This window comes from Crinia signifera, chromosome 4 (genome assembly GCF_055691185.1).
Source record: "Crinia signifera chromosome 4, ASM5569118v1, whole genome shotgun sequence".
Lineage (NCBI taxonomy): Eukaryota > Metazoa > Chordata > Amphibia > Anura > Myobatrachidae > Crinia > Crinia signifera.
The window spans coordinates 40101235-40245413 of record NC_139220.1 but is presented as its reverse complement, the minus strand read 5'-3'; the positions used below and the strand labels follow the sequence as shown (position 1 = coordinate 40245413).

At 45.9% G+C, this 144179-nt stretch overlaps 6 protein-coding genes across 11 annotated transcripts; 4 read left to right on the top strand and 2 right to left on the bottom strand.

Annotated features, from left to right (window-relative positions):
- Positions 1–306: 306 nt before the first annotated feature.
- Positions 307–3206, top strand: LOC146072288 (uncharacterized). Its single transcript, XM_083179598.1, has 2 exons — positions 307–954; positions 1871–3206. Exons 1-2 carry the CDS (start codon positions 535–537, stop codon positions 2414–2416), a joined length of 966 nt encoding a protein of 321 aa, XP_083035724.1. The 5' UTR covers positions 307–534; the 3' UTR covers positions 2417–3206.
- A 32399-nt stretch (positions 3207–35605) lies between these two features.
- Positions 35606–50367, bottom strand: RAD51AP1 (RAD51 associated protein 1). 3 transcript variants are annotated; one of them, XM_083181618.1, is made up of 9 exons: positions 50226–50367; positions 47173–47222; positions 45277–45409; positions 44192–44301; positions 43438–43518; positions 40958–41113; positions 39498–39647; positions 38595–38735; positions 35606–37372 (listed from the first exon to the last, which is right to left on the bottom strand). In XM_083181618.1, the coding sequence occupies exons 1-9, from the start codon at positions 50351–50353 to the stop codon at positions 37245–37247; spliced, it is 1077 nt and encodes a 358-aa protein (XP_083037744.1). In that variant the 5' UTR covers positions 50354–50367; the 3' UTR covers positions 35606–37244. The 3 variants fall into 3 exon arrangements, with proteins under 3 accessions (XP_083037744.1, XP_083037743.1, XP_083037745.1); XM_083181617.1 differs by having other exon boundaries at positions 38595–38738; positions 50226–50364; XM_083181619.1 differs by lacking the exon at positions 50226–50367 and adding an exon at positions 49969–50114 and having other exon boundaries at positions 38595–38738.
- A 6153-nt stretch (positions 50368–56520) lies between these two features.
- Positions 56521–75227, bottom strand: RMND1 (required for meiotic nuclear division 1 homolog). Of its 2 annotated transcripts, XM_083181615.1 has the most exons (12): positions 75075–75227; positions 72336–72793; positions 71883–71991; positions 71179–71254; positions 68629–68668; positions 66620–66720; positions 64646–64752; positions 63096–63160; positions 60302–60378; positions 59944–60064; positions 58065–58181; positions 56521–57101 (listed from the first exon to the last, which is right to left on the bottom strand). In XM_083181615.1, exons 1-12 carry the CDS (start codon positions 75172–75174, stop codon positions 57069–57071), a joined length of 1404 nt encoding a protein of 467 aa, XP_083037741.1. In that variant the 5' UTR covers positions 75175–75227; the 3' UTR covers positions 56521–57068. The 2 variants fall into 2 exon arrangements, with proteins under 2 accessions (XP_083037741.1, XP_083037742.1); XM_083181616.1 differs by lacking the exon at positions 75075–75227 and having other exon boundaries at positions 72362–72499.
- A 147-nt stretch (positions 75228–75374) lies between these two features.
- Positions 75375–97541, top strand: DCPH1 (damage control phosphatase 1). 3 transcript variants are annotated; one of them, XM_083181612.1, is made up of 6 exons: positions 75375–75503; positions 77960–78032; positions 88863–88968; positions 90371–90612; positions 91450–91615; positions 92302–97541. In XM_083181612.1, exons 2-6 carry the CDS (start codon positions 77995–77997, stop codon positions 93070–93072), a joined length of 1323 nt encoding a protein of 440 aa, XP_083037738.1. In that variant the 5' UTR covers positions 75375–75503; positions 77960–77994; the 3' UTR covers positions 93073–97541. The 3 variants fall into 3 exon arrangements, with proteins under 3 accessions (XP_083037738.1, XP_083037740.1, XP_083037739.1); XM_083181613.1 differs by having other exon boundaries at positions 75411–75467; XM_083181614.1 differs by lacking the exon at positions 88863–88968 and having other exon boundaries at positions 75399–75503.
- An 18467-nt stretch (positions 97542–116008) lies between these two features.
- LOC146072933 (uncharacterized) lies at positions 116009–121286 on the top strand. The gene is made up of 4 exons (XM_083180103.1): positions 116009–116459; positions 116958–117026; positions 117322–117941; positions 121275–121286. Exons 1-4 carry the CDS (start codon positions 116009–116011, stop codon positions 121284–121286), a joined length of 1152 nt encoding a protein of 383 aa, XP_083036229.1.
- A 243-nt stretch (positions 121287–121529) lies between these two features.
- Positions 121530–139738, top strand: NDUFA9 (NADH:ubiquinone oxidoreductase subunit A9). Its single transcript, XM_083181611.1, has 11 exons — positions 121530–121673; positions 125904–126074; positions 126602–126699; positions 126798–126889; positions 128981–129122; positions 129751–129853; positions 131727–131794; positions 132036–132112; positions 134065–134160; positions 137880–137946; positions 139471–139738. Exons 1-11 carry the CDS (start codon positions 121625–121627, stop codon positions 139639–139641), a joined length of 1134 nt encoding a protein of 377 aa, XP_083037737.1. The 5' UTR covers positions 121530–121624; the 3' UTR covers positions 139642–139738.
- The last annotated feature ends 4441 nt before the right edge of the window (positions 139739–144179 follow it).

Here is a 144179-nt window from a genome sequence, read left to right as displayed (position 1 = left end):
ATGCATTAGCTGCCCACCGCTGCCCACCAATGCATTAGCTGCCCACCGCTGGCCACCAATGCATTAGCTGCCCACCAATGCATTAGCTGCCCACCGCTGCCCACCAATGCATTAGCTGCCCACCGCTGGCCACCAATGCATTAGCTACCCACCAATGCATTAGCTGCCCACCGCTGCCCACCAATGCATTAGCTGTGCACCAATTACCCCCAGTGCATTTGATGCCCACCAATGCAGTGCAGTGATATATCTGTGTGTGTAAATGGTAAATGGTAAATAGCAAAACCACAGCAGGTCATGCTGGAATGTGTAGTTCAACTAAAGCAGGAGTGTCAAGGTTGCCCAACACTGGTATAGATGAAGCTGTGTACACTCACCTTGTTTACAATAAAAAGGAAACTGGTTGGTGAAACTTTAAACTTTATTGTGATATTAACAAAAGTGAACCTGAAATAAAAGAAGTGTCTTAACAATATATAAACTATAATATAGAATTTTGAAAAAATATTTTTTTTTATCTATTTTCTTATAGACATGTCTCAGGTTCTGGCAAAGGAGCGTGACTTCGTCGAAGCATCTATCGACAAATACAGGGAGTACGAATGTCTTTGGAAGACGAAGTCCAAAGACTACAGTAACAAAATTAAAAGAGCAAATGCCCTGGATGAGTTGGCCAATTTCAGCCGTTCGTATCACCCTGAAGCCAATGCGGAGTGGGTGCGGAAAAAAATCCAAAATCTCCGCACTGTGTTCCTAAAAGAGCATAAGAAAATGCAGACCACCAAGAGATCTGGTGCCGGAGCCGGCGATGTGTATGAGACCTCCTTGTGGTACTACAATCTCTTAACCTTCACCCTGAGTCAGGAGGCACAGAGGACCGGGCTGTACCTCATGGTGGAGAGCGAGGGGGATGAGGTGTTGCAGACTGTGGCTGAAAGTTCCCAACCACTGTCGGTAAGTACAGACCCGGTATTGACACATGTCCTGCCTCATTATTTTTTTGGGCCCGGAGAATAGGTTCAGTCCACACATGTCTTAAATGTGGTTCTCCTGCCAATGGACAGCACCCACTCCATTAAAATAGTCCTTGTACTGGTCTCTAACTTGCATGGCGCGTGTAGTCCCCCTATACTGTTGCGCCGGCGTTTCCACAGAGGATATGTGCACTACCTCCTTTGGCTCCTCTTGGACATCTGGTGGTGCTGGTCCTGTAGGCCTTTGTGGTCTTTCCTTGCGGCGCAGTAAATTGTGCAGGACACAGCACGCCATGACGACCCAGTCTATTTTGTCCACCCTCAGGTTGATGGCAGTATGGAAAATGCGGAAACGGCTTGCCAGGATACCAAACGCACTCTCCACAAGCCGCCGTGCCCTGGAAAGCCTGTAGTTGAAAATTCTTATGTCGTGGTCCAGGCCCCTTTTGGCATATGGCTTCATGATGTGCTCATGAAGGGCAAATGCCTCGTCTGCCACGAACACAAAATTGAGCCCATGTTTGGTTTCCTGGACCGACGGCAAGTGAAGAGTGTTGGAGGTGAGCCTCTGGTAGAACTTGGTATCCTTCAAAGTTCCACCATCCGAAGCACGCCCATTCCTGCCAACATCCAGGAAGATGAACTCGTAGTTCGCATTAACCACAGCCATTAGAACGATACTAAAGTATCCCTTGTAATTGAAGTAGTAGGAACCACTATGTGCAGGCTGGTTGATGCGGACGTGTTTGCCATCAATGGCTCCTCCACAATTTGGGAAATTCCATGTCTCTTCAAACTCTGCAGCGATGTTTTGCCAATCCTTCACGCTGGTAGGGAACTGTAAAAATAATAAATAAACTTGATAAATAAATTGAACTTTGTATTTGTTTCCACAGCAACACAGTGCAGAGACAGAACATTCACCGACCCTGGACCTGTCTGGATTGTCGGAGTCTCCAGGAACATCACAAGGAATAGCCACTACACCCACACCGCCACAACAGGCCTGTAAAAAATCGCGCCGCAAGAAAAAGAAAATAGCCAACCCAGAGGAGGAATTACTGATACGGGCCGAACAGGTTCTACGTAGGCCTCCCGACCGATTTGATGCTTTTGGGAAATATTTGTCAGACGGCTTACGCCAGCTAAGTCCTACCCAGCAAATGGCCTTTGAACGCATAAGCAGCGAGCTATTGTTTTTTGGCTGTTTAGACCGCCTTACATTTGAATGCAACATAGCTGGCCTTCTTCCTTGCCAACAACCACCAGGGCCTACTCCCCCAGCACCCTTACCAGTCCCTTCCTGTTTGCCAAATCACTCTCCACCTGTCCAAGCATCCTCCTCACAACCTTCAACTCCAGCCCGCTATACCCACCTGTACACCTCATTATTGCCTGAGTTCACAGGAGAGCAGGACCCTCCGGTTTTACGCGAATTGTAAAACCAATTCTTGCCCTGTTGGTATGGAGCAGTATGACACATGATGCTTGTGGCGCAGATAAAGCCCATGCTCACGTGGTGCATGGTGCGGAGCAATGGGGCCGGGACCACTGCTTCTGCACTATGCACCGCGTGTGCATGAAGGTACTTTGATTATCTGCGCCACAAGCACCGTGTGTTCTACTGCTCCGTACCTCAAGTGAGTGCGGCAGTAGGTTTTAAAGTTCAGTTTGTTAAATTTTTTGACTTGATATAGCACTTTGGTCTATTTTTATATTATGCGTACCTAATGTTTCTAAAATGACACTTTTGCCATTTGCACATGCATGGAGCAGTATGACACATGATGCTTGTGGTGCAGATAAAGCCCATGCTCACGTGGTACATGGTGCGGAGCAATGGGGCCGGGACCACTGCTTCTGCACTATGCACCGCGTGTGCATGAAGGTACTTTGATTATCTGCGCCACAAGCACCGTGTGTTCTACTGCTCCGTACCTCAAGTGAGTGCGGCAGTAGGTTTTAAAGTTCAGTTTGTTAAATTTTTTGACTTGATATAGCACTTTGGTTTATTTTTATATTATGCGTACCTAATGTTTCTAAAATGACACTTTTGCCATTTGCACATGCATGGAGCAGTATGACACATGATGCTTGTGGCGCAGATAAATCCCATGCTCACGTGGTGCATGGTGCGGAGCAATGGGGCCGGGACCACTGCTTCTGCACTATGCACCGCGTGTGCATGAAGGTACTTTGATTATCTGCGCCACAAGCACCGTGTGTTCTACTGCTCCGTACCGCAGAAAAGTGAAATGTTTTATATATTTTTGGACATGTTATTGCACTTTGGAACAGTTTGCAGTTATGCGTTTGATTTATTTTAATAAAACATTATATGTTTTCACTACAAGTGTGTGGTGTATTTTTCCTTACCTTGCAATACTCGTGCTGCAGTACCTTCACGATTGCTTTGCAGGTCTCGGGGATGATGAGGCCGAAAGCTTGCGGGGAGATGAGGGATCCAAACTTCAGGTCAGCCAGAGACCGTCCTGTAGCCAGAAACCTCAGGGTCACCAACCAGCCGCTCCTCAGCAGGGATAGCCATGCGATACTTGGTATCTTGCTTCTGGATGTGGGGGGTGACGAGACGCAGCAACTCATGGAAGGTGGCATCATCCAAACGTAAGAAATTCCTATAATCATTGGGATTATTCTCACGAATTTCCAGGAGCAGTGGCATGTGAGAACGAGCCTGACGGCTCAGCAGCCACTGCTTGGTCCAGCATGACCTAGCTTTTCTCCGCTGGGCCCTCAGCTGCCTCACCCTGAGCACAGCATAGGAAAGCAGAAAATCTTGCTGGTAAGAATCCATCACTGCAGACTGCATAATGGACACAGGAAAAGCACACTTTGTAATGCCAGGCAAAAACAAAGCAGAGCAAACAGCTATGTACAGCGTTCAGCAGGTATACACCAAGCCTCACTAGTCACAAAGCACAAATGCACAGATCTAAAATGGCTGCTGTTATTTGTCCCCCACAACTAGTCCTGCCCATTATTTAAATTTCAAAAACGACAGTCACTGTGCACACACGATGCACCAAAACGACAGTCGGACGACCATCGCAAACGACTCGCGATCGTTTGACGATCGTAAGTAAAAAAAATACACCATCTTATGCAAATCGTGAGTCTGGGCCCGGGGGAGCGCTCCCGAGAAGTTCACAGCAAATCGGTTCACGATCGACGCACGATCGTGATCGTTCTGGTGTGTACGAGGCCTTAGTTTGGCACACTGGTTCGAGCAGGTGGGTCTCCTGCAACATTACAATATCAATTGCGTTCTTATTAAGATACATCAGTAGCTTTTTTCTTTTTAACTGGAGAATGTATACCTCCCACATTCCATGAAGCAAACTTAACTACGGATATACTTTACAAGTAGAGTAGTAAACCACAGAAGACCATGAGCACATTACACTAGACAGGGGAGGGGGGTGGAGGGGGAGAGGTAAGAGGTGAAAAAACAAACCATAATATTTAGGGTGTTTAACCAGTAAACTCCCATGACATCTATCTTCAAATTGACTTCCCATTGTGCTGAGACACAATTTGAAACAATATCTACTGTATAACCAGTGGCGGTGGCCCCTAACCAGGCCCGCCAAGTCCTTATGCAAAACAAGATAAGAGCAACCATTGATATTCACTGCCTGGAACATGTAGAACAGAAAATGTAAAATAAAAGCATCCCCATACCGCTAAAAATAAAAGAGGCCAGCAGATATATAGCTTCATATCTATATCTATCGCCAGAGGCCTCAGCACTGTAAATCAATTAACTGCCTTGAACCTTCTCTCCTCATTCCACATATTCAGAAGACAATGTTAAAATAAAAAGTAAGGAGCAAGAGAAAAATATATATTACTTCGGCCATCCTGGGGCTGAAATAAAGAGTGAAAAGGAACCAAAAATACAATAGTCAGTATCGGCCCTTTTAGAACCAATCTAGACGACTTCAGGCCACAAACATAAAGCAGCGAAGAAAGAGGCAATCCCTCCTGTGTCTAGCTGTACGTCATAACCTCATTCCACAGTATCTTCATGGCGGCGGGAAGATTGTTCCTGCAGGTAAGCATTAGCATCATTAGCATTTGTAAAATCAGTATAGGAGGATCCATCAAATATGCGCAACCGAGCCGGATACAAAAGGGCAAATTTTCTCCCGGACTGTGCCAGAGTGGAGCATGCAGGTTGAAATGCTTTTTCTTGCACGTGTAAGCTCAGGAGAGCAGTCTTGAAATAGTAACAACTTAGCGTCATTCCACGTCAACTCCCTGTTACGGCGTGACGCTCCCCAAATCGCCTCTTTATGAACATAGTTAAGGCACCACTCGGTCTAGTGTTAGTGGGTGTGGGCATCTGTCCTGTTCTATGTGCTCTCTCGATGACAAGATCTCCACAGACGTCTGCTATACCAAGTAATTCTGGGAGAGTCTGTTTTAGAAAAACATATAACGCAGGTCCTTTTTAATGATTCAGGAAGACCCACTATACGCAGGTTGTTCCTGCGTGATCTGTTTTCTAGGTCGTCCAATTTAGCCCAGACCGGCACTTCTGATTTTTGTAGTGCTGCTGTGGAATCCTGTAACTCAGACAAAACTTAAAAATTTTCTCCAGCTGTATGTTCTACATTAGTTACCCGTTTAGCCAACGGTTTGTACTGACTTTTAATGTCAGCCACTGCCTGCTGTAAGGCTGCAGAACTAATCTGTGCCTGCTCTGCAAATAGGGGCTGTACAGTCTCTCTGACAGCCTGTACAATGTCCCCATATGTGAGGGGGCGTGTGGGTGCATCCAAGTGTTCTGCCTGTGGGGTTTTGTGCCCCCCTTGCGGCTGTAGAGCAGGGAGATGTACCTGTGGGAGCGTGATGGTCGCATCCCTGGGGTCTGTGTATGGTTCGGTGGCCATCTTGGAGGGCTCCTTCTTTCACGCTGCGCTGCTGTTTGCCCGGCATGTTGGAGGACAGGAACCTGTCCATATGCTGCAGAAGCGAGCGGGATTGCTGGGGAGCCTGATCGGCGGGCGGCAGGGTGAGTCTAGAGACTCTAGCAGGGTAAGGACTGCGGGCTGGTCACGGAGCTGCGGGGGGAGACGTCCTACATCCGCCGCACCAGAACCGGAAGTCCGGGCGCTACCCCTATTAAGCAATTTGCTGTGCCCGTTAGCACAAAGTGGCTACACATGCGCATAAAAGTTTATGTGCATGCGCAGTTGCTAAACATCGCTCCCCTGTGCGAACGGAACGCAGGGCCAATATACAGTAACTGTAATAATAGTCTGTGGGGGGAGGGGGGGCAGATCAGCACCCAGAGAGACTGTTCTCAATGAAGGGAGAAAGAAAGAAAAAGCATGAAAGCAAGGATAGAAAGCGGAGGATGAACAAGAGGACGGAGGGCCCTGCCCCTGAGAGCTTACATGTTAAAGATATGGTTCTGTACAGCTCTAATGATTGATCTAATACCTGAGTCTACATTTCCTTAGGGGGTGCACCATTGGAGGGGCGTGTCCATCACCGCCTACTGGGCGTGTCCATCACAGCCTACTGAGCATCAATGCAAACTGAATAGAATAGCAAACTAATTATGTTTATGCACTTCACAATGAATCATTCCCCCCAAACATACTAGAAACAGGGACTGCGTGGTGCAATTGTTTACACTGCAATGCCCATTACACATAGGGGGTGAATATGATTGGTTTGCAATGGACAAATCCATGTGCACTGCAGGTGGGGCAGATGTAAGATGTGCAGAGAGTTACATTTGGTTGAGTTATTTTGTTTCTGTGAAGGGTAAATACTGGCTGTATTTAGATTTCAGTGTGAACACGCCCCACCCAAATGTAACTCTCTATGCACCTGTAGTGCACATGGTTTTGTCCATTAAAGAAAGAATTTGCTTTTGCAAACCAACTAGAATCACCCCTATAATGCCACACACTGTAATTCCCATTCCACATAATTCCACCCAACATAATGCTACACACCATAATGCCACACACCATAATGCCCATTACACATGCCAGGGCTTGACAAATTCTAGTAAAACAGCGACAGCAGAAGGCACGCGCCAAAAGTTTACAACATAATGCCTATTACACATCACACACCCATTACATAGTATACCACATGCCATATTGCCCATTACATGTTATGCAACACACCATAATGCCCAAAACACGTTATACCAAACACTGTAATGCTCATTACACATTATACCACACACTGTAATGGCCATTACACATTACGCCACACACCACAATGCCCATTACGCCACACACCATAATGCTCATTACACGCTGTGCATCATACTGTGATTCCCATTACACATTATAACAAGGGTATGGTGGACACCGTGTGGGGGTTTTCTCCAAAGGGCACAGAATATGTGTTGTTTTAATAGCAGCAGCTGCACTGGTGGGCTAGTTAGACCCGATGGAAAGAACAATGGAAAAAAAGGGGGTAGGAGCACAAGGCCCCGTAGCAGCGCTTGAATGGTTAAAAAGAATTTGGATTTGAAAGATTGGGTGATCTTTACAAATCATTTAATGAATAAACAATAAAACAAATGGTATATACATGAAATTCCACATAAAGTAATGATAATAAAATTTAAAACCACTCTGCATGCTTGTCATATGAAGTTAATTGACTGTTGTGGTGGACAATTAAATCTTTTAGTATAATTACCACTCCATGCACGTTGATGTAGGGTGCTGGTGGTTCTGCCAACACTCCGGTTGGGATGAGCAATGTCCACAGAATTTCCCAAGAAATCAGGAAGGTGATGATGTGCCTTATAGGATAGGTTGTTTTCTTGTAAAACAAACAATGTACGGGTGGGTCCTCTCTAGTAGGTGACTGGGAAAAGATGGAATATTCCGTAGTCACTTGAGGTGATCTCCCGTGGTGTTACCCCCTGAAGGATGAAAGTGATGGGCTGGTGGTCTGTCCAATGTTATGGGGCGGACAATTCACCAAATGTAAGAGCTGTCAATGATGAACCCCAATATGCATTGGGGTGAATGGCTCCTGATTGGTGTGGGAGAAGGGGTCCTCTCTAGCGAATGGCCCGGATTGGATGGCTTGGATCCACGACCACTGGAGGTTTTGTTCTCCCCAAAATTTGGTGGATGGCAGGGAGCAGGGCCGGTGCAAGGCACCGGAGCGCCCCAGGCGAGTCGGGGTGGGGGCGCCCCGGTGCCGGGGGGGGGTATCTGTCCTGCGGCGCTGTGTATTTAAATCTGGCGGCAGAGGCAGCGGGGGTCCCTGCAGTCCATTAGAAATCATGAGCGCTATCCGCCGGGCTATGCAGAAGCGCTTCTAGTGTGAAAACACTGGCAGCACGCTGATTGGCTGAGATCAGCCTGCGCCGTGCTGCCAGAGTTTTCACACTAGAAGCGCTTCCACATAGCCCGGCGGATAGCGCTCGTGATTTCTAATGGACTGCAGGGACCCCCGCTGCCTCCGCCGCCAGATTTAAATACACAGCGCCGTAGGACAGGTAACCGGGCGGCACAAAGAGACTTAACCGAATGTGAGACACAGATTCTCCAAAAGGGTTTAAAGTTTGCCCCATCCTGCAAGCCCAATTCATTTGAACTATTCCTAGATGTTCAAAAATACATCCGCAGGTTAACGATTAAACGTTTTTTTGCCAATAAAGAAAATAATACTGATGATACTATACCATCTACCCAATCAAATTTTAAACCAGCTTCTACCTTTTACCCCACCCACTGCAGGGGAAGTTTTTTAGAATGTTTTAATAAAGTAGTATGTGAAGAAATAGATAAGGTGATTTTAAAAGAAAATCAAAAAACATATAAAAGAAATGTTAACCTCACTAAAAAAGAGTTCGAAACTTTAAAAACGCTCAAAGATGACAGTGATGTCATTGTAAAACCTGCAGATAAGGGGGGGGTAGTTTTAATGAAAAAAGACACATATATGAAGGAAATAGAAAAACAATTAAAAACAGGAAATACATATAAAAAATTAAAAGCAGATCCGACTGCAAGAATTGCTAAAGCACTGCTCACTTTAACCACTGATGCTAGAGATTTGAATGTAATCACAAAAAATGAATATGAATTTCTGAACATAAAGGAACCGTCAATCCCTACCATCTATGTACTTCCTAAAGTACACAAGGACCCGGTAAATCCTCCAGGTAGGCCTATTATTTCAGGCTGCAATAGCCTAACTAGTAATCTTTCGGCCATAATAGATCACTATTTGCAGCCCATGGTGGTTAAAACAAAAGCGTACCTGAAAGACACCGGTGATGTGTTACGCAAAATATCTAGTTATAAGTGGTCTGAAAATGATTTTATTTGTAGTGCCGATGTTAGCACTTTATATACCATTATTGACAAAGAAAAAGGTATAGAGGCAGTCACATATTTTTTATCATTATCTTCTTATAGTGTTGATCTGCAAAAATTCATTTTAGATGGTATCGATTTTATCTTATCAAATAATTATTTTTATTTTGATGGCTCCTTTTATATACAGTGTATAGGGACAGCAATGGGCACCAGATTTGCCCCCAGTTACGCAAATTTATATATGGCATACTGGGAGGATCTCACAATCTGGCCGGGTGGCCAAATGGGGGAAAATCTGGTGTCCTGGGTACGTTACATAGATGACGTGTTTTTTATATGGCGTGGTAGTGAAGAAAGTCTTACCACATTCTGTCAACATCTTAACACAAATTCTTTTAACATTCACTTTAGTTTTAATATTAGTAAAAGTGAAGTTTCGTTTTTAGATCTGATGTTTTTTATAGAGGATGGTACTATGATAACGAAAACATTCAGGAAGCCAACAGATTCGAATAGTTTCATAGATATAAATAGTGCTCACCATAGGAATTGGCTAAGCGGCATTCCATACAGCCAATTTATACGCATCAAGAGAAACTGTTCTAACAAAATTATCTGTGAAGAACAACTTGAAGAGGTCACTGAACGTTTTTTAGCTAAAGGATATGTGTCACGATCCGAGCTGTCAGACAGACTTTCTTACCGGCTAAGTGCATCCGCAGGTTCAGCTTGAGGTCCAGACATCATCTCTGCCGGCGTCGGTCTCCCAGTGACAGTACCCAGTGCACGGCAATCCACCTGTCCGCCGCCATTGCTCCCAGTATCCAGCATGGTGTGCACAAACACACTTTCCCGCCATAGCAGACATGGGGGCTGCCATGTTCTTCCCAGTCACATGTCTGTACTGTCCAATCCTGTTGGTTCTGATCTCCCTGTCATACTTCCTCAGCCAATCCTGGCCACCCAGTTGGGATAAGTATGCTGGGAGCTCTCAGAACCATTGCTAGTGCTTCAGTTGTCTCCAGTGTATGGTCAGCTGTCCTTGTCTCCGTGCAAGTGTATTTCTCTGCTGGTGTTGTCTTCCATGCTGCAGTGTGTTCCAGGTTGTTCCATCTCCTGTGAAGTCCAGGTTATTCCATTGCCTGTGATCCTGCCTCTTCAGCCCAGCGACCAAGCCTAGCTCCGGGACTCTGGTCCTTCCGATGCTCCAGCATCATCCACCATCGATGTTCCATCGTTAGTCCGATATTCCGGATCTCCTGCTTCCGTCCGTCATTCCGGACCCACAGTCTCATCTCCCGTCCGTCATTCCGGACCCACAGTCTTCTTCCATATCCGATACCCGGATCCGATGTTCCCACATCATCATCGATAGTCCGATATTCCGGATCTCCAATCCAAGCTTCCGTCCGTCATTCCGGACCCACAGTCAAGCTCAAGTCTTCAGTCCGTCATTCCGGACCCACAGTCTTCACATCCGATGTTCCACCATCGATCCCACATATCATCACATCTGTAAAGTATTGCAATCTGCATGAACTGTCATTTCTCCTGCATACTTTACTGTCTGTTAATATTACAACCATCTGCAAATAAACTCCGGTTGTATTTTATCTCTGACTGCTTATTGGCTCTGGGTGCACTGTCGCGCACTCCATGCGCAAGGGTCCTCTCCAACCTCCCCGGTTCAGGTACCGGTCCAGATCCCCACCAGAGGTCTCAGTCTCGTCGGCTGAGCCCCCTGGTGTGACAGTAAGCACTAGCAAAATGGATCCAGCCGCAAACCAAGCATCTCCACCCAGCCCTGTACAGCAACTGGCTGTTCGCTTGGATCAGCAAGAGGCTGCGCAGAGCCAAGTGATTCATTGTCTGCAAGATCTGTCTTCCCGGCTGGATAAGCTACAGACCACTCTCAGTGGCCCCGAGCCTGTCAGAGAACTTCCAAGTCCAGTTCATCCTCCTGTAATGGCTGCTGCACCTCGCCTTCATCTGTCTGTCCCCACCAAGTATGATGGGAACCCCAAGACCTGTCGAGGTTTTCTCAATCAGTGTGAGATTCACTTCGAGCTGCAACCCAGCAACTTCCCCACTGAAAGGGTCAAGATCGCCTACATCATCTCCCTCCTGTGTGGAGCAGCGTTAGAATGGGCGTCTCCCTTATGGGAAAGATCTGATGCCATCCTGTCCAACTACAAGGACTTCGTGTCAACATTCCGGCGTATCTTCGATGAGCCTGGGCGATCAGCATCTGCCTCCACTGAACTCCTCCGTCTCAGACAGGGATCCCGCTCTGGTCCAGTTCCAGATTCTGGCGTCTGAACTCTCCTGGTGTGATGGGTCCTTATACGCAGCTTTCTGGCATGGCCTATCCGATCGTATTAAGGATGAACTCGCTACCAGAGACTTACCCTCAGGTCTAAGTGACCTTATATCATTGTGTATCAAAGTAGACCTACGCTTCCGAGAAAGGGCTATAGAACGTCACAAGAGCGCTCCAGTTAAAGTGCCAACTCCTCCGCCTTCTTTACCCACTGCTCCTGCGGTCCATTCCAAAGAAGAACCAATGGAGATAAACCGTTTCCGTTTGTCTCCAGGAGAACGTCGACGTCGACGGTTGGCACAGCTCTGCCTGTATTGTGCCGATCCTGCACATCAAAGTTACTGCAGAACTGGTCCGCAAGTGGGGGTTACCCACTGAAAGTCTTTCCAAGACTGTCTTCCTTACTGCTGTGGATGGCAGTAGGATTCCTGATGCGACAGTCTCCCGCAGAACTTTGCCACTTACAGTAAAAGTGGGAGTCCTGCACACTGAACTTTTGTCCTTCCTGGTTTTACCCTGAGCCACTCATGCTCTGGTTCTAGGTTTACCCTGGCTCCGTCTTCACAATCCTCGTCTTGATTGGAAGACATCGGAAATCCTTTCCTGGGATCCTTCCTGCTCCGGTACCTGTCTCCAAAAGGTACTCCCAGCTCGTCATTCTTCAGCCGATGCAGCAGACCTTCCACCTCTTCCCTACCAAGAGTACTCAGATGTATTCAGCAAGTCTGGCGCTGATGTCCTACCTCCTCACAGACCGTGGGATTGCCCTATCGACCTTATCCCAGGCAAAGAACCACCCAGAGGTAGAACTTATCCTCTCTCTCTTCCAGAGACTCAAGCCATGACCAATTACATCAAGGAAAATCTGGCAAAGGGATTCATCCGTCCTTCGACTTCTCCTGCTGGCGCAGGGTTCTTCTTCGTGAAGAAGAAGGATGGAGGCCTACGTCCCTGCATTGATTATCGCGGCCTCAATGACATTACAGTAAAGAACCGATATCCGTTGCCCCTCATCACCGAGCTGTTTGACCGTGTCAGCGGTGCAACCATCTTCACGAAACTCGACCTGAGAGGTGCATATAATCTCATCCGCATACGAGAGGGCGACGAGTGGAAGACGGCGTTTAACACCAGAGACGGCCACTATGAGTACCTCGTCATGCCCTTCGGGCTCAGCAATGCCCCAGCCGTGTTCCAGCACTATGTCAATGAGATTTTTCGGGACATTCTGTATCGTCATGTAGTTGTATTTCTCGATGACATTTTAATCTACGCCAATAACATCACAGAACATCGTTATTGGGTCAAAGAGGTTCTGTCCCGGCTGCGAGCTAATCATCTCTACTGTAAACTGGAGAAGTGTGTCTTCGAGGTGAAGTCTATACCCTTCCTAGGGTACATTGTCTCCAGTTCTGGTCTTCAAATGGATCCAGGAAAACTGAGGGGTATTCAACGTTTCCTGGGTTTTGCCAATTATTACAGAAAATTCATTCGTAACTTCTCTTCTATTGTGGCTCCCATCACTGCCTTGACTAAAAAGGGGTCTAATCCAGCGAAGTGGCCGGCAGAAGCCATCGAAGCCTTCCATCTGTTGAAACAGAGGTTCACTTCCGCTCCTGTTCTAAGACAACCTGATACCACCTTGCCCTTTATTCTCGAGGTTGATGCCTCTTCCTTGGTTGTTGGTTCAGTCCTCTCGCAGAAAGCGCCCGATGGACGTCTTCATCCCTGTGGGTTCTACTCCCGTAAGTTCCTACCTGCAGAGCGTAATTATGCCATCGGTGACCAAGAGCTCCTCGCCATCAAGTTGGCATTAGAAGAATGGAGATATCTTCTAGAGGGCGCTGTTCATGAGATCACAATTATCACAGACCACAAGAATCTTCTGTATCTCAAGTCTGCTCAATGATTAAATCCCCGTCAAGCCAGATGGACACTTTTCTTTTCCAGGTTTCGTTTCAAGCTGTCGTTCTGTCCAGGGACACAAAACCGAAAAGCTGATGCCCTTTCCCGCTCATGGGAGCAAGAAAGTGAGTCTAAGTCCACACATCAACATTTTATTATTGATCCAGTGGCCTTCTCCGCAACGAGAGTTTCAAATCTCACGCCCCCTACAGGGAAAAGATTTGTAAAGCCAGCTCTAAGAAAGAAGTTGCTCTGTTGGGCGCATTCTTCAAAATTCGCTGGCCATGCAGGCATTCAGAAAACTTACGAGTTTATCACCAGGTCCTACTGGTGGCCGTCCCTCAAACAGGATGTACAGGACTTTGTCTCCTCTTGTGCTAAATGTGCTCAGCACAAGACCAGTCGTCAGTCTCCTCCTGGGCAATTGATGCCACTGTCAGTGCCACATCGTCCTTGGACGCATATCTCTATGGACTTTGTAACTGATCTTCAAGAGTCTGACAAGTTCACCACCATCTGGGTGATTGTTGACCGGTTCACCAAGATGGCTCACTTCGTTCCCCTCACCGGTCTTCCGTCAGCTTCCAAGCTGTCCCAGCTCTTCATCAAAGAGATATTCAAGCTTCATGGGCTGCCTCTTGAAATCATCTCCGATAGAGGAGTCCAATTCGTAGCCAAGTTCTGTCGAAGCCTGTGCTCCCTGCTTCAAATCAAGTTAAAGTTTTCCACAGCCTACCACCCTCAAACCAATGGCCAAACGGAGAGGGTGAATCAGGACCTTGAAGCATTTCTCCGCACATATGTCTCTTCTTCCCAAGATGACTGGGCTCAACTCCTTCCATGGGCAGAGTTCTGCCATAATAACCAATATCATTCTTCATCAAATGTCACTCCATTCCTTGCCAATTATGGGTTTCATCCTCGAGTTCCTGACTTCACTCTGCAACCTGTGTCCTCTGTTCCAGCGGTCGACACGACCATCCGGCAATTCGGCAAATCCTGGAAGCTCATTCGTTCTTCACTTCTGAAGGCTTCAAGCAGGTACAAAAAATTTGCCGACAGGAAACGCAGAGCTGTGCCAGCCCTCCGTCCAGGAGATCGTGTCTGGTTGTCAACCAAGAATCTTCGATTGAGAGTGCCATCGATGAAGTTCGCTCCCCGATATATATTGGTCCTTTCCCAGTTGAGCGAGTCGTCAATCCAGTAGCTTACAAGCTCAAGTTGCCGCCCTATTTGAAAGTGCCAGCTACATTCCACATTTCGCTGCTCAAGCCGCTGGTTCTGAATCGCTTTCATTCCAAGCTCCCCAAGGCTCCTAAGGTTTGCACCCAGCGTGGAACAGAATATGAGGTCAGTAAAATCTTGGACTCTTGCATCCGATATGGTCGTCTGCAATATCTGATCGATTGGAAGGGCTACGGCCCCGAAGAGCGATCATGGACCAATGCCATCGATGTCCATGCTCCCAGACTCATCCCAGTTTCCCCGCAAGCCTAAAAGGTGTCCTGGGGCCACCCTTAAAGGGGGGGGGGGGGTGCTGTCACGATCTGAGCTGTCAGACAGACTTTCTTACCGGCTAAGTGCCTCCGCAGGTTCAGCTTGCGGTCCAGACGTCATCTCTGCCGGCGTCCTGTTTCCCAGTGACAGTCCCCAGTGCACGGCAATCCACCTGTCCGCCGCCATTGCTCCCAGTATTCAGCATGGTGTGCACAAACACACTTTCCCGCCATAGCAGACATGGGGGCTGCCATGTTCTTCCCAGTCACATGTCTGTACTGTCCAATCCTGTTGGTTCTGATCTCCCTGTCGTACTTCCTCGGCCAATCCTGGCCACCCAGTGGGGATAAGTATGCTGGGAGCTCTCAGAACCATTGCTAGTGCTTCAGTTGTCTCCAGTGTATGGTCAGCTGTCCTTGTCTCCGTGCAAGTGTATTTCTCTGCTGGTGTTGTCTTCCATGCTGCAGTGTGTTCCAGGTTGTTCCATCTCCTGTGAAGTCCAGGTTATTCCATTGCCTGTGATCCTGCCTCTTCAGCCTAGCGACCAAGCCTAGCTCCGGGACTCTGGTCCTTCCGATGCTCCAGCATCATCCACCATCGATGTTCCATCGTTAGTCCGATATTCCGGATCTCCTGCTTCCGTCCGTCATTCCGGACCCACAGTCTCATCTCCCGTCCGTCATTCCGGACCCACAGTCTTCTTCCATATCCGATACCCGGATCTGATGTTCCCACATCATCATCGATAGTCCGATATTCCGGATCTCCAATCCAAGCTTCCGTCCGTCATTCCGGACCCACAGTCAAGCTCAAGTCTTCAGTCCGTCATTCCGGACCCACAGTCTTCACATCCGATGTTCCACCATCGATCCCACATATCATCACATCTGTAAAGTATTGCAATCTGCATGAACTGTCATTTCTCCTGCATACTTTACTGTCTGTTAATATTACAACCATCTGCAAATAAACTCCGGTTGTATTTTATCTCTGACTGCTTATTGGCTCTGGGTGCACTGTCGCGCACTCCATGCGCAAGGGTCCTCTCCAACCTCCCCGGTTCAGGTACCGGTCCAGATCCCCACCAGAGGTCTCAGTCTCGTCGGCTGAGCCCCCTGGTGTGACAATATGCACAAGACACTTTAATTAAAGTAAGAGAAAAAGTAAGTGAAATAGATAGAGACAAACTTTTAAAAGAAAAAAGCCCAAATGAGAAAAAAGAAAGTATGCAACACCAATGGGCCTTTATCTCAAAATATAATGATTCACACAAAAAAATAGAACAAGTGTTTAAACGTAACTGGCACCTTCTAAAACAGGATCCAATACTAGGGACCCTATTACCATCTAAACCCTCTTTCGTTTATCGAAAAGCAAAATCATTAAAGGACCACTTGGTTAGAAGTTCTATAGATGTGAACAAAAGACAAAGTGAGAGAACTAGAGGGTTCCACCGTTGTGGAAGCTGCCTTATGTGCAAATCTGTAAAATCCTCTGAAAGAAAAATGGTGAATTTTAGAGTTAATGACAATGAATATAAAATTGAAGACTTCATAACATGTCATTCAAAAAATATTATTTATGTTTTAGAGTGTGCCTGCGGATTATTTTATGTGGGCAAAACCTCGCGCCAATTAAAGGTCCGCCTAGCGGAACACATCTATAATATTAGAAAAGGTCTTTTGACGCATAATGTTTCAGCTCATTTTAAAACACATTATAATAGTAGTGAGTGTTTTTTAATCAACTTTTGGGGGATCCAAGCAGTAACCCCAAGATGGCGGACCAAAGATATTGATAAAAGATTAGCACAGACAGAGATGCGTTGGATTCATCGCCTTAATACCATTGTGCCCAATGGTCTAAATATAGATTTTGAGCTAAAACATTTTTTAACATGAATTATTCTTAAAACTCACCATTTTTCTACACTTTTTTATACTCTTTTTAATACCTTTTTAATTATCCTGTTTTTATTAAATTTACTGTTTGGGTGTTTTCCTTTTTTTATATATGGTGAATCTCCTTTTTGTATTTGGTGAATCTGTTTTTTGTAGACACTATGCACTTTTGTGATATATAGCGTTTTTTGCACATTAATGCATGAATTTGCACAATGACTCTGTGCACTTTAAGAATGGATAATCACCATCATATGGAGGGCTAAAAAGCTCTGTAATATATCCAATTCTGTATTCTGTATGATTATATCTCTCTTTTTTTGTATCTGCAGATCGTTTGGCTGGCTCCGATGGGTTGTGGCTGTGACTGTGCGTGTCACACAGCGTAGTGGAACGCACAGCCATTTAAATCTGCCCCCCTCCGCGCTGTGTCCGGGCTGTGTGGAACGCACAGCCATTAGCGATGACACATCGCGCGGTCATGTGATCGGAAATCTACACCCAATTTGTCTAACATATGGTCTGCAAGCTTTTCCAGCTGCGTGGAACGCACGGCCATGTCGGATGACGCAGGCAGTGCGACCACATGACCGGATTCTACCCTATCAGGTTCTTTGCTTATGTGAAAGTTCATCTTACAACTTCCGGCCACGGAGACCTGGCCAGGAAGTTAACGCTAATTGCACACAGATGTATTTTAGCTATATATATATACGTTTAGGAGGCTTATCCAGCACACTTCTGATGAAGGAACTGAAGTTCAGAAACGCGTTGTGTGCCTCCGTTTTTTATTTGTTGGACTCCTTGGTGACTCTGCTGCTTCCTGGTGATAGCAACCCCTTGGTCCGGACCAAGAACTGCTGCCCTAATTTCATCTGGGACTCACTGGATTGTTGCTGCTATGCCTTGGAGAAACCTTTTGAATGCTTTATTTGTGTCCATGTTTGTAAGTGCAAAATCCCATTAAATTGTTATATGTTTAAGACATGCTGCACTATTTTTGCTCTCTTTTATATTTATAGAGCTATTGGACAAGCAAATATTATTTGAAAATTAACCCCTCAAGGTGGTAACTGTATTACTCCATTTGTGTATCACCTTTAGGTGTAACATTTGTCTGACAAACACCATTTAGCGCTTAGAGCCATATTTTTTCCTCTATCTGTATGCATTCTAAGTGAAAGTGGGAGTTCACTTTATATGTTGCACTGAGCTGCTTATGGTTATATAATTTGCGCACTAAACCCTAAGATACCTTTTGTCTCCAGCTTTAGGCAGCTGCCTATGGCGCTGACCGATGGAGGGTGCCCTTTATTTATCATTTAAATGAAGCTGCACCGTGCGTCCCACGAGCGGCTGCCAATTATCTCCCGACACCTCTTTGAAAAAAAACCCCATGATTTCCGGAAGGCAGGCGCATCAATCAGACAGCAGCCGCCTACTCAGCCTTCCCTCACCACACCGACCGTGCCCGCCCCTCAGTAGAGTCAGCGTCAAACAACACTGTCACTGTGCACTGCAGCCGGGAGAACCAACATGGAGCAGCGCCTCCCTGCCAACATATACTGTATGTGTATACAGCGCACCTCTCGCTACCCATGCTTAAGCACCCATGCCCGGTAGCAGTGCCTGAGACCCCCCCAGCATCAGATACTCATTGCGTCTTGTGTGTGCAGTCACCCCCCACCCCCTCTCAAGCACCCAGCCACTAATGTGTGTGCTGTCCCTGCACATCCCCAGCCCCGCTGGTGTGTGCGTTCCAACTCAGGCACCCGGCGGCTAATGTGTGTGGAGCACCCGGAGGCTAATATGTGCGGTCCCCTCACCCCTCCCCCAAGCACCCAGCGGCTAATATGTGCGGTCCCCTCACCACCACCCCCCCCCCCCAAGCACCCAGCGGCTAATATGTGCGGTCCCCTAACCCCCCCCAAGCACCTTGCTGTGCCTCTATACACGGGTCCTGCCCGCTGTTGCCATGCACAGTGGTGAGTACCACGTATATGTATATTGGGGGGATCAAGATGTGTCTCACATTTTGTGGGTACATGTGTACTGTTTCTAATGATGAGCATCTTCTACATCCTCTCCCACACCAGCGTGACCTGACAGATACCATTACCGCCCCTTGTGCCCTTGTGACTCCCTCCTCCCCTTACAATTTCCTTGTACCCATTCTCCCCTCTATGTGCCCACCTCACCCCAGCTGGTGCCCCCCAACAACTCACAATCCCCTGTGTGTGTGTGTGTGTGTGTGGTGGGGGGGGTGACAGTTGGCAGATGTATTGCCTAGGGTGCCAAGAACCCTTGCACCGGCCCTGCTAATACCATCTGAAAGCAGGTGTCTAGATTGATCTTGGGCACTGGGCTCTGCTGTTCCCTCCTGCAGAGTATGTGCTTCCAATCCAGACTCCATTACGTGATTTACTTCCAGCCTGCCTGCGTTTTTTTTGCCACAACAGTCATAGTTTAAACTCGCTCCGGTATCGTATGGTGGATCATGTTCCCCCTAACATACCAGGTGGTGATAGATCCACTATATTGATGCAGTTGGAATCTCGTTAGACCTTTAAATTGGGCACCCTGACACCCAGAGGTCTTAACGACCATATGAGCCTAAGTTATTTCCTTTAAGCTTGGTATCCCCCAGGTCGACAATGAACTTTTATCCATTGCTAATAACCTAGCCCCTAGGCCTATGTGCCATTCTTCTTACTTTTCTTCTCTGCTAAATATCTCTCTCTTCCTTATAGGTTTAGCATTTTTCCCACTTTGCTTCTCCGCTAAATTTTTCTGTGCTTTTATGGTTATATTAACCCTATATGCAATTTCACTGGTAAATATATTATATATGACTGCACATGCTTGTAGCATAATAGGGCAGCACCCATGGGCCCACTGCAGTGGGTATATGCCAATACCTGGCAGACTGCTTTTACAGCACTGTACCTTTACTTAACATCCGTCTAGGAGATTGTCCTATATAGACGGCTTTTCATCCTCCCCAGTGTATCTATGAAGGGATTGACACTGCTCCTTTTCTAACTATTCTTCTCTGCTAAAGTTTCTTCACTGAGATGAATGGTTTCCCACTATTACTTAGTGTAGTGCGGGACATTTATATATGTCCATGCCCCCAGTACACAGGTGGCCAGTGATCTTCCCTGTAATAGTGTATTCATAAGTCTAGGAAGGTACTGCCAGTGCTTCTTGTCTTTTCTAACTATTCTTCTCTGCTAAAGTTTCTTTACTGTGATATGAATGGTTTCCTACTATTCTTCTCTGCTAAATATTCTTATCTTTCGTATGGGTGTGTCTTGTAACAATGCGTTTCCACACTAACACCTTCTCTGCTAAATATATCTTTCTTACTACAGTCTTATTCGGCACATACATAGTGTGCCCGGGTGCCGCACCTAGCACAGTGCGGGACATTGATCCATGCCTAATGTCTCTTAGGCCCTTATTCTGATCGGTGCGGCCGGAACCCGAATATGCGGCCAGCACCGTGCGTCCTAAACCCCGCCTTCCATACGGATCGCCAACTCCGTCCGTACGCGGTCAGAAGCTGTCCGAACGGACCGCACGTGTATTTCTCATGAATACACCTCCTCCATCTCAGGGAACCTCCCCCATCATTCGATGGTCGCAGAACATCGAATGCAGGCCCGAGTGGTCCGCCAGCTCCCGCAACCTCAGACCACACAGGCATTTCTCCATGCAAAAGCAGGGATCTGGGCGCGCAGCTGACATCTGGCAATGTCATATGTCCGCCCCCTACACGTGCGTCACAGCTGCATTACCATACGTACGCCCAGCGTTTGCATGGGAACGCCCATGAAACGTGGGGTGTAAACATATGGTAATGAGCCCAAACAGCCCTCACAACCCTCTCCACCCCCTGTTCGTAGTGTACACATTTCATGCGGAATGTGGCCATGCGTCCCACTCGCACATGCGCAGAGACGCCTCTGCACATGCGCAGACACAAAACATCGGCGGCACGAACTCACGCGGATATTACCGCACCAACCAGAATAAGGGCCTTAGTGTGTGGTGTACTTCAGGCAGGATTACACTGCTAGTACATTATTGTAACCACTGATTTACTTGTAACATTGTATGGTGATGGGAGCACTTTCATGACTTACACTGGTGTGACGTCATACAACAGCACCGTCCGGCCGGACATGCGGTCCCGTTCCCGGAAGCTGCTGACACACGGGGGATATAAGGCAAGACACATGTTGTTCTGTTTTTTATGCCATGACCTGAAGAAATTGCTGAATAAAAGCAATGAAACGTTGTCCAATAGGTCGGCGGTACGCGTCCTCCGACCTTTTCATACCCCCACTATCCACGTCGGCGTGGAGTTGAGAATAGAAAGTGTGGAGAGCGCAGCGAGCCACCGAGCCCGAAGCGTGGCGAGGGGCCGCGGATACCTTCACAGGTATCGGAGTCCCCTTGCCGGCTTCACAGGTATCCGGGTCCGCTCGCCACACTTCGGGCTCGGTGGCTCGCTGCGCTCGCCACACTTTCTATTCTCAACTCCACGCCAACGTGGATAGTGGGGGTATGAAAAGGTCGGAGGACGCGTACCGCCGCCCCTCGCGGGCTCCCTGCACGCTTCGGGTTCACGTTTATAGTGGGGGGGGGGGGGGTGGCGTGGGGGTGCATTTCACATTGTAAGCACCCACTAGGGTGCTTATACAATGTTTAATCGCATCGCATCCCATCGCATTGTATGGCATTGTATGCCATGTACAATGTCATACAATTTTAAAATTGTATGACATTGTACAGTATCGCACAATATCGCGTCGCATCCTATACCATCGTATGCCTAATGGTATGCGATGCGATGGGCGCCGCCAAAATACACAAGTACCCAGGTCTGAATCAGGCCCTCAGGTGACCAAGGTGTCTTGAAAAAGTCATGGAGACTCAAAGGGTGCCTTGGACTGAAAATGTTGTACAGATGCTGGTATATTGCTGTTTTGGCTGAGTCAGTGGACAGTTTCAGGGCATCTGTTATTACGACATTAAATCCTTCATGCCATACCTGGTGTTCACTAGGGGTCACCCACCTGGATACCAGGGTCGTGCGGTGGGGTAAATGGCTGAGGAGTCTCTGGCAAGTATCAGAGCCAGATTTGCACCCAATATATGAGCCATTGGGTACATGCTGGCATTATACACAAGTGCAGAAGTATATACTGCTGGAGATACGCTGAGGTTTAATAAGAGATGTGCAGAACAGGCAGCCAGGTGAGGCACTGCCTCACCTGCCATAGACTTTTTACTCCTCACCTCAGCATATACGTTAGTATGACAGGAAAGGCTGTGCCTCACCTGCCTCACCCCACCACACACCACTGCTGGATACTATCCTGGCCCTTCACTGCTTGGCTTCCAAGTTCTGAAGGTATTGGGCAGCCCAGTGAGGTATGATGTTATATATGGATTGTGCTCCAAAACAGAATGCACGTTACACTGCCGATGGGGCCATGTACCCCTGACAGATGAATTTAGACTGTATAGTCACTTATAGGCAAATATGTCGGCTATCAGCGGGTGATAATACGCATATTGGGCACTTATAAGTTATATGATACGCTGTTTAGGGGTCTAAGCGTAATGGAGAGCCCTATATTATGAAGTAGTATACCATCGATTTAACAATTTACCAATTAATTATCTTAGTCTAAATAGACTGAATTAATGTCCTCTATACCTTGACAATCTAACTCACATTTTTGCAAGTACAGTTGTTACAGCTGTAACCTGTAGATGCTGCGCTCTGCAGACAATCTGAGTGAGAACTATTTTTATCAGTATAGATTGCCGCCTATGTGCAATTTGGTAGGTGCAATGTTCTGCAGCGCTGTTGAGTAGTGTAGCTGCCTGTGTGCTATTTTATACAGTGCTAGTCTGCAGCAGAGTTAAATGGGGCAGTAAAGATAGAGGTTATTGCCAGTATGTATTTTCCACTGATGATCCCAATGTATACTGCATAGATAGTGGTTACTGTTATCATGCTCAGGAGCAATGTTCTGCAGACAAAGTACTGTTCTGCAGCAGAGTTAAATGGGGCATTAGAGATATATATTTAATGTCAGTAAGCTTTTTCCACTAATAATCCCAATTTATACTGCATAGAGTAGACAGTGGTTATAGTTCTCACACTCTGGAGCAATATTCTGCAGACAGGCAGTATACCTTTGATGTTAGTTAAGGTGCTGCCTGTAGTTAATGTCACAGTCTCTTTCCAGTTGGGGGAACACTTACAGTAGGTACAGGAGGTCACGAAAATAGACCATATATAGGAATTAGACACCTTTCTGAATCCCAGAACGTCACTTCCGGTCCCTTAATTAAACAAAACTTGATTTTTATACGGTTTCCAATACTCGTTTTTATTGACAATTATGATTTATTGTGTCTCTTTCTCCTGCTCATGCGATTAATATAACTTATATGTCATTTTTTTAAACAACTTGACTTAATTGTGTACTAACACAGGTGCCAATTAGGATGTCAATTAACATAGATATATAGGTATATAAACCCCCCAATGTTGTTTACACCTTGATAAAGCTGCGATACCGGTGAAACGTGTTGGTGAACAGGAGGGAACTTGCCACCCAGCCATACCTACCTACCTACCGCTACATGCACAAGAATCTAGACCAGCCTCTAGTGTTTTGAACTTTGTGCTTAATACCCAGCAAACTCCTTCCCACTCTTTCCTACAAGGGACGCCTATCAATACCTAGCGCTGTGTACCTTCTTTTTTTTCTGGTAGTGAACACAGTCTGAGCGTCCCTCTGCTGCCACTTGCAGCCAGGGACCCTGTTACCTCTGAGCCGTCTCCAGGCGCACAATTATTTTGGCATTTTGTAGCGTAATCTTTAAAAAAAATCGCTTAGTGTGTATGCTCTATATCGTTAACGATGCAGGGTCCCACACATCGCTAAGAACCCCTTCTCCCCTTTTCCTACGTTTGTGCTGCATGGTCGATGTTGACTATATCATAAACAAGTCACCGATGATATTGTTTAGGCACAATATAATTTGATATTGGCGGCAAAGCCTGTTGTCTAGTGTGTATAGGGTTTTAAAACTTTTTGGGGGCAAATATACGAGCCCACCTACCACTTCAGGTGTTTCCCTAACCTCCCTAATACGGACATTTATACATGTACTGTATCTAGGTAAATGCAGGTGAATAACAAAGTCGAGATTGCAGTGAATAAAAAGGTCTGTAAAAACTGATGATTGCAAATAACACAGGATATTTATTAATAGTGCCCTCAGATTACATTATGCAAGGTGCCCTTCCAAGGAGATCATACATTATATATATATATATATATATATATATATATATATATATATATATATATATATATATATTAGAGATGTGCAGGTTCTGATTTACTCTGATTTACTCTGATCTCAAAGCAGGATCTTAATGGCTATCAACTATCAACAACTGTCATGTGATTTGAGATAGCCAATAAGATCCTGCTTTGAAATCAGAGTAGATCAGAGTAAATCAGAACCTGCAGTCTCTAATATATATATATATATATATATAAATATATATATATATATATATATATATATGAAGGGTGGGGCTTGGTTGTTGTTGGTGGTGGTGTTTCTGGGTCATCTGGCTACCAGTGACCCACATAATGACCTGTTCTTCCTGTCACTGTTGATAGAAACTTCCACTTCTGTCCAAGATCCTGTGATATCCTTCTGGCGGCCTCTGGTCTATCATGGTCATTTGAGAGCTGTGCTCTCTGTAGTCCGCGCCACAAGTCTCTGCAGTTTGTTGGGGTAAGCTCCTCATAGGATATATAATCCTTCATAGCAATAATATGCCTGACTGTGGGCCAAACATCCAAAGATCTGACCAGATGTTTTACTGCATGTAGCAGCATTGGCTTAAGAAGATGTTTCTTCGCCAGCTTACGATAAATCGCCTGTATGTATCTGGAGTCCTGCCAGTTGCTGCCCTCTTCCAGCCTCATGGTCTTGCAGCCCAGGTGAGGAAGGCATTGATTGATGCAAACCACTGCAGCAGACACAACGTCCGTGTCCTGGCTCTGAAGTTGGATCATTAGTGAGGGGAGCTGTTCTGTAATCAGCCTCTTGATGGGACTCCATGGGAACACACTGTATCTGTCAACTATCTCCCCAAACAGTATAGTTGAATACAGCTTGATGTCACGGTGGCGAAAGTCCATAAGTCTTATGATGTGGGGGAGGACTTCGTCATATGTCTTCCGTGTCTTATGATGACTCAGCCGTACTACTGCCAGTAATGTGTTTAGCAGCATGGGGAGCAGTTTCATGTTCCCCAATTTGATTTTTTGCAGAATAGCTGTTATGAATATATCTCTGTATCTGCGGGCTTGGTCTGGCGATCCTTTGGTGGAATTTGTGATGCCTTCAAGTACTTTCAAGCAAATGTTGGTGTCGATATCAATCAACTTGTTTAGCATCTCCTTAATGACCACATCATAAACATGTCCAGTGACACAATCTGGACAGGCCAGGAGGGCTGCACAAATACTGGCGATGGTCATTTTATTGTGGATGCTGTTAGATTTCCACAAAGGCATAAGATGATCTAACATGTCCTTCCAGTGCCCGGTCTGCACAAGCCTTTTAACATAGTCATCAGCAGACTGGCATTGTGCGTCAGTAAGAGCTGGCGGATGGATTTTGCCTGGTCCATAAGGAAGAAGTGGTGGTCCTCCTTTCTCTATACCCATAGATGTACTGCATGGGTCCTTCAGCATAGACTCTAATTGGACTATGGCGGCCAGTATTATATCCTGATAATAAGGGTTATTCCTGCTTTGTGTTTCCCAGGTGTTCAGTAGGACACAGGCTCTGGTGAATTGTTCCTTTACTCCTGGTTCTAACACAGCAATACACTCCATGGTCAGTGCAGCATTGTGAATTATTATAGCCAAAATTCTCTGGGTGCGGAGATCAGTTGCAGATTCCATGAACGTGGATATCTCCGGCAACATATAACCCAGGAATCCGAGCGGCACGCTTGTATATGATAGTATAGCGGCCAGTGTGGTAAGTGCTGAAATTGGAGGGAAGCATGAGGACTTCTGTATACAGGTCTGCACTTCCCAGATGGTAATCAGCGTGTAATTATTGGCTAAACGGTAGAGGACCTTACTTGCTGTAATCCAAGTGTCATCTCTGCCTGTCTGGTCAGCCTCCAGCATGGTGCTTAGGACGATGGGCACTGTATGTTCTGTAAACAGCTGGGCTGTGTCCTTCCTTGTTTCCAAAATGTGGCAGAAAAAGTCCAAGATTATGTGTGTCTCATAACTGGACAGGTCCTTGTAACGCAGGGCGTCACTTAGCTGATCGATGTTGTAGATCAGTTTCTCAGATGCCATCTTGTCAATGATCTCAGGCAAACTTTCCCTTAGCAGTGGGGAATAGAAGATCCTAAGCAACTGAAGATCATTCTCCATCTTTTGGGTAATTTCCCCGAAGGGTGACCCGATGGGTAAGTTATTTGTTTGTTTAATATAAGGGTAAGATAGACTTACCAGATGTAATGCAACAATATAGTCACTAAATACTCAGAGAGTAGCGCTGTGGTTCAAAATATCACCACAAATGACTAGCCACTGACTAGCCAGCCTGTATATAGGGCAGTGTGCCATTGTGACATCACAATAGCCTCCTGATTGTGACATCACAATAATAGCCTGCTGAGTGGCACTGGGCTGGGCTGGGGCCCCTGCCCCCCTTACAGTCTGCCTTAAGGTGGCCATACACATGAAGATTTATCTTCAGATCTGGCTGGTTGGAACAAAAACATGGTTATGGCTGAGAGCAAATGACAGTTGACCATGTGCTTGGAAATGCTGTAAAACTGACAAACTGTCACTCATCCATAACCATGATTTTGTTCCAACCAGTCAGATCTGAAGATAAATCTTACTAGTGTATGGGCACCTTAATACTATGTGATGTTAGTGGAACATGCTGATTGGAGCATCTATTTTACCAGCACTGGTTAGAACACAAGTTTGTGATTGAGCATAAACATAACAGAGCACCGTTCAGGTTTGCAGCACATATAAGAAAACACACCTAAAATAGGAATCCTTTATTGCAGTGATAGGCATCCTGATGCAATTCAGTGACTGGATGGATGGGTGGCTCTCTAATCTCCACAAGGCCGCACATTGCTTTTTATATCAGTAAAATGTTTAATAAACTCATCAGACTTTTTTTGATTTTGAGTGGTAGAGTTTCAGCAGTTTTCATAAATGTTAGATCATATACAGTATAAGAAGCCTTAATACAATATGAAAGCTATAGAATGAAATATCTTATTTCCCATGATGCGTTACCGTTAATTAAAGCCTTCTTATTTGGTTTACATTGTAATATGTTGTGCACAGAACAAGCAGAGGTGTGTGCACTGGGGGTGCACAGGCACCTCCTAATGACCAGCACCCCCTGCACGATTGCAGCACCCTCCCCCCCTCAGCAAATCCTGAGAGAGATGCCGTTGTTTTAGCAGCACATGGTAAGGTGTAGGGCAACCAGACCATACCACAGAGAAGAGCGCCAGAGCCTAGCATCTCGACAGATCAGAGAGCAGCGCTAGCAGAACCCGGAAAGCCTTGCAGAGCTTTCCTTTGCTGGCTATTCCTCGTGCCAGAATATGTCACGGGAGCAGTGTATGCCCGCCGGAACCTGCTCTGCCTCTGGCTGTGGAAAGCAGAGGGCTGGGAGTGCGGCTGGTGCTCTCCTCTGTGTTCAGTGTCACCTGCTCCTGTACTCTCTCGGCTGCCGTGTATAGGGGGCTCTGCACAGGGGCACATCTGCCCAGATAAACGGGGTAAGAGGAAATGTTGGGGGTGTGTGTGTGTGGGGGGGGGGGGCTAACGTGGATGCAGGGCTGTGAGGTGTGCATTGGAGTTGGGGGAGAGTAAACCTTAATTCAAGGCAGTCAGGTGCGGAGCAAAAGAGGAGTTGTAATAATGAGCTCAGCGATGAGGTGCATGGGAGGTGAGATTGGGAAGTACTGAGTACTTGAGATGCTTATACTATAAACGTCCTTCTGTCCTTGTGGCAATATCTGTGTGTCAACATCTGTCTGTGTGTTAATGTCTGTGTATCAGCTTTTTAGCATCTGTCTGTCCTAGTGTCATTGTCTGTGTATCAGCGGCTGTCTGTCTATGTGTCAGCGATAGTCTGTCCATGTAACAGTACAGTATGTGTGTGTCAGTGTCTGCATCAGCAGCTGCCTGTGTGCAGAGCTGGTGGAACTCAGTAAGCTGTATAAGCACGGCGGGAGGAGCAATCCAGAGAGGCATTCAACTCTGCTACCAATCTCCCACTGAATCCCGCACCTGCTGTTCAATTAAAAATAAATACAGGAGCCAGGATAAGCGGGTGGGGGAGTGGAGGCTCAGAGATCTTGCACCACTCAAAAAATGGCCACTACCTTACAGGAAACAGACACTAAAGGTCCTCCTGCACCTCTAGCGTCTGTCAGGACGCCCCCCACTACCCAGAAAGGCAGATTCTGGGAGTACTGATGCGCTGTGAGCCTGCAGCCATGAGTAACGAACATGTACCCCATCCTCAGCACAGGGCAGGGAGCATGAAACTCCTGGCAATGAGCATGTAAACCCATGACATCAAGCAAGAAAGCGCTGCCTATAAATATGACCACACCAGATGCCGACAGTAGCGATGCCTATATATATATATGCCCACACCAGTTGCCGACACTAGTAGCGCTGCCTATACAGATGTAGCGCTGCTCATCTATTGCCGGCGCACGCCAGATCCCTTTCACTGGTGAGCACCAGCGATAGGGATTGGGACGCATGTGCATCGCACGCGCATCCCAGTATTACGGCGGCTGGGCAGCGTCTCACTGCCAGGCTCCGCTTCAGGGAGACGCTGCCCAGTTCAGGGGGGGGGCAGGGCGGTGATGGGGGAGGCAAGCTCCGTTGCCACGCGGGGGGGAGGGGGATAAAATTGCCAGCCCCTGCAAAGATGAGCCAGGCTACATCTGTACATATGCCCACACATACAGCCTATACAAAACCCTCACCAGTTACCAACAGTAGTAGCACTGCGTATATATATATGCCCACACCAGTTCCCGACACTAGTAGTGCTACCTGTACATATGCCCACACCAGTTTCCGATACTAGTAGCGCTGCCTATACACTTCCCTTGAAGATGGGTGCAGCCATCATTTTTATATAAGGCTCTGTCTTGCCAGGTAGCCTGACTTTGACCTAAATATCCAAATCTCTCATCATTGCACCAATTCCTCAGCCAAACATTGAAGTTTCTGATTCTCAGAGTTCTATCTTCCCCTTGGTGTACTGGCAATACTTCTGAAAAAGTTACAGTGGTTGCCACCTGTTTTAGAGCAGTTCCTAACTTCCTAAATTTATCTTTTACTGCCATGACTTCAGTATTAACCAGGTCATTTGTGCCTAGGTGGACGATGACATCCTCCTCCCCATCTTTTCTTGCTGCCTTTACAATTCTTAGCATGTGTTCTTTATCTCTTGGAACTGTGGCTCCAGGTAAGCACCGTACTTGTTTCTCTACTCTAGTAGCATTTTCCAGATTTACTCCTCTAATAATGGAATCTCCCAAGAGAAGTGCAGTCCGTTTTTGGAGGTGAAATTTTCCTGGTCCTACAGTTAGTAGAAGTTCCCATATCTTCCTGTTCTTTATTGCCTATGTTGGTCATACATTCCAGCCCTGCAAGAGCAGCATATGAGTTTTGCAGTGTGACCACTTGGGCAGGGGCGGGCTGGGCCGGGGGGCAGGGTGCCATGTGCCCCCCGGGCCGCTCTAGCAGGTACTGTTGCAGGCCGCCCAGGGCCGGATTTGCAGCGGATTAGAGGTGGCAGGCAGCCAGTGTGACAGAGTGGATGGCTGAGCGTGCCGCAGCTCCAGCATGGCCGATCGAGCAGTGACGGGCAGCACCGCCGCCCACATGATTCAAGTGAGCGGCTGTGCCGCTTGTCACTCACCGCTGCATGCTCGGCCATGCAAGCCTGACAGTGTCGGAGGGTCCCGGCCGGGAATGAAGGATACCTACAGGGAGTCCGGCGGCTGCACCATCATCCCCCCTCTCCCCTTACTGACTTGGTTCAGTCCCTTCCAGCGGCCGTTATGACGTCATGCCGCCCTACGTTTCACTTGCCGCCGAGGATCTTCAATGAGCACGGGAGCAGCCCAGTCTCCCGCCTGCGCCGGGCAGAAGTGTAAAGGCAGTGGCAGCAGCTGCTTTAAATGCCCACAGCCCCACCGTTGAATTATCCCTACAAGAGAGAGACATCTGACAGTACCGACAGTGAGTTACTCCTGGGTCCTAGAGCCCCTTTCTCACTATCTTGACAATCTTTGCCTGGTTCACATGTATATGTCTGTGTATGTATATTCCTGTAAGAATATTTATGTGTTTAGGTATGTATGCGTGTGTAGGTATATATGTATCAGTATATACAGTATGCATATGTACTGTAGGTATATATGTGTGTAGGTATATATGTATGTTTATATGTGTGTAAGTACCGTATAGGTCACATCTGTATGACCCGTGGTTGGAATGCCAGGGGTCAGTACTGATACAAGCGTCCTAATAGAGAGAATTCTTCCCCTGCACCCCTAACACTCCCTTCCCACAGCCTAAAGGTGCGTTTTGTACCGTGTGAGGCGATGCACCTGTGGTGTCCTGTTGTTTTTATATAGTAGGAGCAGCTTGTGGTGTCCTGGTATTGTGCAGGGGGAGCAGCCTGCGGTGTCCTGGTATTATTATGCAGGAGGATAGGCCTGCGGTGTCCTGGTATTATTATACATGGGGAGTAGCCTGTGGTGTCCTGTTATTCTTATAAGACAGGGGGAGCAGCCTGTGATGGCCTGTTATTATTCAGGGGGAGCAGCCTGTGGTGTCCAGTTATCTTTTTTTTTTATTGATACAGTACTTATTTATTTATTTTTTAAACCTCCATTTAACGATGCGCTGTTACTTATGGGCCAATGCTCTGGACTTGCCCCCCAGGCTAAAAGTTGCCAGCCAGCCCCTGCACTTGGGGGATGTGTCTGAGGCCCTCTGTAAGTCTCTGCCTTTCATAGCCCACAGCAGTCCATGCAGAATGTCTTCTGGGGGGATGCAGTTTAAATGTCGGCGGTCGGGATCTCGGTGTTCAGAATCCCGACCGCCGTAATCCCGACACTTTCTCCCTCTGTGGGTGTCCACGACACCCCTGGAGGGAGAATAAATTAGCGTGGCGAGCGCAGCGAGGCACCGAGCCCGCTGCGTGGCGAGCGCAGCGAGCCCACAAGGGGGGGCGATCCACGTCCCCCCCTTGTCGGGATTCCGGCGTCGGGATTTTGAACGCCGGGATCCCGACCGCCGGGATTTCATACTGAATCCCTTCTGGGGGCTCTCTGAGCCAGTGGTGGTCCCAAGGACACAGACATTCTACGTAGCTCAGCATGCAGTTTAGCTATTTCCTCCTGCAGCAAAGAAAATTGTTTGCAGATTGAACAGTTAGGAGATGATTGGTTGGTGATATAGTACCAGCCACTTTATCACTTCACTAGGCTTAATAAATCTACCCCATAACAGACCACCTAACTGTCCTGAATATAGCGGGACAGTCGTGCTATTTGGAGACTGTCCCTCCTGCAGGTCGCAGTGTCCCATGGGGAGCTGGAGATCACAGCTGCTCTGCAGAGTAGTTTGCTGTAGAGCAGTGGTGGGGAACCTCAGGCCCGGGGGCCGTATGCGAGTTTCCTCTTAATTAACAGCAACCGGAGACTGTCAGTCCTATTCAGCGGCAGCCGCGGGAGCGTGCGACGGCTGCAGCAGGACAATTTGTAAGAGAAATTTTCACATATGGCCCCCGAAGGATTTTTCCACCATACAATTGGCCCTTGGCAAAAAAAAGGTTTCCCACCCCTGCTGTAGACGTTGACACTGGCGTTTTGGGGGTACCATTTAATGAAGCTGCCAGTTGAGGACATGTGAGACGTCTATTTCTCAAACAAAAGACTCGGGCATTGCATGCTAGTGCGGGTGCGACCAACGCGATGCCCGCGATTTCCCATAGGGAACAATGTTAAAGGTCTCAATTGAACCGATTTTTCCATAGGAAACCATGTTAAATGGCCCACAGAGGCCAAATAGGCACCCTGAAGTGTGAAATGGCCCCCACAATTGTTAACGCCACTCCACGATCAACGTGAACCCGAAGCGTGGCGAGCGGCGACGGTACGCGTCCTCCGACCTTTTCATATCCCCACTATCCACGTCGGCGTGGAGTTGAGAATAGAATAGTGTGGCGAGCCACCGAGCCCGAAGCGTGGCGAGCGGACGCGGATACCTTCACAGGTAAACGCGTCCCTTCGCGGGCTTCATAGGTATCCGCGTCCGCTCGCCACGCTGCGGGCTCGGTGGCTCGCCACACTATTCTATTCTCAACTCCACGCCGACGTGGATAGTGGGGGTATGAAAAGGTCGGAGGACGTGTACCGCTGCGCTCGCCACGCTTCGGGTTCACGTTGATCGTGGGGTGGCGTTAACAATTGTGGGGGCCATTTCACACTTCAGGGTGCCTATTTGGGCTCTGTGGCCCATTTAACATTGTTTCCTATGGAAAAATCGGGACCATTGAGGCATTGAACAGTAAAAACGGGTCAATAGAGACATTTAACATTGTTACCTATGGGAAATCGCAGGCATCGCGTCGGTCGCATCGCACCCGTTTTTTTAGTGCATGCGATGCCCGCGATTTTTTACCCGCGATGACCACGATCAGAATCGTGGGCGCCGTTATAAGTAAAGAGTACCAAAGACTCTAATGTACTTGTACTCTTGCTCAGTTGTGCATCAGGGCCTCCCACTTCTCTTTCTGGTTAGAAGCGGTTTGTGCTGTTCTCTGTAGGGAGTAGTACAGACCATTGTAGGAAATGTTCAGTTTCTTGGCAATTTCTCGAACGGAATATCCATCATTTCGAAGAACAAGAATAGACTGTAGAGTTTCACATGGAAGTTCTCTTATTTTCTGGCCATCAAACCCACAAATGTGATGGTCCAGAAACTCAACTAGCTCAAAGGAAGGCCAGTTTTATAGCTCTCTAATAAGCAAGCCCATTTTCAGCTGTGCCAACATAATTACACAAGGGTTTTCTAATCATCCATTAATCTTGTAATGCGATTAGCAAACACAATGTACCATAAGAACACTGGAGTGATGGTTGCTGGAAATGGGCCTTTATACACCTATGTAGATATTTCTTTAAAAACCAGACGTTTGCAACTAGTATAGTCATTTACCACATTAACAATGTATAGAGTGATGTATAGAGTATATTTCTGATTAATGTTATCTTCATTGAAAAAAAACAGAAATTTCTAAATGACCCCCAAACTTTTGAACGGTAGTTTAAGTCCACAATTCCCAACACAGACTGTCACTCAACTCTCCTGGCTTTCTGTGAAACCACCAACTTACATCTCAAGTCAAATCATCTCCCCTCTTCCATTGCTGGGCTTAGTTGTGTAGTAATGTAACAGAGTTTCCTATTGACCTGTCCATGGGCGGTTTTATTACCCAGTTCATCCTCTTTGAAGCTTGGAGTCAAGTGTATCAATTATACGAAGACAGCTTCACAGCTAGCACAGGGAACAGATTAAACACCCTCACAGCCCAATCGGCTCCTGTGGTTACAGTAATCAGACCTCCAGGCAGATCTTTGATAAGATTTCTCTGCTCATTGGTCCTAGATTACTACTTATATCACAGAGGAATTGGTATAAAAGGCATACAAAGCTGCAGACGGAACATAATCATACATTCACGACATCATGACACAACTGCGGGTATAAGAACTACATGTAATGCCAGCCCGTCGTCCGCGCTCCATAGCAATGTAGTGTTATTGCATCAGCGCTGCAACTAAGACGCATTTACTTCATATGTAAAGTGGTGCAATACCTGCGGCAGCCACATGGGGTTCCCTAGTGCAGTTTAAGCAAAAGGTGGACACATCTATAGGTCACCGTAACCCTGAAAAAGACAGCATCACACCCAGCAATTGGAGTACTCCCTGTCACTCATATACACGCAGCCATAAAGAGTCAATGGATGGTCCCAAAATGACAGAATCTATATAGGTTATTTGGATATAGTATGAGCAGTGGTAGTAAATAAACCACGTCAGCCACACAGAACTGTACTAACTTACCCCCAAGTTCATGTGTTCTGGTAAGCCCCTAATACTCGTCATGTATACTAGGAAGGGTATATAAATATCTCATATGATTTTATTTTAAGAACTCATAGAAACCAGCGCGACATCTCTCCCCCCATTCATACAGTATGTGAGCAGCCAGAGTTCTCCTATAACTGCATTGGGGACACTACAAGACCAAGCATGCAACTCCACGCCTACTGGAACTATAGTGTGTGTATATAATATACCACAAGAAGTTAGTGCGCAGTACAGTAGAGGCAGCCGGCAGCACTGTGGGCCTTATTCTAGTTCACTCTTAGAGGAAAATTCCTTCTCAAATCGACAAAACCATGTGCACTGCAGGTGGGGCAGATATTACTTGTGAAGAGAGTATTATATTTGGGTGGGGTTTGTCTTCAAAGTGAGATCTATATTGCAGTGTAAACATAAAGCAGTCAGTATTTACCCTGCACAGAAACAAAATAACTCACCCAAATCTAATTCTCTAAGCACATGTTACATCTGCCCCACCTGCAGTGCACATGAGTTTGTCCATTTGAGAAGGAATTTGCCTCTAAGAGTGAACTAGAATAAGACCCTGTGCCATGCAGTACCAGGTCGCTACTCTGTGCTGGAATCCGGGCAGCAGATCAATGTGTGGGACAAGCAAGGAAATGTCATTCAAATATTAAAGAAATAGTGATAGTGAGAAAAAAGGGTTGGGATCATTTGGTCTACAGCATTATGGTCGACAGTCATTAGGTCGACACCATGAGGTCGAGATGGGAAAAGGTCAACATGGGTCTAGGTCGAAAGGTCATTAATTCGACATGCCGTTAGTGCGACAGGTCATTAGTTCGACATTGTATAGGTCGACAGTCGAAAGGTCGACATGGTGTTTTTCACCGTTTTTTTACCTGAATGTCAACACAGTTGACATGGACACAGTCTAAGATGCACCGCATCCCCTTGCTATGCTTCGGGCACGGTGCCTCGCTACGCTCGGCACACTATTTTATTCTCCCACCACGCCATAGTGGATGGTAGGGCATGAAATACCTCCTGTCGGCACATGTTGGCTCAAAAAGCAGTGAAAAGCCCCATATCGACCTTTTGACTGTCGACCTAATGACCTTTGGACCTAGAACCATGTCAATCTAGACCCATGTCGACCTAATGACTGTCTACCATAATGCTGTAGACCAAATGTCCGCATCCCGAATAAAATACATTGTGTTAAGTGTTAATAGAATGCAAAGGTGTTCTGCATTAGAGCCATCCAGCCCAACCAATCCAGGGGCACCGCGCCCCACCAGACATTATAGTGTCTAGTTCAGTGGCAACAATATAATCACTACCTCGAAAAACAAAAACTCAACAAAAAATCCTTTACATTTACTTTTATTACACAGAACAAATATTTTACAAACACTCATCAATCTCTCCATTTAAAAGTACATATAATGGACTTACAGCAGAAAGATGCATAAAAATAGCAGGTCACGCACAAGTAAAATACAAAATGTACATATAAAAGACTATCGTAAATGATAATTAGGTGACAACATGAAGCAGTGGTTTTCCACTCCGATGCTCTCAACAGGCCATGTTTTCAGGATTTCTTTATCCATGCACGAGTCATTCTATTTATGCTTGGTTAGTAACTAAGCCACCTATACACCTTTACAGGCAGAAATCCTGAAAAAATGGCTGAAGATACTTGAGAATTGGGAAAAAACTACTACATGAAGGACAGAAGAATCATCACCATAACAGGTAATAAACATTGATAAAGTTTAAAAACATTACAATGGTAGTAATATGAAACAAATATCAGGAATACAATTTACAGGACAGCAATAAAATAAAGTTACAGAAGATGGACCCAAATGTTTATATGCACCACATCGCAATTTGTTATGATGGATCGCATGCATCCCTGCTCGGCTCGCCGCCGGGAGGGAGTTCCCAGGTCAGGGGTCAGACAGCCAGCAGATCCGACCAGCGACTCAGGACCGATGCACATGGGACCGCGTATTGGACCTGAGGAGACACCAAACTGGCCCGATTTATCAGGATCAGATCAGTGTATGGGCTCCTTAAGTGAGAGCACAAATAGGCTGCCCAATGACTTCAACACCACAGTGGAAAATGCAAAGCAATATCTGAATATGTTCTATACACATTTTTTTTTTAAACAATAAATGTCCTATCCTTGCTTTTTAGGACTACACATCGCAGAATAGTTATACCTCCTCACAAAAACATAAATAGGTTTAACATTAATTCATCCACTTGTCCTTTTGTGAAGATACTGACGGCTGGAGACGCCCATTATTTATGCTCCTTTATAGCCGAAGACGTAACATTTTGAAAATTAAAATCTCTGCCGCTGTGAAAGAAAATGTTGGTAGCCTGGAGACTCCGGCGATACTATGGCCACGAGAGCACTGTTACCCCTTTCACATCGCAATCCCAGGTCCCACCCAGTCCAGACTAAACCTGGGTTGCTCATTATACAGAGGAAGACCAGGGCTTAACCCTTCTGAAAACTTGAGTTGAAATGCCAGGTTGGTTGACAAGTGTTATTTGGAGTGGATTTCACACCGCACCTTGACCCAGGTCGACACATCACCAACCCAGGTCCGACATGGGTTATATGTGCAATGTGAAAGGGGTATCTGTGGCCATAACCAGGAACTGAAACTTCCATCAGTGGTCTGTCCACAGAGGTCATCAAAGATAAAAGAAGTACACTGCAAAAAAAAAAATTCTGGTGTCTGAGCGAAGGCGGCTGAAATAGTCGTTTCCGAAATGCGGGTAAGGGCATCCATTAGCAATCTTCATATCCATATTTACCATCACGTACGACCGCCATAAATCCTACACCAGCGGTGTTTAAGGTTTACCAATGACAAATAAGGACTTTCAAACCTCCAGTAAAAGTTCCTCGTGCATCGGAATTGCTTTGCAGCGGTCATCGGTGCAGGTTATTATACATTAGACTTGTCACCTTATTAGAAAAGCCCAGTTTCAATGGCTGATGGCATCTGGATGTAAAGGCTTCACCCTGGCTAACCTGGACAGGCCGAGGCGCAGCCCCTGATTGGGAGACCGCACAGCTCCTCCTCCCAGTAGGCTGCTTACCGATCCCGATGAAGCTGTAGATTAAGAAACAAAGCAAGGATGATTTTAGAACTCAGAAGAGAAAGCATTAGCATCATACAGATCGCTGCATATTGGAATGGCAGAAGCTGTCTGTAAACTGACTAGAAGCCAGTGAAAACACAGGGGCATGAGGCTCCTCGTGCCTCGGTAATGTCATTAGTTCCTTCTTAGTTGGCTGATCGACTGATCATGAATTCTGGCTAGACCTAGGAAATGCATTATGTATGGGTGGTGCTTAATAAAGCAATATGAAGTCTCATGTATATCAGTGCAACATTTTTTCTACATCAGAGACCATATAAAGCACAGTAGGATGACGGGAGTAGTTTTAGCTTAAATTTGAGAAACAATTGAACAGCAGCACAGTATCCATGAGGATCACATTGTTTAATAACCAGTGGGCCACGTAACAAGGTGGCGCTTCCTAAAACCCTAATCTAGGGGGATCCCTGGGGCCACCTTCCTTTATCCTCTGGGATAATAGCAGTGATCCATCCAGGACCAGGGCAGGGCACTCTGAATGCGGCGGCCTGGGCCCATGGCCGTCACTAAAGTGGGCTGCCCTGCCCGCTGAGGTCTCTGTTAGGTGCATGCCCGGCACCTAAGTAGGTGCTGTGCTACACCTGAGTACTCCAGCAGGGACGGATGGGCCAGGCCGTTTTAGCACGATGCCGCTAAATGGCTAGAGTGAACTCTACAATGGTATGACTTGTTTCCATAATAGGAAACCCACCCTACCATGCCCCCTTCAGGGAAGAAAAAAAAGCTAAAATTCTATGCGTGCTGCAAAAGGGGAGGGGGGCATTTGTTCTCCTTAGCCACTGGATCCCCACAAGCCCCTGCAACAGGCCGGGCCACATGTAGTTAGTAACTACTCCCTTCGGCACCCCCGTTTAGGCCACAACATGACAATACATCCAGCCTGACATCCCATTTCTGCGTGGTAACCTTATGACAAGCAAATAACCCAGAGGAATTGTGTCATAGGCACGTACAGCTAGTAAACAATCACAAACGGAATTGTCCTTTAGGTGGAAAGTCTAAAACATTTTCTTTATAAGTAAGAGTAGATTAAATGTATATATTTCTGTCAGACGTAAGTATGGAAGCACACATGCAGTCAGGTTGCATTAAAAGTACAACTCCGCTGTTACACTTGTCATGTGGTATTTATTGGTGACATTTGGTTGCTGTTACTCAGGGCATGTTGCTTACCTGGAGGAGTCCATGCTGGTTTGGTCGTCCTTACTGGCTTGCTACAGAGTACAGTTTGCTTCGGGGGTGCAGGTGAAATGACCAGTGCTGCCTTGGCTTGTATTGGTTTCATTTTAATGGGCACAGTGGTAGTGGTTACAACTGCTGCAGAGCACAAATATAACATTAGGATCATAATATAAAATGATCCATCAACTGCTGTTTGAAACAATCCAAGAATGACTATGTCTAACAAAACTATTTTTAACAGCTTCTAAAACCACTGCGCATTATAGAGGTGAGGGGCCCCTCTTCCAGGGGATGGACATTTTCGGTGAAATCTACAGATAGGAAACCGCCCTTCTACAATGTGACAGAAGAGCCATCAGCACTGGGAAAAGTCAGTGTTACAGAAGTGTTAATTCTACAGAGCACCCCTATTCTATATTAGTGGTATGCCCGGAAAATCTCCGGGACAGTCCGCTGTGGCAGCGCAGCTGAGCCCGGAAAATTCCGGGCATACCACCCAAGGGTTAAATCCCATATCCCTCCTAGCTCTGACATGTGACTATGGGGGTTATTATGGTTCACACTTTCTGACAAATTCCTTCGCAAATGGACAAAACAATGTGCACTGCGGGAAGGGGGGGGGGGGGGGGGGCAGGCAGAGAGTTAGATTTGGGTGAGTTATATTGTTTCTGTGCAGGAAAAATACTGACTGCTTTATTTTTACACTGCAATATAGATCTCACTTTGAAGACAAACCCCACCCAAATCTAACTCTCTCTGCACATGTTACATCTGCCCCACCTGCAGTGCACATGGTTTTGCCCAGCTAAGAAGGAATTTGCCAGAAGGAGTGAACCAGAATAACCCCCTATATCAGCAGATATGTATAGAACGGTAGATAAACACTGATCTTACCGGCAGTCTTGGGCTTTGGGGCATTTTTTTCCTTTTCCCCACCCTTAACTTTTTGCTTAGAAACTTTCTTTGTTGATATTTTTTTAGGTTTCTTCACTTCAAACTCTTCATCCTCACCACTAAAGCTCGAGTCGCTCTCGCAGTCCGTATCTGAATGAAAAATAGATGACGCACACTTCACAAGCCATCAGGACTGCTCCGACATTATAATTATATATATATATATATACACATATATACACACACACATATACATACATACATACATATACACACACACATTATTATTTATATACGAACACACACGGATTAAACCAGAAATGGTTCATTTTTCAAGATTCTACCAGATGAATATATAATTAGCTTTCAATTTCCTTATGCAAAATTCAACTACAGATACAAAACAGGGTCAGGTATACAGGTCTACAATAACCATGTTAAAATTGATCTGCAGCTACTTGATCTTACAATCCCATGGAGATCATAGAATTTATCAGGCCACTAGTAGCTTACTACCATCAAGCCTTCAGCTGCAGTAAAGGGTCTCACAAAAATGCTGTGACAATAAAGGTTTTGGATATGTCCCAAGTGAATAAGTGCGTGAAGACTAGATATGTGACGTGGAGGGCACATTCAATGATGACACAATGCACAGAGCATGGCCGAAAGGTAATCATACTGTCTACCACCAGGAATGCGCAGAAGTGGCACTAGTAGGGGTAAAGATTAGCTTATTTTGGGCACTGAGCTTGAGGCAGCCTTGCAGTCTTTACATTAGTCTGTTTCAGCAACCTGAAATTTTTAAAGGGCAAAAGGCTCCCTGCTAAAACAGCTTGCCCATGCCCACACATGAATGAATGCATCTATTCACACTAAATAAAGAGCTTGGGGAAAGCCCAGAAACCTCCGTAGGTGCTGCGTAGCCCCCCCCCCCCCCCCATTAGGGATGTTGATGTCTGTACATGCCCCCATGTGCAAAGCTGACTGGGCCGCCCCAATCCCAATAGGGCAGGCACACGCCCGCATTCCGGCCCCATCCTAGCAGGATCACTAGTCTTCTAGGAGATCTAGGTGTATATTACACAGAGGTACTTGGCAACAATAACATGCAAACTCTCTGTTACACACATGATGACTTCAAGACAATGATTTGTAATATTGGCCCAGGGAGAGAGAGAGTTCAGGGCCACAGTTTAGTAACAAATTTGACTAAGCAGCTCAGTGGTGGGGGTGGCATATGGTGTAGGTAGTCAAGCCAAGTTCTTTCCATTACCTTTGGTCTTCAGGTATGGGGTAAGACAGAGGCAGGGTGTGCGAGTAGAGAACATAGGCGGAGAGGCTGGACAGAGTGGAGGCGGGCTGAGACTGAGGTGAACCAATATATGCCAGATCAAATTCATATAAATATACTACTGGTTTATGCACCTAACATCTGTAGGACACTAGAGTCTATCACTTACAAATGCCAGTATCTGGCTTAAAGTCGTCTGCCTCCTCTTCATCTCCGCTGTCATCAGCCAGGAGTTTCCGCTGTTCAGTGATGGCCTTAGACGCAGCTTGTCTGCGACCTCTGCAAATAACCAGTTCTTCATTACCATCCGTGATCTCATCCAATCCTGTGGAGGACAGTAGAGGGTGAATCACCCAGCTGGAGATTATTTCAGTAAAGACCCAGAACTACCTGCACTTTATGGTTAGAAGGTTCTTAGCGACTTATACATCTGGTAAACATCTCTTTGGTAGGGGGTATCAAAGAGATAAAATGGAGACGTTACTTACAGCCACCAATCAGCTACTGTCATTTATCTATTAATCTATAAAATGACATACGCTGATCGATTTCTAAAGTAACTTCAATTTGTCTCACTAAGGTTGGATACATCTCCCTTTCTTTATAATATAATCAATTAAATCCGTACTTTAAAATAAGTATAATAATCTCCACCAAGGATGGCATTGTGACTTATCCTTTAATATCACTATATGGGTAGAGCAAAATAAAAGATGAAACACGTCAAAGTTACCGGGAGCTGCTATACAGAGTTATAGATGATGTGTATTGCCTGGTTGTGGTAAATCAGATGCTGGAAGATGATTAGTTTATTAGCGGTCAAGCTTCAGAATATGAAAAGTGTGACGTATAGGATCACTCACTGTCAGGAAACGGTCATCAAAGTGAAATCTATCCTCATCTGTAACAACTAGTGAGGTTATCACAGTAAAAGAGATAAGAAGCTATCCTACATCTACTCAAACAACTGATTATACCTCTCATGTATTATACATCAGTAAAGCGGCCTACACACAGGGAGAATTTGCTGAGAGATCTGAACAATGTAGATCGCTCAGCATACAGCACTGCACAGGGATGTGCCAGCGCTGTGTGCTGAGGGATCTGTCAGAGAACTGCATACACACTGAGCGATTTTCACACAGCCCAGCAATTTTCACAGAGGGTGAACCACTGCGGTTGCCCAGCCATACATACTAGCAGATTTTGAGCTGAAAGTATCTGAAAATAGAAAAAATTTGGGTATTTGTTTCCTAGCACGGCGCCCACTACGGCATTTGCGTAGTGGGCTATTCAGGGTAGTGAAATCGCATTGCATGCCATTATTGTATGTTTTCCTATGTAATGTATTCACTGCCCTCTGTCAGTGAATACATTACAAAAATCGGGTCCGATAAAAAAATCGCATCGCATGCCATTATTGTATGGCATGCGATGCGATCAGATATCGGATCCGATTTTACATGTAAAAATGACATTTTATGTACTATATAATTAAATGACATAATTCGGCGAGCGCAGCGAGCCCCGATCGCCATGCTTCCGGCTCGGTGGCTTGCTCCACTCGCCGAATTATATGTCATTTAATTATAGTATATATAGTACATTAAATGCCATTATAACAGGTAAAATCGGATCAGATATCGGATGCGATCGCATCCCAATTTATATCGGACCCGATTTTTGTAATGTATTCACTGACCGAGAGCAGTGAATAAATCACATAGGAAAATCGCATCTCATCGCATGCCTTCCGATAAGAGCTGCCCTTTGAGATTCCTGCTGCTGCCTGGCCTTCCAAGTCTGTGAAACGGGAGTCCCTCTGTACATGTGCACAGACTCTGGAGGCCTCAGAGCATGTTGGAAGGGATCAGTGTTGGATCCCTCACACAGCAGCGCTGCGGAGAGCAGCCATAGCCAACCTTCCGCAGCAAAGCCCCACCAGGAGGGGATTTCCTACATTTAAAAATGCAGTAAAAATCTTGGAATCATTTTTCAAGGGTCTTGACCCGGGATTTCAAATGTTCCAGGTTGAACCCAGATCGTGGCGTACTGTATATGGGTAAACCCAGGTTGCATCCCGTTCACTGCAATGGAAAAGCTGACAATGGGAGATGCTTTCATGGAAAAAGCCCTGGCGAGACCTGGCTTTTAGGTGTAAAAGGGGTATAACCAGCCTGACCCTTTCCTTGTATAAATCACCTATTATAGCATGCCCCCCAACCACCCCTATAACTCCCTACTATGCAGCACCTATAGAGATCATGCACCAGGAACCCCCCCTCTTACATACCAGCTTGATCCTTGTCAAATCACCTGTAGAACGCACCCTCCCACACCCCTGTAGCTCCCTATTATACAACGCCTCTCTAGAACTAGATTGCCTGCCATCCAGCACCGAGCAATCAGTTCTGCTATAGCCGCCACACTGCTAAGTAGCGGTGTACACTCCAGCATCCCCCCCCCCCCCCCCTCCACCCGGCAGCAGACTCTGCTCTCATCACTGCCAGCCCCCTCCCGGCGCTAACTAGCGCACCCCCAGCAGCTGACTCCACTCTCTGCACCTCTGTCGCAGCGCTGCAGCTCCACAGGGAACCGTGGCGCACCGTTTGGGAACCACGGGCCTAGTGTGTATGGGCCTTAAATTACCTAGTGTACTGCTGTCCACACTGCAATTTGAGAAAGACACTTCGGCATCTGTAGGATTATCAACGACATATGGCGTAGCTTCTGTAAAACAAATATATTAATCATTAAATAAAGCCAATCCAGATTATTGTAATGAATTTGAACAAATAACACAAATACCAAGTACAATAGTTGCGCTAACATAAAAATAACAAAGTATTTATTGCTTCCCTGTGTTAGCCATCAGCAAAAAAGACCAGAAGGAACACTATGACACTAAAAGGTAATCAGAACAACTTCATGCTACATTGTCACTAAATCTCATTTCTATATAGAATAGTAAATATAACTGGAAAGTTTATAATTGTCTTTTAAAAAACAATGTGGATACTACGGGTTGAGTATCCCTTATCCGAAATGCTCGGGACCATTTTGGATAAGGGATTTTTTCGGTTTTTGGAATAATTTTTTTCCATACTTGTCCCCCCGACATCCATGGTGTCCCAGGAGCGCATTGACGTCACCGACGTGACCGCGCAGTTAGTTGTGCAATGCACCCCTGGGACTGGAGATGCCGCTTAAAAGGATCCCGGAGGCCGCCGTGGACATCGGGGGACAAGGTAAGTATAAAAAATGGGGGTGGGGGAAAAAAAAAACAAAAAACAGACATTCTGAAAAATAACGGTTTTCTGAATATTTCGGTTTTTGGAATACACGGATAAGGGAGACCCGACCTGTATTAGTATTTAAAACCATCCATTGAGAGCAAAGTTACCATTTGGTGGAGTATTTTCATTATTTTCCAAAACAGCGGTTGTTTTCTGCACGGAGAGCGCCAAGGCAACTTCTAAATCTCTATGGTAAAGTTTGTCGTCCAAAGGCACTCTGACAAAGGAGACATAACACACATCTATGTCACTGAACAGAAAAATACACACCAAAATGTATGGGAGAGTCTAATGGGGCCTACACACTGTAATTTCCACCCAATTTCTAAGTGATCTCACTAGATCGCTTAGAAAATTACCCTACATTGCTCCGTTTGTAGGGGGCATAGCAATGCACAGCCCCACTCGATTAAAACACTACATGTAGGATACATCTGGTCAGATCGCCAGCCAGGGCCAGTGGTCTCACGATTGGATAAGTATAGTATAAAGGGAACTGAAGTTCTTGGATTTAGGGGCAGATTTAACAAATCACATTTATGTAATCACTCGTTAGGTATGCTAAACGGTGCAACAGCCAATCAACTCCAGTCAATTTGCAAACACAACAGAAGCTGATTGACTGGAGCACTATTTCTCATTTGTATTGAGTGATCAAAAGAAACAATTTCACTCGATACATCTGCCCCCTCTCCCATTTCACTTATACCCCAGGTTATTGCCGGTTCCAGGTGCAGTGTGAAAGCACCATAGCAAATAACCTGGCAATTCAACCTGGGTTATAAGAAGGGTTAAAACCGGGTCTCCTTGTTTTTAGTGGGGCGAGCCAGGTTCACTGTGAAAAAGTTATGACCCGGGTTCAAAAACCCAGGTTTGCGATATTAAAGCGCTATAAGTCTGTAATAACACTTTCAGACAGAGCTTTGGACTCAGTAATTTGCAGGGTCAACCTGAGTCTTTTTCTGTGTGAAGGGGGTCAAACTGGGATGAAAATCCTGGGACTTTATCCTGGCCTTTGAGCTTTCACACAGAAGGACTCGGGCTGACCCAGCAAACGTCTTCTACTGTCTGAAAGGGGTAATGAGCAGGGACCTGAAAAACAAAACCTGTGCTTTAAATCCCGGGTCTTTCACCGCTTTCTCTATTAAGGGGTATAAGAGGCTTAACCTATTAGCAATGTGTATGAAATCACCTTTTGCCCTGTGAATTCTTTGGTGAGGTATGTTCCCGTCTGTGTGGTTCCTTTGGGGGTTTCTCCTTTTTCTCCTTCTTGGTCTCTACTCGTGCTTTTTTACTTAGAGGTGCGGAGGAAGCAAAATCCTCATCTGTACAAATAAAATATAATAATAATCCATCCTTTTATAAAAAAGGATCACTCACTCCTCATTCGTGGTTACATTACGGTCATCTGTAACACTTAAAGAGCCCACACACGCTCCGTTCTGCCGCGTCCCTTTTGTACTCCGAGATGCATGCTCCCGCGCATTGCATCGTACGGTACAAAAACTACGTGCTGCACATACTTTTTGTACTAGCTTTACATCGCATTGCATTGCATGCGATGTATACTAATTAAGTGCTGAACGGATCCGATGAACAGACCGTGTATGGGCACCTTTAATGCTTGTGACTTGTACTAATATTTAATTTCATGGTTCTAGCTCTACAACCTCTCAACTACAATCTGTCCTCTTTAATACATCTTCTATCTAATGCTAATAGAATCAGTATGTAAAGGAGCAGGAGGCAACAAACAGACACCAATGTTCTATGGATATTACATCAGTTCTATATATTAACTTTGTCCTGCATTAGGACAGCCCCAAGGGGCTTCTTTACACTCGCCTCTACCTGGAGTACCGCCGGTCGGGATTCCAGGGTTGGCATACTGACTGCCGGAATCCCAACAGTCCGGCTGTCATACCGCACCCATTAAAACAATTATATCTTATACAAAGGAAATGACTAATAATTCTTACAAATACATACAGTATGTAAGGATTGCTATACACTGAGGCATCTGGAGGTGCTTATTAGCAGACATGCCACTCAGGTGGGTAATGGCTCATTGGGATTACCAGGTAATCTGACAGCATTATAAAATAGAACACACATGGGGCGATTTCAGGCCATTTACCTAAGCAATCTGACTAGATTGCTTAGAAAATGACTCTACATTGCTCCGTGTGTAGGGGCCATAGGTATAGTGATGTGCAGCCCCTCGCGTTGCTATCGCCGTGTGATTAACCCCTTCAGTGGTGGGTTGTTTTTTTGGGAGCGCTCCCCACTGGGCGACTTTTTTATGGGGAGCGCTCCCTTAAAAAAAAAAAACACCACTTGTTCCCTGGGTCCGGGCAGCGCGGCTGCACTGTCAATCAGCGGCTACCCGGACCTGTGCCACGTCCCTGTCCCCGGCAGCCGGCTTGTCATAAGCCGGCGCCGGGGACTTCATACAAAACCCAGAGGGGAGGAGGAGGGAGCCGCCGCAGAGGGGAGGGAGCCGGGCAACGCTGAAGCTGCCTGAGTTCAGTGATTGAACTCAGCAGCGCTGCCCGGCTGTAAACAGTGGCAATCCCGAGAATTTTCCGGGCTTGCCAGACTGGGCACTGCGGCACAGCCCGGAAAATTCTCGGGATTGCCACTGAAGGGGTTAAGATCCTGCATGCAGGATAAAATCTAGTCAGATTGCCAGTCAGGGCCAGTGTTCTCACCGGAGAACACTGGCCCTGACAGATCGCTCAGCACACAGTGCTGTGTGCTGAATGATCTATAATCGCTTAGCACAGTCGCCCGCGTTTAAGCCCCATTACATTTCTTTTATACTACAACACAATATTAGTTACTTAATGTTTTCTGGCTGCAACGTGTATTTACTTATAGCAGCATTGTGTTATGCATGGCTTCACAAAGAACATATTTGGTACTATTCGTCCCTGCCAGTGTCTTTTTAATTTTAACTCACACACAGTCAAACTGAAGAAATTAGTCAGTGACTGGTTGGTTACATCATAGAGGGAGGAGAAACTGAAATCCTTTCCTTATACAGAAACTGTGCATGTAAATGATTTGCTATGGAAAATAAACTTACCATCATTATCCAATTCTAAAAACTGGGAATAATTAACTGCTTTTTTGTTCCTGAAAAAGAGAGATTTGGAAAAATATTATGAATGCCTTTCTAACATGCTGGTTATCGACAGCAACATGCCTAATTTCATATACTAATATGCAGAGATTTGTTTAAAGAACATGTTTAAAGTTTTTTTGGTAGTCTGCGAACTGTCCTCTCTTGTGCGGTGCTAGCTGCTTCACTACCCGGTTGACCGTTCCGGGTTGGGTTGACAAACTGTAAAGGTGGGGTTTAGTGTAGCGCTCCGCTCCTTTGGTGTGGGGTGTATGAATGATCCAGAGTTGGATGAATGAACAATGAGATTTTGTGTAAAACTATTTTACTTCAAATGGTGCAGGTATAAATACATTTACATTCAAATGATACCATTGCTGTTTCAATTAATGTTACAATCAACGGCACAATGGTGGGTAGTATAAATGCTTATGCAATAAACATGCAGTTTCTAAAATTGCTTTGCGTGGGTTTCTGGGCAAGAATGTCCAACTCCTGTGGGTGTGGGGGAATGGGGGTCGAGCATGTTCCTTCTGATGCGAAGGGGTTCAGGGGGGCTACAGTTCAGGTATAGATGTTCCTACGGCTGCGGCGTCCCGCTGTGCCGTTTCCTTGATTTGCTTTGCTGGTGCCCGGCTGTCGAATGACTGCCCGTCAGGTGTTGGACGGTGGAGGGTGAGGGGATAGTTTTCCTCCTTGGTGGGGGTGGTGGTAGATGCCGCTCGGGTCGGGGGGCTGCGGTGGTAGGTCTGGGCGTTCCTTGTGTCCTCTCTCCCTGATCAGCCGGCTGCGAAGGTGTCCGGTTTTAGACCATATCCCTTTGCTGCCTGTCGCTGTGGGTAGGGGGACGTGGAGAGTCTGACAGGGGCTGTGGGCAGGTGGAGCTTTTGATCGCTCCTTCCTGCCCCAGTGCCTTGCCTACAGACCTACCGATTCACCTGCTCCCGTTCCCGGCGTCGCTTCCTTGCTCCCGTCCTGCTGCACTGGCTGTATGGTCTCTGTGCCACGGCCTCCTTGGTGACATCACTGCTTCGTGTCGGGCTCTGTCTTTCGTTCGGCGGTCGTCTCCCTGGTTCCTCCGCTCAGTTCTCGCTTGATTGGGTTTGGGGTAGTGTGGATTGCTGCTGCTTCTCCTGTCAGACGCTCCACGTCCCCCTACCCACAGCGACAGGCAGCAAAGGGATACGGTCTAAAACCGGACACCTTCGCAGCCAGCTGGATAGCTGATTGGACAAATTGGATAGCTGATTATTGGGCATGTCGGACTCCACCCAGTTTACGGGTGCCCCCTAGTCTCTTTGTAGAACCCATTATGGTCAGTGAATGACTGTAAAGGACACAGGCACAATAGGCCAGGGCTTTGGCAGGCAGCTCAATGTAGCCCACTCCTTTCTATACATACTGCATTACTGCCTTACCCCATATCAGCATTTTCCAGCTACTGGCTGATGTTTCCCCTGCACAGGTGGTTATGTGTAGGCAGGGGCATAGGTTTTGATGGGACATGTTACATGTAGGCAGGTGCTCGGGTATTGATGGGTAATGTTACACGCAGGCGGGTGCCCGGGCGGTAACGCGACATGTAGGCAGGGGTCCGAGCGGTGACAGCACATGTTATGTGTAGGCAGGTGCCCAGTGATGATAGGGCATGTTACGTACAGGCGGGTGCCTGGGTGGGATGCAGTTAAAATCCCGGCGGTCGGGATCCCGGCGTTCAGAATCCCGACCGCCGAAACCCTGACACATTCTCCCTCCGTGGGTGTCCACGACACCCCTGGAGGGAGAATAAATTAGTGTGCCGAGCGTAGCGAGGCACCGGGCCCGCAGCGAGCCCACAAGGGGGGGCAATCCACGTCCCCCCCTTATAGGCATTTCGGCTGTTGGGATTCCGGCGTCGGGATACCGACCGCCGGGATTCAGTACTGAATCCGCCTGGGTGGTGACAGGGAACATTATGTGTAAGCAGGTGCCTGATGACAGAGCATGAATACGTCCCAACATGACCCTCTCCAGGAGGGACACAATGCTCTATTCCTGGACTTCCCTCTTAATTTATGACTACCATCACCTGTGGAGAAACACCTTTGTTATCAAGTAACCTGTATAAAACAGGTGATGGTAATCATAAATTTAGAGGGAAGTCCAGAAACAGAGCATTGTGTTCCTCCTAAAGAGGGTCATGCTGGGAGGTATGGGGCATGTATAACCCAGATGCCTGGGTTGTGATGGGCATTATTATGTGTAGGCAGGGGACTGATGATGACGGGGTAGGTTGTGTGTATGCAGGTGCCAGGTGATGAGGGGGCATGTCACGTGCAGGCAGGTGCCCAGTGATGACATATAGATAAGATGCTGAGGAGACAATAGTTACACATGTGTGTACCAGAGTCTCACTGTGTATTGCGTGTAGACTTAACATTATTTTGAACCAGGACAATCATGAATTACACAGGATCTCTGGCTGGATGAGAACTTGTGTAGTTAGTTCATAAATGTCATGGTTAAAGACACGGTATGACCTAATTCATACCAGGCTCCGACATGACCCATTCCATTAGGTACAAAATGCTCTGTTCTTGGACTTCCCTTAGTTTATGATTGCCGTCACCTTTATTGAACTATTTCATTTATAAGAAAGGTGTGACGGCAATCATATAAGAGGGAGTCCTGGAACAGCATTTTGTACATAATGGAATGGGTCATGTTGGAGGGTATGCTAATTATGTGTCCTCTCCGGCCCGACCTGCGATGATCACCCACCTCATAGGCCTGTCCATGCTGACCGGATCCCCGATGGCATCCGCTCATTACCCCGAGACTAGTGCCGGGCACACTGCCGCACTGACACCCACTCTCAGTTGAAATCACCCGCGCATTTCTCCCTCCCTGAGCATCTGCGCCCGCACTTTCGCCATATGGTACAACGTCGCCTCTATTCGCGTTAAACATCAACAATTCATTAAATAATAAGTTCACCCTCTACAGGAGTAAAGCACAGTACGGATCTTTTTACTAACCGGGCCATGGTACCGACTAGTTTTATGAAGGGGTCGGAGGAGATCGCGAATCTGCTGCCGGGGAGCAGAAGACGCGAACGATCAGCTGACTGATCACGTGGTGCGGAGAAGTCACATGACATGATCATTCGCCGCTGGGCTCTAGGACAGCGCCGCGTACTTGTGTGCGCTGCCTGCCATAAGAGTCACGTGATGTGGTTGCTATGAGTGGCGGCAGCTGTGTGACAGCTGCATGATACATACTGACACTTGCATACCCTTCAACATGACCCATTGCATTCGGTACACAATGCTCTGTTCCTGGACTTCCCTGGTAATGTAGGATTGCCATCACCTGAGTTGAAACACCCTTCTTGTCAATTACCTAGTTCCACACAGGTGATGGTAATCCTACATTACCAGGGAAGTCCAGGAGCAGAGCACTGTGTACCAAATGCAATGGGTCATGTTGGAGGGTATGCACTTGTACTAGGAAATGATAAATTGATGGAATTCTAGGTGCTCTGTCCGTGGAAAAGTTTATCTGTCATATAATGTGGTTTTCAGCAAATGTAGCTAATTCAAACGGCTAATGAATTCTATCTATCTATCTATACGCTCAGCGCAGAGTGGGAGTATGTACATATACACTATTGCAAGACCTATTTTTATTGGAATTAATTAGGAAAATGCGCCCATTTTGCAAAAATAAAATAACCCCCCCCCCCCCAGAAAAAAAAACTGCTTTGGCATAATGTACCCTAATAAAAATAAATACTTTAAATACAAAATACATAGGCAATCAAGAATCACCTCCCAGGAGAAAAAGTACTCTCCTTTTGGGTAGGCACTCTTTGTCTTTAAATGTAAATTTTATTTCATAAATTTAAAAAATGACATTGAAGCCTTTAGTTACATATCATTACTCAACCAAAGTGAAGCTTATAAACGGCACCGCAACCCTTTTTGTGCCAATGACTAATATCATGAGAGTACTTGAATAGATTTGTACTCTAATGTCCCCCATACACTAGTCCATTTTGGCCACTTCTTACCCGATTCCGATGAATCGGGCTGAGAAATCGTCTCAAATTGGATGTTTGACATTTGATGCGTGGCACGCTAATGTGCCCTAAAAAGTCTTACATTATGCCGCCGTTCGGGATTTCGGCGTTCAGGATTCCGGCGTCGGGATTTTAAACGCCGAGATCCCGCCTGCCGGCTTTTCATGCCAAATCCATTTTCAGGAACCACCACTAATTCAACTATTATTTGTGCAGCACTAGTCTGTACCTGCTCAACTCCTGTGTCTGCATCATGGGCAGGGGCGTAACTATAGCACCGCAGCCCCCGCCACCGCGGGGGGGCGCTGTGCATGTGGGGGCGCCGGGGGCTGCGGTGCTATAGTTACCTACCCTCCAATCCCCCGCAGACTTACGTATCTTGCTGGTCCCGGCGGCTCCGTTCTTCTGATGAGGACCACAACAAAATGGCCGCCCCCATATAGCAAACAGTTCTCTGAAACTGTCTGCTGTACGGGGGCGGCCATTTTGTGGTGGTCCTCAGCAGATGAACGGACGGAGCCGCCGGGACCAGCGCGATAGGTAAGACTGCGGGGGAGGGGGTTAGCATAGGCGGCGGGGCGACTGGGCGGGGGGGGGGGTGCCCAAAACGTAGCAACGCCACTGATCATGGGCATATTAGAATGTCCCTCTCGGATGTCATTAGAAATAGATCTGATTGCAGGCCTCTCCTCCCCCCCCTGTCATCGACTAATCATTATCAGACGGGATGAAAGGGTGCCGGTCCCAACGATCGGCGGCTACATCGAAGAAATGTCTTCTCACATTGAAGACATTACCCTTTATTGTTTTGGTTGAACAAGTTTTTTGGTTATATTGAGCTGCTCTTCTGTTTTTCCAGCGCCTTGGAAACCTCCAGTACTATATACTATATATTACCCTTTATTCACCCAGCCAAACACTGTCTAAATGCTTCTTCACTGACTGAACTGCATAGTGCAGCTGCGGAGGAGCAACATTTAACTGTAGCCCTGTTTATATATAAGGTGAGGAGCTGCTCTCGCGTCCTGCTGTTATACTGTCCCCACTCAATCCTTAGGAGCACATGATGGCAGCTGGACAGTGACTCATATAGTATTCACCGTTGCCGGATGATGCTCAGACAGGAGGAATCCCGACAGTCAGTATCTCGACGTCGGGTACTCCGACAGGGGGCATCCCAACTCACAGGGGCTATTCTACCTTGTGGGGGTCCATGACCCCCAACAGAGGGAGAATAGAACCTGTGGCGAGCATAGCGAGTCACCCAGCCCACAGTGTGGCGAGCACAGCGAGCCCGCAAGGGACTACTTTGCGCTCGCCCCCCTGGCGGAGCACCGGCAGTCGGGATACCCCTGTCGGAGCGCCATACCACACCCAGTATTCACATGAATATATTTATAATTTACCCCCTGGTGCACTCCACATTGAAAATAGTTGACATTTGCATAAGATCTTTCCAGTGTCGACTTTTTGCTTGTGTCATTGTAAACCATTAGTGGTCGACCTAGATTATGTCAACCATTTATCCCATAAATTGTGCGTTCTGCCATGTTGGCTTAGATTTCCAACCTCAATCTAACAAAATATAGAGGAAGATTAACTGGTAGGTAATATAGATTATAAGGGTCATTCAGATGCTGTTGTTCTTCTTACCCTTGTTGCAATGATTTTCCGTATACAATTGTGATTATGTACTAATATGGGTAGAAGGTTACCCCTGCAAAAGAACACCCACTGCTATCGCATCATTTGCATACAGCGCCGCATGAATGCAGAAACATCGATAACATCGTCGCACATCGGGCCCGAGAACCTTTGTAGACACGCAGGCTGATCTCCAGGGACACACAGGCCTCTCCACTTGTAAGTGGCTTTGCAGCTGTTTATGTATGCACGCCCAGAAAACACCATCTGAATGGCAATGATACGCCTGTGTACACCCAAACTCTTCCTGTTACCACCCCGAATGCTGACTACGTCACTCACTTTGCAACTATAATCTTGTTGTGACCGATCGCGAATCACTTGTTGCTCGTGCACACTCTAGCACCAGATGCACAAAATCAGTCCTTCAGTCAAACTGGTGCTCACCGATTTGTCTGTCACAGTTTTGGTCTGTTTTATAGTATTTGGGAGCAAATGGTCAATTGTTTTTCAATCACATACATTATGATTTTGGTTCCAACCAGGGAAGTGGCTGGTTGGTTGGCTAGATACGTATTCTTAAGCTTTACTGCCAGCTTAGGTGCAACCATTTCCTAGCATTTGGAACCAATGGGCGATTGTCACTAGCTCCTATACATTACCAGATTTTCATTCAAACCAGCAGATTGGTGGGTTGGCTGAATAGAGTATCTTAAAGGGGATACACACGGAGGACCGGTGGTCAGAATACCGACATCGGCATCCCGGAGAAGGGAATCCGGACAGCGGGCAGGTCCTGCCCTTTTATGGTGTATTAGATCTGCAATGTCTAGGTCTAGTCATATGGTCGACCACTTATGGAGGACAGGGTCAAAAGGTCAACATGGTCCAATAGTCAATAGGTGTGTGGTGGTATACCTGCTCACTGTGGGCCTTATTCTGGTTGGAGCGGCCGGGCCGTACGCGGACGTCCCGGTGTTTTTTATGATCTGCGCATGCGTACATTCGCTAATGCGCAGGCGCGAACACTCCACAACGCTTACGGACGGGTCTCTACGTGCGAAAAAACCTATACGCGAGTGTACGGGCATTGGGGGCGGCATAGGGGCGTGATGAGGGGAGCGGCCGAAATAATGAGGGAAAATGGGCGTAAATATGGGCGTACACGGGGGTGTGCACCAAAAATGAGCGGTGCTACTACCGCACGATCGCCTACAGCACCGTTCATTTCGGACACAAAACAGGCGGCCGCCAACCGCCATCTCAAACCACCCCTACAGATACCGCATGCCAGCGTGCGCCTGGGTTTGCTAATTTACGCTGCTTACTACCAAACACATACACCTGAATGTAATAACCAATGCTGCAGTCTATTAAGTCCAAACCATGATTTCACTACCTGCAAGCCACACACAGCACTCAAACACATTGGAAGCTTATCTTTCCATACTTCTCTACATTTAAAGGTTTGTTTAATTTAAGGTAAGAATCTTTTTAAGACCTGCTTATATATGCTAAGGTAGGTATTTGTTAAACAGTTAGACACATTCACTACGTGCTTTCATAGACTTTACACAGTAGCACACTCAATCTACAAAAGTCGACATGTGTCAACGTGTTCACTCTAATACAAACATAGGTTTTGTATTTATGATACAATAACATAAACCACATCTAACACCTACAAAGGATGTTTCAGCAATGTTTTAAGCCCATGCCCACTATTTTGCACATTAATTAATTCAATCAATTAATTAATTTTCATAATTATAGTTGAAAGGCAAGATTTGCAGGTCCATATATGTGAAGGGTATGTCAGCGTACACGGACGTACGCTCACTCTCACGAGCGGTGACATAAGCTGACTTTTCTATTGAAAACTATAGGGACCCGTCCGTGCAAGCTGGCGTACGCTCAGATAGCCGCAAGAAGTCGGTGGGAAGACGGACGAGAGACGTCCGTAAACGGTGGTGTACGCTCAATTGTACGCCAGTTGTCGGAGTGTAAGGGCTGGCCCGTCCGTGTACGTTGGCGTACGCACATTTGTACGCCACTCCCCTTCGACGTTGTTTCTGTCCGTACGTATGCGGCTGAGTTGTGGGTGGACTTAACCCCAACGGCCACGTGCGGATAGCGTACGTTATTAGCGAACGTACGCACGTTTGGCCGCTCCGATCAGAATAAGGCCCTGAGTGATTCTGATCTGGACTAGCTGCAACGCACTTTGCACGGTTTGACTACTTCCGTCTGGGAGATTAAACATACAGAAATTTGACTAGTGCTGCGCTCTGTCCCTATGTGTCTGGTTTATCTGTGCAGACCGTATTCCCATGTCTATATAATGAGTCAAATGACACAGTGTATATTGCAACAATGTTACTAAATTAAAGGTGAGTGGTACAATTAACAGTCTGCGGTACTCTGCAGCATTGTAGCGCCTTATTGGTATCAGGTGTGGACCTCTGACCCCAAACTTTGTGCACCGGACTCTCAGTCCGGCCTGCCAAATATAATGGGGGGTGGGGGGGGGTCTCCTTAATCTGTCTGCAATAAGCGATTTTAGTCAAAACTTTCCTTCTAAGGAAAAGAGTGTAAAGTCTTAATTTAAAAGTCTCTCATTAGGTGGTGTATCTGAGTGCGGCGTCCCGCTGTTCAGATATGCACAATTCAGTCTTCAGGTACCCCTTTACATGAGTTGTTGATTGTGTATAGGTTTTCGGAGGAGGGCGGTGGACGGTGCAGCTTAGGAGTTGAAGAAGGTTCCCTTGAGTTGAAACGCGTAGGAGAGACATTCATTAAGATTTACCCAGGATCAACGTACCCGGCACCTCAATGGTGCAAGCACAAAAGATCTTGATGCTGCACGGAACCCAACCCGGAAGTCGCCGGAGGGACGGATTGAGAGGAGAGGGTAAGTAGAAGGCTGGGAACAGGACGCGAGGCAGGAGGGACCCCAGGCAGGCTGGTGGGACACAGCACATACGCCAGCAATCTGGCCGAAGCAAAGTGGCTCCCACCCCCTGTGAACGCAGCACTAGAGGCAAGCCGTGACCGCGACACGCTGTGTTAACACACACGTGCAGCGACATAAACGGCACAAGGTACACCGCAAGTACTGGCATCCCTAAGCTGCACCGTCGATCGCCCACCCAAACTATTTTGCTCTGGGACCCCATCAGACAATAAAAACAATGACAGGACCCCAGCAAGTTACTGCAGAAGGTCATCACATCACAGGTGTAGTCAGCAGACAGCACATACATGGCAGCATTGTGGAGGCACAGAGTGATGGGAGGAGTCTAACATAACAGACAATTCAACAGATTGTTCAGACTCCTTGAATCACTGACTGAGATTAGAGAAGTCATCAGCCTGATGATCAGTAACATGGAGTCACAACCCCATGCTGAGAAGGATACACCCACAGTTTGAGCCGCTGAAATATCTAAATCAGGTATTGTAAACAGCATGATCTTTACATAAGAAAACAGAAATTACTACACAAATACTCATCTACTGTATATGGGCAGGCCATTTGCCAAAGAAAATGAGATGAAATGATGACAACTGCTTTTTGATACAGAACAGTTACAGAACCTCACCACAAATAATGTCAGTTATTTTAATAAATATAAAATTAAAGGCAGCTTTTTCAGTTGTTTCAAACACATGCAAACAAACATAAATATAGAGTACTTTGCCTCCATTATAAACATGCAGGGGCCCATTTATAATTTAATATTTGCGGGTAAATCTCCCCAAAACATCTGTTTTCGGGGGTTAACCGCAAATATTAAGTATGTATTGTGTATCACCAGAATGTATCAGAAGGGACCACAGCAGGAATCTCTGATCTTTGCTGATTCCCCCCTGCACCGTCGCCGGTCGCATGATCCCCATAAGTTACGATGGGGGATGCAAAGCTGGCCGATATATATCATGGGGCAGCATCGCTTGGGATCCCTGGGCTACTGCAAATCAGGGGGGGGGGTCATCTTGGTGATGTCAGAGATTCCCAGTAAGATGATAGGCTGCATGTATTTTCAACCTACAAAAAATGATGCGAACGTGACAGGTCCACTTTAAGTCAGTAATCAGATTTCCAGCTGTGTGAAGGTCCCTTTTGCAGTTTCATCCATAACTTCATCTACGCAAATCAGAAAATAACTCTTCCGAGCTCAAACATGACCTGTTAGGCATTAAAGAAAACAGTTACAATGAACAGTTCATGAACAGATATATTTTTCAAACACCCATACATTTACAGCATGCCACATCCACATACATCCTACTGTATCTACTGCATAGCTTCCAACTGTACCGATTTAGCAGGTACAGTACCATTTTATAACGGTCTGTACCGGCTAAAAACCCCAGTGCCAGCTGTATTGATTTTTAGCTGCAGCTTTCAGTCAGCTGAGGAGGCCGTGGGGACCCTGGAAGATGTAGTTCAGAATGGTGGAGCGGCCGGACAGAACTACATCTCACAGGGTGCACCACGGGGGGATGTGGCGGGCCCACCTCAAATTAAGGATACATAGTGAATAGTAAAGGGTGCATGGTTTTGCAGTGTAAATTATTGCCGCTTTATAAAAACTGGAGATTTCTTTCCAAATCTCTCACTTTCTGAATCTCTCATCCTATTAAATCCCCCCCCCCCCCCCCAGCTCCTTTGTGAGACTGTTTCATTAGGGGCCATATTCAATGCAGCCGGCGAGGGGGTTAAACAGCGGGGATTGCCGAAAAAAACGACCCTCACCATTTACCCCCCCCCCCCGTGCCGGCCGCTCACCCTATTCTACGTTCCGAGGGAATCCTCCCTGTCAGAGGACGGTGAAGATTCCCCCAAACAGCGAGCCCGCTGCATTTACTCGCAAGCCTCACTGTTTTAGCGGCACACACGCTGTTTCCAGGTTGCTGCAAAAACTTAGCGACGTGGAAACGGTGTGTGCAGGGGGTCAGTTGAATACGGACCCTGCTCGCTGTCACAGCTCGCAAAAGTAATTGAATACACCCCAGAGTGTTGCTTGACTGTAGGTGGGGCAGCTGTGCAGTCATAAAGTAAGACTTTGATGCTAAAGTTTTGAATTCCTATACCCTGACCAGGCAGAATACTCAACCAACATGCACTGTGTGGCTGCCAGTAACATACCTCAATGGTAATCAGTATGACAATCATCCATTCTAGCCGCAGAGCATGTTTCTCATTCAAATGATTCCGCATTAAATCGGTCAATTCTGTACAGTGTTGCAGTTTTTCATTAATCACCTAAATGTAAATAATAAAATAAAAACATAAAAATGTCTTCCGTGTACTGTATGTGTTATTTTCAGCCGGGTGTAACAGGGTTCAAAACCATACTAATAGGTTAATTGGCTTCTGACTATGTGGTCTAATTAGCACTAATCGCATACTTGTGATCTGGGAGTGATAACAGCACCCAGACTCTCTATGCAGCATGCGATTACACCGGGCAATTGGGTTATGGAGCAAACGCAGGGACAGAGGCTCTGAAAGGTCCCTGCAAAGTGCTCAGAGTAGTAGCGGGGCTAATGAGCATGTGCGGTCCCTTTGACCCCCCCATGCACAGCACCTACTGCTGAAGAGGGTTCTCGGGGAACCCGCTGACGCTAATAATCTGAAGTGTAGCTTATAGGCTACAGTGGGCTAACGTCATCTTCAAATTGCGTTAGTGCAGGGTCCAAATTTGAGAATGCTTCGCATTCCGGAGCTTGGCAAATCTAACAACACTGCATCTTCCAGAGAAACCCATGGGAGATGTGTCTGCGGGCAGGAATGGAGGGATTGCAGTGGATAGCAGGGCCGGATTTATCACTAGGCCCGTGAGGCACGGGCCTAGGGGCGGCACCTGTCAAGGGCGGCAGCCGCCGGGCACCTGCTGCTGTCTGACATTGACTTTGACAGAGCGGCCGCTCCTCGGTGCAGGGAGGAGCTCTCTAGCCTCTCTGCATCCCCTCAGTGTTGCTGTCGGCTGCCGCTGTACCTGTCCCTCTCTGGGCAGCAGCGCTGGCAGCCTGAAGCCACAGTCCCATCCCTCCCTCCGTGCAGAGCATACAGGCAGCATGCCTGCCCTGCTCACAGAGTCACACACTGACAGCCTGTAACTCCGGAGCCCGTCCACACAAACTTACCTGCTAGTGCTTTCTGTTCCTTGCAAGCGGCAAGGAACTATTCTCCCTGCAGTACTCAGGTTACGTAGCCCTCCCTTCTGTCATCATGCTGCTGCTGCTGCTACCTGCTACACACGGAGGGAACGGAATGTGTCTGGACTGGAGCACTTTAACTGTTTGTCTCCCTTCTTTTAAACAGTAAGTGCTATGCTAATAAATTGTCATGTTAAAAAAGTGGGTGCCTCCAAGGTATTGTGAGTAGTGTGTGTGTGTGTGTGTGTGTGTGTGTGTGTGTGTGTGTGCGCGGGGGGGGGGGGGCAGTCAAAAATTGTGCCTAGGGGCGGCCTGACCCCTAAATTCGCCCCTGGTGGATAGTGCTAAGGTTCCTATATTACAGAGGGAGCGCCTCTCAGCCAGTGCTGAGGTGGCGATCGGACGCTCCATCTGACGGGGACACGTGAGCGTCTCACATGCACGCGCGTCCCCGTCAACTCGGCGGTGGGGAGCACTTTCCCTGCTCGTCTTCACTTCAGAGAGATGGACAGGCTTAGGGGAGAGTTGGGGGCAGCTGTTGGGGGCATCGGTGGAGATGCAGCGGATGGCAGAGGGCTCCATCGGAATGGGGCAGGTGCGTCTTGTGCGCGCGCGCCTGCTTCCGGCGGATGGTGGCAGCTGGCGATGCAATCACCAGGAGCAGCTCTAATAAGAGCTGCTCAATCTTTACACATTAAGGTCATACGCTGGAAATATTTCATGAGACGTACAGCAGGCCCCTTATAACGTGTAAGTAAGCATGTGTGTAAGCTCCAATGGGGCAAGGACTAACGTGAATAATAAAATGCCCTCTGAGCAGCGCTGCATAACATGCCTGGCACTATACAAGTAATATTTCATAGTACCTTGACCCTGCGGTTAATGCTGAGATACTGGCACGTTTTATCATAGAGGTGTTCTAAATTCTCTCTATCCCAGTAGAAATCAGGAGTGAGGAGAAGGTCCGAGCTCAGGTTAATACGATGTCTGAAAGAAATGCAGCATTAACATTAATAGGAAACACACTCATTGCTTAAAGTTCACGTATATAAGAAAACGATATTGTACTAATAGCAGAACATTATCAGCCACGCCAGGTTGGGGAAAGGCTGGCCGCACTGTCCTTCAGTAACATTACCGGGCAGGAAAGCTGACATTGCATTAGACACCCAACCTTCTACAAGGTGGTATAAGCTGGGCAGTTCCAAGCATCCAATATTTTACCTCAGAGCAAACAACTCCCCAATCTTCTGCATGACGTCATCATGGGACAGTTTCAGCTTCCTTCTGGTTTTCAGCATCTGAATGATAAATAAGTTCAAATGTTAGAGGCCAACAATAAAGCAAGCAAATTACATTGAAATTGATTCTAAAATGTCTTAGATTCTATGCTTTGAAATAAAAATTCCTGTAGTTGATGTTATAAAAATTCAATTGAATCATCACAAGATAAATGCTCTCCAATGCTGCCTTTTACACATAGTTACCTCCCCTCCTGCATTCTGCAGGTGACTCCCAGAAATAACAGCAATCTCCCTATCTCCCTCATTAGTCTAGCAATCTCCCTCATGTCACCTAGCCCCCATTACACGGTTACATTTTTTGGGAAAAAAGGAATGAGAGATAGATACATTTACATTGAATCATCAGCACCATTTCCCAGCACTTTACCAAGTACAGTAGCTCTTACTAACTGCTTTGGGGCTCATCTACATTTGGATAGAAGTCATTTTAAAAGATTCCTCTCAGATGTAGCAGTACACACCCACGCTTCTAATTGCCACGTTTACAATCTCTCCATATATGGAACTAGACACGCCCTTTGGGTGGCACATGACACGCCCTCTCAATGAGGCGCTTTGCAAAATTCTACTGCCAACTATAATCTCCTGAAACTAGTTTTCAAAAGTAGGCAAGTATGCTTTTACATTTTGGGTGGAACGCTTTAAAAGGGAAATATGGAAGTGCTGCTATAGGAATGTTAAGGACACACAGGATAAGGTCACATGGCGGTGGTAGGTGGGCCCATATATTTTGGCCCAAAATTATGCTAATAAACTCAATTTTACTTCATGTTACATTACTGAGTTTTAAAAAAAAAATGGGGGGGAATGTACAGGTAGGTGGAGGCGAAGCCAGCACGTGCTGCACAATTTATTCTGGCGCTGTTTAGAGGATTGAATGGTATAAATACTAAATAATATATGGGCAATGCTCAGCCGGTTCCACTGCTGCTGCAGATGGTTTATATGAGTTGGCTAAAACTCATAAAGATACAAATGGGGTGTGGGTTCTTTAAACCACTTTGCGCTGCTAGTGGATAGGTTCAATTTAATATACCACTGGACAGAATGACACCGGACACACTGTTTAGATAATTATAAACATTTTATATATAAAATCAAAAAGTACACAGAAACATACATAAATGACAATAATTAAAATATATAAAGGCAACAAGCAATCATAGTGCTTCAATAGCCATAAAAAAAAGGGGGGGGGTCACGTTTGCAAACTTATTGTGGGAGCTCCGGGGTATATGATTAGTGACAGTCATGTAAATGATGAGGTGATGAAACGGAATGAGATGAAGGATGAGATGAATTGAGGCAAACAGCCAATAACACTGTCAGTTAGCTCAAAGCAGGGTTAGTATAGCAGTCAAGTGCCGTAGATGGGCACTAAGTGCAGAAATAGGTTTGAATACCTCACCCTCCGTTCATGAGATGGATTGGGGAGCTCCTGGTGGAATACAGGCTCACCCGGTTGTAGATTGATGCTGAGTCGGGGAGCGAGTGCGGGCTCTAACCAGTTGTGGAGTAATGGTGAGGCGGGGAGCAGAGCTCTACCCGTGATGCCGTTGACAGAAGTGGAAGATGTAACCTCCTACTGGTGGTCGGCTTAGTTGTACGCCGTGTAGCGGGAGTCAGGTCTCGACCGCTGACTTGTATCCAGCGGCTGCTGCCAGATGACGGTGGATCAGCTGTAATTGACCGCGGCAGACCAGCCCGTATGGAAGGCAGTGGGGAGGGGGGAGAATCGCACGTCACGTCTGGAGAATTGCAGACGTGACGTGACCTGTGACGTCGACGCGTTTCGTCTCAAGGGGCGGAGACTTTTTTAAGACGGAGGTATTCAAACCTATTTCTGCACTTAGTGCCCATCTACGGCACTTGACTGCTATACTAACCCTGCTTTGAGCTAACTGACAGTGTTATTGGCTGTTTGCCTCAATTCATCTCATCCTTCATCTCATTCCGTTTCATCACCTCATCATTTACATGACTGTCACTAATCATATACCCCGGAGCTCCCACAATAAGTTTGCAAACGTGACCCCCCCCCCCCCCCCCCTTTTTTTTATGGCTATTGAAGCACTATGATTGCTTGTTGCCTTTATATATTTTAATCATTGTCATTTATGTATGTTTCTGTGTACTTTTTGATTTTATATATAAAATGTTTATAATTATCTAAACAGTGTGTCCGGTGTCATTCTGTCCAGTGGTATATTAAATTGAACCTATCCACTAACATTACTGAGTTTTTTATAACTGTTCTTATTGCCGTTGTTCTTCGCGTCTGGCACCTGCATTTTCTCTTTTTTTTTTTTATTAACTCCTTCCCTGGCACTCCCGAGAATTTCCCGGGCTATGCTTCAGTGCCCAGACTGTCAAACCCTGAAAATTGTCTGAATTGCCGCTGTCTTCACTGCTTAGCGCTGGGCAAAGCCGCTGAGCTGATCGCTGAACACTGCTTCAGCCGCTGCCCGGCCCCGCCTTCTCCCACCGGCTTTGTGCGGCATGGCCTTGTAACATCACTGCACACACTGGCGGGTTGCCGGGGGTAGGGCCGGACAGCAACTGATATAGTGCTCAGACAGTGGTGGAGCGCTCCCCCTAAAAAACTCGCCCAGTGGGGAGCGCTACCTACAAAAAACCACCACTGAAGGGGTTTATAGGACTAGATCTAAAAATACTTAATCTGTACTTTCTCTGTGGGTGGTTGAAGGACTGACCTCTGGAATTGATTGGATAGACTCAACAAAGGTATCAAGAGTAGACTCCCACATTGCCAGCTTCACTGGAACAAAGAACACCAGAAAGTGAGCCCATTACTGCTGCAATATATGGAACTTTCATGTTATATGGTCAGTCTAAGCCAGGCATGTCCAAACTACGGCCCTCCAGCTGTTGTGAAACTACAAGTCCCATCATGCCTTGCCACAGTTTTGCTATTAGGGAATGCTAAAACGAGGGCAAGGCATGCTGGGATGTGCAGTTTCACAACAGCTGGAGGGCCGCAGTTTGGACATGCCTGGTCTAAGCAAAAGCGTTAAACATGTCAATAGGTCAAATTCTAAATACTGTATATACCTGATGGTGTTGTTATGTCTGGGTTTAAACACTGATATCAGTCACGTAAACAAATGAAGGGCCTGATTCAGATCTGTTCTGTAGGCTGTGTAGACTCGAAGCCTAGCGAACAGGTCAACGCCGAACGCCCACTGCTCGACTCCCCTTGCTAGCATGAACATGCAAATAAACACATCCCCACGCCAGTGGCTGCCTGGGAAAGAAATAATTTCATGGTCACCGACCATCTAACAATTTCTGCAGCCGTTGGTCTGAATGGAATGATCTATATATAGTCATGTGACGCCAGCCGTCCATGCTGAAGGCATTTGCAAAGGGGGTTTGTATATGCGGATGCGCTGATCCCCCCACCATTGAAAAAGGGACCGAATTTTGACCTGTATGAACGTGTCTGAATCGGCAGCTTCATTTTATACAACTTAATTGGTTTATAATTATTTTCCTTGCTACATCTATTGATTTATACTATATTTTCACTACAAACTTTAGATAATTCAGACAAAAGTTTATATATATATATATATATATATATATATATATATATATATATATATATATATATATATATATATACTGTATATATCTGTGGATGGATGGCATAAAGTCCCAGCATGCTCTGACGACCGCAGCTATATAGAGATAGTTCTAATTCCTCTCTTTTTGAAGCGGACATTTATTAAACCTTTGGAAGGTGAAATGTGAAAGTGTTTCCCGTAGTAACCAATCACATTCCAGTTTAATGCAATGTACATAATGGAGGACTAGAATAAAGGCCCGTACACACTGGGCGATATTGAGCTGAAAGCAGCTCAGTTTTGTTGTCTGAGCTGTTTTCAGCTGAAAAGCCGCCCAGTGTGTATGGGCCACAGATGAGAGCTGATTGCTTATCTGTGCTCCTGCCTCATCGCTGGCGGCCTGGTATTAGCAGCAGATGAGCGACAGGGTGGATGGCTTTTCATAGCGTTCTGCTTTGGAAAGTCATCCGCCCGTGGGAAAAATCAATGAGTTGTATGCACTGAGCGATTATCAGCCCAGCGGTTTTCCCCATCTTCGCTGTCCAGCGTGTACGGACCTTAAGACTAGTTGATATGGGCAACACTCCCACCTGTCCGCTTTCTTTGCCTGGCTGAACATGATGATCTGCAAGAGCTGGCATACATTTAAACCTACAATGTAAGCAGATACTACTCACCAGAGAGGCAAAGTGCATTGGAGAAGGCAAATTTCTCTAGAATGTGCTCGTCCGCTCCCAGCTGTGAATTCAGCACAATTTCCCCTTTCAGAAGCCTGGAGTGCCCGCTGCAGAAACACATACAGCTGACTGACATATGCAGCTTGCCATACTATTACATGTATTCTCATCCAACAACTGCACCGGCTGAAATACTTATGTCAAAATGTATTAAAACATTTTTTGATAAACGAGCCATATAGACTCCAAAAAGTCTAAAAAGCCAATTTTAGCCACAAATATTTAGTATCCCCAAATGTATATAGGAGGGACCGCAGCTGGTATTGGAGGTCCCTCTATTCCTGCTGTCAGCCACATCCTTGTAGGTTTCTAGGGGGATGCAATGCTGACAAGTCTGTCAATTACCTGAATGAGAAAATGGCGGTACTCCACTCCACCCCGTTGCAGGGAGCCGGGCAGTGGGGAGAGAGAGGACAGGCTGCTGCCAGAGCACAGCCTCTCTCCCCAGCTCAGCACATACTGCTCAGTGCCTGGTGCCGAGTTGAGGAGAGAGACAGCCGGTCCTCTCTAGCTCTACCTCTTGTTCAAGCCCCCTCCCGAAGGCCCTGCCCGGTGGTCATGCACCCTCAATTTTACAGGGGCTGGCCGACGTGTGGGAGCCCCTGAGTACATCATAGGTACGGGCTCCGAAAAGACCCTGTCCCTGCAGGTGCTCAACAATGCCGGTACAATCACATATTGCAATGCAATCCTGGGCACTAATGTCACACCTAGAGCACAATAAATATGCAATTACTGATAAATGGGCCCCAAGCCTTTGGAATTTATGTTTAGAATTATGGTTAAATAATTCGGAATTTTAAATATAAAATAAATTGCATAGAGATTAGATATCTGCCTATTTTGCCTCTAATAATTTACCTCAAGCTGTCCGTTTCTAAAACATGGACGCTTAATAATGAACTTAATTAATAATATTAATTAACTTCTGTTAATCTATTAAAAATTGTTTAAAAGAAAGGTGTGTGTGTGTGGGGCGGGGGGGGGGGGGGGTTGGAGCAGGGGCTCTGATTTAAATATGCAGTCATACACCATTTCCAATAGTATCAATATGGGGTTTGTTATTTGCTATTTATCAAATGAGGTTATAAAGACTGAGCTATTTACTATATTAGGTCTGGCCAGAGGCCAAGTGTTCTATGCTCTAGAACAGTGGTTCTCAACCTCAGTTCTCAAGTACCCCCAACAGTCCTCGTTTTGCCATGCTACAGTTTTGCTATTAGGGCATGCTGGAATGTGTAGTTCCATAGCAGCTGGAGGGCCGCATGTTGAGTACCCCTGTTATAAGTGGGTATCCTAGTGTAGGATCAGGTGGAAGGGGGGATGATACTAGCTGGATTCCAGCATGACCAACCTGGATCTTATAATATCTGCCATAGCTACATAACTACTTCATCGTTCCTATTCAACCACAGTCAACAATGGTTCTTTAACAAACCCTCTCCTCCCATTGGGGCAGATATATTAAGCCTGGAGAAGAGATAAACTGGAGATCAAGTGAAAGGAGAAAAAGCACCAGCCAATCAACAGCCAACTTTCATTTTCAAACACAGTTCATTGGCTGGTGCGTTATCTCCACGTTATCTCTTCTCCAGGCTTAATACATCTGCCCCATTATGTTATTTGTTCCCTGCGTACACAGATCCATTGTTTTCTCTTTGTTCTAGTCCAAGAAAACATACAAGAATCACTCTGGGTCTCACACTGATATTATGCACAATATCATCCTCCCAGATTGTGGCTGTGTGGAATTGATCCACTAACATGATCAGGTGGGTTGACCTATGACCTCCATCTGCCCATGATTGTTGTAAGTCTGTGCTGTAAGCGGACAGTTTTCCTTTAGCCCCTCCCTCTCAGAAACACACGACTGCAGCACCTTCGGAGGGCAATGCTTATAGAACCACATCTTACTCTCTAAAGCTATAGTTAATCTCCTCGTTCTCCCAGTGAACCAGTGCCACCTCGTAGGGCTGGATTTCATGGCGCTCCAGAATTCGCATGACATGTTTTATCTGAAATACCGAAATAACCACGTTAGCACTACAGGAACGACACTATTGTGATCTAATAGTTTACAAGTTCAGTTGGATCTCTGTACTCAATGATTTCTGTCTGGTTGCACCACGGTAAATGGAGCCATAGGAGATAGCACAGGTGCATATTAGGCATCATTTAAAATCATATTCAACAGCTTGATAATAAGTTTCAACAATTAGGAGAAATTATTCAACAAACAGCTCATTTAGGGCCTTATTCTAGTTCACTCTTTCTGACAAATCCTTCTTAGATGGACAAAACCATGTGCACTGCAGGTGGGGCAGATGTATATGTGCAGAGAGAGTTAGATTTGGGTGGGGTTTTACTTTAAAGTGAGATCTATATTGCAGTGTAAAAATAAAGCAGCCAGTATTTACCCTGCACAGAAACAAAATAACTCACCCAAATCTAATTCTCTCTTCACATGTTACTTCTGCCCAGTGCACATGGTTTTGTCCATCTAAGAAGGATTTTGTCAGAAAGAGTGAACTAGAATAAGGCCCTCAATGTAGCTATTTTGCTTCGCTGTTTCTAAACTCTATTAATGTAGATAACAACCCATTTCCATATATTTGCAGTGCATTATGGCCCTTATTCTGGTTCACTAGCAAAGGGCAAATTCTTTCTGAAATGGACAAAACCATGTGCACTGCGGGGGGGGGGGGGGGCAGATGTTTAATTTTCAGAGAGAATTAGATTTGTGTGGGGTTGTACTTCAAATTGAGATCTGTATTGCAATGTAAAAATAAAGCAGCCAGTATTTACCCTGCACAGAAACAAAATAACTCACCCAAATCTAACACTCTCTGCACATGTTACATCTGCCCCACCTGAAGTGGGATACGGTCGTATTGTCGACCCAACTTTCTTGCCCTACCATCCACTAAGGCGTGGTGGGAGAATAAAATAGTGTGCCAAGCGTAGCCAGGCACCATGCCCGAAGCATTGCGAGCGATGAGAGGGGCTGCGGTTGACTTCCAACTGTGTTCATGACGACTGTGTCGACATTCGGGTAAAAAAAAGTGAAAAACCCATGTCGACCTTGCGACCTGTCAACCTAACGCATTTGTCGACATGATCCCATGTCGACCTTATCCCATGTTGACCTAGACACCTGTCGACCTTCACCCAGGTTGACCTAGAACCCTGTTGACCTTGCTGCCTGTCGACCCAACAGTGTCGACCTAATGACTGTCGACCTAAGTCGGGTCGACAATACGATCCACACCCCCTGAAGTGAACATGGTTTTATCCATTTTAAAAGAATTTGCCTTTGCAAAGGGCTTATGTGGCAGATTAATTTCCTTTTTTAACAAAGGCATTATAGTAAAATAATTAAAAGTGGGTGCAGATTTTTTTTCCCTATGTACAACAGAATTCCTGTGTGTACATCTACCCCATGGCATTGCGGCCAGCTTTTCTTCTCCAGCAATAAGGATGGACATCGCATGGCGATGGTTCGCAATCATTGATGTTTCTGTTTCGATGGCAGAGTTCCAATGTTTGCCACCAACAAATGGTAAACCCTTGATGGTGTGTCCATGGTCCTGCCCCCGGCCAGGTTTGTGCAGGCGTGGCCACGTTGCAGGTGTTTGTCCATGCACAAGCAGGACAATTTTGCACATGCACAAATCATATGAAATTTTCTTTCCTATTGATTTCTTTTGATGCCATGGTCAGTTACCATCCCATTGAAAGATTTGATGGTGGATGCCCAGTCATCATTTATTGGTGAGCTTCCGAATACAAAAAACTATCAAGATATGAAAGCCATGACATATATATACATTAGTGAAATCTGAAGCTTGTCTTATTGTATTGGAATAACTGGTATTTTAGGGTTAGTGGGACCTTGAAATAATAAGAATCCAGATTGTACTTACAGTTGCTTCTTCTACATTCCAAAACACCACTGCTCCTTCCCTGAAACAAGCAGAGGTTCATACATGACACTATATACGGTATTTGTACAAGTCACAGTATTTTTTTCCATTATTAAGAAGACTGTGGGCCTGTAGGGAGCAATGCAAAAAAGAGCAAGGGATTTAGGGCCTTATTCAGGTTGGCTCGCTAGGCAACATACATTCGCTGCCTAGTGAGCCAATAAAGACCGGCCGGACGAACGCCCGCCCCACCAGCGAGCAAATCCCTTGCGAGGGGAGATGTTCGCTTACACCTCCCCTCGCATGGTATTCGCTAACACCTCCCCTCGCATGGTATTCGCTAACACCTCCCCTCGCATGCTAGCTTATCGGTGACTAAACCCATACATTTTATTTTCCTGAGCTAGAAGACCCTCATTTATTGTTATCGCTCTTATCCATGTATATGTCAGGGTTGCCTACCCTCCCGGAATGTCCGGGAGGGTCCCGGAAATCGGGTCCCCCTCCCGCCCCCCTGGAAAGGACGGCAACCCTCCCGCATTGTCCTACCTCAGCCGTGGCTCCACCCCTTTTCCCTCTCGGCTATGGGCCCGCCCCCTGCCATACTGAGCTGGCTGCTCTCTCCCGGAGAGAGCAGCCAGAAAGTCGGCAACTATGGTATATGTTGTATGTCAATTTTATCTTGTCAATGTATTTTTAATTCAAATGTGATTATGAATATATATATATATACATACATACATACATATATATATATATATATATATATATATATATATATATATATATATATATATATATATATATATATATATATATATATATATATATATATGAGTCCCAGAGGAGCGGCACAAGTCCAAAATTCAACAAGAGTCAGATGATGGTCAACGTTTCAGGGATCTTAGCCCTTTTATCAAGACATCAGATGTCTTGATAAAAGGGACAAGATCCCTGAAACGTTGACCATCATCTGACTCTTGTTGAATTTTTTCTGAGTGCCATCCCTCTATTGGACTTGTATATATATATATATATATATATATATATATATATATATATAAAATAAACAGGAGAGAGAGGTGCGCCTTATAGTGCAGGTAAATGAGTATTTAATGAAGGACAATAAAACACTCCAGGTATAAACAAAGATGCTCGTACCATAAATAAAAACACTGTGGACTGATTACCACATGATAAAGCACGTTACCCACGGCAAACAGCTCCTCTGACGCAGACGCTGTTTCCCCCACGTGGCCTGTGATACCCGCTTTCCAGTGCGAGACGTCATCTCTCCTGCTTGGTGCCCGTCCGTCCGTCCGTGTGCTGGTTTCTGCGGCGCAACCCAGCGTCTGCAGTGATTCATGCTGCTGAGGACTCCATGGTTCCAGAGGAGCTGTTTGCCGTGGGTAACGTGCTTTATCATGTGGTAATCAGTCCACAGTGTTTTTATTTATGGTACGAGCATCTTTGTTTATATCCGGAGTGTTTTATTGTCCTTCATTAAATGCTCATTTACCTGCACTATGAGGCGCACCTCTCTCTCCTGTTTATTTTAGATATTTGCTTCATCCTGACCCTGGATGCCCTTCCAAAGAGAGGTTGCTGCAGTTCACTAAATTGGACTTGGTGCAAAATACGTCCCTTCTTGTAAAAGTTGGGCTCTGGACATTCTTTGGACTCATATTAACAAGCGCTGCTCACATATATATATATATATATATATATATAATTTTTGGTTCCCACAAATTCGTTGGTACCTACCCGCACAGCGAAGTTTACCCCTTTTCTTTTTATCTTTTGTACCCTTAACAGGAGTGACACCCCCATTCCATATAACTGCAGCTTAGCAGAGCAACTCACCATTCCGCGCCCCACCAGATACTTGTTATCTGTTTTCTTTCTACCGCTAGCTGACCATCAAATGATTTCTCCTGCCTTCGGAACAAAAAGTCACTCTAAACTGACTGTTATTTCCTCTGCGGATTGCCGAAGACGAGGCGGGCGCTGACATCATGTGACATAATATCATGTGACACGATATCAGGCGTTATTTTGTTTCTGCGCAGGGTAAATACTGGCTGCTATATTTTTACACTGAAATATAGATATCAGTTTGAAGTAAACCCCCACCCAAATCTAACTCTCTCTGCACATGTTACATCTGCTCCCCCCCCCCTGTAGTGCAAATGGTTTTGTCCATTCGAGAATAAGCTTTTGCGAGTCAACCAGAATCAGACCCTATATGTAGGTTCTCTATTGCAGGAATTGCAACTTGGCCTGAAATATGAAATATGAAAAACATACATAGCCGAAATGAAAGTGGTACAATTATCAATTGTTAGTAAATTAACTTATATTCTTCAATTAGTCAAAAATAATAATAATAATAATAATAATAATAACAACAACAACAACAACACCAACAATAGAGAGTATAGAAACCTAACAGTATTATCCAACACAACTGCGTCACCTCAGTAAATTTGGCAACTGTGGTAACGCCAATCACGGTGACTGTAACATTTAGTAATTACTGAATTTTTTTACCTGAAGAAGAATATCGTCCCAGAATCACTCTCTCTGGCAACCTTTTCCACTTCCACTAATAATACATTGGACGCATCTATAAGAGTTAAGCAACAAATTAATGGCTACCAGAGGCCTTTACTCCATAGGCGTGTCATCGTACTAAAAAGGTCGATTAAAAAACATGTTTTGAGATGGTGGCTTTGGACTATGATGATAGTTTTAAAGCAGCAACAGAAACTAGTGTTCAACCTGCCCAATTTACCATTTTTCCTACTATCTGCCAATGCAAATGTTTATGTTTTATTAGAGATAAGCGGCTTGGATTTACTCGTGACATCACCGAAATTACCACAAGTTTTGAGTTTTTTCCGATTGGTTATCGGCTGTCACATGTTTTGGGATAGCCAATAACATCCGCTTTGAGATCCGAGTAAAACCGAATCCGCATATCTCTAGTTTATACACACTATCTAATAAATATTAACCACAATGGAGTTATTTGTTATTTGTGAGGGTAGGAGGATGGGATATTTTTACAGAGCACGTCGGATACACTCAACTAAATAGTGTGTCTAACCATTTAACATATCCAAATGTCAATAGATATTTTTTTCAATATATAAATATAAGAAAGTGGTCATAACCATTAGTACACAGGTACTGATTTAGCTTTTAACTTTGGCTTTTGCTTTTAACAGTTGACCAAAACAAATCGACCCTACCTCGAGGTAAACTTGGCGACTCGCTGTACCCATGTGATGCGAGGTCATGGCACAGAGTGCCCAGGTGAAATTCGTCAGCTGTGGCAAAGGCAATGCACTGCATCAGGTCCTACAGGTTTAAAGGCAACAGAGGCTAGTGTAAGACAAATATAAATATACGGATCTCTGGTGGAAGCATTACAAAGGCATTTAAATGAAGAGGGACATGAAAAGAACCAATGCCAGGTCAGTAAATTGAAAACAAAAAGTAGGTAAGGACTTTCGTCCTTCAATAAAAAAATAAAATCTAGTGATCATTGACCAACAAGGCCAGGAAGTCTGCATGGTGACACTCTCTTGGTTCTCCCCTTAAAGGACACAGGTCTCCGCCCTACCCCTTAACACCACTGCCTGATTGACAGGGGGCAACTACAGGTGCTTGGGCACCGCCGATTCCCGATAATTGTGTATTACCTCAGTCTCAGACACAGAAGGCTTACTAGATCTGGATGGCTGTTTGGTCCTGGATGACTTCAGAAGTCTTTTGCTGACTTGTGTCGTAATGTTTGGATTTGATGTCGTCGTTGTATAGAATCTACTGAATGACATTGGTGCGACATGAATGTTTGGCTTTGATGTCGTCGTTGTATAGAAGAAAGAGATCGGTGCGACATGAAGGGGTCTCCAGTTCTTGAAGTACAATAGTTCATTCTTCTTCAATTTAAAGATGTTATGGTTTAAATGTTTTTCACTGACTGTTCTAAATGTATTTACCAGAAGAAGAATACTGGCCCTTTTACTTGTAGGTCCCGTGAAAAGTCTGTACCGAACATCTGCTGTATGCAGTTGCTTGGTTATGCAACTTGTCCGGAAACTTTGTGTTACAAGGTGCAGCGGTTTCCTTAGTAGTCCACTCATGTTCTGTTTGACAGCTGAAAGATATTTTTACAATTATTGCATAATGTAAAGGACTGCATTAAAGATCCCACATTACAGTACAGGCAAGCACTCTGTATAAACATTGCTTTGCAGATCCCAGAACAAAAACAAGATGAGTCTCCTGTATACTCAACTGGTTTACAAATCTGATCAGAAAGGCCAAATGTAACAACCTGCAAGTGGAAACCTCAGGCCGCAAAATTGTGTGAAAAGTATCATATTGTGTGTGACTTGGCCATACCTCCCAACTTTGTAGCTGCAGAAATAGGGACACTTCGCCGCGCGAGCACCCAAAATGGGGGCGCGGCTTATGTAAATGAGGGGCATGGCTTATGCAAATGAGCCGCATCCCCGTTTTCGGCCGGGAATAGACGCTGTGCGCATGCGCACAGCATCTATTCTGTCAAATTGGGGGGGCTCCGCGGGTGGGACAGCGGGACAGGACCCGGTAATCGGGACTGTCCCGCTGAAATCGTGAGTGTTGGGAGGTATGCTTGGCTCTGATTCTGATTGGATGGGCATCGGATCGTATACAGACATCGTCATGGCTGTCACAAGGATCTTGCAGCCATGACTGGCATTGCATACAATACATCGTGTGCAAAAGGACTCTAAATGATGTCTTATATGCCGAGCAGTTGCCAAGGTATCGCATGTGAAAATGCATGCGATACCTTGGCATAATGTATGGAGGCCTATACAATTCAAATTACGAAGACTGAATTCTAAAATAAAAGATTATTACATTGTTTTATATTGAGATATATTGAAATTAGTTTTAGTTTTATAGTGAACAAAATGATATAAAGCTCTCCATTTTGCAATACTCTCTTTTAAATTAGTAGGGCCATGGTTCAATTCTTAAAATGTACTACTAATCTGTTGTATTAAAAAGAGCAAATAAATGAATAAAGTAGTAGCATATATTGGGCCTGATTCGCAGGCAGCTCCGTATGTCGCCACATCTGGTGAGTTTTACTAAACTTTACATGCAGCAAAGCTATTATATGTATCTGTACATATCTCTTAAGGCCCATACACACTGGGAAATTTTAAACCGAAAGCAGATCAGTTTACTTGTTTGAGCTGGCAGTCACCCAGTGTGTATGGCCCAGCGATGAGCAGTGATGTGCGCTCCCGCATCATTGGGGTATTACCAGCAGATGAGTGGCGGGGTGGACAGCTTTTCCTGTCCAATCGAATGGACAGGAAACAATTCCCTGTGTGTATGCACCTTCTTTTTGTATCTGATACTGGGTATCAACTTGGTGGCAATTGGTCATTCCACAATTTTTGTGACAATTTTTTTTTGTTCTGATCTTTTGCACCTAGGACTGGCTCTACCATTAGTCAGCTGCATAGGGTGCAGGGGTCCGGCTGGTGCCACCTAGTCTGCCTATCACACAGATAAAGACATCCTTGTTGTAACTAATGTAGGTGGCGGCTGTAGAACTTCTAAGAAACCACTTCCACACTTTCTCTTGAGGGTCTGGAGAGTGGGTATTGCATACCTCCCAACATGACTCTCTCCAGGAGAGACACATTGCTCTGCTCTTGCACTTCCCTCTTAATCTATGATTGCCATCACCTGGGTTGAAGCTCCTTTCTTATCAAATAATCCGTTTAACACAGATGAAGGTAATCATGCATTAAGAAGAAAGCCCAGGAGCAGAGCATTGTATCCCTCCTGGAGAGGGTTATGTTGGGAGGTATGGTATTGGTGCCGAGAAGCCTTGCATCATGTCAACCTTTTCCATATATCGACCTATGGCCTGGCGACCAATAATAGACGACCTATTGACTGCCAACCTGAATAGGCTCAACCCTATGAACCATACCCTCTCAATGAACAGGAAGACATGCTTATAGGAGCCATAGCAAAATATCCATATTCCGAATTCTTGGCGGCTGAAGGGTGTAGGTATTTTTACCATGGACCAAGGTCATGTCAACTTCTTTTCAATTAGAAAATGGATGAAAGATGCAGTCAAAGTGTGTCTATTGGTGTTAAAATTAATACTTTTGTGCACACATTGGCACATTTTGTTTTTCCAATGTGCCAATTTTTGAAAAAAAAAAATATATTTCAGTTTTTTTTCTACCCTCTGCAGTTCCTGTGCATCCATATAAATAGCTCTAACAAATAATATCAGCCAAGCAGAGATATATAACCAAGTAACAGTTATAGGTGTGACAGAACACGGAGTAACTGGGACTCAAACCCGCGACCTTGACATTATCACACCATACATACAATAAGCAGAAATCACCTACCTGCATGTGTAGTGCCGCCGCCCACACTGGCTGTCAACTGCCAGCCACGCCCCCCGGAACTACCATGGTACGTTTGCAGACATGGTACATTCACGGACATTGTAATCTGTAGTTTTATTGTTGGCAGCAGCAGATTCGCCTGCTTTAGATCTGATTCTTGTATCCCATTTGAAAATAAAGTGGTGGACAGGACTGCACGAGTCGCTGTGGTATAGATCTCTGTATTTTGGTATCTTTTTAAAATCTCTGGATTTTATTTCTGTTGCGAATGTGCTGATAAGAATCGGTTCATTGTCCTGCTGTAAGTACTGGCAGATGCCAGTACTGCTGCCGCTGGACTCTGCTTCCTGTAATGATGAGCCGCTCCGGCTACCAGTAGTCTAGAGACAGGGAGTAAGATACAGAATTTAGTCTATGTAACATATTTGTGTAAGTCTTGGATTTATTGTTACTGCTTTGTGTATTGAAGTCTGGGTTTATTGCTGTTGTGTTTAATGCATTCATGTAGCATAGAAGATGCAGTTAATGCATGTACAGTATAGGTGATTTGCTAACACATAGCAAGGCGTTTCCACAGCAGCTTAGCTGTATGTGACCAATGGGGGACACGTGTTTTAGATCGCAGGTTCCCAAATTCGGTCCTCAGGACCCCACACAGTGCATGTTTTGCAGGTCTCCTCACAAAATAATTAGCTTCACCTGTGGATCTTTTAAAATCTGTCAGTGAGTAATGAATGCACCTGTGTACTTACTGGGTGACCTGGAAAACATGAACTGTGTGGGAACCTGAGGACCGAGTTTGAGAACCCCTGTTTTAGATTGCAAGCTGTCACGAGCAGGATCCTCTTGTGTTTTTACTTCCATTCCTTCTGTCAACATCTCTTTACTGCCAACAATGGCACCGCCCTTTGCTGTCTCGCTGCTGATTTGGGTTTTATGACTGCAGTTGTTTTATAAACCTAGTCCTTGTTCTGCAATGTTTTGCACTGTAAGATACTTTTTGTGTAAATACTGTTTATGTATCAATATTATATATTATTGAGGATGATAATAATAATAGGCCTGCTTCAGGATGAATTGCAATTTCTAGAAAAGCATAAAGCTGCCGTCCTTATTGAAAAATGCAGATTGCAAAATGGCAAATGCATCAGAAAATTCAGTGCATTTGCAGATCCATTCGCAAATTGCGGAACATCAAAGAGAACTTCCCCATCTATGCAAATCTGAGTCAAGCCCCATACACACTAGACAATATTGTTCACAATATCACCTAGTGTGTACACTCAATATCATTAACAATACACGCTCCTGTGCATTGTTAACGACCCCCTTCCTCGTTCTGCATGTTCAAGCGAAGGAGGACCTTGGTAATGGTGACAATGTTACAGCACCCAGAAAATGCCATGTTTCAACTCAGAAACCCTGGCTTCTTGTCATCAAAGTGCAATTGCTAAGCGTTCACAGTTTGTATTCGCACAGGAGGTTATTCGTTGTCTGTTCGCAAGGACGGTACGGTCACATGGGGACAGATGTTTTGTGCATGTCCATACGCCGGGTGCGTGGGGCCATGGCGAACAGACTTTCTCATAGAAATCACCCAGTGATATGGGCGCTGGGGGTAAGCAGCTGACATTACCAGATGTCTGCTGCCAGTTACCTGAGAGTAACCTTAAATGTGCGTGGGCCTTCCACATCATTCGATGGCTGGTGACCATCGAATGATGTGGGTATTCTGCCACAGCCTGCGAATAGATGTTAATGTTAAACATCCAATCGCAGCCTGTGTATATGAATGTGGCATGCGAGGGGGGCATGCATATCGGCATTTGCAGGGCGGCGTCTGTTGGACTCACAAGGCTGTGAATTTGCAGCCTTGTGAAATAAACCAGAATAAGGTCCACAATGCGAGGGCAGTGCACACGCAGTCATTCGATAATAGCTTGATTTGCACTTTTAATAATGTGCAATCCATGCTGAATTATGCCCAGTTAACAAGAATGCGCATGTAATACATTGTAGATTTGGTGACAGAACCGATTTCTTGAATTGAGTGCCCACCTATGTCTCAGTTGTCCTCTTAATCAAATCGGATGAGCACTTTCAGTTCAAATGAGCATACACTAAACAGACTTTAATGTGAAGGCAAAGGATGGGTCTCTGTTAGTGGGAGTACCTACTGTGCTATCTGAGGAGGAGTCCCCTAACACTTTTCCACTGCCATGAAACTCCCTGCTTATTGCAGGTGAACGCGCTGCATCCTAGGATTTTTCTCAGGGGAAAAGAGTCCTACCATAGGTGCAGGGGGTGCAGTTGCTATGGGGCCCAGAGTTGAGAGGGGCCCACTTTGCCTGTCAAAGTATCTTGTGCTGTATACACTTTTCAGCATTAGTTGCTAAATAGGGGCCCTTACAAGCGTTTGCTATGGGCCTACATGTATCTTGTTACGCCACTGCCACCAGACCTGGGTCCAGTGAGCAATGTATCCAACCCTGATGGCTAGAAGGGTTTTACCTGGCACAGACCCATATCCGCTGCGGTGTAAATGGGTAAACAGAATCCATATACGGCACAGGTGGAGCTGCATTCCAGCTCAAGACTATGTAATCTCCAAGGACCGGTACCTTTTGTGCAGTGTGGAAAAGTATATCCTGGATTGGCACCGCAGTGGGGAGGGGTTGGTCCTGGGTCTGACTCTGACTTTGTTCCGAATCCTGGTTCAGACTAGGGACAAAACATAAGTTGCATAGAAGTGCTCTAATTATTTGGTAAGAGAACAGTGTTGCATTCGTTGAAATTAAATAGTTAAATGAATAATAGGCAAATATTTCAACTTGATTCAACTCTGTATTATAAGCGTGATATTCATTTCATGTTGTTTCTTGCAGACTCCAGGAGGAATTCTACTCAGTGAATCAAGAACATGGAGACTCCTGACTCTCTCTCTGCCAAATATGAAGGGTTTGTATTTATTTGAATGAAGGCGTTTTGAACTTTGGAGGTGAACCAGTGTAGGGATTTATATTGGTGATCCGTAATGTACTGATACGGTGAAGGTGTTAATACACTGCCCAATATATCATATGCGTAATGAATGTATTTGAAGCTAAGACACTGTGGTAAAAGTAAAATATGTTTATTGTGCCAATGACATGGATGTATTAACTGCATACATGCATGTGGGAAGGGAGAAGGGGATGGAAAGGAGAGCCCTTGTGGAGGGATCCGGGGAAGGCAGGATGGGGGCTGGAAAAGCCGTAAAGTCCAGGTTCACAGAGGGGGAAGTCTTGTTCTGATGCACACACCGCTTCACCTCCTGCGGTGAACGCGGTCTGAGTGCTCTGAATAGGGAGTGGGGGGAGGGGGAACAAAGTCACAGGTTCCAACTGCAGTGATAATCGGTGTTTGTTAAGGTCCAAAGGGTCATGGAAAGTGTATAAGTGGCGTCCAGTCCAGAGCGTCCTTCTGCTGGTCCTGGCGGTGCACCCAACACTTACCTGATACCCGGTGAGGTCCTCTCTCCGACCGTCCCACGTCGCGCTTGGTCTGGCTGTGTTCTGCTGGTGTCTGCACAGCCGTGCAGCAGCACCAGTGAAGATTCCGTGTCGCTTCAACAGTAACTTGAGTACTTCCGGGTTCCGCTGCTGTGCGTGCGCCGGGTACCTATGGTTACTGGAGTAACACGGGCTCAACTCCCAGAGTGGAGGAGGCTGATGTGGTGATGAAGTGTATAGGAGCTGTAGTCCAACGCGTTTCGACCCCTCTAGGGTCTTTTTCAAGGATATTGTTCTGTAGTTTGTGATCGCTTTTCAAGGGTAGTTTTCAGACTCCGCCCCTTATGGGATGGCGCTCATTGGTCTATGTAGTTGTCCATCAGAGATCATTATGCAGTGACATCTCTGTTGTGGGCGTGCCAATGTTCATGGTCACGGAGCTTTGTAATGCTATATATTGGTTTGTGAGGACATGACCGGTTATATAAGGAGTGAATGATTTGAGGTAGCAAGTGGACACAGCTTGTGTCGACCTCGTAACATATGGGTGGATATGAGTTTTTAAAGAAAAGTGTTTAAACTAAAATGCTGTGCGAAATTATCTTACGTATCCTCACAATGGGTGTGGGTCAGAAATCGGTCATAGTGTTCGTCAGGTATGGGTCAGGGTTGTGTATACCTGACTCCATAGCTCTGGGTGATCCTCTTGATAGTGGGCTATTGTAGTGGATGGTGATGGAAAGAAGTTAAACTGGGTGGAAGGTCGACATGGTTTGTGTCAACTTATGTTAAAGTCAGGATCAGTCATGTGGAACCAGATTCTCAAGGGTCGCTATTTGGAGATGGTCCCCAGGTTAAAATCTATATTAAGTCCATTAGGTGTGAGTGTTTTCAACTGGAAAATCCAGAACAACTCTCTCCTATCTAACAAAGCTGCAAAGTCGCCCCCCCTCCAGTTTCTTTTTGGTGCTTCAATGGCTGTGAACTGCAGTCCTCTGGGGTCGCAATTATGTCTGTCCCTAAAATGAGAGGACACACTGTGTTGTGTATACCCTCTTTTTATATTTCTTATGTGTTCGTATAGTCTCGTGCTTAAAGATCTTGTGGTCCTGCCCACGTACTCTAAATTGCATGGACATTTAAGTAGATATATGACCCCTGTGGAGTTACATGTGAGATGTTCTTTGTGCTGAAAGGTTCTATTCACTGTAGTGGAGTGCCAGGTGGTTTGTGCCTTGGTGCTGGTACTGTTCTTATTCTTGCACCCTGAGCACTTCCCACAGTGGAAGAAACCTATGCTGTTGGTTAAGGTAGTTTGTGTGGACACGGTCGGTTTAATGTAATTTTTTGTTAGTTTTTGTTTGAGGTCAGGGGCTTTCCTGAAGACCAATTTGGGTTTTTCTTGGATGTGTGTTTTCAGATCTGGATCTTCCTGTAGTATATGCCAGTGTTTCTTCAGGATTTTTCTAAGGGTGTGGGCAGATTGGTTGTATTGAGTGATGAATAAAATGTTGTTGTTGTTTGTAGTCTCTGTTTTGTCTTTTACGGTTAATGTTTGTGATCGATCTGTGTTGCGTACTTCTTGTTGTGCTGCTTCGACTCTAACGGGATTATATTGTTTTTCTATGAAATGTCGCTTCAGTTCATCGGATTGTGTGTTGTATTCTGTTAGTTTGGAACAGTTCCGTCTTATTCTACGGAACTGTCCTTTAGGGATGTTGTCCAACCATGGTCTGTGATGTCCACTATTGTACAGTATGTAGCTGTTTACATCAACAGTTTTTTTGTATGTTCTTGTCTGTATTGTGTTTTGTTCAATATATATTTCAAGATCCAGGAATTGTACTGCATGTTTACTGTAATTGGTGGTGAATTTGAGGTTGTTATTGTTGGTATTGAGTAGCTCTATGAAGTGTTGTATGGAGTCCTCAGTCCCTCTCCAGATGAATATGATGTCATCTATATATCTCCGCCATAGGATCAAATTGGCGCTCCAGTCATGCTCACCCCAGATATGGTCTAGCTCCCACTTCCCCATAAATAGGTTTGCATAACTGGGCGCCATTTTTGATCCCATGGCGGTCCCTGTGGTCTGTAAATAGAATGTGTTATTGAACCAGAAGTAGTTGTGTAATAGTATGTAGTCGAGGGCTTTTATGATGAAGTCTGAGTGTTCTGATGGTAGTGTTGAACCTGTATCCAGAAAGTGTTTTGTGCTGTCGAGTCCTTGTTGATGATTGATTATTGTGTAAAGAGATGTGACATCGCTAGTTGCAATCCAGTAGTCTTCCTTCCAGTCTATGTGTTGTAATGTGTTGAGAATATCAGTTGTGTCTTTAATGTAAGATGGTAGATTTTTCACTATTCCCTGTAAGAAATTGTCCGTATACTGTGCAAGGTTGGCGGATAGTGATTTGATCCCTGAAATTATGGGTCTACCAGGTGGATTCTTGGGGTCTTTGTGTAGTTTAGGTAAGTAATAAAAAACGGGTATGATTGGATGATCTGATTTGATGAATGTGTATTCGGCTTTGTTAAGGATGCCCATGCGTTTACCCTCTTCTAAGAGGGTGTTTAGTTCTTTTTTGTAGGCTAGTGTGGGGTCTTGTTTCAGTTGTTGATATGTGTTGGTGTCTTTTAGAATGTTTAGTGATTCTTTTATGTAATCTGAGGTGTTCAAGATAACGATGCCCCCCCCCTTGTCTGCGGGTTTTATGGTGATGTCTTTGTTTTTCTCAAGTTCTTTGATGGCCTGGGTTTCCTGTTTGGTGAGGTTGGGTGTTGTGTTGTAGTGGTTCTTTTGTTCAATGTTTTCTAGGTCCCTGGTTACTAATGATTCGAACGTTTTTATGTGGTGACTTTTGAGATAGGTAGGATTGAAGTGTGATTGTGGTCTCAAATTTGTGTGCTGGTATTTCTCAATGCTATTTTGATGGTTCCTGATGATGGGGTTGGAGTTGAAGTATTTTTTCAAACATAGTTTTCTAGTGAAAGCATGTAAGTCGCAGAATACCTCAAATTTGTTGGGTTTACTGTTAGGTGCAAATTTGAGTCCTTTAGTTAGTACAGTTTCTTGTTCTGGGGTCAGTGTGGTATTGCTAAGGTTGTAGATTGGAGTGTCGCTGGTGTTTCTGTCTGTTGTGTGCTTGTCAGTGGTCTCTGTTTTTTTGCTGCGGTACTTGGAACCTCCTCTACAGCCTCGTCTTGTTCTATTTGTCTTTTTTTGTGATTGGATCTGTGGTTCGGGTTGTTGTGAGGTGTCTGGCAGGCTTTTCGGCCTGCCTCTGTGTCTAAAAAATGGTCCCCCCATGAGGCTTCAGGGGGGTTGTCAGTGTTGTCTGGTTTGTCAGGGGGAAGCGTCTGTGTTCTGGTGGTTTCTCTAGTGCTGTCTTGGTATTCCCTTAGTGTGGTTACCCACCCTTTGTCAAAGGACAGTTTCGCTAGATCGTCATAGTCTCTGTCATCCTCTATTTCATGTATGGAAAAAGATGTGTTAGAAGAGTTGTCAGATGAATCAACTGTAGAATAGCTAATACTTAAATCTGGGCTTGTTTGCGGGGGGTTTGGTCTAGTATTTTGTGTGTTCACAATAGTGTTGATTTTGTGAATTTTTGTCTGGTATTGCTGGTAAGTGAGACCTATGTTTTTGTAAACAGATAGGTCATTGTAAGTAGGTTCTGTCACTTTGATTTTGGCTTTCTTTGGTGTTTTGAGTAAACCTGATGTTTTTATAGGGGCCTTACGTCGGGGTGTCTTGATGGTTTTGGGTTTAATGTCTCTGAGGATTTTTCTGAATTTGTTTTTAATGAGTTTGTCCTCTGTCCTTGTTAGTCTGGATTTAGTGATCGCTTCTATCTGGGAAAAACCCTTTTCTGATGTGAGTGGTAGAAGTGATTTGTTCTTGATCTCTATGTCAGAATCAATAATACTCAGTTCTGATTCGTGTTTCTGAATGATCAGTCTTATGAGGTCTTTAGAACAGTTGTGCAGTATGTTTCTCCAGTCTGTCATGAATTGTTGGTCATCTAGATGGTGTGTAGGGATTTTCTTTATCCTAAGTCCCTTAGGGATGATGTTATTATCCAGATACCATCCTAATACTCTATTGTCCCACCATAATTTCGTCTCTTTCTCTAATAGGGCTTCTAACTGTCTGAACTGTGTGTAGAATTCAGCAGGGTGGATGGTCTCTTGTGATGTCAGAATATTTTGGATTTCATTATTGGCCCTTTTGTCCCTATCTAGCCTGATGTCAGTGATGCCCATGAATTGGTGGTATGTGGTTCCTATCGAGGTGAGCTGCCACACTCCACGGACGGGGGGTAATGTAGGAAATAGTAGGGGGAAGGGCGCTCTGCCTCTATGCCGGCTGCTAAGTCAGGTATGTCCAGACCTTGGGGATTGCTAGAATAAAGAGATGACTCCCCCTCTGTGAACCTGGACTTTACGGCTTTTCCAGCCCCCATCCTGCCTTCCCCGGATCCCTCCACAAGGGCTCTCCTTTCCATCCCCTTCTCCCTTCCCACATGCATGTATGCAGTTAATACATCCATGTCATTGGCACAATAAACATATTTTACTTTTACCACAGTGTCTTAGCTTCAAATACATTCATTACGCATATGATATATTGGGCAGTGTATTAACACCTTCACCGTATCAGTACATTACGGATCACCAATATAGAGCCAGAGCGCTAGTCATCTCTTTATTCTAGCAATCCCCAAGGTCTGGACATACCTGACTTAGCAGCCGGCATAGAGGCAGAGCGCCCTTCCCCCTACTATTTCCTACATTACCCCCCGTCCGTGGAGTGTGGCAGCTCACCTCGATAGGAACCACATACCACCAATTCATGGGCATCACTGACATCAGGCTAGATAGGGACAAAAGGGCCAATAATGAAATCCAAAATATTCTGACATCACAAGAGACCATCCACCCTGCTGAATTCTACACACAGTTCAGACAGTTAGAAGCCCTATTAGAGAAAGAGACGAAATTATGGTGGGACAATAGAGTATTAGGATGGTATCTGGATAATAACATCATCCCTAAGGGACTTAGGATAAAGAAAATCCCTACACACCATCTAGATGACCAACAATTCATGACAGACTGGAGAAACATACTGCACAACTGTTCTAAAGACCTCATAAGACTGATCATTCAGAAACACGAATCAGAACTGAGTATTATTGATTCTGACATAGAGATCAAGAACAAATCACTTCTACCACTCACATCAGAAAAGGGTTTTTCCCAGATAGAAGCGATCACTAAATCCAGACTAACAAGGACAGAGGACAAACTCATTAAAAACAAATTCAGAAAAATCCTCAGAGACATTAAACCCAAAACCATCAAGACACCCCGACGTAAGGCCCCTATAAAAACATCAGGTTTACTCAAAACACCAAAGAAAGCCAAAATCAAAGTGACAGAACCTACTTACAATGACCTATCTGTTTACAAAAACATAGGTCTCACTTACCAGCAATACCAGACAAAAATTCACAAAATCAACACTATTGTGAACACACAAAATACTAGACCAAACCCCCCGCAAACAAGCCCAGATTTAAGTATTAGCTATTCTACAGTTGATTCATCTGACAACTCTTCTAACACATCTTTTTCCATACATGAAATAGAGGATGACAGAGACTATGACGATCTAGCGAAACTGTCCTTTGACAAAGGGTGGGTAACCACACTAAGGGAATACCAAGACAGCACTAGAGAAACCACCAGAACACAGACGCTTCCCCCTGACAAACCAGACAACACTGACAACCCCCCTGAAGCCTCATGGGGGGACCATTTTTTAGACACAGAGGCAGGCCGAAAAGCCTGCCAGACACCTCACAACAACCCGAACCACAGATCCAATCACAAAAAAAGACAAATAGAACAAGACGAGGCTGTAGAGGAGGTTCCAAGTACCGCAGCAAAAAAACAGAGACCACTGACAAGCACACAACAGACAGAAACACCAGCGACACTCCAATCTACAACCTTAGCAATACCACACTGACCCCAGAACAAGAAACTGTACTAACTAAAGGACTCAAATTTGCACCTAACAGTAAACCCAACAAATTTGAGGTATTCTGCGACTTACATGCTTTCACTAGAAAACTATGTTTGAAAAAATACTTCAACTCCAACCCCATCATCAGGAACCATCAAAATAGCATTGAGAAATACCAGCACACAAATTTGAGACCACAATCACACTTCAATCCTACCTATCTCAAAAGTCACCACATAAAAACGTTCGAATCATTAGTAACCAGGGACCTAGAAAACATTGAACAAAAGAACCACTACAACACAACACCCAACCTCACCAAACAGGAAACCCAGGCCATCAAAGAACTTGAGAAAAACAAAGACATCACCATAAAACCCGCAGACAAGGGGGGGGGGCATCGTTATCTTGAACACCTCAGATTACATAAAAGAATCACTAAACATTCTAAAAGACACCAACACATATCAACAACTGAAACAAGACCCCACACTAGCCTACAAAAAAGAACTAAACACCCTCTTAGAAGAGGGTAAACGCATGGGCATCCTTAACAAAGCCGAATACACATTCATCAAATCAGATCATCCAATCATACCCGTTTTTTATTACTTACCTAAACTACACAAAGACCCCAAGAATCCACCTGGTAGACCCATAATTTCAGGGATCAAATCACTATCCGCCAACCTTGCACAGTATACGGACAATTTCTTACAGGGAATAGTGAAAAATCTACCATCTTACATTAAAGACACAACTGATATTCTCAACACATTACAACACATAGACTGGAAGGAAGACTACTGGATTGCAACTAGCGATGTCACATCTCTTTACACAATAATCAATCATCAACAAGGACTCGACAGCACAAAACACTTTCTGGATACAGGTTCAACACTACCATCAGAACACTCAGACTTCATCATAAAAGCCCTCGACTACATACTATTACACAACTACTTCTGGTTCAATAACACATTCTATTTACAGACCACAGGGACCGCCATGGGATCAAAAATGGCGCCCAGTTATGCAAACCTATTTATGGGGAAGTGGGAGCTAGACCATATCTGGGGTGAGCATGACTGGAGCGCCAATTTGATCCTATGGCGGAGATATATAGATGACATCATATTCATCTGGAGAGGGACTGAGGACTCCATACAACACTTCATAGAGCTACTCAATACCAACAATAACAACCTCAAATTCACCACCAATTACAGTAAACATGCAGTACAATTCCTGGATCTTGAAATATATATTGAACAAAACACAATACAGACAAGAACATACAAAAAAACTGTTGATGTAAACAGCTACATACTGTACAATAGTGGACATCACAGACCATGGTTGGACAACATCCCTAAAGGACAGTTCCGTAGAATAAGACGGAACTGTTCCAAACTAACAGAATACAACACACAATCCGATGAACTGAAGCGACATTTCATAGAAAAACAATATAATCCCGTTAGAGTCGAAGCAGCACAACAAGAAGTACGCAACACAGATCGATCACAAACATTAACCGTAAAAGACAAAACAGAGACTACAAACAACAACAACATTTTATTCATCACTCAATACAACCAATCTGCCCACACCCTTAGAAAAATCCTGAAGAAACACTGGCATATACTACAGGAAGATCCAGATCTGAAAACACACATCCAAGAAAAACCCAAATTGGTCTTCAGGAAAGCCCCTGACCTCAAACAAAAACTAACAAAAAATTACATTAAACCGACCGTGTCCACACAAACTACCTTAACCAACAGCATAGGTTTCTTCCACTGTGGGAAGTGCTCAGGGTGCAAGAATAAGAACAGTACCAGCACCAAGGCACAAACCACCTGGCACTCCACTACAGTGAATAGAACCTTTCAGCACAAAGAACATCTCACATGTAACTCCACAGGGGTCATATATCTACTTAAATGTCCATGCAATTTAGAGTACGTGGGCAGGACCACAAGATCTTTAAGCACGAGACTATACGAACACATAAGAAATATAAAAAGAGGGTATACACAACACAGTGTGTCCTCTCATTTTAGGGACAGACATAATTGCGACCCCAGAGGACTGCAGTTCACAGCCATTGAAGCACCAAAAAGAAACTGGAGGGGGGGCGACTTTGCAGCTTTGTTAGATAGGAGAGAGTTGTTCTGGATTTTCCAGTTGAAAACACTCACACCTAATGGACTTAATATAGATTTTAACCTGGGGACCATCTCCAAATAGCGACCCTTGAGAATCTGGTTCCACATGACTGATCCTGACTTTAACATAAGTTGACACAAACCATGTCGACCTTCCACCCAGTTTAACTTCTTTCCATCACCATCCACTACAATAGCCCACTATCAAGAGGATCACCCAGAGCTATGGAGTCAGGTATACACAACCCTGACCCATACCTGACGAACACTATGACCGATTTCTGACCCACACCCATTGTGAGGATACGTAAGATAATTTCGCACAGCATTTTAGTTTAAACACTTTTCTTTAAAAACTCATATCCACCCATATGTTACGAGGTCGACACAAGCTGTGTCCACTTGCTACCTCAAATCATTCACTCCTTATATAACCGGTCATGTCCTCACAAACCAATATATAGCATTACAAAGCTCCGTGACCATGAACATTGGCACGCCCACAACAGAGATGTCACTGCATAATGATCTCTGATGGACAACTACATAGACCAATGAGCGCCATCCCATAAGGGGCGGAGTCTGAAAACTACCCTTGAAAAGCGATCACAAACTACAGAACAATATCCTTGAAAAAGACCCTAGAGGGGTCGAAACGCGTTGGACTACAGCTCCTATACACTTCATCACCACATCAGCCTCCTCCACTCTGGGAGTTGAGCCCGTGTTACTCCAGTAACCATAGGTACCCGGCGCACGCACAGCAGCGGAACCCGGAAGTACTCAAGTTACTGTTGAAGCGACACGGAATCTTCACTGGTGCTGCTGCACGGCTGTGCAGACACCAGCAGAACACAGCCAGACCAAGCGCGACGTGGGACGGTCGGAGAGAGGACCTCACCGGGTATCAGGTAAGTGTTGGGTGCACCGCCAGGACCAGCAGAAGGACGCTCTGGACTGGACGCCACTTATACACTTTCCATGACCCTTTGGACCTTAACAAACACCGATTATCACTGCAGTTGGAACCTGTGACTTTGTTCCCCCTCCCCCCACTCCCTATTCAGAGCACTCAGACCGCGTTCACCGCAGGAGGTGAAGCGGTGTGTGCATCAGAACAAGACTTCCCCCTCTGTGAACCTGGACTTTACGGCTTTTCCAGCCCCCATCCTGCCTTCCCCGGATCCCTCCACAAGGGCTCTCCTTTCCATCCCCTTCTCCCTTCCCACATGCATGTATGCAGTTAATACATCCATGTCATTGGCACAATAAACATATTTTACTTTTACCACAGTGTCTTAGCTTCAAATACATTCATTACGCATATGATATATTGGGCAGTGTATTAACACCTTCACCGTATCAGTACATTACGGATCACCAATATAGAGCCAGAGCGCTAGTCATCTCTTTATTCTAGCAATCCCCAAGGTCTGGACATACCTGACTTAGCAGCCGGCATATAGGCAGAGCGCCCTTCCCCCTACTATTTCCAGTGTAGGGATTTGCAGACGTAGAGTGGAAACGCAGGGATATCAGACCATACAAAGAACACTAGGCCATCCCTTGCATCTAGAATAAAATACAAGGCTGGATTGAAAAGTATTGCCTCCATGGCTTTAAGTTTTTTTATTTGTAAACACTTTTTTTTGTACATGATAATCCAGTTTGGGGCAGATGTATTAAGCCTTAACAAGAGATAAATGCAAGGGTGATAAAGAGAGATAAACGTCCAACCAATCAGCTCCTTACTGACTTTTTTTTTTCAAACACAGCCTGTAACATGGCAGTTAGCAGGTGATTGGCCGGACGTTTATCACCCTTGCATTTATCTCTTGTTACGGCTTAATACATCTGCCCTATTATCCTCTATGTAATGCACTATTCATTTTTCAACGTGGTCCCATCCCCTTTCCACTCATGTGTGCTGACGCTTGACAAGTTGGGCAAACCCATCAGAGAAGAAAGCTCGTGGTTGTTGTCGACACCAGGACCGAACGGCATCTTTCACCTCATAGTCAGAGTTGAAGTGTTGCCCCTTAAGCTGCTCTTTTGTATGTGGTATAGATTTTCTTTCCTTTCCTTCCAGGTCTTTTGCTTACTATACAGTTAAAGACCGGTTGCCTCAAATTCTAACCAAAGTGATTGACACTGTGCACCGGAATAAAAATATTTTCCTGGAAGAATATGGAGAGGTGGGTTATCATTTCATGAATAGGAACACTAAATATTCATTAATGTATGTGTACGTTTCAGGAACTTGTCACAGCTGAAGTCAATAGACTAATGTTGCCATACACGGTGCAGTGCGTTCCTGGGTTTGTAGGGAATTCCTTATTCCTGCTTACAGAGCTTTACAAAGACGAACAGCGATAGGTGTATTTTCTGTTCTCTTTTATCTCTGTAGGATCAGATTTGCTACTTTTTCCTCAACGTGGCGGCTTAGTTAGCAAATAGTATATTAGGTACTCGGGATTAGGTATTTTGTAGGAAAGGAATTGGTGTATTGTCGCAGATAAAGCCTAAGGATTCACGGTGCTGGTCTCTTCTATCAGGACCTCTCGTCTTTTGCCGCCTTACACAGACTGTATTTCTTTCCTGAATTTGCACTGGGTACTTGGGAAAGGTTTTTTTTTTTTTTTGCAATGGAAGTAGAATAACATAGATTAAGTTTAATAAAGGCACATGTAAATGGGTCCTGACTTTTTTCTGTTTGACCTAGATGTGTACTATTTTCTCCACTGGACTGATGTGTCCTCAGCTTTGTGTCTTCGTTTGCCTGTAGTGTACTGGGTTCTAAGGAATGTGCTTGGTGCAGCTAAGTAGTAAAGTCCATAGTGAGCCGAATGGGGCTATTTGGCAATACTTGGACACACATGTAGTGGTATCCTCATTGTGCTTTCACAATATTACTTTCAAGGAGACAGTGCTTTGCTCCTTGGATGTGGTGTGAGCAGTCGGTACTATGGTGTTCCTCTACAGATGTTGTCTTTGGAAGGAATGTGGTAACTCCTTTCATTCAGTCTCCTGCTGGGTCAGTATGGTTACCCAGCTGACCTATTCTCTGGAGAATGTATGCTGCCTTCTGTGTTTTGTCGGCACCTATGACATGGTCATCACTGCTTAAAAATTCCATTAATTGCAGTATTTACAAAAAAACAAAAAAAAAACCTTTCCCAAAAGAGCTAACAATCTAAAAGGACAAAAAAAGGGATAGAACTGAGAAGGGAGGGAAGTGTAAAACCAAGTGGCTCAGTTCACTGGTGAGGCAGGGGGGCATTGTGCTGTCACTAGTCCTTGTGATCTGATAGGCTGCGTCCCTCAGTGCACAGAACTGCTATGTGCAGTTGTTAGAGAAGAATTTGGGGGTGGTTTTGGTTGATTCGCTCCCCCAACTCCCCCGCCCCGGCGCGTTTGCATGGGGGAGCAATGTTTTTAATACGTTTCGCTGCGTGACACACACACACTTACTTTAACCGCTGGAGCAGCTTATATTTTCGGAATGCCTTATATTACAATTTTGTACAGGAAACCAATTGAAACATTGTCTCTATCTATCTAAAGAGAAAAGTAATCCTGGTGTTCTTTTTATTTTAGGAAGGCATTGAGGCAGAAAAGAAAGCTTTGTCTTTCTTTTCCAAGCTACGGAACGAGATGCAGACCGATAAGCCCATCATTCCACTTACCGATAAGCAGCCGGACAGTATCATATGGAACGAGTATCTCAACTACCAGAAAACCTTACTCGGTAATGATGAGTGGCCCAGTTGGTTCAAGTCTCCTTGGTTGTACGTGGAGTGCTACCTGTATCGCAGAGTTCAGGAAGGCCTTGTGTTAAGGTGAGAAATGCCACCGCTCCATGTATGTAGAGCAGAACAGTCGAGACTGACCACGGTTCAGTCGGCTCTTCTCTCTCCCTCATCTGGGAAAATAACAGAAAGTAAATTGCACTCGGTGCTGGTGTTTTCCACAATCTGTGTTTCCAGACTGGCACAGATTTGCCGCACTGGCTGGTTGGTTACCATTGACTATGCCTTCTGTGCGCTTACCACACAGTTCCCACATCCCACATGCTCTGTCTGGGTAGAAAAGGAGGATATGTAACGAGTTTCTAAGTTTGGCAATAATTATTAAATTGTGCAAAGTGTTTTTTACCTGCTATCCTTGGGTCTAGGGCCTGATAAAATGGAATTTGCTCTGTTCTGAATTTATCAGAGTGAGTGCCTTCATGTTCTGTTGGACAGGGTTTGCCTATAATACTGAGCATTAAACCATTTGATTTGATAATGGAATTCCAACCCGCGGCACCCCAACAAGTTCCCTACAATATCCCAGTTGTCACAGGACTCGGATTGGGAACCACTGCTGTAAGGCTGATATAGTGTTCCACATTACCGTGTTCTCATGTCATTTGTCTAGATCAGGCATGTCCAAACTACGGCCCTCCAGCTGTTGTGAAAAGTCCCATCATGCCTTGCCATAGTTTTGCTGTTAAGGAATGCTAAAACTATGGCAAGGCATGCTGGGATGTGTAGTTTCACAACAGCTGGAGGACCACAGTTTGGACATGCCTGGTCTAGATAGTTATGTTGGGGAAGTAGTTTTGCTTATGGCTATATTAAACCACCTTTTGTGCAGAAATATTGATCTTCTGTGTTTCCAATGGTTTAATGCAGCCCACCAATCAGCAAGTATGATGTATTCGGTGAAGCCAAGGATGATAGCTTCTTTCAGTCTCAGCCAGCAATGTTGGCTCTCTGCACGCATCTTCAGGAGCTGAAGAGGACCACTGACACCATGAACAAAGACCAGTGCCAGGAGGAGTTCTACCGACTGCTGCAGGTGGGTAGTCTTTACGCAGGTATTAGGCATGAAGGTAAATAAATCTGTGAAGTCTTCTCCTCTTCCACTGTGGTTTTGTAAAGGGTGATGCAATTTTCCTTACTGCTTAAATACAATTCCCTAAAGAGAATTCTGACCACTGGATAGTGGAAATAGAATAATGATTTGCGTTTTTCATAACAAAAAAAAGATGAAATAGCAAAACATAGCATGTCAGTTATGCTTGATCTGACATAAGGATGGGGTTATGCAGACACAACTTCAGTCAAGCGCTGGGGTTGGACAAGTGGGGTGGGGGAGAAGGGAAAACGTAGGAGAACAGCATAAAGAATAAAGATTACAAAATAAAAAATAATGAAAATATAATAAACTAAAATTAAATAAATATAAAATAGACCAATGTTTACACTCCTAATTGGAGGCTTTAGGAGTGTGCCAGATAGTCTGTGGGAGACTTTCCCTAGCTTACTGATATGACATCACTTCCTTATGGAGCTGAGTCCATAAATTCATTGCCCTCTGTCCTGATTACCAGGTAACCACCACACTATCACACCCTTTCTCCAAAATAGAGATGTTCCATTCTCATACGTACAATTGATATACTGCAGAAGTACAACCGGAAACTGCAAACTGTGCCCTTTTTACTGTCATGGTTTTGTAACCCTGTCATTCTTCATTTAAAGGTTTCTTTGTGGGGAAACAAATGTGACCTCTCCATCTCCGGGGGCATGGACAATTCCCAGAAATCCAGCATTCTATCCACACTGGAGTCCCTCAAACCATATATATTGGTGAATAATATGGAATCTCTCTGGAGCATCCTCTCAAAGAGTAGAAATGGGAGCACAGAGAAAGACTCTAAGGTTAGAGTTGACATTGTTCTAGATAATGCTGGATTTGAGTTGGTCACCGATTTTGTCTTGGCGGACGCCATCTTGTCTTTACATTTAGCCACCGAAGTTCATTTTCATGCCAAGTGCATACCTTGGTTTGTCTCGGACACCACAAAACACGACTTCAATTGGACAATTCAGCAGTGCCTAGCAGCCAATCACAAGTGGATGTCAAAGTGCGGGCAGACGTGGAAAGAGAACCTGCAGAAAGGCCGTTGGGTCTATCATGAGCACCTGTTTTGGACTCTACCACACGAGTACTGCGGCATGGCTGAAACCGCCCCAGATTTATATACTGAGTTGCAAAGATCAGATTTGGTTCTGTTTAAAGGAGACCTGAACTACAGGAAACTTACCGGAGACCGGAAGTGGGCCTTCACTGTACCCTTTTCCCAAGCATTGACAACATTTCATCCTGCACCGCTATGCAGCATCAGAACCCTGAAAGCCGACGTCCAGGTCGGATTACAACCAAATATTGGAGAACAGCTCACGGCGTCTGAGCCAGATTGGATGACATCTGGCAAATACGGCGTGATCCAGTTTAGTCCTATGGTGTAGGGCAGTAGTTACATGCATAATATATAGATGTTTTTTTTTTTAGCTTAAGTGCCATATGCTTTTTTTAGTAGAGCCTATTCCTTATTCCCCCCCCAAAAAAATAAAAAATGAAAGGAGAAACTTGGCAGCTGACCGCAGTCTGTCAAACACTGGCTCAGCTGCCAGGGCATGCTGGGATTTTTAGTTTAGTAGTCTGGCCAGGGTATGACCATGATTGTATGCAATGCAGTGGTGTGCGTATGCATGTGTACTTAGTGTTCACTCTAGGAGTGACACCGGGCAGGGCGCTGGGGGGCGGACCGGGCACACCGACGTCACAGCTGGGGGCGTGCCCGGGCCGCCGCGTCACCAGAGGGGGCGTGCCCGGGCCGCCGCGTCACCAGAGGAGGCGTGCCTGGGCCGCCGCGTCACCAGAGGAGGCGTGCCCGGGCCGCCGCGTCACCAGAGGAGGCGTGCCCGGGCCGCCGCGTCACCAGAGGAGGCGTGCCCGGGCCGCCGCGCCACCAAAGCGGGCGTGCCCGGGCTTCCTCCGTAGTCCGTGAGCTGCCGGGGAAGCCTAGCGCCGCCGAGATTGCGGTGCCTGGAGCTTCCCCGGGCACAACATTAGTCAGGCAGCAGGCTCTTTTAGCGGGGCGCTGCTGGAGGGGCAGGGCGCATTTTGCCCTTTAGAAATCGGGCAGGGCGCAGCGCCCCGCTTAAACAGCCTAGCGGGAACACTAGTACTGTTTGTCATGTTCTCAGAATTAAATAGCATTTACTGGGAGACTTATTTAACCCTTTGAGCCCCAAAGTCTTTGTGAGAGATGTGCAAAATACCCGCTAAAATTGGCAATATCGCTCACATTTCTATTTCCTACATAAGGTAAACATTTCAGGTCAATATGATGAATAAAAAAGTTTTTTAGAGCAATTTTCAGTTGGCACTCGAAGGGTTAAAAAAAGAAATAAAATATATATTCTCCTCACTACCAAAGACCATAATAATATATGTAATAAGTTATACAGATGGAGTCTCTCTCGTTAGAGTGGCTCCTGGCGATTCTATTGCTATGCGCCATCCCCTGAGACGCTCGCACACCCCATTCTGTCTGAAGCCCTGCCTGTCTCCCTGAAGCGGAGACGGCAGGAAAGCATCCTGTCCCCGCCGCCTTGCTGACAGTGATGCATGAGCGAGTGAGCCGCTCGCGTGTCCCTGTCCTCAGGCCCGCACATCGCTGACCTCCGCCTGCGCTCGCCAGCCATTGGGATCTGGCGACCGCTCGGCAATGCTGAGGGGACGGCTCCATCTTTATTTGGGAAAAGTGCTTTACAGGTTACTGCAGAAAAAGAAAAACTCATAGCAACAAATCGGATTCTAGCCGTCATTTGTAGTAACGTTTACAGAATGAAAGAACAGTTTTGATTGTGGTTGTTATGGGTTATGGCACACTTGTTTTTGTTTTTTTTGCAGTTTGCATAAAACTTTCCTCAGCATATTTTTAGCACAGAATATTAATTTTTCTCCAATTTTGTCCAATGGCAAAACGTAGAGAGAGGTTTATTGTAAGGACTTCATAGACTTCGGTATATTTGAAAGCACTTTTATCTTCATTTTTATTAAAGATTTTGGGGTTGATCCTATTCTGTGCGGATGATTGATTTGTGAATTGGAATCATCACGGGGCTGGGCATACTTTACGGCGGGCTGATTTTGCGAATTCGGCCCAGCGAAGGGTGTGAGATCGGCTTAATTTGAGTGCCGTTTTCACCATGTAAACGCTTGAAAATGGCACTGGAATGGCACCTCGCACCCTTTGGACCTAATAGGATCAACCCCTTTGTATAAGTGAAGATGTACAGAAAAAAGTAAAGGGTGGTATACAAAAAACTAAGACTTCCAAACATATACTTAAATATAATATGATGTAGCAAATATACAGAATGCAAGGAAAAAATACAGGCCATCAAGGGAAGAACTGCTGAGGGAGAAATATATTTAAAACCAAAAGGAGTGGATTACAGAGCAGTATTTAGACAGAGACAGCCACAGTTTAGGGCTAGTCTGTGGGGAGGGGGTGGGGGGAGGGTAAAATACTTACTCTAGAACAGTCAGGATCATGGCCATTGGGTTGCCAGGGTGATATTCGGACCGGTGGCAACCTGAACCCCAGTCAATCCAGGCTTCAGATGGGCAGCAGGCGCATCACTAATAATGATTCCTATTATGTGAACGTGCAGTAAAATCTAACAATATCGTCAGTGACTGCATGTTCGGCGGGAGTCCTGTGACATCAACTCATGGATGGTTAATGAAATCGACGGTGCCACATGTTGTATAGTGTGTACGGGGCATTACTGCCTGCCAATGTGCACCTGCTTTCTATAGCAGGACGCTATGGAAAGTCACCCCATAGCTCATCTGCTGGTAATACCAACAGATGAACGGCGTCCGTCGGCACTGATGCTGGAGTGCGGATCAGTGCCCACCACTCATCACCTGCCCATACACACTGGGCGGCAGCACAGATGGTGAAACTGAGCTGCTTTCAGCTCCAAGTTGCCCAGTGCGGTACCCCATATCTGGGTTCCGTATGATTTACCTACATTCAAAATCCCGACGGTCAAAATACCGACAGCAATTGACCGACGGTTAAAATACCGACATGGTCAAAATACCTACATCTAAAATATAGACAGGTCAAAAATTAGACACGTTCTTCATTTTTGGGGGGGGGGGGGGTCTGTATGTTGACATAGGTCGACATGAACCCTCTACTATTATATTCCCCCTCCATGTCCATTGGGATGGTAAAGTACAAGTCGGTTTTAATGAAAAAAAATCATTTTGGTATTTTGACCTTGTCGGGATTATGATTGTAGGTAAATTGGCCGCGTCCCCCATATACAATGTTGTGTCTATGTTTGAGTCACGTGCAGTAATTGCCATCTGTCTATCTCAGTAACTCTTTCACACAAGTTTATGGGCAAGAACCCAAGAAGACCAACACCTTCATGTGCTCTCTGTCCCTGATGCCTGAGTGTAGTGCAGCGTACACTATCGGTGCAGTCACCGGAGGAGGGGGTCAGGCATAGAATGTTACATTTAAAGCCCACCATGTGATTACAGATTTAGGATGGGGGTGCAGACTTTACATTGCCGGGTAAGATGGCAAATCCAGTTACAAGATAAAGAGTGCACCCAGAACTGTAGCATTGAACAGAGGGCACTGGCTTTAGCATAACACCAAGAAGGTTATTCTGGTCCGTTCTAATGGACCAGAACATTTGCACGAGGAACGATGGTGGGCGTATGCGCATGCGCAGGGTCATCTCTGTGCATGCGCATACGCCGGGTGCCACGGCGAACAGGGTGTTCACTGGGTGCACGCACCCAAGTGTGTTGGCAGGGGCGTGGGGCGGCGGGCATTTACATATGGGAATGCCCAGTGTTTCATTAGTGTTCCCATGAGAGCGCTGGGCTTCCTCATGCAAGTGCCCCGGTGACGTGGGTGCGAGGGGTGGGCAGCGGATGTCCTCGCACAGTGCGAGTGTCCATGGAGGTGTCTCTGATCTACGAGCACTAAAGCAATCATTCGATGGTCGCTGACCATCGAATGATTCCTCCCTGCCTGTGAATGGACGATGATGTAAATCATTAATTTGCAGGCATGCGTCACTGCGGGCGGTGGGAGGCTTCTGGTGGATTCGCAAGGCTGCAAATATCGCGGCCTTGCCAGTAAACCAGAATAAGGTCCTAAATGCTGTGATAATTGATAATAGTTCTGGTGACAAAGGAAATCATTTATTGTATGCCCATTGCATGTTGCCAGATTCGGGGAATGTAAGTAAACTGCCGTGCTCTGTGCATGTGATGCTTCTGAAGATGGCACTCGATGAAGTTAAGCGTGTTCTGCAACATGTAAGTCTGTGGCTGATGTGTTCCTGAGCTCTGTGTCTGCGCTGTTCTGTACATAGTTAATATAAGGTATGCCAGAACATACCAGAGACCTGCAATCGCTAATCACCCCCAACGCACTGTCTTGTTCTGTCACCTAAATCAGACATCATGGTAGTCCTGTTTTTCTCATTCTAATCCATCCGACTCATTTAGTTTAATGTACAGTTGATGGTATTTGTTCTTTGTAGTTGATGTTTTATCACTGACCAGAGATCAAAGATGATTAAATTCATTAGTGCCTCAACCAGTGTCCCTGACAAAATGGCCGCCTCCGTGGTTTGTAAGTAATAAGCGCACTTTGTTCCCTTATGTCTGCTTTATTGTGGGAGCACTTGACAGTATATCAGATTGTCAGCATCTATACACTGTTTGCATATCTTTACTTGGAAATGAAGTCTTCAATAAAGTGGGAATTATGTCCACGTGGCAGAAATATTGCTTCCAACATGCATTAAGTGGACAAAAGTAACACTGTATTGGGTGATTCGTGGCTTTGACTGCATTTTTTTGTATTAAAAAGTTTTGCTAACTACACGTCTTATGTGGTGTTTCACATTTCAGTGGTTATTAAAGTCAACATATGTACTCATATAGATATATAAATATCTTTTTTTTAAACTACATTTTGAATTCAATTAGCTGTGGTCATACACAGCAGGCTAAATGTTCCTTGTGGCTGTATAATTACCCAGAAGCACGGCTGTCAGTAATCAGCATACAGGGTGTAAACTTTAAAGTTAAGGTCCATACACACTGGGTGGTTATGCCCAGCGTGTATGGACAGCGATGATTTCCCTCATCGTGGGGGGGAAGCTGGTCAGTGCGTACACACTGAGTCGCTTTCCCCCTGCCCAGCACCGTCAGTGGGGGGAGGATGGCGTTGCATAATGCAGCGCTATGCAAAGCCGTTCCCAAAGCCACTCATCTGTTGGTAATATCAGCAGATGAACGGCTTTCCCGGCGATGATGCGGGAGCACGCAGCAGCGATCATCACCGGCAGCAGTGATCATCACCGGGCTATAGATACTGGGCGGCTTTGAGCTGAAAGCCGCTCAAACCTGCTGTTTTGAGCGACTTTCAGCTTAAAGTTGCCCAGTGTGTATGGGTATTTGGCAATTCAACCTGGATTATAAGAAGGATTACAGTTGGGTTGCTCTCTGTATAATGTGCAACCCAGGTTTAATGTGAAAGAGCCGGATCAGGGATCGCGATCCTGGGTCTGCTGCAGCTTTGCGATGTGATAGGGGTATTTTGCTCCAATGTGTATAATATCTGCACGGGATAACCTTTCCATGAAGTCTCACATCTGCTTAATAAAATAAGAAATTAACTTGGGAGAAAATATTTTAACCTGTTACTTACTGCATAAAATATATCCGCTATGATACACTGCATGTTGTAAATAATACAAGAGCAAAACCTGAATACGTACCGTGATACTTTACACAAAAGTAACTGCTGGGCAGCACTATGACAGAACCAATATACATAATTCTGTCATTTTAGTTGTATACAATGCTGTAAAATGGGCCCATTGTGGTGCATTTGGGAAGGAGGAAACCATCTCCAATATATAGGGGGAAATGTAATAGGATGAGAGATTCAGAAAGGGACAGATTTGGTAAGAAAACCCCAGGGGCGAAATGTAATGGGATGCGTTTTTTTTTTTTTTGCGATTTTTCCCGCAAAATATGCCGTTTTCGGGCATTTCCCGAAAATCGCATATTTTATAGGGTGCGATTTGCGGGAAAAATCGCATTTTTTAAAGGTGCGATTTTTAGTTAGACTAAAAATCGCATCCAGATGTTTTCCCATTAAAAAGGATAGAAGTCGCATATTTAATGGGTTGCGATTTTTAGTAAAGCTTACTAAAAATCGCAAAAAAAATAGACCAGGTTCTGCCTGGCGCTTTTATCAGAAACATGCACAGATCATTGAGATCTGTGCATGGTTCTGTTGTAAAAAAATAGTTAAAACAAAAAAAAAGAAAAAAAACGGCGTGCGGTCCCCCCCCTAAGCATAACCAGCCCCGGGCTCAAAAAGCCGGTGCTGGTATCATAAAATCAAAGGAACAATCAAGTTGGGGTTCCCTGGATTTTATAAAACCAGCACCAGGCTCAAGGTCCGGCGCTGGTTCCCAAAATACGGGGGACAAAATGACTAGGGGTCCCCCGTATTTTAAGAACCAGCACCGGACACAACCAGCCAGCAGGGTAATGCCACAGCCGGGGGGAGACTTTTTATACAAGTCCCCCCGGCCAAAGCATTAACCCCCTGGCTGGTCAGCATGGGCAGGGGTCCTGGGGAAGTGGGGACCCCCCCAATGAAGGGGTCCCCCCCCTCCAGGACTTACCAGCCCATGCTGATAGTCCGGGGCTGTCCCCGATGCCCCTGGGCGGTGGGCATCGGGCTGATGACTTGTGTAAAAAAAAGGATAAAAACTATTGTTCTTTACTGGCGAACTATGAGTCCCAGCAAGCCTACCCCGCATGCTGGGACTTGGGGAACCACAAGTCCCAGCATGCGGGGCATTAAAGGGCCCGCTGGCACTTGTAGTTCTGCAGTGAAAAAAATAGTGCACAAAATCACACTGACACCCTGTAAAATAAAACTTTAATGCACACAAAACACACACACACTGATACTTACCTACCTTGAGCCCGTAGGTCGGTCCCTGGATCCTGGGTCCGGGCTCCGGGGCTCCAGGGCAGAAGAGTCCGGTTCCGGGGCCTTGGTCCTGGTTCCGGGGCTGGTCCTGGGGTTCCGGGGCTCCTGGCGTGAAGAATCCGGGGTCCGGGATCCGTGGTAGTCCAGAGGGGTACCTAAGGAGGCAAATCCTACTCACCTGCTCCCCGGCGGCGACCTCCGGTGACAGCGCTGCTCCCGACTGGTACCCGGCTTCAAGGACTTTGCCCGGCGCTGAGATGTTTCCTCTTCGCCGTCTGTGAACAGAATGATTTCTCGGCCAATCAGGAGCCGAGAAACTCGGCTCCTGATTGGCCAGAAATCATTCTGAATATAGACGCCGACGAAGTAACATCTCTGCTCTGGATGCGCTGAGATGTTACTCCGTCGGCGTCTATATTCAGAATGATTTCTGGCCAATCAGGAGCCGAGTTTCTCGGCTCCTGATTGGCCGAGAAATCATTCTGTTCACAGACGGCGAAGAGGAAACATCTCAGCGCCGGGCAAAGTCCTTGAAGCCGGGTACCAGTCGGGAGCAGCGCTGTCACCGGAGGTCGCCGCCGGGGAGCAGGTGAGTAGGATTTGCCTCCTTAGGTACCCCTCTGGACTACCACGGATCCCGGACCCCGGATTCTTCACGCCAGGAGCCCCGGAACCCCAGGACCAGCCCCGGAACCAGGACCAAGGCCCCGGAACCGGACTCTTCTGCCCTGGAGCCCCGGAGCCCGGACCCAGGATCCAGGGACCGACCTACGGGCTCAAGGTAGGTAAGTATCAGTGTGTGTGTGTTTTGTGTGCATTAAAGTTTTATTTTACAGGGTGTCAGTGTGATTTTGTGCACTATTTTTTTCACTGCAGAACTACAAGTGCCAGCGGGCCCTTTAATGCCCCGCATGCTGGGACTTGTGGTTCCCCAAGTCCCAGCATGCGGGGTAGGCTTGCTGGGACTCATAGTTCGCCAGTAAAGAACAATAGTTTTTATCCTTTTTTTTACACAAGTCATCAGCCCGATGCCCACCGCCCAGGGGCATCGGGGACAGCCCCGGACTATCAGCATGGGCTGGTAAGTCCTGGAGGGGGGGGACCCCTTCATTGGGGGGGTCCCCACTTCCCCAGGACCCCTGCCCATGCTGACCAGCCAGGGGGTTAATGCTTTGGCCGGGGGGACTTGTATAAAAAGTCTCCCCCGGCTGTGGCATTACCCTGCTGGCTGGTTGTGTCTGGTGCTGGTTCTTAAAATACGGGGGACCCCTAGTCATTTTGTCCCCCGTATTTTGGGAACCAGCGCCGGACCTTGAGCCTGGTGCTGGTTTTATAAAATCCAGGGAACCCCAACTTGATTGTTCCTTTGATTTTATGATACCAGCACCGGCTTTTTGAGCCCGGGGCTGGTTATGCTTAGGGGGGGGACCGCACGCCGTTTTTTTTCTTTTTTTTTTGACAACCAAAATCGCATATATGAAAATGCGCACATTTTCAGGACTGAAAATGCGCACATTTTCATGACTAAAAATCGACCTAAATCGCGGCAAATCGCATTTTTTGCCGCTAATTCGCATCTCATTACATATGCGAATTAGCGTCTAAAAATGCGATTTTTTAAGGTGCGATTTCTGGCGAGTTTGGAACTCGTCCAAAAATCGCACCCTATTACATTTCGCCCCAGGTTTTCTTAAAGCAGCAATCATTTACACTGCAAAACCAGTTTGATTTTGCAGTGTAAATGATTGCCACTTTAAAAAAACCTGGAGATTACTTCCCTAATCTCTCACTTTCTGAATCTCTCATCCTATTATGTTTCACCCAAAGTGTTAAATCATGAATAGAAATACAGATCAACTCTATTACATGCAGGCTCCACAGCAGACAACTGAAACCCCACCCCTGCTATACACCAGTGTCTTAAATGGATCCAATGTAGGTCAAAAAGCTGAAATTACCGTCGGTTAAAGAGCTTCTCCGGTAAAATTAGTAATTTCTCTCACTTAGCCAGTTACAAGTTTCTTTCATAACAGTTTTTCTAAATTTCAGAGGGTTTTGCATTATTACCTACATTGCCAGCAGCTTCAGTTATTGATTAATCACTATTGTGTCACCTCACATCACCCAACATCCTGCTCCTATATTAGAAAGATGGAATTTGTATTTTGGGTACTTATGTAGTATCTGGACGCCCGGTTTTGTGATTGTATGCCTTACCATAAGGCATACAATCAGATGCGATTCGACGCGATTTTCGGCAAAATCGTATCGAATCACATCCAATATGCGATGTGATTTTACATAGGATTCCATGTTAACAAGGTCCTGTTCATTTCCCCACTATCCAAGTGGGCATAGAGTTGATTTTCTATAGCGTGGCGAGCGCAGCGAGCCACCGAGCCCGAAGCGTGGCGAGCGGACGCGGAAAATATTTTAAGTAATCCATGTCCGCTCGCCACGCTATAGAACATCAACTCTATGCCCACTTGTATAGTGGAGAAATGAACAGGACCATGTTAACATTGAATCCTATGGAGCATCGCATGTGATTCGATGCGATTTTCCGACCCGATTTTAAAATCGGGTGTGCTGATACTACATAAGTACCGTATTTTGTCTACATCGCTAGCAATGTGCGCTTCGCCATCAATTGTACATGCAGCCTAATCTGGGTATGCCACACTGCAGAATGGCCCCGCTCCCCTCCGCTGCCAGTGCCCGCATCGGCAATTGCGTATAACTATTTCATTGGAGACACACATTGGGCCTGATTCTGGTTGGTTTAGAAAAGCAAACGCCTTCTTTAATGGACAAAAGCATGTGCACTGCAGGTGGGGCAGATGTAACGTGTACAGAGAGAGTTAGATTTGGGTGAGTTATTTTGTTTCTGTGCTAAGTAAAGATTGGCTGCATTATTCTTAAGGTACACACGTACAGATTTTTCTCTCTGGTCTATCTGGTGGGAACAAAAATCTGGAAATGTATGGGAGCATATGACAATCAAAAATTTCCACCCAAATGCAGGAAAACAGAAAAAAAAAAATATGCTTTGATAAATTTGTTGGTACTTGTTTAGTTTGACAGCGGCAGAGTCTCAGTCGCAACAGTGTCCCCTTGCGGGGCTCGCTGCACTCGCCACACTATCTTAAATCAACTCCATACCAATGTGGATAGTGGGGGTATGAACTATTCACGTTGGCATGGACTTTATTTTAGAAAGTTTGCTGAGCGCCGAACCCAGAAGTAGCGGGCGGCCATGCTGCTGCCGTGAAACTAAACAAGAACCAATTTGTTATATCAGAATGATTTAAACAATGTGTCTGACTGATCACTGTCTGTTTTCAAGCGTTTGGGAACAATTTTTTGATTGTCAGTTGCTCCCATACATTTCCAGGTTTTGTCCCCACCAGATCAGACAGAAAAATCTGTACATGTGTACGCACCTTTACACTGCAATTTAGATATCAGTTTGAACATACAGTACACCACCCAAATCTAACTCTCTCTGCACAAGTTACATCTGCCCCACCTGCAGTGCACATGATTTTTTCCATTAAAGAAAGAGTTTGCTTTTGCAAACCAATCAGAATAACCCTCATTGTGTAGTGTGTTTCCAGCATTACAGGCCCTGCTCTTTAAGGAACTTGGTTCAGTTAGCTCTAAAATTACTCCTCCATATTATTTTGTCCTTGGCAGGAAGATCTGTAATGTATTTGGAGCTGGTGTTCCTTGCAATTTCAATGTTATGCATGTAGACCTAAATAATGTCGACCCAGTGACCATATCCCATTATTCACACAGCTACAGCAGCTGTTCTAATTAAAAAAAGGATACTATACAAAACCACAGAAGTAATACAAAGTGTTTGTCTGTACACTGTAATATCAGAATATTATTTCTAATTAATAAAACAGCAGACATCCAGGCATCCTAATGCTCCAGGTCTCAATGTTTAGCACAGATGGTTAAATCAAATTGACTGAAGTAATAATTAAGTTACCGGTGTCCAAGCATTGATATGACATGTTAGTGAAAAGCCACTCTGCTGGCTCCACCAGGAGGGGAGGTCGCGGAGGTCCGGGGGGCTGCGGGCAGACCTGCCGCTCACCTGGTGGCTGTGGAGTAATGGTGGAGGGTGGGCGTGCACTGTAGCCCTGGCTGGGCAGGGGGAGGTGATGTCAAGGGGGTGGTGGTGTGTATAACACTGGTCTTTTCCCTAGGGGCGGGTTTGTGTAGAACGCTGGGTGGGAACGTTATACACAGAGGGGATGAGTGCCAGATCTGGCTAAATATATAAGAGATAAATACACAAACATAATAGAACCAGTACTGCACTTTCTAAGGGTGTGGTATGTGACTCCGACAGTCAGGATCCCGACAGTCATGATCCCGACTGTCCGGAGTCAGACAGCATGGCGAGCACAAAAAAGCCCCTTGCGGGCTCGCTGCGCTCGCCACGCTGCGCTCACCATGCTGCGGGCACGGTGGCTCGCTAAGCTAGCCACCTATTCTATTCTCCCTCTATGGGGGTCGTGGACCCCCACGAGGGAAAATAGCGGGTGGCCGTCGGCGATTTGACAGTCGGGATCCCGACGTCGGGTAAATGACTGTCGGGAACCCGTCCGGCACCCCTTTCTAAAGGTTCCCATACACGTCCCGATGCGGACATGCGTTCTGGGCTTAAATAGCACGCATTGCATGCCTTGTACATGCAATGCGATGCGATGAAAACCAAGTACAAAAAGTATGTGCAGCACATACTTTTTGTACTGTGCGATGAGGTGCTGTGGGAGCGCGCACCTCAAAGCTCAGATCGCATACCTCCCAACTTTGGAGGGGCCGGATGTGGGACGTTGCTGTTGTGCGCCGTATGCGCGTCGAAAATTTCGAGCCGTGGCCTATACTCGTGGCTATGGGGCCATGACCCAGAGGCTCTGTGAGCCTCTAGCCATGCCCCCAGCCCCCTGGCTATGGGAATAGACGCTGTGCCCGATAAAATTGGGACTGTTGGGAGGTATGCAGATCGCACAGCCCGCATCGGCACGTGTATGGGTAGCATTTGTTCACAATCTTACACTTCATGGTAAGGCTCCTGTCTCTTCCTGCTGGCAGCTACTCTCTGGCCCATTGTGATGTTTGAGGGCTCAGATCCACACATACAGTAAATGTGGTAGAAGAAGCTGGTGCACTGGGCATGTGCAGCAGCTGTGCTCTGTCCCTTACACGGCATGATGTGGTGGCAGCTATACAGCCACATTTATCATGATCGCATTTACAATGCGATCTCAGCGGAATATTACCGCCCAGGATCGCATTGTAAAATGCGATCATATCGGGGGAATGTATCAATTTTAAGGGTGCAGGGACAGGGCTCCGAAAGGAGCCCATCCCTGCGAAGCCCTAACCCGGAAGCCGGGGGGGTTAGCGCATGCGCGGTTATGCGCTGACCCCCGCCGACCCCTCTTACCGCACAGTGCGATGTGTAGCCATAGGCTACAATGGGCTATCGCCATATCAGAATGGCGATAGCCCAGGGGTGCGAAGCCGCGCTGAATGATCTTGATACATCGGGCAGCTTCGCATCCCCCATAGAAATCTATGGGGGATGCGGCCGGCGGCGCTGCAGGGAGGATCACAGCAGAGATCGGAGATTCCTGCTGCGGTCCCCCTATGATACATTTAAGGGATACTTTATATTTGCGGCTAAACCCCGAAAACGTGTGTTTTCGGGGATTTAGCCACAAATATGGTTTGATAAATGGGCCCCATACTGATCATATTATATACCAACTATTGTTGTCACAATTTAAGGCAGGGATGGGGAACCTTCAGCCCTCCAGCTGTTGTTGAACTACACATCCCAGAATGCTTTTGCTACAGTTTTAACATGGCCAAATTGATGATACCTGAATCTTGCTTTTTAATTTGTCACGAGTGCCACGCAATGCCTGCGCTGCCGTGTGTGTGTGTGTGTGTATGTGTGTGTGTGTGTGTGTATATATATATATATATATATATATATATATATTCCAACAAAGAGCAGAACTCCGACCATACAATTACTGAAAGTGAGTTTTTAATAGAAACCACAGCAACGTTTCAATGCTACCGCATCGTCATCATGGTGTATATATGTGTGTGTATGTATAGATATATATAAATATTCATTTTATCTATATATGTGTGTGTGTTTATATATATTTTTGCTCCTCAGGAATGGTAGCTGTCACAACAGTGAAGAGATGGCAGAGGCAATGACAGATTAAAAAAACTGGGTCCACATGCCCAAAAGCCACCCTGCCCTTGGTGTGGTGACCCCTGCGCACTAATCTGTCACTTTTCACTGATTTCCCAAATGTGTTTGTGTAATATCAGTTGAAAGATGATGTGAGGCATGGGACAGAGAGACCAACTGCCGCCCGCATGCCACATGGGCCAGGTGTAAAACCTCAGTGTGCTGGCCTCTCACTGGCATTTCTTGAGCAGGAGCAGAGGTGAGCGCAAGAAAAAAATACCCCCCTAGAGAGATCCAGCTTTTACAGCGAGTTTACTCCCAGGTATTATCAGTGATCAGTGATCAGCGCACATTAACATCTGTGTTTTCTTTTTCTTTTTTTTTTTGTGCACCTTTGGTGCAATTTACCATCAAACATGAGCCGGAGGGAACTGGCCCAGTTATTTGGAACTGGGCCATATCCGAACACCTCCTGGCTACGATCTGGACGCCGCAGACCATCTTCAGGCGTCCCATCTGCAGCAGACCAACCAGCAGCGGCACCATCCTCAGGAGCACCAGCAGCGGCAGCACCATCCTTGGGAGCACGGAGACCAGCAGTCATCCTTGCCCGCCTTCCATCCTACAGGAGATGCACCTTTACAGAAGGAGGCGCTGTAGAGTCCTGCACCATCTGCATCTCCCAGTTTCGGATTGGAGAGGAAGTGGCAGTCACATTCTGCAGGCATGTTTTCCACGTCTCATGCCTGACACAGTGGCTGGACGTCAACAGCATCTGCCCCCTGTGCCGCGTCCGATGCTTTGACCTGAGCAGATTTCCCCAGCGTCATCTTTAGAGGAAATCAAGAACATCATTGCCCCCAAACATCCAGGGGTGCAATCCAAGGACGTAAGTACTATTCTAACTGGTCATGTCCTTGTTGTCTTGTCTCCCCCTGTCTACCCTACTCTGGGATTAGCTACTTGCTGCTGTTGTCAGCAAAAGTCTTGAGGGATTTTACCTTTTTTACCTGAACTGACGGACTTAATTTGGCTCATTGAAATTTGGCTAATTGGCAACAATTCAAATTCTTAGTCCCTCAGCAGGGTTTTGGGTTCACCTCTTGCCAAATTCTACTTGTGTTATCCTTGCTCTCCCCCAACCCCCTATTCCCTCATGTGTCTTTATGTTGCTTCTGATTGGCCCTGAAGCTTGTCATTAATCAGCTAATTGGCATTCAATTAAACATTTTTTTTTTTTTTTTGGCAGATCCATTTTACTAAATTTTAATGCTTTAGGAGCTATCCATGAAGCAGTGAAAAGAGGGGAGAATTGTGATTGGTTGCTATGGGTAACATCTCTACTGGCTCCTCCCTCCGCTCTTCTCACTGCTTCCCCAATAGACCCCTTTGCCACCAATCTTAGTTTAAACATATTTGAATATTTTTAATATGTTTCAAATAAATTCCACCTTTTATTCTGCCAAATACATGTCTCTGAGTCTTTATTTATATTATGGCTACTTCTGATTGTGTGATTATATGGTATATACATGGGACACCCCTCAGATGGTGGAAGGTAATGGGCACCATACATTTCCTAATTGATTTAGTTCTAATAAATAAATAAACAAACAAATATCCAATGAATGGCAATCATCTGAGTCTTTCTGTTATATAATTTTATTAATGGTATTTTACGGTTATATTATTATTTTGTGGCTGGCGTGGGGGTCAGTTAGAATATGTTAATCCTATGTCGCATAATGCATGTGCAAGGGTGATTAGCGTCAGAAAATGCACATGGGTCATAAACAAAAACTGTCCAGACTCTGGGCCAGATGCACTAAGCTTCAAAAGTGATAAAAGGGAGAGTGATAAACAACCAACCAATCAGCTCCTGTCTGACATTTTTCAAACACAGTCTGTGACATGTCAGGTAGGAGCTGATTGGTTGGCTGTTTATCACTCTCCATTTTATCACTTTTGAAGCTTAGTGCATCTGGTCCTGTGACTGACAGGAAGCCGGCGTTTGGGGGGTGGAAATCTGCCATAGTCCAGGTGTTTCTGAAAAATGCAGCCGTGCCTAGGTATTTAAGAATAGGGTATGTGATGTCAGCAATGACCGCTTCCGCCCTGTCACAGTCCCAGATTAATGAAAGGGTCACAGTTACTCACATTTGCATTGACAGCAAAAACCTCTTGAGGGTTGGGGAATTGCATATGGATTTGTGATAGAATAGCAATTAGCGATTCATACACAATTCTCTCACAATTTAGCAAAGGGTGTATTCTCTTTCTGCCTGGACGGTCAGGTTAGGGCCTGCGTCCTTTGTAAATATACCATGAAAATAGGTGTGTCCCAAAGGCAGATTTACCACAAGTAACCACTGCACCTGCCTAGGGCCCAGCATGTCCCAAGGGGCCCCATTAAGATATCCTGGCCATCCAAAACATTCCCAGAGGAGCATTGCATGACTACTGCCTGATTTCATGGCATCACATGGACCAGCGAACACTCCCAAAGTCCCTTTCATCTTCTTTGATAGGATATGAAAAATATTTGGACAGAGAAAATGGTGTCATCCCCTGTATGTGGGAAATCAGTTTACTTTACATGTGACACAGGTAGTAAGCTATTCCATAAGACCTAGAGCAGGCATTCCCAACTACGGTCCTCAAGGCACACAAACAGTGCAGGTTTTAGTGATATCCAGGCTTCAGCACAGATGGCTTAATCAGAATCACTCAGGTACTAATTAAGTCACCTGTGCTCAAGCCTGGATATCACTAAAACCTGCACTGTTGGTGTGCCTTGAGGTCCGTGGTTGGGAATGCCTGACCTAGAGCCTGATTCAGATTTGTACTCAATGCCGATGTTCATGCAGCTGAGCATTTATAGGTAAACCCTGCATGCGCCATGGTACTTTATCTATGGCGCCTGCAATCAGCAGCAAAATTATAGTGCTATGGATTGTTTGAGGAAGGCCTCAAACCGGTATCTTGCCTTGGGCACCGTGAGGTTTAAATCTGCCTCTGGTGTGACCAGCTGTAGGTGGGTGCATTGGCATTAAGAGGGGGGAGCCAGTACTTTTTACCAGGGTCCAGGTCTGCAGGAGGGTCCAGGGCCCACTCCCCCTCCCCCAGTGGCAAACGCAGGATTTTCAGAAGGGGGTTTCCAGAGGGGTGGAGCAAAGCACAAAGATGGACACTTAGGTGACCCAGTATATGCCGGGTCAGTTAAAGTATTATAGATAGTATTATACATACATACAGGGGCATCAACAGCAGTGCAAGACCCCTGGGCATAGCAATGTATTGGTGCCCCTACCGATCCTCCAGTGGTAGGGGTGGGGGAAGCTTTGATGTCCTGGCCTGCGGGTGGTAGGGGGTATTATATCAACCGCTCTGCATGTAGGGCTTGGATCAGCAATTTCCACTAATTACCCCTTTATTGCACAGATGGTGAAAGATGGAGTGGGAGAAGGGGGCATTGGGCTGAATGAAGGTGCCCTGATACATAACTTCCAGGGTGGTAGAGGATGTTTAATATGCAGAGGATGGGTGTATAGTGGAGTGGGCTCATTATTCATAATTTTCTGGTGGGAGGGCAGCTTGCTTGACTGCCGTTATCTCCAGTTCCCGGAAATAGATTTCTTAGATTTTAATAGAATTAAAAACTAGAGAATCCCACCTACCAAATGGTATTGGGGACTAGGGGATCAGAGTTCAGGAGGCAGAGCAATCTGCCCACGAGTATATAATACCACATACTAGGTGTGTGGAGCTGGAGCAGTAACCAGCTGCTGGAAGGCTGATATCTCTGGTTCTGGGTACAGTAGAGACAAGCTACTGGTGTTCCTCAAAGGGGGAGAGTCCCAGCTTTTGGAATATAGTCAGAAAAACTCTAATTCAGAGAGAACCTGAAATATCTGACTGGGAATAACAATTAACAGGCTTGGATGGGGACCACTGCTTTGAAGTCAGATATCTCCGGTTCCCAAGGGCCGATTTTTACAAATCTTGTACCCGTGGAAAGAGGGGACCCTCAGCTTTCAGCTGAGGGCCCTTGGACTCCTGGGAGGGTTTCTGGGTACTCAGTGCTGAGTGGAGGCATGCAGGAACAAGGGCGATGCCGCACCACCTGTCAGTGCCCCTGGATGGGTATGGCTATCCGTCACCTGGTGCAGACACATGCTTGGGGAGCTTAGGCCAGAGGATGTGTTAGCCACCTCTACTCACATCTCTTCCTTCAATAATGTCAGGTAGTTACACCAACATGTTTATAAATGGTGTCTGTTTAAAACCCCTCAGTGCAAAGTGACCTTACTGACATCCAACACTATAACAATGGAGATTACCATCATTTTACCCAGTCAGCTTAATGCCATATGTGTTTTGTTATTTTTTTTTTAACCCTTTGAGACCAACATCTCCGTGAGAGATGTTCAAAATATCTGCTAAAAAATGCCAGGTTTGTTATATTGATTCAAATAACAAAAGTGTACAACTAGATTATATTTCCTATATAAGGTGAACATTGCCGGTCGTTATGATGATGTTTGCTTGGCAATTTTCACACCTTTTTTGACAAATTCATTGGCACTCAAAGGGTTAAAGCACCACAAAACCATTCCCCAATGAAATGCAATCCAGAAAGGGGCTTGTTTTCTATAACCACAAAAGGCCTGAAGCAGCGGTATCTCATATGTACCACCCTGCGCATGTTGTCCAAGTCAGACATATACATCTCTATGGATCTGTGGCCAATATGGGCTGTGCACAACTGAATTTCATCTCCTCGTGTGGCTACATGGGGGACACTGGATGGCAACGGGGCATTTGCACATACAGTATAAATCAGGTTGGCATGCAAATGCATACACAGCCAGTGGCGGAGATACTGTAAGGCAGCCCCCGCTGCTGCTTGGGGGAGTGGGGGCTGCGTGGGCGCCGGGTGCTGGACAAGTGAGTGTGACAGAGAGTCTGTCCAGTGGCGTAACTATAATGCTGCAATTGCCGCGGGGGCTGCGGGGAGCGCTGAAAAAAAAAGCGGCACTGTTCACATATATCATAGATGGTGGATGCTGGAAGGAAAGCACCCAGCGCCCACATCTCTGGCTCCTCCCCTGCTGGTAGTGAGTGATTGATTTCCATCGGAGCCCGCCCGTGCTGCACAATCTATCCCTGGCCACTGAGGAGGGAGGGAGCAGAGCACACAGCATGTAAGCACATGTCATGCTGGTGGATTGGCCATTACAGCGCCTGGATAGTGAGGCAGAAAGTTGTGCCGCCCCGCACGTCACCAGATTTGAAATGATTGCGGCACCAGCAGAAGGGGCTCTATCTCAGATGCTGTCGGAGTACCTGTCCCTGACTCCCAACTGCCAGCGCTCAGCTGTGCTCCCTCAGACTCGGCCGGCTGCACACCTCTCTGAACAGGAGAACTGCATTGCCACACTGCCACTACAGAAGGTATTTAACATACTACAGTCTGTAAAGGCTGAGGTGAGAGGGGTTATTGACAGGCCATGGCTGGCTATACTGCACTGTGACAGCTGCGGGATGGCGTGATTTAATAGTCAGCTGGTGGTTTCACAGAGGCATCCCTTTGCCTGTGCAGGGGGGGACATAGCAGGGAGTGTGCAGCCTATCTAGAACCCCCATACCACAGCCAAGCCATCACTTCAACTGCTGCAGCCTAGCTGTACCCTCCCCTGCCGCAGCCTTGCCGCCACCTTACCCGCCGCAGCCTAGCCACCACCTTCCCCGATGCAGCCTAGCCGCCACCTTAGTTCCCACCGCCAGGGCAGCCGAGAGGAATGCCGGCCCCCGGTAAAAAATTTGGGGCGTGGCCTAAGTGTGGGCACCTCCCACACTTAGGCCATGCCCCAAAATGTTTAGAGGAGGGTGAAAGAAAACTAAAAACTGTAATCTCAGCAGCAACATACACCTACAGTATGTGCTGTGCTGACAGCAGGCTCAGCATGACCTCTCATGCGGTCAGTGAGACACTCATGCTGAGCCTGCTGGCAGAACAGCACATGCTGTAGAAGTGTGTGCTGCTGTTGCTACCCGGGAGGTACGGAAGGGAAGGGAGAGGTCGGACCACTGCCCAGGTAATTAGTACCCGCTCCCTTGCCCGCTGCAGCCTAGCCACCGCCTTCCCCGACGCGGCCTAGCCACCACCTTCCCCAATGCAGCCTAGCCGCCACGTTCCACGCTGCAGCCTAGCTGTCACCTTCCCCACCGCAGCCTAGTGGTCACCTTCAGTACTGCCGCCTAGCCATCACCTTCCAGTGCAGCTTAATGTGATGTTTGGCTCCTACTGTACGGCATAATGTGATTTTGGCTCCTATTGTGCGGCATAATGTGATTTTTGGCTCCTACTGTGCGGCATAATGTGATTTGTAGCTCCTATTATTCTGCGTAATGTGAGGTTTGGCTCCTATTGTGCGGCATAATGTGATTTTTGGCTCCTACAGTGTGGCATAATGTGATTTTGGCTCCTATTGTGCGGCATAATGTGATTTGTAGCTCCTATTGTGCGGCATAATGTGAGGTTTGGCTCCTACTGTGCGATAAAATGTGATTTTGGCTCTTACTGTGCAGCATAATGTAATTTTTATCTCCTATTGTTCTGTGTAATGTGAGGTTTGGTAATGTGAGGTTTGGCTCCTATTGTGCAGCGCATACCTCCCAACTGTCACGATTACAGCGGGACAGTCCCGATTTTCGGGTCCTGTCCGGCTGTCCCACCCGCGGCAGGCATTGTCCCGCTGCGGGGGGTGGCAGTTGGGAGACCCCCCAATCTAATAGAATAGACGCTGTGCGCATGCGCACAGCGTCTATTCTCGTATGAAAATGAGGTTGAGGCTAATTAGCATAAGCCACACCCTCATTTACATACGCCCCGCCCCCTTTTCGGGCGCTCACACGGCTTCGCCGCGTGAGTGTCCCTATTTCCCCAACACAGAAGTTGGGAGGTATGCAGCGTAATGTGATTTTTGGCCCCTACTGTGTGTCATAATTTGATTTTTGGCTCCTACTGTGTGGTGTAATGTGATTTTTGGCTCCTACTGTGTGGCGTAATGTGATTTTTGGCTCCTACTGTGCACCATAATGTGATTTTTAGCTCCTATTATGTGGCGTAATGTGATTTTTGGCCCCTACTGTGCATCATAATTTGATTCTTGCCTCCTACTGTGTGGCGTAATGTGATTTTTGGCTCCTACTGTGTGGCGTAATGTGATTTTTGGCTCCTACTGTGTGGCATAATGTGATTTTTGTCTCCTACTGTGTGGCGTAATGTGATTTTTGTCTCCTACTGTGTGGCGTAATGTGAAATTTTGCTCCTACTGTGCAGCGTAGTGTGAAAGGGGCACTAGTACTAGATAGGATACAGGGTCCTACTATTGTGGTGTATAATGTATATAAGGGGTATACCTGTATAGTGTGTTTCACTACACTTAAAGATACACCCCCTCTTGAGTGGCCACACCCTCTTTTCTGGAGCATGAGCATAATTACAGCCTTCTCTTTTTCATAGTACCACCACAAATTTTCCACTTTGAGCACTGCTACTATGACATATTAGTAAAAAGCCACTCTGCTGGCTCCACCCATTGTTGATTTTGTGCCACCCACATGAGGCTACTTCCCCAAAATTTCCAGGGCCACTTTTAGTCCCTAATCCACCCCTGCACATGCCTCACTTGTAAGTACCTCTCTCCCTGCTTTATCTTTCCTGGCCACCAGTGCTAGAAGGAATCAATAATGTAGCTGCGCCACAGACTGCCTGTGCGGTTACAGAGAGTGTGCAGCACTTCGCATCCAGAGACTGACTATATAATGCGGTGGCACACAGTCACTCAGCCAGTGCTGCTATAGGGTGGCAGGAGGGCGGCTGTTGAGGATGAGTGATGCTGTCCCTCCTCTCGTACTGCTCAACTCTGTGCTGAAGTAGCTATTGGGATAGGTTTCTTTACCAGCGGTGTGACATATAGTGTAAGGGGCATTTCCATAGGCGTGCGCACATTAGGTGAAATTTACTAAGATGTGAAATACACTTCACAGGTCATGTTGCTATGGGAAACCAATCAGAAGCTACTTCTTATTTATTTACCACCCTCTAGAAGATAGTAGACAGGATGTGATTGGTTGCCCATAGCAACATGACCTGTGAAGTGTTTTTCACATCTTAGTAAATTTCACCCATTGAGTGTTAAGGGTGCACAGGCACCCCCTAATGATGTGCCCCCACCCCACACTTATTGCTGATAGTAATACCAGCAATACCTTTTACCAAAGACTTTACCACTCTCCAAATAGGCCCATTTTGTAGCTGAGGACAGTGGCTTTCCAACGAGCCCAGCCCCACGTCGTTAGCCCCCGGGAACCGGAGATACCGCCAGGCAAGGCTGGAACGTTTACCCCATAGAATAACATGGGACCCGCTAATTCTAATCCCCACCCGGTTCACTTCCAATGGCTGTCAGTTCCCCCGCCGGCATGACAGGAGCTCGAGGTTGATCTCAGACGAACCCACATCACTGGGCCTTCAATCTGATTCCAGGCTAGTCCATATGGTTTTATTGGTTCCAGAGAATTGTGGGCAAACTGATTTTTGTAATTTCTGAAATGTAATTCCATGGCTGTTCATGTTGTTTGAGGGCAGATTTATCTGGAACCAAAGCCTGCATTTTCTGGTGTGAAAGGGTATTATTTAAAATAGCCGGGACCTGCAGTGCTCTGAATACAGCCGGGCAGCCCCCTGCTCTCTGCCTGGCTGTCAATGGCTGTAATTTTTGGCTAAGGAGGAAGCCGGAGGTTCCGGGGAAACGCGTTGAGCACCTTAATAACTGCTGACTGTATCCATCATTTAAAGGAGTGACTTGGTTTATCATCATCATCCCGAGACATCCCCTTGGAAAGCACTTGGACACTCGTTTGGGTTACAGCATTATCCCTAATTATCCAAGGAAAGGAGGACTGCCTATCTGGGACCCTTGAGCCTTTGCGATCATAAGGCAATCAGAACCACAATCGTCACGAAACATCTGGCTACCAAATCGACCAGAGACATTGGATGGTAATATATTTGTCAGCCACATCACCCCCCCCCCCCCCAAACACGGGACTGTTGATACATGTACCTCAAAGCGAGAGATATAGCAAAATTGATTCACACAATACGAGATATTTTAAATTTATTTTTATTTCTTTATTTTTCATATATGTGTAATTGTATTTATTTTATATATATTTTTTATTAAAAATTTAATTTAAGAGAACCGTGCAGTTAATTACTGAGACAGCAAGCGCTGGCACATACCTTCTTTTTCTTTACTATTAGGGTGACATTCTATGCTATGCGCTAAATGCGCATGTTTAATTCGCACACTATATCGCCGCAAATCGCATTTTTCTAACTCGCACTTTTCAGTCCAAATTCGATTATTTAATGTGATGCGCATTTGAGGCTGAAAAGTGCGAAGAGTTGCGATTTGCGGCGAATTTTAGTCATAAAAAAGTGCGATTTTTAGTATGAAAAAAGTGCGATTTTTAGTCCGAAAAACACGCCATTTCTTCCGCTGGTCATGTGCGAGTTTTGGACCAACCGGAGTGCGATTTACAAACCTGTCTCCGCATGACTAAGAACCCCCAAACCTATTGGCCCACCTATGTCCCCTCCATTATGCATCACACCCCCTATATAAAGGGGCATTGGCGCCATTTCACTCTTTGATAGGAAGTAAGGAGCATGGAGAGGAGCAGTGGAAGCGTTTGTGCAGGAAGAGGAGTTGGTGGCAGAGGAACCAGTGGCAGAGGGAGCACTGGCAGAGGGAGCACTGGCAGAGGGAGCACTGGCAGCAGCCAGACAAGTGGGAGAGGCAGCAGTGTGGCAGGCAGCATGGCCACAGCAAGGCCAGCCTCAGCTCAGACCCTGGCCGTCCAGCCCCAGCAGGAGGAGGTGGAGGATCCGCTGGCATCCCCATCCTACAGCCAAGCCCTAGACCATACCCCACACCAGCTGCAGGAGGGCCACATGTCAGAGGTGGAGGAAGATGCTGGTGAGGAGGAGGAAGACACTGCCATGGAGTAGGAGGAGGGTGACATGGCTGGTGCAGAAAATGAGGAGGAGGAGGAGGAGGTGGTAGCTGGTCGCACCAAAAGTGGCCGCATGGTCAGGTTTTCCTATGAGGAAAATGTGGCACTTGTGAGGGCTATCATGCCAGTGTACGAGAGGCTGCTTGGCAAAAGCAACTACAAAACCACTGCCCAGCGCAAGCGCGCTATATGGAAGGACATCACCCAGGCGGTGAACGCTGTGAGTAATCACAAGCGCCTGGTGCGCAATGTGAAGAAGCGCTTCAACGATATAAAACGCCAGTTGAAGCATAAAATGGCCCTGGAGATGGAGGAGGCCACCAGGACTGGAGGAGGAAGCCCCACCACTGTCAGCTACAATGCATATGAGGTGAAGCTGAAGCGCATCATCCCCCCTGAGGTCCTGCCTGGGATGCATGTGGCGGATACCGACAGGGCCCAAACGCCACCGCGAGCTGGTAAGTGTGACCCCATGCAAACTGTAACATACATGCCAATGTATTATACCTGTAATGTGCACTTGTATTGTTATGCTTTGTAAAGTGCTGCTGTGGAACTACATAGCCCAGCAAGGTCATGCACAAGAAAATGGCTGCTCCTGCTTTGAAATTGCTGATAATGCTGGCCCTTGTAGTTCCACAACTAATCTGATTGATTAACAGTGCACCATTCTTTGCAGCAGACTAACATGTATGTGTACAAAAACCCTGTGGTGTAATGGAGGTTTAGCTGGCATGCCTACAAACCACCGAATATCCTATAGTTGTCATGTGTACACTAGTTTACTACTAAGTCTGAAATAAAAGATTGGCCTGAAAACTAAACAAAGGGTGGTCCAGATATAATGCTGCACTTTTCTATTGGGTATTGTCCATTATTGTGAATTCACTGCATGTTTTCTGAAAATGCATCTCCATTGCAAGGTCCATAATGCCTGGCCATCTTTCCTTGTACAGATTGTCCGTCCCGAAGTGCTGCAGCATCTAAGAGAAGAAGGCCCGTTGCTGCAGAATCTGTGGAAGCAGGTAAATGACTAAACAACACCCCATTACACATACAGTGAACACACCCATATCACATCAACAAGATCTCACACTACATTCTGCTCCTGCTGCTACATTGCAACGGACATGAGTGTAATCTGAGCTAGGCATGTGACATATTAATAGTGTCATTGTTGCATGCAGTATCGGGGTACATGTGTAAGTGCATAACACCCCTAGGTATGGGCGTCAGCCATCTATAGGCCTATGTAAAACAGTATAGAGGACAGTGTGGCCTATATATGCATGAGTACTTACCTCTTCTCTGTATCCACAGGTGCTATACAACTAGGGTCAAACCAAACAGATTCTTCAATACTGGTGCTAGACGAAATGGACATCATTCTTGATCCGGTCGACACCTTTGCGGCAGAGGAAGAAATGCCGGGCTCGTCCCAGAGTGATCTTCCCCCAAGTGGGGTGCCACCCAACCCACCCCCAACCACCCAGCAACCCCATACACCAGCTACTGCTTCCCAAGTAGCTAACTCCTTGGTGAATTTCAAGGACAAGCAGCTTGAATTCATGGCCTCCCAAAGCCTCCAAATGGGAAATATACAGGGGTACATGCGTGACACCTTCCTGCAGTTGCGCAAAATGGCCCGTAGTGTAAGGGTAGCTGTAGGCACTCAAGTGCGCATTGCCAACAGTCTTGACAGCCGTTTTGCAGAACTAACTTCTGCAATACGTGAGCAGAATAGCCATATTGGGAGCCTGGCACAAAGTCTTACAGCCCTAACCCACACATGCACAGCGCAGACCAATGCCCTCCTAGCTATGCAGGCACAAATACAGCAGCAGCAGGAAGGCAATGTGGGAGGTGGCACTACCTCAACCCTCAGCAGTGTCTCCAGCACCCCAATAAGTGTCTCCCCCACTTCCCCACCCCGTCGTAGTGTAAGGACCCGTGGTGGGCTTAGTTCCGCCTCGAAAAGTGGTGTAGGGCTGCCTGATGCTGGCCGAAGGTAGCTGCTACATCAGTGTTTCTACATTAAAAAAGGCCAACTATCTGTCTACATGGCCCCACAGTTTGTATTTTGCACATGTTACATTGCAGAATGGTTTACTTCATAACAAGTAAAATTTGCAAACTGCATTCCATTGTGTTTGTGTCTTTTTCGCTATATAAATTTATGTGTGATTTATAACATATTGTAATGGTATATGACTATGGGATTGCAGTAAAGTAGTGTGGTATAACTCCTTGGCTGCCAAAGGTTATGGATGTACATTTTCCAGCAGGCTCTGACACTCATGGTTTGGACTGTAATGGTTGTAGTGTGTCAGGGCATGCTGGAACATGTAGTTCCACAACACCAGTGAGCCATGTTTCACAGAAAACTTAATTGTTACATGGACCAAGAGTACTTAGAAGGTAGATATCAGCAAGAGATAGGTCAGCACCACCATGTGCATCTGTTGTGGACTGGTGTTAGGTTAAATATGGGTGGAAAGCGGTGGTACTGGTCAATTATTTGTTAATGAGTACACTTACAACACTGGTACATTTTGGAGTACACGCCACATGTGCTTACCAGAAAAGCTACGCCTGGTGATGTATGTCTGCAACAACTTCTTTATAGCAAGTAACAGTACAGTACAATTCTTAGACAAAGTGGCCTGTGATAGCACCAAGGCCCATGAGGTCACAGACTGAGTGGAGGCTGTGGACAAATAGTAGAGGGCACACATTCATTATTGCTGGACAGACACTACATAGTTGGCACCCACAAAATGGGCACAAGCATCTCTCACCTGCTCATATAACTCCGACAGGGTAATGGGGTTCAGCGTAACCATCCCCACAACCTGTTGGTCCGACAGGTAGTCCAGGTACAGGTGAGCACCATACATACGTGGGGTACCCAGTAGTGGGGGGGCAACCAGCATCTTTTGCCCACCTTCCTCCCTCCTGCGTTTGCCCTCCAATTGGGACACATGACAGATAACCAATTTTAAAATAGTCATACAAATCTACATGAATTAAACCCTCACAGGTGTCCTTATTAATGTTGGGGTTAAGGTAGGGGGGTTTGGGATTGATAATGAAGGCACCTGTGTTGAAATTAACCATGTGCGCACTTGACCAAAATGAGGTGTGTGCAAATGCGCCAAACAGAACCAGGTCTGAAAAAAGTGCGATAAATAGACACCGCAAAAGTGCGATTTGCAAATGCGCATAGCATTAAATAAGCGGTTTGTATAGTTTTGCATTGGAAAACATCTGGATGCGATAAAAGTGCGAATTAATCTCGCACTTTTGGTACGCATACCTTTACGCACAAAATATGCGATTTCTGTCCCTTAACGCATCACGTTAAATTGGCGATTTCGCAGAAAAATGCGATATCGCCATTTTGTGGTCTAAATAACGCCACAAACAGAAAATCGCATAGCATAGAATGTCACCCTTAGTATTATTTGGGTTCTTGACAAAACCCTGTGCCAGCTGCTAATAATTGTGCAACACACACACTACTTGTCCTTTTTTTCCTATTTTAGAATATGCTAATATTATTTATTTAGCACCATCTAGAACAGTGATGGCTAACCTTGACACTCCAGCTGTTGTTGAACTACACATCCCAGCATGCCCTGCTACAATTTTACTATTTAGCCATGCTAAAACTGATGCAGAGCATGCTGGGATGTGTAGTTCAACAACAGCTGGCGTGTCAAGGTTAGCCATCACCATACCTCCCAACAGTGTCCCGCGGCGGGGGGGGGGGCAGTTGGGAGTCCCCCCCTAGGGTCCGTGAATAGAAGCTGTGCGCATGCGCACAGCGTCTATTCTTGCAGGCAGAGGGGCTGGGGGCTGACCAGCAGCTCACAGAGCTGCTAGTCATGCTCCCACCGCGGCGAGAAACGGGGGCATGGCCTCGCGATAGCATCGCAAGTATAGACCACGCCCCCTTTCCGGTAGGCCACGCCCCCAAAAGTCAACGTGCGACTTCGGCCAGCCCGGATGTTGGGAGGTATGCATCACTGATCTATAAGATAAAAGATAGAATCTGATTGGTTGCCCATAGCAACATCCAATCTTCAATAGAACTCCCATTAGAAAAGAAACCCTTTAGGATGCCTGGAGAACATGTTTGGCAACCTCTGGATTACCCATAAAAGTTGACAAAAGAGAACTATTGATAAATGGTGCTTCAGCCAGTGGCGTAACTATGAATTGGGCGCCCCCCCGCCGTTAATGGGGGGCGCCCCCCGCCGCACCCCCCGCCCGCAGCCTTACCTGTCTTGCTGGTCCTGTCCCGGCTCCCTTGCTGGCTTCATTCTTCTGCTAGTGAGACTGACCAACACAAAATGTCCGCCCCCATACAGCAGACAGTTTCAGAGAACTGTCTGCTATATGGGGCGGACATTTTATTGTGGTCCGTCTCACTAGCAGAAGAATGACCACCAGTGAAGTCAGGTAAGGCTGCGGGCGGTGGATTGGCGGGCGGTGGATTGGCGGGCGGCAGATGGGTGGACGGGAGGGGGCTAACTATAGCACCACAGCCCCCCCGGCGCCCACACATGCACAGCGCCCCCCCCCCCCGCGGCCGCGGGGGCTGTGGTGCTATAGTTACGCCTCTGGCTTCAGCCAATCCATACCCAACTGTCATTTTCAAACAAGCACCACTTATCGGGTTGGGATCGTTTGGTCTACAACATGTTGGTCAACAAGCATTAGGTCGACAGGTCAATAGGTCGACACAAGCATTAGGTCGACAATGTCTAGGCCAGGGTTGCCTACCCTCCCGGAATGGCCGGGAGGGTCCCGGAAATCGGGTCCCCCTCCCGGTCCCCCGGAAAGGGTGGCAATCCTCCCGCATATCCCCCCCAGCTCCCGCGATGTGTCCCTTGGCGGGGGGGGGGTCCGCAGGTAAAATTCCGCGACTGAAATACCGGCATTGCACGGCGGAGGGCGGGTCTAAAATGCTGTGACACTGTAGACATGCCCCCAACAGGGCATCATCTGTGTGGCCATGCCCCCGGACCGCCTCTTTTTCCAGTCCTGGAAATGGCCCCGCCCCCTACCTGACAGAGCTGGCTGCCCTCTCCCGGAGAGGGCAGCTCAAAAGTCGGCAACTATGGTCTAGGCCGACCGTCAAAAGGTCGACATAGGGTTTTTCACTGTTTTTGTGTCCCCCCCCCCTATCGACAGGACTTTAGCCATCTACTTACTCTATTTAATATTAGAGTACATTAATTCCTTGATTCATGTGTTTTATTGTACAGGGTAGGTATTGAGTGTATAAAGGTTCAGGTTCCCACAGGTAGCTACAATATTCTGTGTTCTGATAAAGCTTCCTGCTACAATAAAAAATTGCAATTATAGGCATCAACTCCTTATTAATATTTAACAACCCCTTAGTCAAATTGTATATTTATATGTAGTGTTGGTTGGTGTGGTGCAAGTGACACATTTCCCTAGTTTTAATAATTAGTGATTTGGAAAATTGAATGTGAGCGATTGCAGAGTGTGTCCGCCAGGTGGCGCTGTTACACATTTACAACCAGGGCTGTCGCCCATCGCGGCTTCCGTACTAGTTCTCTGCTTCGCATAGGCTTGTGGGATCCCGGACAAGATGGCGGCCGTTACCCTCTGCGCGGCCACCGGTGCCCGGGCAATGTCACGTAAGTCACCTGGGTGGTGTGGAAGAGTTTGGGCACAGGGGGAAAGCCATTGGTGTTTTTATTCAGAGCTATCCCAAAATTTGGTGCTGTGACCTATGGATTCTCCACCGACTGCTGTGGAACCAGAAGTCCCAGACTGCCCGGCAATGAGGTGACAGCAAAGTTTCTGCGCCTCAGCGCAGATGTGCTCCCCCTGGCTGGCAGCAGACACGCTCAGGGGTATAAGTGGCGGATTCAGGGGGGGGGGCACCTGGGCACGTGCCCCCCCTGTCATTCATTTGTAGATGAGGACTAGAGCTTTCCAACAAGCCCAGCCTCATGTCTCTAGCCCCCCGGGAACCGGAGATATCGCCTGGCAAAGCTGTAACATTTTTTCCCCATAGGATAATATGGGACCCGTCAATTCCGACCCCCACCCGGTTCCGACGGCTGCCAGTTCCCCCCTGGCATCACAGGAGCTTGTGGTTGAAGTCATTCAATTCCAAATCGCGGGGCCTTCAATATGATACCAGGATGGTCCATATTGGTCAATTGGTTCCAGAGATATAGCATGTAAATCGATTTTTTTTTATATTTTTGAAATGTAATTTCATGGCTGTTCATGTTCTTTGAGGGCAGATTACTCTGGATCCAAACGTTCCAGTTTCACTGGACCAAAATCATTCAAAGCCCACTCAAAAGTTCTTCAAGATCATACTAGTCTCATGTAAATGGGTCAGTTAGTTCCAAAGATATAACCGGTTAAATGAGATAACTGGTTAAAGGGGGGGAGGGGTGGTTTTCTCTCCCCCTCACAGCAGAAAATGCAGGGACTAGGCTGGTGTAAAAGGGGTCAACCTGGGAACGCATTTTCTGGTGTGAAATGGGTATTATTTTAAATAGCTGGGACCTGCAGTGCTCGGAATACAGCCAGGCTCTGCCACTGTCAGTGGCTATCACTTCTGCCTGGCGGCGGCTGTCCCCCATTTACCACGAGCATGTATTCCCCGTTGGCAATGAGCATGTAATCCCACATGGCAACGAGCATGGAACCTCTGGCAATGAGCATGGAACCCTTGGCAATGAGCATGTAGATAAGCAGCACTTACTGTATGTAGCATAATTTTTAATAGGCATTATGGTGTTTGGCATAATACATAATGGACATCATGCCGTGTAACTTAACGTGCAATGGACATTATGGTGTAAATGTTTAACGCGCGCCTTTGGTGGACAATGTCCCTGTTTATGAAGCGTATTGTGAATTTTGTCTTAATCTGTGTGGCATTATGTGAATTCTGGCTCAATCCATGTGGCATTATGTGAATTTTGGCTCAATCAGTGTGGCATTATGTGAATTTTGTCTCAATCCGTGTGGCATTATGTGAATTTTGGCTCAATCCGTGTGGCATTATGTGAATTTTGGCTCAATTCGTGTGGCATTATGTGAATTTTTGCTCAATCCATGTGGCATTATGTGAATTTTGGCTCAATCCATTTGGCATTATGTGATATTTGGCTCAATCCATATGGCATCTTATGAATTTGGCTCAATCCATTTGGCATTATGTGAATTTTGGCTCAATCCGTGTGTTATTATGTAAATTTTGGCTCAATCCGTGTGGCATTATGTGAATTTTGACACAATCCATGTGGCATTGTTTGAATTTTGGCTCATTCCATTTGGCATCATGTGTAAGGGGTAAGTATAATGGGGTCTAGTATTTTGTTGCATAATGTGTAGAAGTTGTATATGGTGTTGTACACTACACTCAAGGACATGCCCCCTGTTGAGTGGCCACAACACCTTTTCCAGAGCGCGCCTTTGGCGCGCGCACAACTACTTCCTTCACTTTTGTTGCCATGGTGGGCCTGTGCACTTTAAATGCCAGGGCCTATTTTTAATCCCATTGCCACCCTCTCTCTGCCGCTCTCTTAGCATGTACACTGGCACCACTAACACCGCCCCCTCCCCCACCTAAACCCTCTTTTATCATGGTGCCCCCCCTGTCATTTTATCCTGGATCCGCCCCTGGTCCTATATTATGGATTAATAACACAGAGTTTAATTTTGGTTTGATATGTAATAATGTGAGATCATTTGGTAACATGTCTGCAGTGCAAACAGCAGGGGATGAATATCACAGCATTACAGAACACGGAGGTTAGAGTATGATGGGACTTGTAGTTCTGTAGCAGCTGTCAGGGCACCATGCCTTTCATCTACACTGCAGATACTTTTAATATCATTTACTTCCCTGCTGTGTGAGCACGTTCTGTTAATATGCGGAATACAGTGCTGCCGGTACTCCAGTGATTGTGAGTGTCCCTGTTGGGGAGAGGTGCATGTGTGTGATACAGGGTCACAGTCGCCATTGGTTGGTGTGGATTATTAGGTCGAACACTGTTGGTTGACATGGTCAGAAGGTCTATGTTGACATCTGCATGGCTCGCCATGCCTGAGCTTTGCTCAGCCTACTTTACCATTCTAAATTGTAGTCCACGTGGATTGTAAAGTATGAACAAGTTACAGGCCGGGTCTCCCTTATCCGTGTATTCCAAAAACCGAAATATTCTGAGAACCGTGGTTTTTTTTTGTCCCCCCTCCCCCCGGCCCTTATTTTCATACTAACCTCGTCCCCCGATGTCTATGGCAGCCACCGGCGCAATACATCTGGGCGTGGGGGCCCCGGGCTGCTCTGGCTGGACTGTCTCAGGGCATCACAACTTAAATACACAGTCACTTTTTATATCCTGTATGTCTATTATTTATGTATGCACTTTTTATTTCACATACTCTCTACCTTCAAACATATAGTAGGGATCTCCATTCTTATAATTTCACCACTTTACAATCCCTATTATTGTGATGCCCTGGGGGGGTCCTTAGCTGGATCGTGTTTCGGGGTTCCCTGCGTCCCAGGTGGTGACCCCAGAGTGTTAGGGACCTGCTCGATAAGAGGTGACCTGGACGATTGGTGGGCAGGCCATTATCACTGGCCAATGATATACCAACAACCTCTTATTATATATTATATTATAATGTAATGATAGCATAGTGCATTTGCACCCTCTCTCTCTGTGTAACCGGCGCAATACACCCCTGGGACCGGAGATGCCGCTATAGAGGATCCTGAAGGCCACCGTGGATGTCGGGGCGCCACCAGGGGACCGGGTAAGTATGGACAAAATAATATATTCCAAAAACCGAAAAAAATCCCTTATCCAAAATGCTCATGGTCCCCAGCCTTTTGGATAAGGGATACTCGAGTGAAAAACTCATATTGACCATTGCCACATTGACCTTTTGCCTGCTGACCAATAGTGGCCGACCTATATACTTTCGACACCACTGGTCAGTATAAAGCAAATACATCTGACAGCCAATTCCTGTCAGTTAATGGGGTGTAGTAAGAGGGTGCACCATATTTGCAGAGGTAACCACCGAGGAGCCTAATACAAAGACCTCTGTGTTACCTGACCCTTTTACTCAGCAGATTGACCCTAAAATGATTTATAAAATGAATTATGCGATAGAAAGTCTCATTGAACGCATTCATTAAGAAAAGTGTATGTAATATATGGATAAAGCAGTCACTCAGTCTATGCTGTCATTACATATGCAAAGGTCACAAAATTTAAAGTGAGGCCAGAGTCTACTGGATATGTCAACTAGTGGGTATGCGGGATGAGTGAGGTGAGGGAGGCCAATCAATGTTTGAGACGTCATCTGTTCGATTCTCTAACTGTGTGGAGTTTGTATATTCTCCCCATGCTTGCATGGGTTTACTTCGGTTTCCTCGCACAATCCAAAAATACGAGAAGCGGGCACCCGTTATGGACGAATGTATTAAACCCCCCCCCCGCCGATAAGGAGAGCCCTTACACCCAGTGTTAACGAATCTCCTTATCAGCGCCCCAGGCAGCCCTGCGCATGCGCATTTAAAAAAAGACCCCTTCCCTTAGGGTTTGATTTCTAAGGGAGATCTATATTGTAGTGTAAAAATAAAGCAGCCAGTATTTACCTTGCACAGAAACAAAATAACACACCCAAATCTTATTCTCTCTGCACATGTTACATCTGCCCCCCTGCAGTGCACATGGTTTTGTCCATTTGAGAAGGAATTTGAGAAGGAATTTGCCTTTGCGAGTGAACCAGAATAAGGGGCAAAATGCACTGCATACTTATTACTGAACATTTGCTTATGGCAGAATTATTTTTTTTACTTGATCCATTACTGTCGTTTCTAGGTCCACCGATCGCCTCCTTCTCTGCCTCTGTCCCTCTGTTGCTGCAGCAGAGGAAGGTTCACCATGCTGTCGTTCCTCATGGGCGACCGGGACGCTCGGCAGTCAGTGGCGTGGTGGCCACAGTGTTTGGAGCTACAGGGTTCCTGGGTCGATATGTTGTCAACAAACTAGGTAAATTGTACTGTACTGACTAGCGGGGTCTGCTTCATTTACAATACAGAAAGCTTGCAGGTGCTGCTTGTCCTTTATGGTAGTCTGTACTTGGCACCAAACCTTTCCATGCCCAGCTGTAGGAACAATTATCCATGCATTCATGCCTACTTGCCTTGCTGTCACATTTAAACGCCTGGTGTATCTGACTGGACAAGGCTCTCCAGACCCCTCTCCATCTGCTCACGTGCTTCTCACCTTCTTATTGCCGTTCTCCCGCTGTATAGATATATGGATCCCAATTTGCCCACGCTTAGCTGCCCTGACTTATACTGGTCATTAGCATATTTGTTCCCCTCTGTGTACATGTGGGTTGTCCCTACTCAGTGCTGGCCGTAGTTTTGTGGAAGGGGAGTTCCTCCCATGGTCTGACAGGGGCCAACAGAGTGGTGTAGCACCTGAGTATCCATTTGTGTAGTGTCAAACACATCTCTATAGTAATCAGAGTTCATGCATCCAACTTATAATTATCATACATTTTATTCTAGGACGTATAGGCTCCCAGGTTGTCATACCCTATCGCTGTGACCAGTATGACATCATGCATCTCCGACCTATGGGAGATCTCGGACAGTTGACATTCATGGTAAGTGTGTGACTTCCCTATTTTAAAATGGCTTAAGGTAAGGTAGTTGAAATTTCTTGAAGAAATAAGGACTAATAAATGTTTTTGTATCATTTCAGGAGTGGGACCCAAGAGACAAAGAGTCCACTAAACGTGCTCTCCAGCACTCCGATGTAGTGATCAATCTTGTGGGGAGGGAATGGGAGACCAGGTATAGTTCCCTCGCGTGTGTCATTTCTTACTCAAGTCTTCCTGGCATCTGCTCCTAGGGGTAGCTTTATTCCAGCTGCTGTGGAACCAAACATGCAAGCATGCCCTGCAGTTTTAACATGATCAAACGGCTAAACTGTGGCAGGACATGCTGTGATGTGTAGTTCGCCAGCAGCTGGTAATCCACAGGTGCCCTGCCCCTGTTTTACAGTATGTAGCTCCAATATCGCTAGGGATAAATCAATTTGGAAGCTGCAGTTGTGCCCATTGTCAAACCATGGTGCACTGTTAGCTGGATTGGACTGGTAGGGGAGGAATATAAAATTCATGGAGAACTTAAGAATTGGAAGGGGGTGCATCCAAGCTAAGCTCTGTGCACACATAAATCGTCCCTGTATTGTGCCGGAGATCAGCACCACTTGCGTTGTATTATGCTCGGTCAACATGCTCATTTGCACCCTCAAGCTGAATTGTCTCCTAACGCTCTAAATCAGGCATGTCCCAACTATGGCCCTCCAGCTGTTGAGAAACTACAAGTTCCATCATGCCCTGCTACAGTTTGGCTATTAGGGAATGCTAGAACTATGGCAAGGCATGCTGGGATGTGTAGTTTCACAACAGCTGGAGGGCCACAGTTTGGACATGCCTGCTCTTAATAATGCCTTATGTATATTCTGTGTGGACAAATGTAAACCATATCTGGGTTCCGACACGAGGGTGACATGGGAGCCATGGTATTATGCTGCCACTACGCTTCCCATCATTAATGTAACTTGGCCGGCCCACATCTTCCCCAGCTTTTCTTACCAAACATCTCAATTCTGCAAGAGGCAGATTGCTGCTATGTAGGTTAATGATGATATCGGAACACACATGTCTGAGTATTACCAAGAGATATGTGTAAAATGGCTAATGTTAGCTTAAGTTCTTGGTAAATCCTACAATATAGAACCCTATGGGAGACCCAGAGGACATGTGCGGAACTCCTGGAATACATCTGGCGGATGCTTATATTTCTTATAATAAATATGCCTCATGCTATCTGACGTCTTCTCTTTAGTAGAAAAAGTATTCTGCGGGCACACAGGGCCAGATTCAGTCCCGTTCGCTAGGGTCCGAATTCAGCTCCATCCCCAATGTTTGTGGTCCGTGCATGCGCAAACCCTGGAAGTGACCGGCTTTGTCGTTCGCGCTGGGCGCAGGTGTACGACCAGCGTTCCATGCCCACAAAAACGGTGGGTGCGCCCATGAAAACTCTGGGCGCTACCACCTCAAGACTTCCTTATTTAGGCTGGGTCGATGACTGCACGGGATGGGCCGCTGACGTCACATGACATCAGCGGCCGTCCCGAATTTGGCCATCTCCAGCCAGAATAAGTCTGTCTTGTTCGCGAACAGAAGACAAATCATTGGATGGGGAGTGACCATGGAAAGATTTCTCTTCCGTTTGACCGCACGCGAGTGGATTTGTATGCAAACACATCCACGCGCATGCTAGTTGGTGGAGTCAGGTGGGTGGCGTTTAATTGTTCGCTAGGCTGCGAGTATACACAGCCTAGTGAACAGGTCTGAATCAGGCCCATAGTTTCAGGACCAATTAATTGGAAGTTATTTTAACAGGGCAGTGTCTATTATTGATCATATGTTTTGCATATTCTCATATACAGTAAGCCTACCTGTGTAATGTGTACGTGTGTTGTATGTGAACCCATACCTCCCAACTGTCACGCTTTTCGCAGGAACATCCCGTTTTTTGGGGATGGTCCCGCATCCCGCCCGGGGCCGGCAGTGTCCTGCCTGCGGAGGGGGAAGTTGAGTCACCTGTATACATGCGTCTATTCCTGCAGCCAGAGGGGCCCGGTGCATGTCCAGCAGCTCACAGAGCCGCTTGCCATGCCACCACAGTGGCGGAAAGGGGGCGTGACCTCACAGGGGTGTCGCAAGTATAGGCCACACCCCTTTACACTAGGCCACTGCCCCAATATATCCTTCTTGTCCCTCTTCCTGTAGGTCCAATGTTGGGAGGTATGTGTAAAGCGGTCACACCCACACTTTGTTCTTCTTGGGTTAATATTCTTCATTTCTGCTTTAGCAACTACAGTTTTGAAGATGTGTTTGTGAATATCCCAAAAGACATTGCTTCGTTAGCCCGGGAAGCAGGGGTGGAAAAATTGGTCCATGTGTCCCACCTGAATGCAGACCTCAAAAGTCCTTCTAAGTACCTGAGGAACAAGGTGAGTCCACGCTCACATGCACAGCAGTAATACAGGAACACACACAGTATGTAGTTAGGGCAAAATGTTATTGCACTAGTTTTTGTAGTGGTTTTAGGTTGTATCCTTATCCGTTGCATCATCTGCGCAGTAAGGGCTTATTCAATGTCAGTGTTATCTGTGTTGCTGGAATTGCAACCAGCAAATTGTAGACTTAAGGCTCCCATCCACTTAGGCAGCAGGTTCTCGTACGGTACATTGTATGCGGTCCTTTTGCAAACAAGGTATCATATGCGATCCTAGCTGCAATGAATATTCAAGGCAACCTGTAGAATCGGCGATGCGCGGCGTACGGGAACGTGACTCACATCTCAATCGCAGGAAAATGACATGCACTTTGTCAATTTTCATGCAATCCGTCGCAGCAATGCGTCGGAATCGCATAAAAAAAGGCCATAGCGCACTAGTGGATGGCGGCCTTTACACATAGGCCTATATATGTGCTATAACTTCTACAGAAATGGGGTTACCCTCATGGGATAGCTGTGTTGGTGCTGGTCACAACACTTTATGTATACTTTATTTTTTTTAATACATCTGGTTGCAACCCTCCTACTCACATGACTTGTGCTAATTGTGTTAACACCAGGCGGTTGGAGAAGAGGCAGTGAGAGAAATGTTCCCGGAAGCCATCATAGTGAAGCCCTCAGAAATATATGGTCGAGAGGACAGCTTCCTCAACTATTATGCAAGTATGGCTTTTGCTTTTTTTTTTTTTTTATAATTTAAAGTTCCTCATAGCTTCCTATTGGTTCGAATTACTTAAAGAGACCAGCAGATGTGTGATCCTGCTAACATGGATATCTGGTTAGCACATTGGTAGCATTACACCAATTTCCATACTGGGAGGATAGACTAGGAATCCATAACCACACTGAGTTAAGGAGTGAGTATTGGTTTAACCTCCAAATTGCTGACTCTACTGTGAGCAGGCAGCATGTCTGCTTCAAGTTATCAGATGCTCTGTATAATTTTATATTATGCAAATTATAGATGTTACTTCAGTGCTGATTGGTTGCCATGGGCCACTTCTCCTCTGGCTCACTTCTCCTCCCATATCACTGCTTCATACACCTACCCCAGTATCCTTTGGTTCCCATTATTGATTAGTTTACCCACCTGCCTCTGAACTCCTAGGTCTCCTATGTCCTTCTTAGAACGAGATGCCCAGAAACCTACAACATATTGGACCAAATGGGATGGCTTGTGATTGGTAGACACCGCTGCAATTCTGTGGCACAGCCACTAAATGTAAAGAGCCCATGATGGTTTTGTCATAAAACTAATCGTCACCTTGAATCTAGCTTGATGTGTCTATGAAATAGTAGCATGTTAGATTGGTACACTTGGACCCTGATCTTACTAGTTATATGTGCAATGGTATTTTAATGTTTGCATCATAAGCAGCAGCAGCAGCAGAGATCTCCCATGCAGCCTGGAGCCAGCAGGTGCCACAGCCAGAGACAACGCTGTCCCTATTCGGTGTGTGGGCTACAGACCGTTCATACATTGCCCCTGCCGATATGTCACTTGTCACACTTCTTCAGACTTTGGGGTGAAGCTGTATAGGTGCAAATAACGCTTCTCCCCCATAACAACGCTTCTGATATCTACCCCTGTGTGCTGTTAAACTGTTATGTCACCTAGTATTCCCAAGTCCTTTTCCATGTTAGGTTTTTTTTCATAGGCTAAAGAAGGCTAGAAAGTCCCCCCCCTCCTGTGCGCAAATTGGCTGCCGAAGGTTGTACCACTGTTGAGGTGTCACCCAAACCCCTATATAAGTAAACAATAACAAAGTGTAAATGATTCCTCCTCCGGCGCCACAAAATAATAGTGGTGAGAAATAAAACCATGTATCCCTGAGCAGAGATACTGGGGGGAATGTACTAATATGTGTATTCTACTTCTATGGGCAACCAATCAGAATCTACTATCTTCTAGAGTGTGCTAAATAAATAAGTAGATTCTGATTGGTTGCCCAGTAGCAACATCACATGTGAAGTAGAATACACATATTAGTAAATCCCCCCCCCCTCCCTCCCCATTTCCTCTTCTCCGCCTCAATGCTCAAAATAAAGAATAACAAACATAGGGGTGTCCTCAGGACCTTTTGGTCATCGGTAGGTGTACTCCAAAGGTGTAAGCATATGTGGGGGGGGGGGGCAGAAAGACACTGGTTATAATTCCCAGAATTTATTGAGAACCCTCGTTGAGGAAGTTCTCATACAAGATGTAAATGTGGTTTCCAAAGGACCTCCCGGGTACAGCACACAGGTCCCCGTCTGGTAAGGCAAATCCTGCCATCCACTCTGCTCCAAAAAACACAGTTGTTTCCATGACATTGCAGTTCTTCGCCTGACTTATGCGCACGACATTACATTTATCTATGTTACATTGTGTTTCATTCTTCCTGAAGCTGGATTCCCTGCTACTCTGTTGTAGCCTCACTACATAGCTTAGTGTCTCCATGAAAAAGATTGAAGGATCAGTCTCTTTACTGATTAATGCTTTTGCTATTTGCAGGCTTGTTGTTCTGTTGTATTCATTGTGATTTGTATTCTGTAGATATGCGCTGGTTTGGCGGCGTGCCATTAATATCGTTTGGCCAGAAGACAGTGAAGCAGCCTATTTATGTGAGTACTAACGGTGTCCAGTCAAATCTTTCAGATGCCTGAGACTGACATGATGGTTATTTAGATTCCTGATGGTGGGGGAGGGGGAGCGGTGGTGTTACAATAAGACTTGCTGTAATTTATGTGAGCTGCATACGTCTGACCTCCATCATTTCATTGCTTCTTTTACCGGTGTACAGAAGAAATACTTACCACTTCTCATTGCACATCAGCTGTAACGACATTGTGTTTGTACATTTAGGTATCTGACGTCGCCAAAGCCTTAGTGAATATTGCTAAAGATCCAGACTCCATAGGGAAGACCTATGCCTTAACTGGGTGAGTTGCACCTCCTTGTAAGTACCTAGTAAGGGCACTTGTTTCCTAGAACGGCGCCCACGATATTGATCTTAGGCATCGCAAGGAAAAAAATCGCGTTGGTCGCATCGCATGCGGCCAAAAAAATCGCATGCGATGTGACCGACGCGATTACCGCGATTTTACATAGGGAACAATGTTAAATGGCCCACAGACCCCAAATAGCCACCCTGAAGTGTGAAATGGCCCCCCCAATTGTTAACGCCACCCCCACGATCAACGCGAACCCAAAGCGTGGCGAGCGCTGCGAGCCCGCGAGGGGCGGCGGTACGCGTCCTCCGACCTTTTCTTACCCCCACTATCCACGTTGGCGTGGAGTTGAGAATAAAAAGTGTGGCGAGCGGACGCAGAACACGCTCCCGAAGCGTGGCGAGCGGACACGGATTTCCGCGTCCCCTCGCGGGGCTCGCTGCGCTCGCCACACTTTCTATTCTCAACTCCACGCCGACGTGGATAGTGGGGGTAAGAAAAGGTCGGAGGACGCGTACCGCCGCCCCTCGCGGGCTCGCTGCGCTCGCCACGCTTCGGGTTGACGTTGATCGTGGGGTGGCGTTAACAATTGGGGAGGCCATTTCACACTTCAGGGTGGCTATTTGGGGTCTGTGGGCCATTTAACATTGTTCCCTATGTGAAATCGGTAATCGCGTCGGTCGCATCGCATGTGATTTTTTTGGCCGCATGCGATGCGACCGACGCGATTTACATTTTACCATGCATTTCTATGTAAAATCGCGGACATCGGTCGCATCGCATGCCATTATAATGGCAAAACACAATAATGTTCCTAATCAGTCCACCAATGTGTCTCACGAGATATGTGTGTATGCATTATAATGACATGCGATGCCGGCGATGGGTGCCGTTCTAGGAAACAAGTACCCTAGTAAGTGCTCCGTAGCTTATACTAAGCACTTGGAATTATTCATTGCCATCTCTTGTACTGTAAAGAGCCAGTATCACTTTATTCAGTAATAAGTTTGATGTTGACCATTCTGGTAATAAGTCTGGCCATAGACCTGACAAGCTACGATTAGGTTCACTGTCAATGGTTGCAGATGCAAATTATAGGCCAGCTCATTGATAAGGCCAAGATCTGCCCATTCAGAGTTTATTCACATACTCAGTTGAGCTGGACAGCGCTCTGTGTCTCCATTACCAATGCTGCTTACTGTCTGAAGCACAGATGTGGACCGACAGCGCAGTTTTCATACTAGTTGCCTTTTCTTCAGGGTTATTAGCCATTATTAATTAAAAAAAACTTTATTGCAGACAACCCATTGGTAAAGTTAGGAGGTTGCTGTGCACATAACTGCTAGGATTCGCTGTAGGTGAATGCCCTGGTCTTGTACTGAGCTAGTACTTTTTATACGTTATATTTTACACAGCAGACAGGAAAGGAGTGTTGTTTGACACAGATGTGTGATGGTCTTTTATAGGAAGTGCTGGCAGAGGGGTGGTGTGGTATGTTACTGGCAGTGCTGGCACAGATGTGTGGTAGTATGTTATGGACAGGGCTGGCACAGGAGTCTGGTGGTATGTTATGGGCAGGGCTGGCACAGGGGTGTGGTGGTATGTCATGGGCAGGGCTGGCACAGGGGTGTGGTGGTATGTTACAGGCAGTGCTGGCTCTGGGATATGTTACAGGCAGTGTTTGCACTGGGGAATGGTGGTATGTTACAGGCAGTGCCGGCACCTGGGTGTGGCATCATTTTGCTGCACTGCCGGCACAGGGGTGTGGCTGCCTGTTGCAGGCAGTGCCGCATGTCACACTGCAGGCACACACAGAGACCACTCTGTCCTGCGTGTGATATAATCCAATACAGTTGATCAGATTTGATTTTTTCTCAGAAACGCTGAAGTGCTCTGTAACCTGTGTTCCAACGTGACATTTTCTCCGTTATCTTCTCTTTTAGGCCCCACCGATATGTTCTCCAGGACATGGTAAAATACATATTTGCAGTTGCACACAGACCATTGCTACAATACCCACTGCCGCGTCCCATTTATCAGTAAGTATATGTTATAGGAACCTTTATAGGTTTAATAACCTTTTGATTTGGGGGTTTATCATTTTTCAGTTCAGTCAAGGTTTTAACAGTGGAGGAGATGCACGGGGCTGATGATTTCCCTCTGGTGTGTTTCCTATCACTTAAACAAAGAGGAAATGTCAGAATACACTTTTTTATTTTTTTATTATACGCAATAAAATTTTTAAATACATAGAATAATAAAAGTATTGGGCAAAGCAGAACATCTACCTAAGAAGTTATGTAAAAAGAGAAATAAATAAAATCCTGCAGTCTTTATAAATGAACAGTTAGAGGAAGTTATGTACTGTACATGGTATAATGCCCAAACCTAAACTCGCTGTTACGCCCTCAGACTCCCTGTATTGCTGTATAAACTGCTAGATCCCTCCATAGACAGCGGTGTTGTGTGTTTTGCCCCAGTTGCAAAATAATGATTGCACTTGGTTGTAACGCTTTATGTAATGGGGAACACAATGACATCATACGTATTTATGTAATACCTTCATTCAGTGCTGCAGCTATTTATATAGATCTCAAGGTGCTTTACAAATAATATGAACATAATACAGAGTTTAGATTTGTATAAAATACACTCCATGAATAAAATACAAAAGGCAGCCATCTTGGGTCATTAAAGCCCAAGGACTTTTCATCGTACCACAAATGATCCCGGTGATGCAGCCTTATTAGGCTTTAGGCTTGCTGGATGAGGTAACCAAGCATTGTGGAGACAAATACGAGTGTGTATTCAATCCCCGGGGAATTTTTCGCCAGGCTAAAAATCTGCAGTTCTCACACGTTTTATTGGGTGAACTCAACTCATGCTATTCAATCCCAGTGCTAACTATTTGCCTGGATGAAAATCCCTGCATTGTCAACGCGTGGATCGGCGAATTCATGTTCTCTTTCAACCACCCTGATTTGCCCACCCAAAAATAACAGTGAAATGGTATCAGCGAAAATGGACTAAAATACGGGTGTATAGCCCGTGATTGAATACTGATCGGTGAATTATTGTCGGTTTTTCGCATGGCCAGGAAAGATCCTTGTTAACTCATCAGAACCATGCCTTGTTCATTCTCCACAAGAGAGTCCCAGGCGTGGAAGCCATTTTGGGCGCACTACGGGGTTACAGTTGGTAGAATGAGCAATTCATAGAAGTGTAACATGCAGTGGGAAATTATGTATAGCAGTAGGTTGAAGTGGGTGGAGATATTGGGTGCTTGGAATTGGGGAGATAGGGGAGGGATGGTAGAAAAGGGAGTCTGGCAGTATGGACAGACACACGCCCATATTCAATGCCGCTGACATTGTTAAACGGCGGGGATCACTGAAAACAACAGATCCTTGCAGTTTAACCCCCTCGCCAGACGCTCACCCTATTCTATGTTCCGGGGGAATCCCAGCGAGTAGTCCCCCAAACAGCGAGGTTCGCGGCTAATGCAGGGAGCCCGTTGCATATAGCTGCGAGTCTCGCTGTTTCTGCGGCCGCATTCCCCCTAGCAAAAACAAATCGAGGAGGAATTGGCGTATGCGTGGCGGTCAGTTGAATACTGATAGGGCGAGCTGTGACAGCGAAAATGTTTACTTAGAAATAAACTGGAATGCTTGCGGTCTCCAATTAAAAAAAATGTGTTTGCGCTGTTTTCAGAGCTGAATACCCTGCGGTGTCTGTAAAAAAAAAAAAAAAAAAAAAAATGTACCTACATGTCCAGGGGTTTCCTCCAACCATTGTTACACTAGGGAACGGGTTTGCTGTGAAGCACCAGGGATGCAACCATTGTTACACTAGGGAACAGGGTGTTGCTGTGAGGCACCAGGGATGTTGGGAGATGTAGGTCTTTAGATTTCACATCGACAATTGAATTCTCCCAGTAGTTTATTAGGCACCGCTTCCCAACATATTTAAGCCCAAGATTTTGAAGGGCAATGCTTTTAATAACAAAACATATGTTTTGCTATTAAAAGCATTGCCTCTTTAAATTTCAGGCTTAGGGGGGTATTCAATGTACGCCGACAGCCGTGATTCTGTCCTGTTCTCGGTCTGCTCGACTGAGATTTTGCAGGCGGGATTCAATGAGAAGGGGGCGTGACCGCGAGAAGAGGCTGGGAATCAACAAGCTGCGGCTGTAAGCTCGTTAATTCTCGGCAGAATGTGCCCGGCTGCTTGTGAAGTTCTTCCGAGATCCCTGTTCAATGCTGTCGAGGAAGACAACATTGAATAGGGCCCCGCCGCCATTTCCCCTATCGGGAATGGCGTCGTGAGATAGAAAATCTCTCTTAAGCTCAAAAGCGTTGATTTATAAGCCTCCATTTCACACACAAATGTTAAACTTAAGTCTCCGCTATGTGGTGTGTTTTTGTTTTTTCTAGTATTTCAACCTTACTAACTAGAGTATGTTGTTACAGTATTGTTGATGTCTCAAATACTTCTAAGCAGCACCAGGGCATCTGTATGCCCAGAGTAAATGCTTCATTGCAACATAAATGTTATTTTGTAGATTTTTGAGTCCTAATTGTCATAGTTTAATACTACGTATTCTTTTGAAAACACAAATGAAGTACTGTACAACAAAACCTCCTATAGATTAGTTGCAGAATATATGCCGCTTACATTATTTATCCAACACCAATCTGTGCGTACACGGAGATGTCATAATTAGCTCTCTAAGGGGTAAATTTACTTAGATGGGAATTCTATAGGAGATGGGATGTTTCCCATAGCAACCAGATTCTATCTATTATCTGCAAAGTGCTAAATCAAGAAGTAGAATCTGAATCTATTGCTATTGGCAACATCCCATCTTGAACAGAACTCTTATCTGAATTAATTTACGCCTAAGTGTGACTTCTACAATGACATGTATACAGATGGGTCTTGTCCCATCCTTGCTGGCGGGTCGCCAGAACGTACGCGCTGGCGACCCGCCAGCAGCCTCGCCAGCGAGGAGACTGAGACGCGCGTCTCAGTCTCCGTCGCTAGCGCGACGGAAACCCTGTCCGTCTCCGCCTCAGGGAGACGGACAGGGTTAGGGGGGGTTAGGGGGGGGTGCGGGCAGGCGGCGGGGACCCCGGGTTACCGCCGGCAAGCCGGCGGGGACCCGGGGGAACGGATCGAAGCGCCGTCGGAAGGGGACGCGCGCGCCGCTCGTGCGCGCGCGTCCCCTTCTCACCATCGCCATGGCGCTGGCGGGGGATGGCGGCTGGCGACGCCAGCGCCATCCCCTGCAAAGATGGGACAAGACCCATCTGTACCTTGTAAGACACCAACAATACCATGCGTTTCGCCAACTATTACTCTTAGGGTTCCCATATACACATGGCAATTATTGTATACAATTTGGACTAGATCGCGTCGCATAGGTTTCTCAATGGAAGGAGATGAGATCTAGTATAAAAAGTATGTGCGGAACACACACTTTTTGAGCTGTGCGATGAGATGTGTGACGGGAGCGCGCATCTCATCACACCGAGCAATTGTACCGTGTATGGGCACCTTTTAGATTTTTTATTTCTAAAAGTAAGCCGCTCATGGTCTTTAGTTCTTTCCAACCTCTTGACCTACAACCCCCTCATTTTTTCTTTGAATTTCAAGTGCATTCAGTATTGATTTAGTGCTTTTTTTTAAATTTTATTATTATAATAATGTGTTGAAATCATTAATCAGACCCTAATCAATATCTGTTTTCTCTACTTAGTCTGATTGCAAAGGTCTTTGAGTTAAATCCGTTTGACAAATGGACAACGCGGGACAAAGTGGATCGAGTGAGTGCAACAGCGTCGCCCTGTCCTCCAATATGTATCCTATTACTGTCCTCCCTATGTATCCTATATTACTGATGGTTTATGGGCAGGTCAGCTATAAAAATGTTGACTGTCAATAGGTGGACCACTATTGGTCAACATGCCTAAGGATCGGCACAAACAAAAGGTCAACATGAAAAAGGTTGACATGAGTTTTTCACTTTTTTTGTAAAAAAACAAAACGAAAAACCCAAAAACTTTTGGTACTTGTGTAGTTTCACGGTGCCCGATATATTGATGCGACCCAAAGCGATTTTTTTTTTTTTTTACCTGTTCATAACCCCACTGTCCACTACGCATGGAGTTGATTTTATATAGTGTGGCGAGCGCAGTAATCCGCGTCCCCTCGGTGGCTCACTGCGCTGGCCACACTATATGAAATCAACTAAATGCGTAGTGGATAGTGGGGTTATGAACAGGTAAAAAATTGCATAGGACCGCATCGATATATCGGCCGATATCGCATCTGATATATCGGGCACCGTGAAACTACACAAGTGCCAAACCTTTTTACAAGTTGATGTAGAGGGAGAATATAATAGTGTGCCCGAAGCATGGCGAGCAAAGCGGTACATTTTATACAGTGTCCATGGTGTCGACCTTTCGACTCTGATGACCTAATGTATGTTGACATTTTTTGGCTGTTGACCTATTGACTGTCGACCCTTTGACCCATAGCCCTTTTTATGTACTACCAGAAATATTAGATGGCTGCGGAGAGGCTCGTAGCTGCGGAAAACTGACCTTTGTGTTCTAGGGGTCAGTTCTGCCATTCTCAGTGGCTGCAAATAACTGGATGTACACTACTTCTTGTATAAACGAGCCAATGAAAGCCCTCGCACGTTTCAGGAGCTCATCGGAACTGAATATAATTGTGGATTCACACCGTCTCTGAATCTCAGCTGACTGATAACCAAGAACATTCGGTAGTTTTGATTTGAGAAACTTGGCAGCGATTGCTTTGATTTTAGTTCCAATCCATTTTAACCCTTTGAGTGCCAACATCTCTGCGAGAGACGCGCAAAATATCTGCTAAAAATGCCAGCGTCGCTCACATTTGTTATATCAATGCAAATGAAAAATAAATGTGTGAAAAAAAAGATTATATTTCCTATATAAGGTAAACATTACAGGTCATTTTGACGAATAAAAAAAATTTCTTTGATCTTCACACGTTTTGACAAATTCACTTGCCACTCAAAGGGTTAATGGTCTCCTTTTCGGAATACTTACTAGTCATAAGGGAGAAAAAAAAGGAAAATACCAGTTTGTTTTCTGAACAGTTGGAACCCCGGGAAACAATTGGAGCATTATCCCATTTAAGGCATTACTATCAATGGAGTTCCAGTGATATCCCACTATGTATCAAGGGGTTTGGCTGTCGCAACCTTCTGAAACTTGTAGTCCCACAACTAATAATAGTTGGTGACCCTTTTCTATATTGCAGCAGCAGGATATAACAAGTGTTGCTGTTGTCTTCTCTAGTTCCACACCACAGACAAGAAGTTCCCCGATCTCCCCGGACTAGAGGACCTCGGCATTGTTCCAACCCCTCTCGAGCAGAAGGCTATTGAGGTACTGCGCCGTCACCGTAAATACCGTTGGTTGGATGCTGAATTAGACGTTGTAAAGCCAGTCACCCCAGTGAACTATTAACGGCACTTCAGAGTACGAGCCCAGCCGCTCGTTCTTCATACAGATGTGAGAATTCTGCATACACATCCCATGTACATAAATAAACTATTAAAGTTGACGTACTCTGTGTTATTTAATTAGTTTGTTTTGTTAGTTTTTTTTTTTTTCCTCTTAAATAGGGAAGTGTAATGAAACGACTCCATTGTCTTTCTTTATAAATTAGTAGAAGGCTTGCAGAATAAAGGGTTATACGACTGAGTCATTTTGGGACTATTATCTGGTTGTCTGACTATATATTGCTTCTGTGCTACACAGCACATATAATGGCATATTCAGCTGCTGTAGTACCAGCAGTGACCTAAAGATGGCAACGCAGAGTAATCTTTTCTTTTCACATGACTGTACAAAATTGTGATGTCTTCTCTAGAAGAAAGATTTGCAGAAAATGAAAGTGTTGCTGCTGTTAGTGATTATCTCATAGGATCAGCTAGGGTTCCCCATCCTATAGGGAATAGGAGAAAGCAGTACTAGCCAATTTAATGAGGATGATGACAGGGGAAAGTCAGGTTGTTTCCCGTTCACACTATTGAGGAGGAAGCACTTGGAGCAGCGCCAGCTCTAAGTACTGCCTACTCCCCCGCCCCCGGTGATGTGCCAACGCTCCGCCACGCCCCACATGATGTCAGCGAACCGGCAATATTGGCAATCTGAACAGTCCACACATGCAGGGTCACACCGGGACTGAACGCTTTCAAAGTCCTGGTGTGACCGTGCATTTGCAGTCTGAAAGCAGTATAACACAACGGTCTCTAGACAGATTATTTGATTAAGTATAGTACAGGCTGGTGCAAGTGCACGGTGATGATTAAGTGTGTGTGTTAAAAGAGCAGGTTCAGAGCAGCAATGCAACTCCTTTACTCATGCATATGATTTGGTGACAGTTACAGCCATCGCTGTATTTTCCAGTAACTTTATGCACTGGGCTTGGTCCACTGTCACCAGTGACAGAATGCCAAGAGGAGCCTCCAATAACGGTTCATGTGAGTCTATAGAAACCATATTTCCAGCAGGTTTCAGCTGTGATTTTACTGGGTAGTCGCCAGTGTGACGCCGCTGTTTGGCAGCCGGCAGCTCTGCAGCTGCTGAGCTAAATCTTCCCATGTATTTCTGCAATGAGCCCCTGACTATTCATGGAATATGGCTATGGCCAAAGCTCCTTGTATAACTTGTTCTGCCATGTCCAGAATTTTAATTAAAAAGGAGATGAGTGTTAATAACGTATTCACTTGTGTGATTCTATTAGGGCCAGATGTATCAAGCTTCAAAAAGTGATAAAGTGGAGAGTGGTAAACAACCAGCCAATCAGCTTCTACCATTAAATCCAGCCTGTTACATGACAGTAAGCAGCTGATTGGCTGGCTGTTTATCACTCTCCATTTTTTTTTTTGTTAAGCTTGATACATCTAGCTCTAAGTGAGCAGGTAGGATGCTATAGACCAGGCATGTCTAACGTTGGCCCTCCAGATGTTTTGAAACTACACATCCCAGCATGATTTGCAATAGTTTTAGCATTCTCTAATAGCAAAACTGTGGCAAAGCATGCTGGGATGTGTAGTTTCACAACATCTGGAGGGCCAACGTTGGACATGCCTGCTATAGACTGTCATATAGTGGTAGAAGCAGGGTTACTGAGCACATGTCTATGAAGCAAGTTTAATTCCAATATAGAATTTTAAAATGACGGACATATTGTAAAAAACAAGTTTAGCTTTCCCCTATAGAACCATGCCACGCGCTACATGGAACAGGTAAACTTTCCCCTGTTGAAAGCTTTCTAATGCTGACTACAGAAGGGAAGAGGATACCTATATATGGGGGTGGTATGTGTGGACAGCCTTTCCTTGTTACTCAATATGTATTCTGAAGTATCTTCTGAATCCCCCTACATTTCACATCTCATTCTCTTACATACTTTACCTGGAGTGACTTCATCAAAATCACAATGTATCTTATGCCTGACAAACTAAATAGATAAAATCATCTATTTAGGCATTTAGCTGGAAAGGTAATTACACATTTTTCATTAGATACAACACAACGGGACGCTAGTAACCAATTTCATCCAACAATTTCCAAATTGTGTGACTTGTAATTGTACCACAGCAAACACCGCCCAGATTGTGGAATTCTCTGATACCACATTATACCTGTTTGCTGGTCACTGGATTCTTAAGTTATAATTGCTATAACAAGTGGTGTAGGATATGACCTGGAAGCTCATCACTGACCTGTGGATGATGAGGATAAAATGATCTGCTGCCACCACTGGATCAGCCACTGTTGGGGGATAAGCATTTCACTAGATCAGCCACTGTTGGGGGATAAGCATTTCACTAGATCAGCCACTGTTGGGGGATAAGCATTTCACTAGATCAGCCACTGTTGGGGGATAAGCATTTCACTAGATCAGCCACTGTTGGGGGATAAGCATTTCCCTGGATCAGCCACTGTTGGGGGATAAGCATTTCCCTGGATCAGCCACTGTTGGGGGATAAGCATTTCACTGGATCAACCACTGTTGGGGCATAAGCATTTCACTGGATCAGCCACTGTTGGGGCATAAGCATTTCACTGGATCAGCCACTGTTGGGGCATAAGCATTTCACAGGATCAGCCACTGTTGGGGCATAAGCATTTCACAGGATCAGACACTGTTGGGGGATAAGCATTTACCTGGATCAGCCACTGTTTGGGGATAAGTATTTTGCTGGATCAGCCACTGTTGGGGCATAAGCATTTCACTGGATCAGCCACTGTTGGGGCATAAGCATTTCACAGGATCAGCCACTGTTGGGGGATAAGCATTTACCTGGATCAGCCACTGTTTGGGGATAAGTATTTTGCTGGATCAGCCACTGTTGGGGCATAAGCATTTCACTGGATCAGCCAATGTTGGTGGATAAGCATTTCACTGGATCAGCCAATGTTGGTGGATAAGCATTTCACTGGATCAGCCACTGTTGGGGGATAAGCATTTCACTGGATCAGCCAATGTTGGTGGATAAGCATTTCCCTGGATCAGCCGCTGTTGGTGGATAAGCATTTCCCTGGATCAGCCACTGTTGGTGAATAAGCATTTCCCTGGATCAGCCACTGTTGTGGGATAAGCATTTCACTAGATCAGCCAATGTTGGTGGATAAGCATTTCACTGGATCAGCCAATGTTGGTGGATAAGCATTTCCCTGGATCAGCCGCTGTTGGTGGATAAGCATTTCCCTGGATCAGCCACTGTTGGTGAATAAGCATTTCCCTGGATCAGCCACTGTTGGGGGATAAGCATTTCACTAGATCAGCCAATGTTGGTGGATAAGCATTTCACTAGATCAGCCAATGTTGGTGGATAAGCATTTCCCTGGATCAGCCGCTGTTGGTGAATAAGCATTTCCCTGGATCAGCCACTGTTGGTGGATAAGCATTTCACTGTTCTTAAACATTTGTTACAGCACTTCCTTGCGCCATCAGGAGATGATCATTCATTACTCTTAATGGCTTATCAAACCTGAAAGCTGGCCAGACCAAATTGTTCCATGATTTCACTTCAGGTTATAGTTGTAGAGGGAAAGTAAGGGCCAGATTGTGTCCGTTTATGTGTCTCCTAAACACTGCCATCTGTTGGCAGCGAGTGAAACTACATTTATTTCTCTCTCACACATGCACAAACACAGAGGCAATCACATGGTAGCAGCCTAGCTTTCGAAGCATTTGCTTCAAGTGGGCTTACTAGTCAACTCTATTAGATAAATTGTTTTATTTGGAGTAGGGTCAATTCTGTATTTAGAAAGCTAAATAAAAGAAAGCACTTGATTTGTAAAGCCAGTATCCAGGGGCGTAACTGTTGTCGGTGCAAGGGGTGCCATTGCTATGGGGGCCCCCCACTCTGCCCTGCTAATGCCGGATTATGGGAGGTGCATCGAGGGGTATGTTGACCTATGGCCACCCCTATCACAGTGCCTGCCGCCACCAATTGGAAATGTCCTAAGTTGTTTTATGTTTTCTATGCTTCAAGAATATTAGCAAACTATTCTGTTCACAATAAAACACTTAACTGTGGGACCAGCAAGGTGATATAATGACTAGGGGCCACTACTATGTGGTATAAAATGAAGATGCAAGATGTGGCTATTAGGCAAACAAAGTTCTAATTCCACCCTGGCCTGTATTCTCTTTTTACAATACCAAAAAGGATAACTATGATTTTCCCTTCGATATGTATAAGCTGCCTCCTTTCTACTAATTACCCCCAGAAATGTAATGCACATGGATTGTCCCATGCCACCATCCATAAAGCCCATTGAGTAGAGCAGGCATTCCCAACCACAGTCCTCAAGGCACACCAACAGTGCAGGTTTTGTAGATATCCAGGCTTGAGCACAGGGGAATTAATTAGTATCTGAGGGATTCTGATTAAACCATCTGTGCTGAAGCCTGGATATCACTAAAACCTGCACTGTTGGTGTGCCTTGAGGACCGTGGTTGGGAATGCCTGGAGTAGAGGGTA

What these genes read in the sequence shown, in the direction of transcription:
- NDUFA9 (XM_083181611.1), top strand. Translation starts at nt 121,625, where the DNA reads ATGGCGGCCGTTACCCTCTGCGCGGCCACCGGTGCCCGGGCAATGTCA. An exon ending in TCGGACAGTTGACATTCATG is followed by an intron (nt 126,700 to 126,797) that starts GTAAGTGTGTGA and finishes GTATCATTTCAG; the next exon opens with GAGTGGGACCCAAGAGACAA. An exon ending in CAGTGAAGCAGCCTATTTAT is followed by an intron (nt 131,795 to 132,035) that starts GTGAGTACTAAC and finishes TTGTACATTTAG; the next exon opens with GTATCTGACGTCGCCAAAGC.
- RMND1 (XM_083181615.1), bottom strand. Translation starts at nt 75,174, where the DNA reads ATGTCCGTGAATGTACCATGTCTGCAAACGTACCATGGTAGTTCCGGG. An exon ending in GGGACGATATTCTTCTTCAG is followed by an intron (nt 68,669 to 71,178) that starts GTAAAAAAATTC and finishes TGCTTGTTTCAG; the next exon opens with GGAAGGAGCAGTGGTGTTTT. An exon ending in GGGGAGTTGTTTGCTCTGAG is followed by an intron (nt 60,065 to 60,301) that starts GTAAAATATTGG and finishes CATTTCTTTCAG; the next exon opens with ACATCGTATTAACCTGAGCT.
- RAD51AP1 (XM_083181617.1), bottom strand. Translation starts at nt 50,353, where the DNA reads ATGATCATGTCATGTGACTTCTCCGCACCACGTGATCAGTCAGCTGAT. An exon ending in AAGAATTCACAGGGCAAAAG is followed by an intron (nt 44,302 to 45,276) that starts GTGATTTCATAC and finishes CTCCTTTGTCAG; the next exon opens with AGTGCCTTTGGACGACAAAC. An exon ending in TGTGGACAGCAGTACACTAG is followed by an intron (nt 41,114 to 43,437) that starts GTAATTTAAGGC and finishes TGTCCTCCACAG; the next exon opens with GATTGGATGAGATCACGGAT.
- LOC146072933 (XM_083180103.1), top strand. Translation starts at nt 116,009, where the DNA reads ATGGCTGGTGCAGAAAATGAGGAGGAGGAGGAGGAGGTGGTAGCTGGT. An exon ending in CCAAACGCCACCGCGAGCTG is followed by an intron (nt 116,460 to 116,957) that starts GTAAGTGTGACC and finishes TTCCTTGTACAG; the next exon opens with ATTGTCCGTCCCGAAGTGCT. An exon ending in TGCAGAATCTGTGGAAGCAG is followed by an intron (nt 117,027 to 117,321) that starts GTAAATGACTAA and finishes CTGTATCCACAG; the next exon opens with GTGCTATACAACTAGGGTCA.
- LOC146072288 (XM_083179598.1), top strand. Translation starts at nt 535, where the DNA reads ATGTCTCAGGTTCTGGCAAAGGAGCGTGACTTCGTCGAAGCATCTATC. An exon ending in AAAGTTCCCAACCACTGTCG is followed by an intron (nt 955 to 1,870) that starts GTAAGTACAGAC and finishes TTGTTTCCACAG; the next exon opens with CAACACAGTGCAGAGACAGA.
- DCPH1 (XM_083181612.1), top strand. Translation starts at nt 77,995, where the DNA reads ATGGAGACTCCTGACTCTCTCTCTGCCAAATATGAAGG. An exon ending in TCCTGGAAGAATATGGAGAG is followed by an intron (nt 88,969 to 90,370) that starts GTGGGTTATCAT and finishes TTTTTATTTTAG; the next exon opens with GAAGGCATTGAGGCAGAAAA. An exon ending in AGTTCTACCGACTGCTGCAG is followed by an intron (nt 91,616 to 92,301) that starts GTGGGTAGTCTT and finishes CTTCATTTAAAG; the next exon opens with GTTTCTTTGTGGGGAAACAA.